At 38.9% G+C, this 133,861-nt stretch overlaps 1 protein-coding gene, 1 long non-coding RNA gene, 1 other non-coding gene and 3 pseudogenes across 3 annotated transcripts; 1 reads left to right on the forward strand and 5 right to left on the reverse strand.

Moving 5' to 3' along the window:
- Positions 1 to 775, reverse strand: part of LOC133069936 (heterogeneous nuclear ribonucleoproteins C1/C2-like) — a 1,123-nt pseudogene extending 348 nt beyond the window's left edge.
- Positions 776 to 27,630: 26,855 nt separating this feature from the next.
- ZNF248 (zinc finger protein 248) lies at positions 27,631 to 53,025 on the reverse strand. The gene is made up of 4 exons (XM_061161369.1): positions 52,802 to 53,025; positions 40,220 to 40,346; positions 39,843 to 39,938; positions 27,631 to 34,657 (listed from the first exon to the last, which is right to left on the reverse strand). The coding sequence occupies exons 1-4, from the start codon at positions 52,961 to 52,963 to the stop codon at positions 33,159 to 33,161; spliced, it is 1,884 nt and encodes a 627-aa protein (XP_061017352.1). The 5' UTR covers positions 52,964 to 53,025; the 3' UTR covers positions 27,631 to 33,158.
- A 15,773-nt stretch (positions 53,026 to 68,798) lies between these two features.
- Positions 68,799 to 68,871, reverse strand: TRNAE-UUC (transfer RNA glutamic acid (anticodon UUC)). Its single transcript has one exon. It is a non-coding gene; the product is annotated as a tRNA-Glu (tRNA).
- Positions 68,872 to 76,035: 7,164 nt separating this feature from the next.
- LOC133069937 (uncharacterized) lies at positions 76,036 to 96,023 on the forward strand. Its single transcript, XR_009696029.1, has 7 exons — positions 76,036 to 76,227; positions 78,930 to 78,988; positions 81,977 to 82,114; positions 85,261 to 85,423; positions 87,276 to 87,402; positions 87,662 to 87,757; positions 96,005 to 96,023. It is a non-coding gene; the product is annotated as an uncharacterized LOC133069937 (long non-coding RNA).
- A 4,470-nt stretch (positions 96,024 to 100,493) lies between these two features.
- LOC133070576 (son of sevenless homolog 1-like) lies at positions 100,494 to 102,140 on the reverse strand (annotated as a pseudogene).
- Positions 101,003 to 103,973, reverse strand: LOC133070577 (son of sevenless homolog 1-like; annotated as a pseudogene).
- Between the last annotated feature and the right edge of the window lie 29,888 nt (positions 103,974 to 133,861).

The raw sequence follows: 133,861 nt of genomic DNA on the forward strand, positions 1-133,861 counted from the left end.
TTCCAGACTTATTTTTTTTCCCATTTATTTTTATTAGTTGGAGGTTAATTACTTTACAACATTGTAATGGTTTTTGCCACACATTGACATGAATCAGCCATGGATTTACATGTGTTCCCCATCCCGATCCCCTCTCCCACCTCCTCTCCATCCCATCCCTCTGGGTCTTCCCAGTGCACCAGCCCTGAGCACTTGTCTCATGCATCCAACCTGGGCTGGTGATCTGTTTCACCTCAACTTTCCAGACTTAGAAAAAGATCCCTGCTGTCTGCTCTTAGAATTGAAGCCACTTTTGCCCCTTCATGAGGTGTTTCCTGATACACACTGGCATTTTGAGGGCACAATAGCCCAAGCAATAGGAGGAGGAGGAGGAACACGTGCTGGGTAACTGTACATTCTGTCGTAATAATCCCGTTCAAAGTCATAGTCCAAGTCAAAAGATGAGCCTGATATCTCTGCTGTAGAGCATTTCACACCTGCTTTTCCTCAGTTCACTTTTGGCTCTGCAGCCAGATTAGTATCTAAAAACCTGGCCAGCAATCATTCTGCCATTCTCTCCTGCTACAGCATCCTGGGCATTTCTCTCATTAATGTACTGAATGAAGGCAAAGCCCTTATGAACAGAGCAACCCACAGTTTTGCTGTATTTTGAGAAGCTTGCCTCCATGTCAGATTTCTTGACCACAAAGGTATTGAGATTCCCAATGAATATATGAGAGTTCATGGAGTGAGGATCCACCTTGTTGGTAACATTGCTGGGCATTGTCTTTGATGATACGGTGCCTCACACAGCTGAAAAATGTAGCTGAAGATCAAAAAAATCTCCCAGGAGGGGGAAGGGAGAAGAGGTTAGATTCTGAATCTCCTACCCCTGGGTTCTACGTGGAGAAGCTGATTGCTGCTCGAGGTCAGCAATGCGGTGGGTGGCAATTGTTCAGTCTTCACAAAAAAATCCAATAACTTTTTTTTTTAATTAACGATTTAAGGTTTCTTACGAGGCAAAATAAATTTTAATAAAAGATCTATATATGTTTCAGGATATTTAAGAATATGGATCTAGATGAAATTAAGCCTAAGTTTAGGACAAATAGAGAAAAGTAAAATTTGATTAGGAAACACAGGGCCATAATGATAGTCCTTATAAAAAAGAAAATTATAAATTTGGAAAGTGTAGTACATATAGACTTATCTTCTTAGGCTAGTATCAACATATATTTTACAGTTTTGGTAACCAAATCTGTCAAATGCAATAAGAATCTAGATATGTGATATCGGTTCTAGTTAAAATTCATGACAACTGAGCACACTAAAGGGAACTTAGGCATAACAATAACAGATAACTGATACTGAGATAAAATTTATAAGAAAGAATGATAGAGATGGCAGTTTAAGATGACTCCATATATGTTAACAGGAGAAAAAGGAGAACCTTGGGCATGTTACTTAGTCTCTTTGGACTTCAGTTTGTTAATCCAGTAAAACAGTAACCCTATTTATACTGTTATATCAGGGGGTAATTGTGGGAAGTAGATGAATTAATATACATAACCTGCTTAGAATGGTGCCCAGTACACCGTAGGCTATAATGCAAGTATTGATTATGGTGATTATGAGATTGCCACCAACTTCGAAGTCATAAACATAAAGAAAGCTTAAGCCCTGAATATGGGTTAATAATCACTTAAAAACATCTGAGAAGAGCAGAAGGTTGAAAAAACAGAGCCTTTACAGACATCTTAAATTGAACAAATGACTACATAAATTAAAATTTATTGATTTAATTAACTGGTGCTGGTTGGTAAAGTAGACAGACAACAGAAGGATAAATATTTAGGAAAGGTGAGTGTGATCGAATTAGTTCTACTTGCCAAAGGCAAATTTCATTGTATTTTAGAAAGGATTTTGAGTGCTATCAAATAAAGTACAGGGGCTTCCCTGGTGGTCCAGTGGTGAAGAATCCTCCTGCCAATGCAGGGGACATGGGTTCTATCTCTGACCCAGGAAGATCCCACATGCCTCGAGGCAACTGAACCTTTGCCTACAACTACTGAAACCTGTGGGATCTGAAGCTCGTGCTCCACAACTAGAGAAAGGCCCAGTACAGCAACAAAGATCCAGTGTAGCCAAAGATAAAAATGAAGTTAAAAATAATAAACAAATAAAAATAAATCACAAAGGTACGGAAGGTAATTATCAATTTGGGCAAAAAAAAAGGGTAATGAAATCTTTAACAGCAGGGATAAAAGAGAAAGTGAATTGTGAGTCAGGATACAGAAAAAATATGAGGCATTCTACCACAAAAGGAAAGAAGGAATGAGCAGAGAAACTTGAAGGCACACAAGAATCACAGATGTTTATAATAATTTCTAAAGAAGATATCTAAAAATGATGATGGTCAAAGGACTATGTGAAAATAAGAGGAAATTTGGCAACTGAAAGTGCTACAAAAAGAGAGGAATTATGAAGAAATAAATATTCAAGAAGCAGTAACCAAGAATTAGATTTGGGTAATGTCAGAGCACAAAGTTCCTCTGTAAACACTAAGCATAGAAGGAGCACTTCCTGTGAGGAGGGTGACATTTCAAGGTGTTAATTTAAGTATTTGAGGAATGGTGGTTGGATGATCCTCAAACTTTGAAAAGGTATGAAGTCTCTAAAAAGAGATTTCCAAAAAGGTTTCAAGGATCTTATACTGGGTTGACTAATGTCTGCTCCAAATTCAGGTCCACCCAGGATCTTAGAATGTGGCCTTATTTGAAATGAGGGTCTTTGCAGATGTAATGAATTAGGATGAGGCCATAATGGATTAGGGTGGGCCCTAAATTCAGTAGGACTGCTGTCACTACAAGAAGATGACACACAGAAAAGGTCATGTGGCAATGGAAGCAGGGACTGGAGTCATACAGCTAAATGTCAAGGCGGGACAAGGGCTGTCGCAACCACCAAAATTTAGGAAGAAGCAGAAAGGACTCCCTCTTGGAGTCTTTGGAGGGAGTGTGGTCCTGCTGACACTTTGATTTTTCACTTGTAGCTTCCAGGACTACGAGAGAATAAATTTTCTGTTGTTTTAAGCCTCCCAGATTGTGTTGCTTTGTTACAGAAGCCAAAGAAACTGTAAGCGCCAAGCAACTCATTGTCCACTTGAGATCCAATTTCCACTAGCTTCCACTCCTTTGGTACCCAATAACTCACCTGGAAAGCTTTGACTTGAGAACTCTACCTCTGTTATCCGTGGCTCTTTTCCCAGCTTAACTGGGAGATGACATCAGGTTTGGTTGTGAGACACCTTGTCGATGGGAAGTGACACAGGGCTCATATCCAGACCCTTGTGCCTCATGGCACCTAAAGACTGTCATGCGTGATGACAGTGCTTATATCAACCTCAGCAGAGTAGGACTTCTCACCAGGGGCAAGGACACGGACATCCTTTCTAGAGCCTAAAAGTAATTAAGTAATTCTGAGGGCTTCCCTGGTGGCTCAGCAGGTAAAAAATCCACCTGCAATGCAGGAGACATAGAAGACACTGATTTCATCCCTAGGTGGGAAGATTCCCCTGGAGGAAAAAAATGGCAACCCATTCCAGCATTCTTGCCTGAAAAAAATCCCATAGACAGAAGAGCCTGGTGGGCTACAGTCCAAAGAGTGGCAAAGAGTCAGATACATCTAAGTTACTAAGCACACAGCACTGATGGTCCAGTGATTAAGAATCCTCCTGCCAATGCAGGGGACACAGGTTTGATTACTGGTCTGGGAAGATCCCACATGCTGTGTAACAACTAAGCCTATGCGCCACAATTGCTAAGCCCCTGCTCTAGAGTCTGCAAGTCGCAACTACTGAGCCCATGTGCTGCAACTTTGCCTAGAGCTTGTGCTCTGAAACAAGAAAGGCCATCATGGTGAGAAGCAACGAAGAGTAGCCCCTGATCACTGCAACTAGAGAAAGCCAGTGCCGCCATAAAATAAATGTTTTATGAAAAGAATTTTTGAACCCAAAACTTTAACACTAAAAACAATTAAACTCTTCAGAGGTTTGATATTTCATCAACTGAAAGTGGAAATCAGGTTCCAGAAGTAACACGGGAAGCTCGGCTTACTCACTGAGACCAGGTTGCTATAGTTCTCCAGCATCACATCCCTATACAAGACCTCTGAGTTGAGTCAGCCACTGCCCCTCCGCCTGGATGAAGTTGGTTGACACATCCTTGAATGATACTAGTCCCTGTAACAGGACATTTTATTTTATCTGAATTATTCCCAACTGGAGAGTGTAAAAAATACGTATAAGAAATGGACCTTATTGCACGCCCTGGTATAAGTTATAAAAATTTGACTTGATGCATACAGTATATGATGTTTTCATTTTTATGGGAGAAATACGTATTAGAAATAGCTTGTCAACAAGCTTAGTGATTACTTACTGAATTAAAAAATCCTTCTGTTGGACTTCTCTGGTGGTGTGGTGGTTAAGAATTCACTTGCCAGTGCAGATGACATGGGTTTGATCTCTGGTCCAGGAAGGTTCCACATGCCACAGGGCAACTAATCCCGTGCACCACAGCTATTAAGCCTTGTGCTCTAGAGCCCAAGAGCTGCAACTACTGAACCTGTGCTCTGCAACAAGAGAAGCCTCCACAATGAGAAGCCCATGCAGTGCAAGCAGGGAATAGTTCCCACTTGCTGCAACTTGAGAAAGACTGCACCCAGCAATGAAGACCCAGTGCAGCCAAAAATAAAACAAGTAAATAATAAAGAAAACAGGTTTTAGAAAAGCTTCTATTGAGCTCGCTACTCTGTACATGGAAACATTTTAACTGCTCTAAAAAATCAAGATCAATAAGCTTAAATTCTAGTAGCAAAACAGATATATAAGCATCTATTTACAATAAGATATTATAGGAACTATGTTAGAAATGCTGACAAGGTTGTTGTTTAGTCGCTTAGTCATGTCCAACTCTTTGCAACCCCATGGACTGTACCTTGCCAGGCCCCTCTGTCCATGCGGTTTTCCAGACAAGTATACTGGAGTGGGTTGCCATTTCCTTCTCCAGGGGATCTTCCTAACCCAGGGATCAAACCCACATGTCCTGCACTGGCAGGCGGATTCTTTATAGCTGAGCCATCAGGGAAGCCTGTACAAGGTATATAGTGTAGACATAAAAGAAGGAAAAATTAGTTCCACTCTATTATTATGTGGTTGTTATGGGGCTAAAAATCTTTGAGTAGTTGTATTACGTAAAAATGTGTGTTTTTACATATATACATATGTATTGTGTAAATTATAATTTACACAATACATATGTATATATGTAAAACATGCACATGGTCAAATGTAGTTTGTATGCATTTAAAATGTATTTTAAAAGTTAAGTTCAGAAGAGAGCAACTAGGGTGTGTGTTAGATCAACAGAGTAAAGGGATATGATAAGATAAAGAACTAAGCAAGGCCAGACATGGAATAATTCAGAACCAGTTTCTATAAATCAGTGGTCTCCAAACATCCTTTGATCATCACTCCATCATCTGAACTATACTATTTGTATATATTGTACATAAGTACATGTAATTACAACCCAAGCATTATTTAATGAAAATCACTTTCTCAATTTTAGATAAAAATTTAATACAAATTGTAATATCTTATTCAGAGATTCTGATGGAGAGTCTTGCACATCTCCTGGAATGCCCATCTCCCATTCTGAAAGCCCCCACTCCAGAAAATGTGGAATCAGTAAAAAGATGTGAATAAGCCCTGGACTTACATAATTTCAGACTTAACATTCTGGAATTGTGGTTCTCAATTCTGCCTGCACATCTGAATCACCTTAGAAAGTATATAGACCAGACTCTATAATGATTTTTTTTTAATGTTTGAAAGTGGTCAAACCCACAGAAATACTGCAAAAATAAAATGCATACAGAGAATACTCACATACCCAGATTCACTTTTTGTTAACATTTAACCCATTTTGTCATTTGCAGGTATTCCCTCTTCCTCTTTACCTATAAACACATATCTGCTAACATACACTCACACTTTTTCCTGTACTATTTGAAGCTAAGTTACATATATCATGGCCATAAATATTTCAGTGTGTATTGCGAAGAATAATGATATTCTCCTATAATCAAATTCAGTACATATCACATCGACGTGGTACTTTTCTAAGTTTCTTAAATTTATTGAGAAGTCTGCATCTGTCTTACATTACATATACTGTTTGAGAACTTGGAGTTTAACTTGTTATTCATTCAATGTAAATAATGGATTTTTTGCGGGGGGGGGTCTGCCATAAAGCATTGCTGGCAAAAATCTGATAACGATCTGATTTTCTTTCCTTTGTAAGTCACTTGCCCTTTTCATCTAGTTATTGCTCCTTTTTTTCCCCTTTTTTAAAGTCAAGTAATTGTACGAGTATGTTTTGCTTGAGTTGATATGCTCAGATATAAGTTGTGCTTTTTCTTTTTTTTAAATTCAATTAATTTATTTTAACTGGAAGCCAATTACTTTACAATATTGCAGTGGTTTTTGCCATACATTGACATGAATCAGACATGGGTATACATGTGTCCCCATCCTGAACCCCCGCCACCTCCCTCCCCATCCCATCCCTCAGGGTCATCCCAGTGCACTGGCCCTGAGCACCCTGTCTCATGCATCGAACCTGGACTGGCAATCCATTTCACATATGGTAATATACATGTTTCGATGTTATTCTTTCAAATCATCCCACCCTTGCCTTCTCCCAGAGTCCAAAAGTCTGTTCTTTACATCTGTGTCTCTTTTGCTGTCTCGCATATAGGGTCATCATTACCATCTTTCTAAATTCCATATATATGCATTAATATACTGTATTGGTGTTTTTCTTTCTGACTTACTTCACTCTGTTTAATAGACTACAGTTTCATCCACCTCATTAGAACTGATTCAAATGATTTCTTTTTAATAGCTGAGTAATATTCAATTTTGTATATGTACCACAGCTTTCTTATCCATTTGTCTGCCGATGGACATCTAGGTTGCTTCCATTGACATAGTACTTTTATCTGTTATCTTTCTTATGTCAGTTTTGTTAATGGACACAATAACCTCTTTTACAGAACTTCCCTCTTCCAAACAGATTCAGCCTGGGGTAAAGTATTGCATTTAGTTGCTATGTCTCTTTAGCCTCTCTTGTTCTAGGACATTTCTACAGTTTTTGTCTCTTATGACATTGGCATCTTTGAAAAATATGGTTCCCAGCCCTTTCTAAATGGGCTTCCCCAGTGGCTCAGAGATAAAGAATCCACCTGTAATGCAGGAGATAAAGGAGATGCAGGTTCGATCCCTGGGTGGGGAAGATCCTCTGGAGGAGGGCATGGCAACCCACTCCAGCATTCTTGCCTGGAGAACATCATGGACAGAGGAGACTGGTAGGCTACAGTCCATAGGGTCACAAAGAGTTGAACACAACTTAAGTGACTGAGCACACCTTTTTGAAAAATTAGAATGCTCACTTTCAGTGTGTCTGCTGTTTCCTCATGGTCAGGTTCAGGTTATGTGAACTAAGCTAGAAAGTGCACAGGTGATGTTGTTCCCTCCATAGGCATCCCATCCACGGCATATGCTGCCACTCTTCCTCAATGAAAATGCTAATTCTGACTACTCCAGCAAAGGGTTGTCACATTTCTCCACCATATAATTACTGCCTTTTTTAATTCCCTTGGAACTAATAAGCGATCTCTGGGGAGATTTTAAGACCATGAAAAGCCCTCAGTCCTCATCAGATTGTCCCCTAGATTTAGCATCAATTGATGATTCTTTCTAAATTTGCAAATTTTCTCTTTTCTTTTGGCCACACCTCATGGCATGCATAACTTCTCCAACCAGGGATCAAGCCAATGCTCCTTGCAGTGAAAGCACAGTCTTAACCCCTGGACCACCAGGGAAGCCCCAATTCATGATTCTTGCCTGATACAATCTTCACTATGATAAATGCAAAATGCTTTTTCAGCTTCTGTACTACTTCCATATTTACCAATTTGCTCTTAATCTACCATAAGTAAGAAATCTCCTTTCTGCCAATTTATTATACATATAGACTCACAAATTTCTATTTTTCCCGTGGTTTACAATTCATTATTGTACCTAATGATATTGGTGTTCAACTATCTCAAATTTGACTGGTAGAAGCCCCTTCAACCTGACATGCCCTGTGGTTACTTTGAAAACTTCTTTCCTTTAGGGCATAACATGATGTCCCAAATTCATCTTACACTCATCCTGCCCCAGCCTCGGAACAGTCAATTCTCCAGTGAGACCTGGTTCCTTTCAGTGGGGAGAGATATTAGACATCAAGCTCCAGGTGCGAGGTGTATACCAAAATGCTGTTTTTGTTTTTCTTAATTTATTTGGCTGAGCCAGGCCTTAGTGCAGCGTGTGAGACCTTTAGTTGTGGCATGGGGGATCTTCTTTTTTCAGTTGCAGCATGTGGGATTTGGTTCCCTGACCAAGGATCAAACCTGGGCTCCCTGCATTGGGGGCATGGAGTCTTAGCCATTGGACCACTGGGGAAGTCTTAACCACAATGCTGTTTTTTTTTTTTTTACCCCAAACTTGTTCATTTTGATTTTCAAACTTAAAGAAAGCTGAAAAAACTAAAATGAACACTTGAATAATCATCACCTAAATCCTTTTTGTAATATTTTTGGTATTTCTTTCTATATATAACTTTTGCTGAATTACTTGAAATTTGCAGTGATCATGACACTTCACTCTTCTATATTTCAGCATGTATATCCTTAGAATAAAGTCACATTCCCATACATCACATTCACACCTGAGGAGATTAATTCAATAATATAATCTAACACACCTCTTACTTATGCAATTGTTTCAAAATAGTTCCCCAATCCAGAATTCAATCCAGTCTCACATATTACACTTGGTTGTTGTGCCTCTTGTATCTTCTCTAGTCTAAGAACAAAGTCTATCTTTTTTGTTTTGATTTTTAAAAAAATCCAGGACTTCTCTGGTGGTCCAGTGGTTGAGACTCCATGCTTCCAGCACAGCGGGAGTGGGTTTGATCCCTGGTTGGGGAAGATCTCACATTCCATGCGGAAGCAGCCAAAAATAAAATTAATTAATTAATTTAAAAAATCCAGACCAGCTGTCTTGCAAACTATCCCATATCCTGGCTTTGTCAGATTGTCTCCTTATGGCTAAATGCAGATCAGCTTTCTATATTTTGGAAAAGACCACAACACAGGTGCTTTGCACACCTCTTATTGCAACAGAAAGGGGGACTAAACACCAGATTATCCCTCTATTGGTGAAAATGAGTATGAGTATTTGGTTAAAGTGGTGATCACCAGCAATCTCCATTGCAAAGGCACACTTTCTCCTGGAATTGATAAGCACTCTGGAGACAGAGAGGAAGCAATGCTTTAAGGCCTTATAACTATTTAATAATTAACCTGTTCACCTTCAACATTTCAGTCAATGGTTTTAGTACCAATGGATGATTCTTGTAAAGTCAATTAATACTGTGGGCTTATAAAATGATGATTTTCTTATTCTCATTCCTTCTGTATTTGCTAGCTGGCATTTTTTGCATGAGGAAGAGCTTTCTTTCTTTCTTCTACATCTCTCTTCTGTATCACTAGGAACTCGTGACATTTTTTTGGTTGTTGTGTAATAATCCATTACCAGTTATTCTTTTTGAAGCTAAGCTGTCTCAGTTTGGTCAATGGTGGCCTTCTGTGTTTTTTTATCAGGTATTTCAGTACATTCTTATTTATAGCATAAAATGATTTTCCAGAATTACTTTCTATTTTCCATGTCCCATCTGCAAACAGTACAATTATCAAAATTAAGAAATTAACAACATAGGAATTCCCTGGTGGTCCAGTGGTTAGGATTCCTCGCTGTCACTGCCAAGGGCCTGCATTCAATTCCTGGTCAGGGAACTAAAATTCCATAGGCCAAAAAGAAAAAAAAAAGGAAATTAACATTGGTATGCTATTAACCAAACTATACTCTTTATTTAGATTTCACCAATTTTTCTATTAATATCCTTTTTTTGTTCCAAGGTCTAATCCAGGATTCCACACTCTAAGATGAATTAAGAACTAATGAAATAAATTAGAATATCCAGAAATAGATGTGTGGAGACATGGTAATACACTATGGCATTATAACTGCAACTACATTACAATTACAAACATTAATAATGAGTCTGTGCAACTGGCTTTGTTAAAAGGTAAAACTAGATTCCTTCCTCAAACTATGTACAATAATGAATTCCATATTGATTCAAAGCTTAAATATTTTACTTAAATATTTTAAAATAGTATTAATATTAATTAAAGAAAATACTATGATCTTGGGTTAGAGTAGAATTTTAAAATAAAATTCCAAAGAAAAAAAATCAAATGGGAAAGATCAAAAGATCAGCCTACACAAAAATACAAAATTCTCATAAGACCAAAGTCACTGCAGAGGGAGTCTGGGAGAGTTAGAGAAAACATACACAAAAAAATATAATAGACAAAGAATTACTTTTTAAAATATATAAAATATTATTTAAATTAATATAGAAAAATATAATTTAAAAATGAAGTCATTCGCAAAAGCAATGAAAAGCCAATATATGTGATGTACAAGCTCATTAATAATCTCAGAGTGGAAGTTACTCAGCTGTGTCCGACTCTTTGTGACCCCACGGACTATACAGTCAATAGAATTCTCCAGGCCACATTACTAGAGTGGGTAGCTATTCCGTTTTCCAGAGGATCTTCCCAACTCACGGATTGAACCCAGGTCTCCCACATTGCTGGTGGATTCTGTACCAGCTAAGTTACCAGGGAAGCCCAAGAATACTGGAGTGGGTAGCCTATCCCTTCTCCAGCGGATCTTCCTGACTCAGGAATCAAACCAGGGTCTCCTGCATTGCAGGCAGATTCTTTACCAGTTGAACTACATGGGAAATCATTTCTGGAAGTAATCTCAGAAATGCAAAGTAAAATGATGAGCTTTTTTCAGAAATGTGATTGGCGGACTTCTCCTCTGGTCCAGTGAGTGGTTAAGAATCTGCCTGCCAATGCAGAGGACACAGGTTTGATCCCTGGTCTGGGAAGATTCCACATGCCAAGGAGCAATAAGCCCAAGCGCCACAACTACTGAAGTCTGCAAGCCTAGAGCCCATGCTCCACAATAAGAGAAGCCTGCAAACTGCAACAAAGACCCAGTGCAGCCATAAAATAGCCACAATCAAATTTCCTTGAAAAAAAACAAGAAATGAGATTGGTAATACATCTAGAGTCTGACAATACCAATTGCTGATTGCTGGCAAGAAAGCAGGGTAAGTGGCAGTCTTCTGCACAGCTCTACCATCTAGCTAAGGGAAACAAATACTCATGCAGGGCTATTTTAAGGGCATGCAGACCACTGAACCGTCTTCCAGATATTCTAGATCTTACTGCTGGACCAAGCAAGACCACTGGAAAACTGTCTATTCAAACTCTGTAATGGACTGAACATTTGTGTTTCCTCCTACTGTCCCAATTCGTATGTTGAAAATCTCCAACATGATGGTATTTGGAGATGGGGCCTTTGGGAGATAGCTGGCTCATCAGCGTGGAGGCCTCATGATGAAATTAGCTCCTGTAGAAGAAAAGACACAAGAGAGCCTGCCCCCCGGCTCTCTTTCTCAACCATGTGAGGATACAAAGAGAAGGTGGCTATCTGCAAACGGGAAGAGGGTCCTCATCAAGAACCAAACCTGTCGGCACCTTGACCTTGGACTTTCTAGACCCCAGAACTCTGAACAATAAATCTGCGTTGTTTAAGCCACCAGTCTATGATAATTTGCTGCAGCAGTGCCAATGTTTTAGTACTCTAAAAGACTCCTCTGTGGGTTCTCTTTTGCTGTTAGGAGGATCAGAAGCCAATCTGCAGCTTGACTTTGATGACTCTGGCACATTATAGAACCTGCAGATATCTATACTCTGACTCAGCTCAGCTAGTGACCTGACACTCTGTACAGTTTTTTGACATTGATTTTCATGTATTTCTACCTTTTTATTCTAATACTTGTTCCCTTACAAATTGCACAAAGTTCATTGTAAAACAAACTGAGAATAAACAACTCACCTGTGATCTGTTCATTTCTTGATTCTCTTGGAAACCTGAAAAGAACCTTAAAGGTACAGCTGGGGAAGGAGAGAGAACTGCGCAACTGAGCCTGCTGTGCAGCTCCCAGAGTCAGCTGCCTCTTAAGCTTCACACAGCAGCTGCCTACAGGCCCCCGTGAGACAACAAATCCCTTTAGCCTTAAGAAGGGCAGGACAGATCCTGTGGAAGAGCACCCATATGTCTGCGTTGACTCTGATAGGTCAGAGAGAGCCTGGAATGTGATTTTTCATTGAATGAAGGTACCTATTTCTTGAGGAGGGCTTCCCTGGTGGCTCAGACGGTAAAGCGTCTGTCTGCAATGCTGGAGATCCGGGTTCGATCCCTGGGTTGGGAAGATCCCCTAGGGAAGGAAATGGCAACCCACTCCAGTACTCTTGCCTGGAAAATCCCATGGACAGAGGAGCCTGCTAGGCTACAGTCTGTGTGGTCACATGGCAATCCATTCCAGTATTCTTGCCTGGAGAATCCTATGGACAGAGGAGCCTGGCAGGCTACAGTCCATAGGATTGTATAGAGTCAGATATTGACTGAAGCAACTTAGCATGCATGCACACATACATTTCTTATTACTTTATAAAGAATTCATCTTTCCCTCCCACTGACTGAAATAAAAATGAACAACAGAGGACTAATTAAACAAAGTACAGTACAGAGAAGACTGTGCCTTCATTAGAACCAACACTGCAAAAATAGCTAAATAAAATCAGGGAAGCAAGCAAGCAAGCCTTGACTGTACTGTGTCTCTGCATTCTTAGTGACAGTGTTTGGACCTTAAGTTAGAAAATCCTCATCAACATCTCCTGGAAAGGGATAGAGTACTTTGTTTACTCTTAGTTTCTCAAAAGGATCTTTTAATAAAAACAACTTGATGTGACTTAATTATTGAGAGTGGACAGCAGTGAGTTCTCTGCGCATACCACTAATAAATTATGTGACTCTACACAAGTCATTCATTTTCTAGGACTAATTTCTTTCACCTCTCAAATAAAGGCAAAACAGAAAAACAATCTTCAAAGTCTCTTTACACATTGATTTCTTTAACAAACAGAATTAAAGGAGCAGTGGTGCCTCTCTGCAGACTGTGTAAAGAGTAAATGCAGGGTGAAGGGAGTGAGCTGATTAGGGCCAGAGAGAGGGGCAATTTCCCCTTCTATAGGCAGTAATTCCTTTTGCTGAACGGCGTCCTCACAAAGCTGCCTCCTAACTGCCCTCAGCTGTGCTGCCGGCCCCTTGCTCATGCTGCCAGTGTCATCTCAGTTCTGAAAGCTGCTCACTGGACAGTATGCAATGGCTTCTGGATGTAATGACTTCACCCAAGCCTTGCTTACTCTGAGTAGGAGAACCAAGAATTACACCCAGGAAGTTCTAGAATATAGTCTCTCTCGGGTCTCTTTTGCCTCCATTCTGAGCTCTGGTAATCTTCCAGGTGGGGTTTCTGTGGATTGCCCCTTCTCACCTCAAGAGCTGTTCTGTTCCAAGAAAGCTGGGACCAGGGCCAGAGGGACGAATTAAACTTAGTTGGAGCTTTCAAACAGGGCCCCCAGTCTGACCCTCACGGAACATACTTTCTCCAAGATTCATGGGCTGGGTCATCTACAAACTCAAATAAGGTCTTCCAAGAACAAAGACAGAACAAGGCAGACCTGGCTTAGAAATCTCAATTGGGCTGCCTGTTCCAAGGGCTTAGAAGAGTCATCAAGAATCCCCAAGACACAAGGGCCAAGCAATGATTCAGTCCATATGCATTTCACAATTGTTTCCTTGGGATCAAGAAAGATTTATCAGGGCCCAATGCTATGAATAACAATGCTGGGTTTTAGGCAGGGTGGTTTAGTAGAAAGAACAAGAGATTTGCAAAAAAGGAAAAAAGAAAATTGAAAGTTGAAATTTAGACTCCCACCACTGCTGACTCTGTGATCTTGGATCACTTCACCTCTCTGAGCCTCAAGTGGTCCCCTCTCTTAACATGAAGACAGTTAAACCCACCTCAGAGATAGTTGTGAGAAACGAAGATCTCTGATGGAAAAAACCAGTGTGTGTATTTGTATATACATAATATACATATTGGGCTTCCCAGGTGGTTCAACGGTAAAAGAATCCACCTGCCAATGCAGAAGCTGCAGATTTCGGTTGGATCCCTGAATGGGAAAGATCCCCTAGGAAAGGAAACGGCAACCCACTTCATTCCAGTGGTCTTGTCAGGATAATCCCACGGACAGAGGCGCCTGGCGAGAGTAGACAGGGTCAGAGGAGCCAAGGTGTCGCAGAGTCAGACACACCTGAGCACCCGTACACCACTGCTACTAATCTACATTTTATATACAGCGCAGAGCTGGATGACTTGGGTGTCACTAATATTCTCGTTTTGCTGAAGACGAAACTGTACCTCCTGCAGTTGACTGTCATTCCCAGGGTTGCTCAGTGACAGCGCTGCAACCTGAACCGCGCTGCAACCGCTCCAGCCAGCGCTCCCCTCCCTTGGCTAGACGAACACGCACGAACTGTGCAGCCTCCACGGAGCCCGCGCCCCCGGGTCCCCACTGTGGAGGCCGGCCCCTTCCACTCACAGAGGCGCCTCCACCCAGCGGTCCCTCCAGCGAGACGAGGCGGCCTACTCTCGCCCCCTCGAGCTCAAAGTGCAGCGGGGTCTTGCAGAGAGGTCAGTTGGGCTCCTCCCCAATGCCGCCTCCGCCCGCCCCGAGCCGCGTCGGTACCCCTCTTCCCTCCCCTAGCCCTCCCGGGCTCACCCTCTGCTCGCTCGTTGGGTTGCACTGGCTCCCGAGGAGCGCAGAGACTCGGCGGCAGCCCAGGAACCGCTTCCAGAAAAAGGCGGTAGCCTGGGGAAAGACAACTTAGAGCTACAAGCGGAAGAACGCCTGTGCCAACGGAGCCGCGTAGTCCAATACTGGTAAAAATTGCATTTCCCTATGTCCTTACTATGGCTAATCTCGGAGTTGCTCTGTTAAATGCTCCTGTTACCTGGCGCCCAAGATTTTTAAACTTCGCCAGGTAATAGAATAGAACGCGACTTTACTGACATAGGGCTTCCCCGGTGGCTTGGGGATAAAAAATCTGCCTGCAATGCAAGAGAAGCAGGAGACGCAGGCTTCATCCCTGGATTTAGCTCAGGAAGATCCCCTGGAGGAAGGCATGGCAGCCCATTCTAGTATCCTTGCCTGGAGAATCCCATGGACTGTCTCCAAGGACAGAGACTGTCCCGTGGATAGAGAAACTTGGCGGGCTGCAAAGCGTCAGACAAAATAAGCCGACTTGAGCACACACGCACATTACTGACATAATACCTAGGTGTAATGCGTGATTCTTGACTGTATCTGGCTTTAAATCAGCTGCAAAAGACATTTGGGGAACAAGTAAGGGTTAATTTTTACTTATTAAAATTGAACTGTTAGTGATATTAGGAATTATTGTTATTTGTAGTGTGATAGTAGTAGGCTTGTAGGAAATGCTGATTTTCAGAAATGCAATACTGAAGCATTTAATGAAAATATTGTGTGCAAAAAGTTATAAAGGGCAAATGTAGCAAAAATTCTCAGCGTTTAATCTAGGTAATGAATATAGATATTCATTTTATTATTCTTACTACTTTAACAAAAAACAGACCAAAAAACTGGGTAGTACCTCCAACCAGTGTATGTGTGTGAATAAACACATATTTTAGAACTGGCTTTTTCCATAAGAAGAAGTACACATTTGACTGGATGTATTATTAACATAAATCTACAACCATTGTAGCAAATTTATTCTTTAATGCTGATTTTTTTGCTTCTGGCATTAATTTGTATATTTCAGATTCACTGTACATTCCATGATGGTGGTGGCATTAATATTTAGTTATAACATCAGACTTTTGTTCCTAAATTATGGGTTTTCTGCTTTACTTTCATTAATTTCTGCTCTTATCATTCTTTTTTCTACATGCTTAGATTTTATTTTGTTATTCTTTTTCCAGTTTAAGATGGAAACTTCATTTTCTAATATGAATATTTACTGCTGTAAAATTCCTCCTAAGTGCTGTTACCTATGTGCCACAAATGTTGACATGTTATATTTTCATTTCTGTTCTATTCAAAATCTTTTCTGATTTCCTTTGATAGTTCTCTTTGACCTGTGGATTATTAAGAAGTATTTGTTATTCCCAAGTGCTTGGAGATTTGCCAGCTTTTATTATTGATTTCTACTTTAATTCTATAATGGTGTGAGAACATACTTTGTGTGATTTCAGTTCTTTTAAATGTAATATTTGTTTTATATTGGAGACTATTCTGTGCAGACTTGGAAAAATGTTTGTTTAATTGTTGAGTTTAGTGTCCTGTAAATCATAGTTGGTTGATGGTGTTATGCAAGTTTTCTATGTCCTTGATGATTTTTCTGTCTACTGTTTCTACTATTGATAAAGAAATATTCATGGTGTTACCCAATTGTTCCCTCCCTGTGTGCACACTATCATTAGCAACAGTAGTCTCTACCTTCAACTGGGAAATAGCATCGCTGCAAGAGGGGTTGGAGCAGGAGCCTGATGTGGGCTGGGAGGTACCCTGGGATGGTCATGGCATGCCTGCCAGAGTCCCAGGCAGTTTTCAATCTACTACCTCTGTGCTGTGACCCAGAATAAAGCAAAACTGTGTGCACATTCCTCAAACTATGAAGGAGCTAAGAAGCTCCTAACAAGCTAAGAAGGCTCATATTTTCTGGTATCAGAACCCCCAAAGCTGAGGTGCCTAATGTGTAGCTCAAACCTCTCACTCCTCAGGGATGTAGCTCCTCCTCTGTGTCCATCACTAGGAGTGTGGGTCCCAACCAGGTTGTTCCTCCCTTCCTGCCAGACCCTGTGAGGATCTTTCTTTACAGCCTTGGTTGTAGAAGAGCTGTTCTGCTAGTCTCCAGGTCAATTTGAGGGAAAGTTGTTCTACATGTTGTTGTAGTTTTTGATGTGTTCATGAGGGAAGGTAGGCTTGGCATCCTTCTGTTTGCCATCTTTATCTTGCTCATGTTCTCTATTTCTTCATGAGTCAATCTTCATAGATCCCATTTCTTCATGAGTCAGTCTTCACAGGTCTTGTGTTTCTAGGAATCTGTTTCATCTATGTTATGCAATTTGTTGGAATAAATTACTTACAGTACTTTCTTTTAATTCTTTTTATTTCGGTAGGATGAGCAGCAATGTCCCCACTTTCATTTCTGATTTTAGTAATTTGAGCCTTCTCTTTTTTTCTTAGTCAGGCTAAAGTTTTGTCAAGTTCATCCATCTCTTCAAAGTCAATTCTTCAGCTTGCTGATTTTTTTCTGTTGCTTTTCTATTCTTTATTTTCTTCTGCTCTGTTATTATTTCCTTCTTTCTGTTATCTTTGAATTTAGCTAGTTCTTCTTTTCCTGGTTCCTAGTTTGGTTGTTTTGAGTTCCTTTTTATTTTTAAATGTAACTACTGATAGGTATTGCTTTCATGGAATCCATAAGTTTTGATATATTGTTTTCGCTTCCATTTGTCTCTAAGTATTTTATAATTTCCCTTGTAATTTCTTCTTTGACCCATTGGTTTTTTAAGTGTGTCTTGTAATTTCCACAAATTTGTGTATTTTCTAGCTTTTCTTCTATTTATGATTTCTAACTTCATCCTGTTGTTGTCAGAGAAGATACTTCTTATGACATCTATCTTTTAAAATCTACTGAGAGTTAACTTGTGGACTAACATAGTCTATTCTGGAGAATGTCCCATGTGCACTTGAGAAGAATGTGTATTCTCCTGTTGTTTGGTAGTTTTCTGTATATATGACATTTGTTATATCTAGTTGGTTTACTGTGGTTTTTTAATCCTTTATTTCTCTACTTCTATCTAGTTCTCCTATCCACTATTGAGAATATTAAATTCTCCAAGAGTATTAAATTCTCCAAGAGTATTAAATTCTCCAAGCAGTATTGCAGAACAATATATTTCTCTTTTCTTTTCATTTTTGCCTCATCTATTTTGATGGTCTGTATTATGTGCATAAATGATTATATTTGAAACTTTTATTGGGTTGAACATTTTATTGGGTTTGATTCCTAGGTTGGGAAGATCCCCTGCAGAAGGGAATGGCTACCCACTCCAGTATTCTGGCCTGGAGAATTTCATGGACAGAGGAGCCTGGTGGGCTACAAGTTCATGTGGTTGCAGAGTCAAACATGACTGAGTGACTAACACTTTCACTTCACTATACTTCTTTACAAAATTTATTTTTAATTGAAGCATAACTGCTTTACAACATTGCCTTGGTTTCTGCTATACATCAACATGAATTAGCCATAGGATACATATGTCCTCTCCCTTTTGAAACTCTCTACCCCCCTCCCACCTCATTCCACCCCTCTAGGTTGTTACAGAGCCCTGGTTTGAGTTCTCTGAGACATATAGCAAATTCCCATTGGCTATCTATTTTACATATGGTAGTGTATATGAATCCATGTTACTCTCTCCATTCATCCCATCCTCTCCTCTCCCCACCCCCATGTCCATAAGTCTGTTCTCTCTGTCTGTCTCCACTGCTGCCCTGCAAATAGGTTCATCTATAACGTTTTTCTAGATTCCATATATATGCGTTAATATATGATATTTATTTTTCTCTTTCTGACTTACTTCACTCTGTGTAATAGGCTCTAGGTTCATCTACCTCATTAGAACTGACTCAAATGCGTTCCTTTTATGGCTGAGTAATATTCCATTTTATATATGTACCACAGCTTCTTTATCCATTCATCCACTGATGGACATCTAGATTGCTTCCATACCCTAGCTTTTGTAAATAGTGCTTCAAAGAACACTGGGGTACAACTGTATTTTTCAATTTTTATTAATATAAAATATTGCTTTATCTCTTAAAATTTTAAAGCCTTTAAAAAAAACTGATAGTATAGACACCTCTGCTCTCTCTTGGCTATTATTTGCACATAATATCTTTTTCAATCCTTCCACTTTCAATCCATTTTTGTCTTCAGATGAAAAGTGAATATGTTATAAAAAAAAAAAAAGAAAAGTGAATATGTTGTAGGACAGCATACCATTGGCTCATTATAAAAAATCCTTTCCGCCAATCTTTGTCTTTTGATTTGAGAGTTTTATCCATTTACATTTAATTACTTATAAGAAAGGACTTATTTCTGTCATTTTGCTACTTATTCTCTATATGCCTAATAACTTTTTCCCCCTTATTTTCTACATCACTGTCTTCCTTTTAGTCTTTTTGTAGTGAAGTGTTCAGTTCAGTTCAGTCACTCAGTCATGTCCAACTCTTTGTGACCTCATGGACTGCAGCACGCCAGGCCTCCTTGTTCATCACCATCTCCCAGAGCTTACTCAAACTTATGTCCATCGAGTCGGTGATGCCATCCAACCATCTCATCCTCTGTTGTCCCCTTCTCCTCCTCCCTTCAACATCCCAGCATCAGGGTCTTTTCTAATGAGTCAGTTTTTTGCATCAGGTGGCCAAAGTATTGGCATTTAAAATTTTCTCCTAATTTCCTTTTGTGTATTTTCTACAGCTACTTTTATTTGCATTTATTATGGGGATTACATTTAACATTCTACAGTTAATAACATTCTAATTTCAATTTATACCTGCTTAACTTTAATAACATGAAAATTCTGTTTCTTTACAGCTCTATCCCAACCCCTTTCAGTTACTGATGTCATAAAATTACATCTTTGTGCATTATGTATCCCAAAACATACACTAATAATTTTCAATGCATCTATATGTTAACATAGAAAAAAAAAGTGGAGTTACAAAAAAGTTATAGTAACACTAGTTTTTATAATTATTCATGTATTTAACTTTACCATAGATATTTAACAGCTTTGAGTTTCTGTCTAGTGTCTTTTCATTCCTATCTTAAGGATGGGTCTAGTGGTAACAAACTTCTTCAGCCTTTGTTTATCTTCCGATGTCTTAGTTTCTCATTTTTGAAGGACAGTTTTGTAGGATATAGGATTCTTGACTTGACAGATTGTTGTGTTTTTGTTTTTCCTTAAGAACTTTGAATATACCACCCACTGCCTTTTGGCTTCTAAGATTTCTGGTGAAAAATCTAGTGATAATCTTATTGGTGATTCCACATATGTGACAAGTTGCTTCTCTTGCTGCTTTCAAGGTTCTCTTTTTGTGACTGGCTTTGGACAGCCTTTCTGTGAAAAGTTTCTGAGGTCAATATTTAAGATGCATTTTGAGCTCAGGTAGACACTTATTCGTCTTTTCCTTGCTTCTTTCCTTGTTTCATGATTTAGCCTAGATCTCTCATGATGCTTTCAGTCTCCTTGGAGAGAGCATAGGACCTCTTGATTCTATGATCTGCCTTTTCCCCTTTGCAAAAATCTCTGAGCCATGCCCCAGATGTAGGAGTGGAGACAGTGGCATTCTTCTGTGACACCCATATTTTAGGATAATGCTGTATGGATACAGTAGCCTCTGGTCTTCTCATTTTCCCTTTTGGCTTGAAACCTTTACCCAACATAGTCAAATTGGGGGTGACTGGGGCCTCAGTATTCTCAGCGTGTTGGGGAATAGAAGCTCTTGGCTTTTCTTCGGCTGCACTTGTCTACAATGCAGGCTGTAAAAGAGGCTGCAGGAGAAATGTAAGAAATAACTGGAAGCCTGCCTTTCCCAGGCAGATGCCATAGCATGTGACTTGAGCTAGGGAGGCAGGGGTGGGGGTAGCTGAGGGTCAAATACCACAAACTCCTGCTGTTCTTAATGAGCATGAGTAGATTTTCTTGAATGTTTCTTCTTTGTCATATGCCTTTAGGACAATTTCCAGAGGCTTGATTTTCAAAAACTTTCATCGCACATCAAGTGAAGCATCTGCTTGCTTCACATGGGAGTGGGTCTGTGGAGTTAAAAGTAACTGTTTTTACATTTGCTGCCATTCTGGGAGTCATAAGTAACCATTTTTATGTTTGTTGTCCTTGTTAGAAAATAAGCTCTATAAGAAGACAGAGATTTCCCCCAGTTTTATTGAGATATAATTGACATATAATATTGTGTAAGATTAAAGTGTACAACGTGATGATTTGATACACTTGTAGATTGCAAAATGGTTACCACCGTAAGGTTAGTTAACATATTCTTCACTTCACATTAATTATCATTTTGTTGTTATGGTGAGAACAATGAAGCTGTGCTCTCATACCAACTTTCAATTATATAATACAATAGTATTGACTATACAGTCCCCAAGCTCTTCCTTAGATCCACGAATTTATTCATCTAATGAATAAGTTTGTACCCTTTGCCCCACATCTTCTCATTTCCCCCACCTTTCAGCCTGTCACCATTCTATACTGTTTCTATGAGTTTTCAGATTCCACACATAGAGGAGAACATACTGTGTTTGTCCTTCACTGTCTGACTTATTCCACTTAACCTAATGCCCTCAAGGTATCAGTGTTGTCTCATACGGCAGGATTTTCTCCTTTTTTGATGGCTGGATAATACTTCATTGTATATATGTAAAATATGTACATATTATTTTTATTTTTTTCCCTTTGGCAGTGGACGCCTAGGTTGTTTTTATATTTTGGCTATTGTGAATAATGCTGCAATGAACATGGGTGCAGGTATCTCTTTGAGATTGTGATTTCATTTCTTCTGGATATACACTGAGTGAGATTCCTGGATCACATGGTAGTGCTGTTTTTAACATTTTAAGGAATCTCTGTACTGTTTTCCTTGGTAGCCTTACCAATTTATATTCCCACCAGCAGTGCACCAGAGTACTCTTTTCCTCACCAGCATTTGTTAACTGTCTTTTTTTTTTTTTCACCGCACTACACAGATTTTATTTCCCTGACCAGGGATGGAACCCATACCCCTTGCAGTGAAAGCATGGATTCTTAACCACTGGACTACCAGGGAAGGCCCTGAACTGTCTTTTTGATAAGAGTTATTAGTGTGAGGTGATACGCCATTGTCATTTTGACTTAATTTTCCCTGATGATTAGTGATGTTGCTTCAACATCATTTATGTCTTTTGTGAGGACATGTCTATTCAGTTCCTCTGCCCATTTTAAAACAGAATTATTTCAGGTTTATTTCTTTTTGCCATTGTGTTGTGTGAATTCCTAATATATTTTGGATATCAACCCCTTACCACTTGTATTATTTGCAAATATTTCCCCCCACTCCATAGTTTGCTTCTTTTGTTGTGCAGCTTTTTAGCTTGATGCAGTCCTACTTGTGATTTTTGCCTTTGTTGCTGGTGATTCAGGTGTCATCCAAAAAAATCATTGCCAATGTCAAGGAGCTCTTTACGCATTCACCTGGGAGTTTTATCATTTCAGATCTTATGTTTAAGACTTTAATCCATTTTAATTTTTGTGACTGATGTAACATAGGGGTCTAGTTTCATTCTTTTGCATATAAACAGTCCAATTTCATTCTTCTGCATAAAGTATACTTTGATTCCCTTTTCTTGAGTGAATCTACTATAGGTTTTGTTTTCTGGTTACCATGAGGCTTACTTGAAACATTTTACTGACAAAACAGTTTATTTTAAGCTCAAAATAGCTTCCATCACATACAAAATCTGTGCTTTTTTATCTCCCCTATTTTATGCTGTTGATTTACATATTTTTGTATTGTATATCCATTTAATATTATAGCTATACTTATTTTAATGCTTTTGTCCTTTAAGGTTTATACTGATACTAGAATTAAATGGTTAACACACCACATATTATAGTATTAGAATATTCCAAGTCTGACTTAGAATACCTATATTTACCAGTCTGTTGTATATTTTCATGTCATTAATTAGAATCTTTTTGTTTCTACTTGAATAACTCCTTCCAGCATTTCTTGTGAGGCTGATCTGTGCGTGAGTGATAGTCACTCAGTCGTGTCCAACTCTTTGTGACCCCATGGATGAGAGCCTGCCTGGCTCCTCTGGCCATGGAATTCTTCAGGCAAGAATACTGGAGTGGGTTGCCATTTCCTTCTCCAGGGGATTTTTCCCAACCTAGGGATCGAACCCTGGTCTCCTGCATTGCAGGCAGATCCTTTATCATCTGAGTCACCAGGGAAGCCTACTATTAAAGAGACTTGTCTAAGTATAAAGACAGGGCAACTCAAAAAGTATCAGCATATATATACTTGACTTTATCTTATAATCTATAGACAATATATTAGAATATGTAATGAATCCATACACCTTTTCCAAAGGAATACCCAAGACAGAAGTAGCAATAAAGTTGTAAATGACAATCATCAATCAGATGAAATAATTTAGATGAAGGCCAATCTAGTGGTGATGAATTCCTTCAGCTTTTGTTTGGGAAAGTGAAGGATGACTTTGCTGGCTAAAGTATTCTTGATTAGCAGTTCTTTTCTTTCAGCACTTCAAATGTAACCTGGCCTGCAAGATTTCTGTTGAAAGATCCACTGATAGCTTCATGAGGGTTTCCTTGTATGAGAGAAAATTTTTTTCTCTTGCTGCTTTTTATCTGTCTTTGATTTCAGATAGTTTTATTAAAATGTGTCTTGGAAAAGATTATTTTGGATTGAAATGATTGGGTGATTTATTGGTTTCATGTACCTGGCTGTCCAAATCTCTCTCTTGGTTTGGGAAGTTTCCAGCCATTATTTCTTTAAATAAATTTTCTGTCTTTCTCCCTCTGGGAGACCCATTGTATCCTGGGTCTACAATGATACATATCTTGTTTCACTTAATGGTGTCACATTAGTCCTATAGTCTTTCTTCATTCCTTTTTTCTCCTCCTGTCTGGATAAATTACAAGTGATCTTTTTGTGGGGTTCACTCATTCTTTCTTCTTTAAGGTACAGTCTGCTGGTGAAGTTATTCTTCATTGTGTTGTTCAGCTAAAATCTTGTGTTTTTTTTTTTAATGCTTTCTCCTCATTGAACTTATTTTGTTTTTGTGTTTTCCTGATTTCATGGAATTCTTAATCTGTGTTCTCTTGTAGCTCTCTGAGCATATTTAGGACAAGCATTTTGAATTATCAAGAAATTCATGAATCTCTATTTCCTTGCGGTCAGTTAAGGGAAAGGCTACCCAATCCAGTATTTTGGCCTGGAGAATTCCATGGACTATACAATCCATGGGGTCGCAAAGAGTCAGACACGACTGAATGACTTTCACTTTCACCGTAAGTTTACTGTTTCTTTGCTGTTGTCATATTTTCCTAATTTTTCATAATCCCTGTATCCTTGCATAGGTGTTCACACAGGTGTGGGTTGCAGACACACAGTGGTGAGGACCAGGGCCAGCAGCAAGGGCCTGTGCCAGCTGTGGGCACATGGGTTGCTGTGGGGGCCCTGGCTGTTGGTGTGTACTCCTGTGGCTGCAGGGTGTCTCCACAGGCACTTACTTGACAGTGAAGCCAGAGAAGGGAGTCAGGTAGGAACATGCAGGTGAACAGCTGCAAGGGTAGTTGCAGGTGAGTGCAGTCGTGCAGACCAGTGACAAGAGACAGGGCTGAATCTGGGTCCAGATGCAGTTAATGGGGTCCTATTGCCAACAAAGGTCCATCTAGTCAAAGCTATGGTTTTTCCAGTAGTCAGGTATGGATGTGAGAATTGGACTATAAAGAAAGCTGAGCACCAAAGAATTGATGCTTTTGAACTATGTTGTTGGAGAACTCTTGAGAGTCCCTTGGACTGCAAGGAGATCCAACCAGTCAATCCTGAAGGAAATCAGTCCTGAATGTTCATTGGAAGGACTGATGCTGAAGCTGAAACTCCAATACTTTGGCCACCTGATGTGAAGAACCGACTCATTGGAAAAGACCCTGATGCTTGGAAAGATTGAAGGCGGGAGGAGAAGGGGACAACAGAGGATGAGACGGTTGGATGGCGTCACCGACATGATGGACATGAGTTTGAGTAAGCTCCGGGAGTTGGTGATGGACAGGGAAGCCTGGTGTGCTGCAGTCCATGGGGTCGCAGAGTCAGACATGACTGAACTGAACTGATTGCCATGCAGTCCTATGGCTGTAAGGTATTGCCACAGGCACACAGCAGTAGATGTCAGTGACGTAGTTCAGGCCAGAGGAGTGCAGTGCACACCTGGCAGTATGTTAGCTGCCAGTGAGTTGAGAGGTATAGTCCAGTGACTTGAGATATGGCTGAATCCAGGCCTACAAGCATTTATGGGGAACTTGGCTGACAGCGTGCACTTCCATGGCCATAGGACAGCACAACAGGTGTGCACATGGCAACAGAAATTGGTGACAAGAGTCAGGCTGGCAAGGACTTCCCTGGCAGTTCAGTAGTTAAGACTTTGCCTTCCAGTGAAGGGAGTGTGGGTTTGATCCCTAATTGGCGAACTAAGATCCCAGGTGCTTTGTGGCTAAAAAACCAAAACATATAAAACAGAAACAATACTGTAACATATTCAATAAAGACAAAAAAAAAAAAAAAAAAGAGGCTGGCAGTATGCAAATGCACAGCTAAAGGAGCTAACCTCAAGGGTGCCTATGGTGGTGGAGGTTAGCTGTGGGGTCTAGGCTGGTGTCTTACACTCACCCAGCTGCAGAGGTCTTGACTATGTGCTCTTGTGGATCCCAGGCTCTGGAGGAGGGAGTGGAGCTGAAGGGAGTAGAGAAGGACTCAGGCAGCTGGTGTCTGTAAATGCAAATATCTGTTGGGCAAAAACTGGTGATATCTGCAGGGACTCTGTGGTTGTGCTGGCTGTTGGTTTCTTCAGTGCTGGGATCCTCTGCAGAACAGCTGACTCGGAACCATGGTTACTCCCACTGTGTGACAGATACTGGTGGCCCTTGCTCTTCTTCCTTGTTCCTAGCTACCTCTGTTCCCCTCAGCTGTGCCAGTTTCTGGGTGGAGTGAAACCTAAGTGAGTCCTTCGTGTGATGACCTGAAAGCTGGGGAGGCTGGCTGCTTGCCTGCTCCTCCTTTTCCAAGAAAACTCTCTAGCTGGGTTGTCCCATCTGGCACTGAGCCTTGGTGGCCAGGGTGAGTGGGGTGATGCAGGAAAATGAAGCAGTACTTCCTTTTGAGTTCTTCTCAGGTTTCTTCTTTTGCTCTATTACTCAGGCTTAAGTGGACTCCTGAGCTCCCTCAGAGCTGTTTTTGTTCCTGGATAATTATTTTTTTATCTTTGTTGGGATGATGCTGGGGTCTGCTACTTCACCATCTTAGTGACATAAGTCTCCAAATTTTTTTGTTTGACTTTCAAATAACTCCTAATCAATTGTAAAATTATCTGACTCCTATCTACTGATTGAATGAATAAATTTAAAATTTACTTGCTTATTTAAGTCCTATAACTCTATAAAGTAGGTACTGCTGTCGTTCACATTTTAGAGAGGGGTAAACTTAGGTTTTCAGTGGTTCAACTGCCTATGTAGAATCACAGATGTATTAAGTAGTAAATCTGGCCATGTATGCAGGCATAACTCCAAAGTCCACGCTTCTGAACAGTGTGCTTTACTACAGACCACTAATACCCCATAGCCTCAGCTCTTACCAGAGAGCCTTTAACAACCTTCCTCAATAACAGTCATGGACCTTATGCCCTGGCATGTGCAGCTCTAGAAAGATCTTCTGGAATTAATATGTATACGTTTTACTTCACACATCTGGCTGCTGACCTAAGGAGCTTTCCTCAAGGAAAGTAACAAATGCAACCACAGCCCATCCCCTGCTTAATTCCAGTCCTTATCCTCTCTCCTCTGCACTGTCCCCACTACTCTGAAACACAGACCCTGGAGCATAGCCTGTCTTCAGAGGCCTTTATCTGAAGGTTAAGTCCAGGGCAGGCACAAAAATATTATGGGCATGAATTAAAATGTAAATGGAGAGGCATCTGGAGAAATTTTGGATTCTATCCACTGTAAAATAATCTCAATTCCTTTTCTGATTGTGAAACTCCACAGAACCCAAAAGTGCACAAACTTCCTTTCCAGCTCTCTGCCCCAACCAGGTCTCTGAAGGTGAGATGCTGGAGCCTTGGGAGGCTGGAGGCAGTGACTTCACATGTGCAGAGCAGAGGACTGCACCTTGCCTTCCCAGTGTCAGAGGCCCAGTTCGTCACTTTTCTGGATTCAGTGGATATTAACTTCTATGGTCCCTCCTTCAGTTCAGTTCAGTTCAGTTCAGTGCTTCCTAAATAAATAACCACTTCTCTCTGGAGATGCTCCTCTTTTATAATCCCAAGAAGATGGTTTGGAAATGGGCTATAATCACACCCTGACTCTATACTAACATAAAACTACCACAAATGTACGTCACCAATATATCCACTTCATTTGTGAATACAGATACAACATTTAAATAAAGCTGAAAACAAAGGCCAACAATTAAAAAGTGTCATATCCATGATAATCAGAGTTTCTCCTGGGTTGCAAATTATGTTAAATTGGAAAAATTACACAATGAAACAAAAATGAAAAAAAAAACAAAAAACAAAATATTAACCAAAGGAAACCCCCTTCTCAAAGTTAACTTTAAGTACCAGCTCTTTTTTTTTTTTTTTACAAATGACTTGTGACTATTTTTTCATTAAGCATACAGTGAAAATCTTTATTGGTAAATAAATTTTAATAATATAAAGTGTCCCTCTTATGTCCACAATAATACTGTCAAGAGGTTTACAAGTTCAAAGAAAAATATGTAGACATAAATAACATATGCAGAATCTATATGAAGGAAATGAACTTTATTAAACAACAGCTTAAAAGATCTGAGTAATTAGAGGTACAAGTCATTTCTCTGAATAAAAAACGAAGTATATTATGGCACAACATTCCCAACAAAATCTCAAGTTACTTATTTCTTTTGGTTTCATTGCTAGAGCAAATGTAAATTTTATGTGTAATATTGGGAAGAGCCAAACATTTTGTGAAAATGGAGACTAATGCTTATCTGAAGTATCTTTAATGACTATAATAATCTAAATATTTTAGCTTTGAGTGGGGAAATATACATGTTAAGTCCTAAGATTGTGATAAGAATTTAGTCTATGATACTGTTTCAAAGAAGTGGAGAGAAATGGGCCTATTTAATAAGTGGTGTTGGGATGGCAGAGTAAGATAGTGTGAAAATAACAGGGATTCAACAGGATAAGCCTTCCCCAGAAAACACAGATAAAGGGGTAGGTTCGGGGCAACCTACCAATTGGAACCTGCAGTCTCCAACTGGAAGCAATAAACAGGGGTAGTGGCTGAAGACATACAGTTTACCCTTGAGTTGAACCCTCCCAGAGTCTATGGCTCTGCCAAGTATACTTGCCCTGCCAAGGATACACTGTATATGAAGTGATAGGTCGTATCAGGCAAGAGGAGGTCAAGTTCAAGTTAGAAAACGGGCCCAATGCCAAAACAAAACAGGTTATACATATATATGCATTACACACACACATACACACAGCTTCCTCCAGATATTCAAATGGCTCCTTCCCTCCATGCTGGCCTCCCCATTGAGGTCTTCCCCTTTCCACACTACATAAAATCACTTTTTCTGACAACTTCTCCCATTGTATGTTTATAAATGGGAAAATTTTATACTTATCACCATCATGTTCTTCCATGGGGATATATTTTCCTGATATGGCTGCAGACAGCAAGAAGGACACAAGCTATCTGGTCATGATGACTTTTCGATAAAAATATTCTAGAATGGGTTCTCATTGGCTTATTTTTAACAAAGGATTATTCCTGGATGAATACAGACATGGGGTCAGGAAGAGATGGTATCATCTGAGGTAAATGCCAACTCCATGTACACAAGAATAGGTTATATTACTAGAAGAATGTATAAGAGTTGCAGTAGCCACTACATAACCTTTAAGTACATAATCTCAAATCCCTTCCTTTTGTCTGAGGAACTAAGTCTCCCCTTTCCCAGCCTGCCCCTCCTTTCACACTCAGGCTTGTCTTCCAGACAATGAGGAACTGGTGTCTGCTCTTAGACACACACTGTTTGAGAGCAGGTTCCCCTCAGATACTTGGGGAGGTGGAGAAGTGAGGTTTAATATTTTTCATGCCACCCTGAACATGTTTGGAGTCTAGAGTATGGAATAGTTGATGCTCTCTGGGCTCAGAATCCTCATCTACAAAATAGGGGAGGTTATCCCTATGTAAAAGAGGTGGTCTTATCCTGAACTTACTTTCAATAACACACAGGCCAAAGTTCTCAGTTGTCTAACCCCTCAAAAGAGGCTCAAGTCCTTAGAGAATAAAGAGGGTTTTCAGAATTCCTTGAAGCCCCTAGTGACGACAAGCTCTGCTCTTGTCAGTCTTTAATTATATTTCTTAAAATGGAAGAACTTGGTGAAGTATGGCAGCGATGATTTGTGCCCATGGGGTACTGGAATTTCCTAAGCTTTCCTAGGACTATGCTGATTATGCCAGGGTCCATACTGTGAGAAGAGGGCATACATACTCTTTGGAGTGTAACAGAAGAGTGTTCCTCAATCTCTACATGCAACAAGGGAGGTAACTGTTGCATGTAGAGATTGAAGAACACTCTTCTGTTACACTCCAAAGAGTACGTGTGCCCTCTCTTCACAGTATGGGCAGCATATATCCTGGGCCTTTTGCCATGTAATTAACACATATTTGGGCTACCCTAGGGAGCAGACAGTAAAGAATCTGCCTGCAATGCAGGAGACTCGGGTTCAATCTCTGGGTCAGGAAGATTCCCTGGAGAAGGGAATGGCTACCCACGCTAATATTCTTGCCTGGAGAATTTCATGGACAAAGGAGCCTGGTAGGCTACAGTCCATAGGGTCACAAAGAGTCAGACACACTGAGCAACTAATACTTTCACTTTCTTAACCTTATCTATCTACATATAGAGATACCAGAGTCTTATTTTATGGGCATTTGAATTTTACCAGTCAGAAATACTGTCAAAATATTATATTTCAATTAAAAATCCCATAAAATGTAATTATTATAATATGAGAGTTAAACATCTACTCTTATTATGCTACCTAGAGAGGTAACCAGTTACTCCAGTGGTCATATCAAGCCAACAAGAAAAAGAACGAATTAATCAAACAGTGCAGAGAGGACTTGCTATTTATTTGGAAGAACACAGAGCTGCTAACCTCACACCACATATGACAAGAAACATCATGTGAGGTTATATGAATAATCAAGTTAACATGTCTGCTTCACATATATCAAATGAGACGTACCTGCCACAGAGCTCAGTTCCAAAAGGAATTTACTTATGACAACATAAAAGCACAATGAAGCAGAAATACTTAACTTTCAACTAGAAGAATAATTTTATTTCTAATACTAAGCCATTATATAGGAATTTACAGGAATAAAAAACACTGTGCTGGCTATTCAACAATAGCTCCACCCAGACCTTCCCCTCTACTTTCTCTGTGCCCATGTGGGCTCACCTGCAGATGGCATCTGATTGGGTTCCAGGAATGTGGTCCGTAATTTTGGAGATGACAGTATCTCCTATGAGATGGGCCCTCCTCCACAAGAGCAGCAGGTCTTACTGGGCTCTGGTTAACACCTGCTTTCATCCTTTGCCCGTACGGACTTAGAATGGTAATGGCCTCCCGGGGACACTAATCTCTAGGTGGTTCAATATCCCTTGTTTCTGGCCAAACCACTGTAGTAAGTCTGCCATGAAAGTCTTCTTAGTTGGATCAGAATCCTGTTTTTCACTAGATACATGGCTGATACAAACAGCCCTCCCTATATTAATTTGTCAAAGGAAATAATTCATCTCTAAAACTGCTGTATAGAACATTAACACTTCTATTAGAAAAGAATTCATTTGAATCAGGTGAATGCCTTCAGTGCTAAATAACAGACATCTCCAAGAATAAACAAGAAGCCTCTTTTGCCCCAGTAATACAAACTCCTAGTAGATAGCAGGTCCAGAAAGAGTTGTGCAGTTCAGTGACCGCACCTCTGAGTCAGATTTTTCCCATCTTGTGTACTGTTCTCTTCAGGCTATTGCCCATCCAGGCCACAACTATAATCTAGTATAACATATAGCCATGAAAAAGTCCAGCAGAAGAGAGATAATCTCTTCTCATGTCATGACAATATTTTATCACTGAGTTCTTTCCCCAAAGCACCAAGAATATTTTCCAAATATCTCACTATTCACCTGTCTATCCCAACAAAATCACTAGAACAGAATATTCATGATTAACTTAGACTAATGTGGAATTACCCCTAAATCATCTGGGGAAAGGATGGACAAAAAGACAAAACGTGGCCCAACAAGGAGGAAGCAGGGAATGGCTATTTGGTGGGCAGTGTTTCTTGGAACTGCTTATCAGTGTTTTCCAAAGAAGCAAAGAAAACAGTAGGACAAAAGAGAGAGAGATAGTATATTACCTTCTATTAAATTAAATACAAATACATAATTCCTGAGTTACATACAACTTGGGTTACACACATCACGCTCAAATAGATACAGCAATAAAGCACCAAGAATAGGACAGAAGCATTTCATTATACAACACTACTTTTTATTTGCTGAATACTGTGAGCATTACTGTTCATAACTGATGTTAACCTTTGCAAAATTTATGCAATTATCATTGTTATTAATAGCATTCACATTATTGACTGACCCAAGGCAGCTGAATAACCTCAGGAAAATATTGTTTGGCCTTTTTATGGAAGTGGAAGCTCAGTAATAATGGCCATACTCATTCGCATATGCCAGCAAAGTCAGAAGAAAAGTAAGCAATAGGTAGTAAAAGAGCATATACTGGCCACATTACAGAGAGTCTCTGATAGTACTGAAAATAGGATTGATGCATAGGTAGTTAAAAACCTCACAAAAAACATATTTTGGCTTCTTTTTTGAAGAGGCCATTCAGCAGTAATGGACACAGCCATTTATCTATGGAAATGGGAGAGGGGGTATGTGGCTAGTATTTTAAATTTTCCAAACATATTTTCATATATACACAGTGATGTACCACTGTAAATATCTGACAGCAGATCCTCCGAGAAAACACAAATCCTGATTTGTAGAGTTTGTCAATTACCATGGTGTAAATACCCCACTAAGGCCACGCTACCAACATGATGGCACTGAACGCAGGGCTGGTTACAGACGTGTGGCACTACAGCACTATAGAGTGTTCACCATGCTGGTGTCACAGTGCAGATAACCTAAGAGCAAAGGTAACAGCAAAGCACTGCGAGATACTTAGGAAATGATGAGTGTTGAGTAAATATTACCTTTGTTTTTTTAATATTATTTAACTGTACATTAATATTTTAATTTAAAAATAATGACTGTGTTTAACAACTGGCTCATAAAATTCCTGAAAATTTATCAGCAGTGCTTGCAAGTTCGTATAAACTTACTGTAGCACATCACTGTGTATTGGTAAGCATGTATAAATACATTTACATATACATATATACATAACTATTACAACCTAAGACATTGATGGTATCTAGTGGGGGAAATGTTAATACAGACTATTAACAGTTAATGAAGGGTTTAGATTTTCTCTTCATAAGCATGTTAGGCTCTAATATACAAATCAAGAATACCTCAAATTTCTATGATATTAGCATACCCACAAAAGGCCTCCAAACATTAAGGACTCTTCACATAAATGTTTAATGCTCTTGTCATTTAACTTCTTTAAACTTCAGATTCCAATGTGAATATAACTGCAAATGAGTATCACCCATTATATTAACAACAATAAAATTTTTGTATCACATCCAGAATATGGCACTACACAACATAAATTCTAGACAAAGGTGTTTTTTCCACCATATTATGTAAATGAATTTCCCTTCAATATAAATTTTCTGATGAAAAGTTTTACTTTTTTTGGAAAGCTTTTACATATTCAAAGCATGAATAAGGTTTTATTCTAGTACTAATTATCTGAAATACAACAAAATCTCACTCTCTAAAGGAATTTGTGATATTCTTTGGGTTCCATTCATCTCATTTTAAAAACCTGTATAACAAATTTGAAAGAGTGGATGAAGCCTTCTGAATGTTCAGGATGCTGAAAGAGCTTTCACCCTTGTGTGAATTCTCTGATGTTTAGTGAGTACTGACCGCTGACTAAAGGTTTTCCCACATCCATTACACTCATAGGGTTTCTCCCCTGTATGAGTCCTCTGATGTTTAGTGAGAGCTGATTTCTCACAGAACGTTTTCCCACATTCATTACATTTGTATGGTTTCTCTCCTGTGTGAGTTCTTTGATGTACAATGAGGTTTGATTTCACACAGAAGGATTTTCCACATTCATTACATATAAAGGGTTTCTCTCCTGTGTGTGTTCTCTGATGAACAGTTAGGGCTGACCTGTGGCAGAAGGATTTTCCACATGCATTACATTCATAGGGTTTCTCCCCTGTGTGTGTTCTCTGATGTTCGGTGAGGTTTGACTTCACACAGAATGTTTTCCCACACTGCTTACACTCATAGGGTTTTTCTCCTGTATGTGTTCGCTGATGGTTGGTAAGATGTGGTTTCTGACAAAAGGATTTCCCACATTCAGTACATTCATAGGGTTTCTCTCCTGTGTGGGTTCTCTGATGCTGAGTGAGGTTTGACTTCTCCCAGAATGTTTTCCCACATTCACCACACTCAAAGGTTTTTTCTCCTGAGTGAGCTCTTCGAAGTTGGGTGAGATGTGACTTCTTGTTGGAAGTATTTCCGTTTTCATTGTGCTCATAAGGTTTTTCTCCCATGTTTACTATCTGATGTTTAAAGAGAGCTGACTTTTCCCATGTTTTGTGACTGACTTTATATTCATGGGGAATCTTTCTTGTGTAAGTTCCCTGATGGATAACGAAAGTTGAATTGTCACAGAAAATTTGCCCATATTCATTATATTCATAAGGATTGTCTCCCGTAAGAGCTCTCTGATGTCCCAATCTTAAATCCATATAGAAGGACTTACCACAAATGCTGCATTCACATGGTTCCATTTCAAAATGAGTTCTCTGAGATAAATTGAGCTTCAAACTTTGGATGAAGGTTCTTCCACATTCATTATATTTACAATGTGTCTCTCCAATCTGAACTTTCTTATTTGTGAAAAAGGCTGCCTCTCCATGGTTGCCTCTTCCATTTTCATTATACTCAAAAGGCTGGTCAAAAATGGACTGAGTGAGATCCTGTCCATGATTGAGGACATTCTTTTGTTGATTATATTTATAAGATTTCCCTCCAGGAGGAGTTTTGTCATGCCCAATATCAAGGAGCAATTTCTCATATACATTAAACTCATCAGGCTTCTTTCTAGAAAAGTTCTTTCTGTTAATAATTAAGCCTGAAATATTTTTCAAACTCAATTCACATGAGTCACATATTTTATATAGAAAATTGCTTGAAGGAATGGAGTCTGTACCTAGATTTAAAGTTTTCCTTACTCTGTCACCACTATCTGTACTTAATATTTTGTTGCTGGTGAAAGCAAGTTGCCAAAAATGTTCATCTTGATTTTCCTGGGTGCTCTCTATTAGGTCATCAACTTTCCAGTCTTCTAGAAATGAGAAAAATAACCACATCTTATGAATCCTAGTACATTTCTAATGGAATTCAACGTTTACACAAATGCCCTATTACACAGTCAGTTCTTTTGCTTTAGGCTCTGTTTTCTGGTGTGAACTAAAATCCAACATATATTTTCTTTACTCTTCTGGTTTGAGTGGAATATAAAAACATGCTTTAGTAAAAATAGGGAAAGGAAACTGGCAATAACATTTAATTCTTTATTAATACAAACTTTAAAACTAGACAGGAAAAGGTGAAATACATTCAAAACACAGGGAACCAGAGAGTGGCTGATTCAGAAATCAGGAAACTCAAGAGAATGGAGTGAGCCCAACTGAGACATTGAACAATGAATATCATTACACTGAAGATTAGTAGACAAGGGCTTTCAGAAGATGAACTGTGTTTGGTGGAAACAAAGCAGTTTACTCCTAACCCCCTCGGACACTGATTACCTGGTGTGATTCCTACTAGGATACTCGCTTCTACTCTACACATCAACACCAGACTAAAGTTCTGAAAACACCAACTGCCTCAGGTTCAGAAGAATAGTCTGATGGCCCAGGATTCCTTTAATTCACATGGAGTAATTACAACAAGGCATGGCAAGCAAGGGATGGGGATTTTATGAGTTATTCATTTAGGGAACAGGAAACTCCAAGAACTGAATGAGTTTAACAAGAGAGGTCTTTTGTTTTGTTCATTTGTTTTTAAAGAAAAATAGACTGTTTAAGAAACATATTAGAGGAAGAACTCAGTTTGACAGAGGCAGATCATGCTTTCTTGTCCTTACCTTCCCACAGCTTGATTACTGTGGTAGGATCCTCACTAATGTGCATGTTGCTATTCCTTTTTCCCATTTGACATATGAACATCAAAACAAATTTCTGAAGGTACCTACTTCCTCATGCTCTAAGGGACAATGCTTTAATCCAGACTCTAACTATCAAGCTGTAATTTGCAACAACAGATGTCCAACAGGAAATACTAAACAGATGATGGACAGACCATCTCTGCAAAAGGACCAGGCTCATTCTGTTTGCTCACAGCTGTTAATGAAGTTGTCCCAACCATCAAGACATATGTTTCTTTACTTCAGTCTGCTGCCTTACTTTCCCCCAAAACAATTTTGTTCCTGAACAATACTGATCTTTAAGTCTGCTTTCATATCTAGGTTTATTGTTCACATCAAGGTTTTCTGCTTTCATATCTAGACTCATCTGTGGCTTTTACTTACAGATGAGACCTATAAGATCATATTTTTCTATTAATATATGGTTCTGAGGCCTTCAACACACTTTATTGTAAAAATTCTTGGCTATTCTTTACTGTCAATACTCCATGAAACGGGCTTGCCAGGTGGCTCAGATGGTAAAGAATCTGCCTGAAAAGGAGGAGACCCGGGTTCAACTGCTGAGTCAGGAAGATCCCTTGAAGAAGGGAATGGCTACCCACTCCAATATTCTTGCCTAGAGAATTCCACGGACAGAGGAGCCTGGTGGGCTGCTACAGTCCATGGGGTCACGAAGAGTCAGACATGACTGAGTAACTAACTAGGTGAAACAATGTTAATCATATGTTAAAAAAAAATCTAAAACAGTCCTGAGCCCATGGCTCCAAAGACTAACTGATAATAGTTATTATCTTGACAAACACAAATTAAAACAAAAACTGAATTCATATTATGAGTTCAAGTCACAATTCTGTAAATCCATTAAAAAATATTTGTGCGGTTCTAGCTGGATATTTAACAAATTGCTCATTCCCAATAACACACCTTGTATGTAATTAGTTACACTCCAGCCTTGGCTCTCCTTGGGACCTGAACATCCTCCAGGAAATGCTACTTTAATTTAAAACAACAAACCACAAAAGTAATAATAAAATAACAAAGCCAACAAACTCTACAAGATCCCTATCATTTTCAGCCTCTACCTGCTGCCTTTAGAAGTTACTACCTGTTTAATTCACTGTAAGATAAGATAAAACAAGTCCATTGCTCAATGATACACACGCTGTGTCATGAGCACAGTTTAGGCAGGTGTTAGCAAAATTCTACTTCCTCTGACTTCACTAAGGAGATAGGACATTTGTGATTCTTAAAAACTGATGTGCATATGAATTATTTTCAACCTGTACTTGAGGATAAAATAAGGGAATGTGCATTTAGTAAAAATACTATAGAATGCTTTCTGAATGGATGAAAAAGAGTGATCTCTTCTAAACTTGGTTCAACAAAGTAATTATTAAAATATCAGAATCAGGAAAAGTATGAAAAGTAAAGTATGGATACTTCTAGTTCTGGCCTCAACTATGTACTTTATACTATATATGGTGTGTATGTATATATATGTATATATGTGTGTGTGTTTGTGTGTGTATCTATATATACTGAAAGTGAAAGTCGCTCAGTTGTGTCCGACTTTGTGACCTCATGGGCTATACAGTCCAGGGAATTTTCCAGGCCAGAATACTGGAGTTTCCTTCTCCAGGGGATCTTCCCAACCCAGGGATCGAATCCAGGTCTCCCACATTGCAGTCATATAGATTCTTTATCAGTTGAGCCATGAGCGAAGCCCAAGAATACTGGAGTAATATACATATGAAACCTCCTATCCCATCTCAGATTCTAATAATTATCTTAAGCTTCTCTTTGGGAAAACAAAATCTCAGCAATGATAGAAACCCTAAGCAACAGTCAGATCATCAGGTCTGAGTTTTGGGGCTACAGATGCTAGTGGGTTAAGGTTATAAAATATAGACTATTTAAGTTATAGCAAAAAATTGATCACTAACTTAAAATAAGTGAAATAATAATAACAAGCATTATAGACCATGCAATGTTTAAACACTTTGCATACCCAATTTTAATTCAGTTACTTAAAAGGCAAAGTGAAAATTATAGAAAAAAGAGAAAATATTTAAAAGTGAAATTTAAGACATAAGATAGCATGAAGTTTAAAAAGAGCTCTGAAGAGCAGTAAAAAAGACACAGATATGTAAAACTGGGCTAGACTGTGACAGTCACTGAAAGGAGACTTTGATTTCATTTATTAATAAGGATCAACTTTGTTAGGCTAGTGAAAGATAAACTGGATGCTTTAGGTAGAAAAAAACAACAATTAGGAACATCAAGTTAGGTATCAGTGACAAGTGAGAAAATAAAGAGATGAAGAAGATGGAAAAGAAAATAACATTAGGAATTTGAAAAAACTAGTAACAGGGGATAACAGGTGCAGGACACTGAACCCATGGTTGCCGTTTAAGGTAGTAATGGATGGCTGAATGTTCCTTATTTGACCCCTGGGAAACCAGGCTCTCTAATTTTCAAGTGACTCAGACTGTTCCCCTCAATCTCCTCTAATGACAAGATTTAGTGGATTTACACACCTTGTAAAAGCAGTACTGCCCCATGACTACCTCTCTCATTTACAAACAACCACTCTCTAGGAAAGGGGTCAGCAAATTCTGACTGCAAGGTCGTGGGCCTAGAACTAAGGATGTTTTTAAGGTTTTAGAGGGAAATATACAGAAAAGGCAGCAGAGAGGAGTGAGGAGGAAGAGAAAGATGTAAGAGGAGGAAGAGCAGCAGCAGCAACTGAGACCATGTGTGGCCCACAAAGCCTAAAATATTCACTGTATGGTCTTTTACAAAGAAGTTGTGTGTATGTGTCTCCCAGAGTCTAGCAGTTATCCCAAGCTTCTTGTGTCCAATTGTACTAACTCTCCTCTCTAATCTCTCCTCCAAATTTTCTCTCTCAGTAAATGGTACTCTAAGTTATCAGGTACCAGAAACAAATCATTGGAATTCATGCTCAACTCCTCCTTCTCTCACACTCTATATCCAACCCAGTAACAAATCCTCTTGGCCTCATGTTCAAGATATATGTACAAATCCACCATTTTTTCAGCATTTCCAACATAGCCTGGGCAACCAGCTTCTCTCCTCTGAGTATACAATGGTGTCCTAACCGGTATTCCTTCCTTGCTTGTGCCTAAGCACCATCCACCCATCACATGGTCACAACGGAGAAGTCAGAGAGATTCTTTTAAACTGTAAATCCAATCTGCTAGCTTAATTTGACTTATATATACTGAAAAAAGTCTGAGGATTTCCCACACCACTCAAAATAAAATTAATATATCTACCATAGTCCATGCTACTTATGACATCATCTCCTACCAATCTCCCCCATGCCCACTCACCTCCAGCACCATGACATCCTTATCATTCCTCAGACACTCTAAGAGCACACTAGTCCAATAAGTTTAGCACCAGCACCTGATGTTCCCTCTGCCTGGAGTATTCAGAATCCACAGACCTCACGCTTTAGTTTATTAGAGAGTCATATCTACTATGTACCTCATAAAATACATTTTCTCTTGAAGTGAAGTGAAAGTCGCTCAGTCATGTCCAACTCTTTGCAACCCCATGGACTATACAGTGCATGGAATTCTCCAGGCCAGAATACTGGTGTGGGTAGCCATTCCCTTCTACAGGGGATCATCCCAACCCTGGGATTGAACCCAGGTCTCCCGCATTGCAGGCGGATTCTTTACCAGCTGAGCCACAGGGGAAGCCCATTTTCTCTTGAATTCTGTACCAAATAGCACATTATCATTCTCTAACCCCCTTTCCACTACTTCAGCTCTTCACAGTAGTTACCACCACTCAACACCATGTATGTGTGCATACATGCACATATATCTTCATACACACACACACGTATGCTTTTTGTCTCTCACTGTAATAAACACTCTGATAATAGGGACATTCTTTTAATTATGTATAAACATAACTGGGTCATATTGAATGCTCACCATGTATTTGTTAAATGAATATAGGGAAGTATTACATAAATCATAGCATCTAACAAAAGATGTCCCAAGGCAATAGATGGAAGGTGGACAATTTTAAAATAATAAAGAAAAATTATCTCAGATGGAGCCAACTGGGTTTGGATTATGGATATAGGTAGATGACTCTAAAATGTCAAAGAACAAAGGGAAGCATTTATGAGTGAAAGTGACATACAGAAGAATGTGATTAAGGTAACATAAGTATTTGGGCCAACTGTCAATCACTTTCAAAGGTCAGGAGTTGGAACCATACACCCATGGCCTAAGATCTCATTTCCTCTGGCTTCCATCTGCTTGTGAACTCACTAACTCACCTGAGCGGCACTGTTTTGGGCATCTTTCCTCTAGTATCCAAGGCTCTTCTCCTTGCTCAATCTTGAAGACCACTTCAGGCTTAGTAGTACAATTCCCTGTAAAGACAGTAACATAGGACTATGGCTGAACAGTCTGGCTTCAGGAACTCTAAAAAAAATGATGGGCAAGAAAGGTACAGTTTTGAGAGCTATCTAAAAGAGGTGCCTAAATAAACCAATCCCCAAGGAGGTAAGACTATAGCAACCTCTATAGTGGCCAAAAGGGATTAGTCATTTTAGGGCCTTGAATCTCCATCAGAAAATTTCACAGGGAGTTTTTACACTTCGTCAGCTAAGAAATGCATGCTACTGGTAATCATGTGGAAAAAAATTCTTACCTACTGAGACAAGGTGGCTATAATTTTCTAGGATCACATCTCTGTATAATATTTTCTGAGCAGGATCCAGCAGGTACCACTCTTCCTGGGTGAAGTCCACACAAACATCTTTGAATGACACTTGCTCCTGTAACAGTACATTCCTTTACTATATGAAATTGTCAGAGCTATACGAGTGGAAAATATTTAAAAGAATGACTTTGCCAACAAAGGTCCGTCTAGTCAAAGGTATGGTTTTTCTAGTAGTCAGGTATGGATGTGAGAGTTGGATATAAAGAAAGCTGAGTGCTGAAGAATTGATGCTTTTGAATTGTGGTGTTGGAGAAGACTCCTGAGAGTCCCTTGGACTGCAAGGAGATAAAATCAGATAAAATCTGAAAGGATATTAATCCTGAATACTCATTGCAAGGACTGATGCTGAGGCTGAAGCTCCAATAAGTTGGCCACCAGATGTGAAGAACTGACATTAAAATGACCCTGATGCTGGGAAAGATTGAAGGTGGAAGAGAAGGGAACGACAGAGGATGAGATGGTTGGATGGCATCATGGACTCAATGGACATGAGTTTGAACAAGCTCCGGGAGTTGGAGATGGACAGGGAAGCCTGGCATGTTGCAGTCCACAGGGTCGCAAAGAGTCGGACATGACTGAGCAACTGAACTGAAATGAATCTCTTTAGTTTACTAAAAATTTAGGACTGCTTTCTTTAATGCTGGGCTTCCCTGGTGGCTCAGTTGGTAAAGAATCTGTCTGAAATGTGGGAGACCTGGATTCGATCCCTGGGTTGGGAAGATCCCCTGGAGAAGGGAACAGCTACCAACTCCAACATTCTGGCCTAGAGAATTTCATGGACTGTATAGTCCATGGGCTTGCAAACAGTCAGACACGATTGAGTGATTTTTGCTTTTTTTTTTAATGCTATACTATGTAGGATAAAAGTAGTATCTTGTATAAATTGAGTTTCCATGAGAGAGTGGAATGGTCCTAGTTGATACAAATATTATTCTTAATGAGGAGACATACACATTAACATGTATTAAACTGGAAAGTATAGGAGCTAGCACTATACAAAAAGTAGAATGGGATGACCAAGAAAATGTTATTTCATATTATCTTTTGTATTATAAAGTTAACTTTCACTAAGGAAGTAAAACTTTCAGTTGTTAAAATGAAAAGAAGGATTAAAACTAATATGTTATAGTAATCAAGCTCACTCATGACTGATTAAAATGACCGGTTCTGTATTCTACCTGCCCAGCAGAGAAAAGGATGAATCCTCTCTACTTGAGATAATTTTTGGAGCCTCTCCTAATATCTGTGTTGTTAGATGCAATGCTCAACATCCAACAGAGAATTTCATGTTATATAATGAGACAAGACCAAAGGAAAAAGACAATAAAAGCATAACCATAATGGTTGTCTGAGGAGGCCTTACAAAAAGCTGAGAAAGAATAGAAGCAAAAGGCAAAAAAAAAGAGAGATATACCCACTGAATGCAGAGTTCCAAAGAAAAGCAAGGAGAGATAAGAAAGACTCCCTAAGTGAAAAATGCAAAGAAATAAGAGGAAAGCAACAGAATGGGAAAGACTAGAGATCTCTTCAAAAAAATTAAGAGAAACCAAGGGAACATTTCATGCAAAGATAGGCACAATAAAGGACAGAAACTGCATGGATCTAACAGAAACAGAAGATATTAAGAAGAGGTGGCAAGAATACACAGAAGAGCTATACAAAAAAGATCTTAATGACCCAGATAACTACAATGGTGTGACCACTCACCTAGAGCCAGATATCTTAGAATGTGAAGTCAAGTGGGCCTTAGGAAGCATCACTATGAACAAAGCTAGTGGAGGTCATGGAATTTCAGCTGAGCTATTTTGAATCCTAAAAGATGATGCTGTGAAAGTGCTGCACTCAATATGCCAGCAAATTTGGAAAACTTAGTAGTGGCCAAAGGACTGGAAAAGGTCAATTTTCATTCCAATCCCAAAAAAAGGCAATGCCAAAAAATGTTCAAACTACCACACAATTGCACTCATCTCACACGCCAGCAAAGTAATGCTCCAAATTCTCCCAGCCAGGCTTCAACAGTACGTGAACCATGAACTTCCAGAATTAAAGCTGGATTTAGACTAGGCAGGGGAACCGGAGATCAAATTGCCAACATCTGTTGGATCATAGAGAAAGCAAAGGAATTCCAGAAAAACATCTACTTCTGCTTCACTGACTACACCAAAGCCTTTGACTGTGTGGATCACAACAAACTGTGAAAAATTCTTAAAGAGATGAGAATACCAGACCACCTTGTCTGCCTCTTGAGAAAACTGTATGCAGGTCAATAAGCAACAATTAGAACTGGACATGGAATAATGGAATGGTTCAAAATTGGGAAAGAAGTACATCAAGGCTGTATATTGTCACCCTGCTTATTTAACTTATATGCAGAGTACATCATGAGAAATGCCAGGCTGGATGAAGCACAAGCTGGAATCAAGATTGCCAGGAGAAATGTCAATAACCTCAGATATGCAGATGACACCACTCTTATGGCAGAAAACAAACAGGAACTAAAGAGCCTCTTGATGAAAGTGAAAGAGGAGAGTGAAAAAGCTGGCTTAAAACTCAACTTTCAAAAAATGAAGATTGTGGCATTCGGTCCCATCACTTTATGACAAATAGAGAAACAATGGAAACAGTGACAGACTTTATTTTCTTGGGCTTCAAAATCACTGTGGATGGTGACTGCAGCCATGAAATTAAAAGACGTTTGCTCCTTGGAAGAAAAGCTAGGACAAACCTAGACAGCATGTTAAAAAGCAGACATATTACTTAGCCTACAAAAGGTCTGTATAGTTAAGGCTGTGGGTTTTTCCAGTAGTCATATATGGATGTGAGAGTTGGACCATGAAGAAGGATAAGCATAGAAAAACTGATCCTTTCAAATTGTGGTTTTGGAGAAGACTCTTGAGAGTCCCTTGGACTGCAAGGAGATCAAACCAGTCAATCCTAAAGGAAATCAACCCTGAATATTCACTGGAAAGATGCTGAAGCTGAAGCTCCAATACTTTGGCCATCTGATGCAAAGAGCTGACTCATTAGAAAAGACCCTAATGCTGGGAAACATTGAAGGGAGGAGGAGAAGGGGACAACAGAAGAGGAGATGGTTAGATGGCATCACAGACTCAATGGACATGAGTTTGAGCAAGCTCCGGAAGATGGTGAAGCACAAGGAAGCCTGGCATGCTGCAGTCCATGGGGTCACAAAGAGTCAGACATGACTGAGTAACTGAATAACAACAACATAGGAGACTCAGATACTGTAACACAAAAGAACTTCAGAATAAATTATAATTAACATAAAAGAGGAAAATACGAACAAAATAAATGAAAGGATGGGAGAAGTCAACAGATACATGGTATGTGTGTTGTAGATAAAGAATTAATACAGCAGGCCTGAGATTGCTATCTTCTGAAAGACCTGCTGCTACAAGGGTGTCTCATGGCTGGTATCTGGGAATTTGGAGTTCATGATGGTTCTTACCAGTCCTTGGTAAGAATGGTTCACAGAGCCTGAACTGTTTGTGTGAACTATATGGTTTTTGCTGCTCATGTACATTCCTTCTGGAGTCTGAAATTTTGTTATATGCTAGGCAAAGAATACCTGCATTGACTAGCCCCTGATAAACATTTTGAACACTGAGTGTCTAATCAGCTTCCCTGGCAGACATTTCACATTTGTCATCACATCGCATTGCTATAGGACTTAAGCCTGTCCTGGGAAAAGTCTTATGCCTGGTGTCCTCTGGACTAAGCCCCAAATATCCTTTCCCTTTGCTGACTGTGCTTTTTATCCTTTCACTTTAATAAGTCACAGCCCTAAGTACAACTACATGCTGAGTCATCCCAGAAAATCACTGTACCTAGTGATAGTCTTGGGGACCTCTGATAAGTGTGCATACAAACATGTACATGTACATACATGCATTCATAAAATGGGCATTCCAAAGTTGAAAATTATAATATCTGAAATTAAGAACTCATTAGATGGCTTCGTATACATCCAACAAAAGTATCAAAATACATACAGCAAAAAGTGACAGAACTGAAAGGAGAAACAGACAAACCTATAACCACAGCTAGAGACTTCAATAGCCCTCCAACTGTCCTGAGAAATCAAACAGGCAGAAAAGCAGTAAGTATATAGACCACCTGAACAGTACTGTCAATCAGCATGATCTGAAATTTCTAGAATATTCCATCCAAAAAAATAAACCATACATTCTATCATTCTATTCTACTTCTTATGGAACATTCACCTAGATAGGTTATAGTCTAGGCCACAAAATACACCATAACAAATTTAAAACAATAGCTATAAAAAATATATTCTCAGACCACAATGGAATTAAAGAGAAATCAAAAAGCAAAAGACAGCTGAAAAATCCCCCAAATACTTGAAAATTAAATAGCATATAGGTCAAAAAAGAAGTCTCAAAGAAATTTTAAACTACTTTAAATCAAAAGGAATAAAAATGAAAATATCATGTATCAAAATTTGTGGCATGCAGTGAAATCAGGACACAGAGGGAAATTTATAGCATCAAATGTATATATTAGAAAAGATTTTAAATCAATAATCTAACCTTCTATCTTAGTAAACTAGAGGAAAAAAAAAGGCAAACTGAGCCCAAAGCAAGCAAAATAAAGGAATTTTTATTAAAATAAATCAGTTGTGAAAGAAAATAGAAAAAGTCAATGAAACCGAAAGTTGCTTCTTTGAAAAGATCAATAAAATTTTTAAAAACCTCCAATCTAACCAAGAAAAAAAGAAGCAAATTGTGAATCTCAGAAATGAAAGATAGATTGACACTACTAATACTAATGACATTAAAAAATAGGAGAAAAAATTAATAAATAAAAAATAATAAGAGAATACTACAAACAATTCTGTCCCTGAAAAACTGGGAACATAGATGAAATTGACAAATTCCTTAAAAGACACAGCTATGAAATTCACACAAAGGAGATATAGATAACGTGAACAGATTCTTTTCTGCTAAAAAAATTAAATCAATAATTAATAATACTTCCGAAATAGAAAGCACCAACCCAGACAACGTCACTAGTGAATTCTAATAAACATTTAAGGAAAAATTAATACAATTCTCCATAATCTCCTCCAGGAAATAACACTTCCAAATTCATTATATGAGGCCAACATCTCAGACAAGAATATTATGAGAAAAATAATAACAGATGCAAAAATCCTCAAACATGGGCAAATAAAATCTGACAATGTATAAAAAGAAATATAAACACAGCCAAGTGGAATTTATTGCCGGTATGAAAGGTTGGGTCAACATTAAAAAAATAACAACAATAACAACAACACAATCCAACATATCAGAAAGTCAAAGAAGCAAAATGACACAATAATAGCAACTAATGAAGAAAAAACAGTCATTCATGATAAAGAAAAAAAAAAAAAAAAAAACCCTCTCAGTAAACTAGGAATATAGGGGAACTTTCCCAACTTGATGAAGAAGAGAACGTCATACTGAAAGGTTGTTGTTGAATTACAAAAGACGCTGGGATTCTTGGCCTCTGGAGAAGAATTCAATCTGTGGCCAGAGATGAGGCTTGATTGCTCAGAGCTTTTGTGTAATAAAGTTTTATTATAAAAGTATAAAAGAGATAGAGAAAGCTTTTGACATAGACACCAGAAGGGGGCAGAAAGAATACCTGCCTGTTAGTCTTTAGCTGGATGTTATATAGTTACTAGCAGTCTGTTAATGAAAGAAAGCAATGTCTCAAAACTCAGAGAATGGCACCAGGTCCCTCACCCACAAGAAGCATTTTGAGATAATCTTGGCATCAGGGAGGTCATGGGGCCATAAAAGATTTGACTTGAATCTTGTATAAAGGCAGATTACCATACAAATAGTTTCGTTTACATGGATTAGGAGAACAATGTATGAGGATAACACAGTGGTTTGTCAAGTCAGTTCTAAGCCTTTAGGCTGAACCAACTTGAACACAGAGTCTGGGGTAAATGTATAGTACGTTAACATAGCTTAAGACAAACATTTCCATAAGAAAAATGTATTTGTTAGCTCAAAATTTGAGAAAAGTTAAGTTCAGGTGGAAACTGGTGTCATTACGGCAACACAGTATTTTAAGAGAAACCTCTTTTTAAATTTGTGTAGAGAAGGGTAAAAAATCACTAGCTTGTTTCCTTCTGCTGCTTAAGAGAGAGATTTTTTTTAAAAAGTCTGATACTTGAAGCCTATTTCCTCCTTTTGGAGACCCCTGGCCTTCCTGCCTGTTACCCTCTCAATACTTAATGTTAGGAGATGACACTTTTCCCTGAAATGCAGGAAAAGAGCAAGGATGCCCTATTTCAAGACTATTATTCAAGTCCTAGCTAGTACAGAAAGACCAAAAACAAAACAAACAGAAAAACCTGAAATAAAAGTTAGATGATTAGAAGAAAAAATAAAACTATCTGAAGTCAACATGATTGTCTATGTAGAAAATCCCAAAGACTCTGCAAAAAGGAAAAGAATAAAATTAAAAGACACTTGCTCCTTGGAAGAAAAGCAATAACAAACCTAGACAGCATATTAAAAAACAGAGACATTATTTAGTCTACAAAGGTCCATATAGTAGAAGCTATGGTTTTTCCAGTAGCCGTGTATGGATGTGAGAGTTGGACAATAAAAAAGGCTGAGCTCTGAAGAATTGATGCCTTCAAACTGTGGTGCTGGAGAAGACTCTTGAGAGTACCCTGGACTGCAAGATCAAACCAGTCAATCCTAAAGGAAATCAACCCTGAATATTCATTGGAAGGATTGATGCTAAAGCTGAAGCTCCAATACTTTCACCACCTGATGCTAAGAACCGACTCATTGGAAAAGATGCTGATGCTGGGAAAGACTGAAGGCAGGAGGAGAAGGGGATGACAGAGGATGAGATGGTTGGATGGCATCACAGACTCAGTGGACATGAGTTTAAGCAAGCTCTGGGAGATGGTGCTGCAGCCCATGGGGTTGCAAAGAGTTGGGCACTTTGAATGACCAAACAACAACAACAAATAACCAAGACAGTGTGTTATTGGTGAAAGAGGCCCATTTCATTTCTAAGAAAATGAAAAGACAAGCCACAGACTGGGAGAAAATATTTTCAGCATATATATCTAATAAAGAAGTTGCATTTAAAATATACAAAAGAATTCTGAAAACTTAATAGTAAGAAAATAAATTGCCTAATTGAAAAATGGACAAAAAATGTGAACAGGTCAAGTAAAGACATACAGATAGTTCATAAATTTATGAACAAATGCTCAATATCACTTGTCATTGTTGTTGTTTAGTCACTAAGTTGTGTCTAACTCTTTGTGACTGTATCCCATCAGCCTCCTTTGTCCATGGGATTTCCCAGGCAAGAATACTGCAGTGAATTGCCATTTCCTTCTCCAAGGGATATCCCTTACCCAGGGATCAAACCCACATCTGCTGCATTGGCAGGTGGATTCTTTATCACTGAGTCACCAGGGAAGCCCATTATGTGTATTAGGGAAATGTGAATTAAAACAAAAGTAAGATACCATAACACATTTATTAGAACCATTAAATTTAAAACAATGACAATGTCAATTTCAGGTCCAGATGCAGAACAAGAGGAATTCTCATTCATAGTTAGAAATATAAAATGATACAGCACTTTTGTAAAATAATTGGGTAGTTTCAACCTCGTACAAAGCTGAAGTCTTAACATATGATCAAGTATTTTTAATTTCACACTCTAGTTATTTGAAAACATATATCTATGTAAAAACCTACATATGTTTCTAGCAGCTTAATGCATAATGACCAAAAACTGGAAGGAACCAAGAGTCCATAGGTTAGTAACTTTGAAATAACTTATATATGTATGCTGGAATTGAACAATTAAGTAAATGAAATGAGGAAGGTGGAGGCCAGACTGCTGGAGTGGGAGTTACAGACAAGCAAGGGGACAAGGTCAGAATGTTTCAGGTGATAATGATTACAGCAGGAGACATTAGTGTGAACTAATACTTAGCTTAATATAAATACAGATGGTTACATACTGAAATATTCACAGATATGTGTTAGTATATATATATTTTCTTGTTCAGTCAGCTGACAGGATCTATAAGGAATTACAAACCAACAGCATACTGAGCCCCCCATCTTGGTTTCTAATACCATGCTCCAATAAAATTCTAGGGCAGGAAATATGGGCCTGGAATATCTTCTATCACCAGAAAGTATAGAAGTACTCAAACAAAAACACAACAGTGGGATTTGTTGAAAGTGCTCTATTTAATAACCAAGCTGGAACAAACAATTTGAGCAACAAATTAATAAGGTAGTACTAGACTATAACAAGCAAAAAAAAATAACTAGCCATGAGTTCATATTGATAATAAACACTGAGTTAATAAATAGAAAAATCTGTGCAGAATGCCTAATAATTTATGTGAATACTCCACTGAGAAGGAGGTGTGGTATAACCCCCCACTTCCTTCCAAACAGTATATTATGAAAACAAAGGGAAAAAAGAGTAACTTTACCTTGGAGAAAGTTAATACCGCACAGCTTCAGGCTGGTGATCAACAGCGGTACATCATTTGTTGAAAAGTGAAAAGTCATGTGAGAGAATTTACCCCTGATAAGACATGACCAAATGACATTTTACCTCTGTGGTCTTTCTCCAAGAAAACAATTACCCCAATATAATCACAGGAAAAATAGTAAGACAATTCCCATGTGAAGGACATTCTACAAAACACCTGATTTATACTCCTCAAAACTGACAAGGTCATCAAAAACAAGGGAAATTTGAGGAACTGTCACAGCCAAGGGGAGCCTAAGGAAACATGATGACTAAGTGAAATGTGGTATCCTGAAGCAGACACCTGCATGGGGAGGGGAGGGAAACCAGGAACACTTATCAAAAGACAAATAATATACAAGAAAATAATGTTCTGTAACTCATATGAAAGATAAGCATTAGTATCACTAACATGCAAAGAGCTAACCAGACACTGAAAAAAAGAAGAAAAAGCCAGAAAGCTAAGAGCAAAATGGGTAAAGGATATGAACAGATCACAGAAACATAAAAACAAGACATCTTTTAGATATGTGAAAAAAATCTTCAACCTCACTCATTGTTAGGATAATTACAGATGTAAACTACATAAAATACTAATTTTTACCTATCAGATATCAAAATCCAAAAGTGAACCACATTATTTCTATGGGAGAAGCTGTGGAGAAAAAGCACTCTCATGCAATGCCAATGTAAATACAAAGTATCTATAATCCCACCAAACAGATCAAGTTTATCAATTGTAGTCAACCCTTTGGGAATTTATATATTCCAAAATATCATTTCTGGGGATTTACCTGACAGAATAAATCTCATTTCTGGGAATGTATATGATAGAATAAACCTAATATACAAAGTTATTCATTAAAACATAGTTTGTAGTAGCAAAAGGTTGGAAATAGTTAATTACTAGTTTAATAAACTATGGAACATTCAGAATTGAATTTCTATGTGATTATAACAAAGAAAGAAGTAATCCATGTTCTGTTACAGAAAGAGTCCCTGGGACAAGCTGAAAAAAGAACTGAAAAAAGCAACCAAAAAAAAAGAAAGAAAGAATGGGAAACAGTGTTTAGACTCACTACTTAGTGTGGCTCTCTGAGCAGCAGAATCAGCTCCATCTAATTAGAAATGCACGTTCCAAGGCCCCACCCAGATCTATTGAATTAAAATCTGCATTTTAAGACGTTGCCAGGTATGTACAGGTGCATCTAAACTTAAAAAGCCCTAATTATAATAGATTCCCTTTTAAATAAAAGATGAGGGCACAAACTTTCTTTCAACTGAATAAAGAAACACTAGAAGGACAAACAAAAAACCAGAAATAATGTATACCTATAGCTGAGTGACAATATACTGCAGTTCATCTGGGACTGTCCCAATATATGCCAGTTGTTCCAGCATAATTGTTAATAAAACCTCTCTCACTCTCAGTGAAAGTGACACAGTTTAGATGAGAAATAAATGTCACCCTACCTGGAGGAAGCCTAAGGTACAGAGAGGAAGGGATGTAAATTTTTACTTTCTCTGTATCACTTAAATTTTTTAAAAACCATGTTAATATACTAACAATTTTAAAGTATTTTAATTTTTAAAGACAAAAGTTGTTAGGAAAAATAGGTATCTGAGAAGGGCAGTTGTCTAAGAACAGAGAAACAATGGATAAGCAATAAACCCAGGGATAAGCAATGTTGGGGCAAAAGGCAAAGGCAACTTCACGAGGCACAGAAGTTAGGAAAAGGAGAACTAGGAGCATAGCATCATAGACAACAATAGAGGAGACTTTCAAAACAGACTATGCATAATAGTATCAAATGCTGCAAAAGGGTCCAGTAAGACTAAGACAAAGACAAAAACTGGATTTGACTACAATTTGGTAGCTTCTTCCAGAAATGATTCAGGTGGAGAAGTATTGAAGGAACAAGACTGCATGTATTAGGTTGAAATTTAAATGGAAATGCAGAAACAAAAGCCAGGACTCTCTGCTACTGAAGCTAGAAACACAAATGAGCTGACACACGGTTTAATAAACCTTTAAAAACTTTAGAAAACTCATTTTAGATAAAGTGGGAATAAAAAAAAAAACTCACCTGGGATTTGTTCATTTTTCACTTAGTGGAGGAGGGAGAGCTGAGGGAGAAAGAAGGAAGTAAGAACTTGGCTTGTTCTGGATTCACCAGCCTACACAGCTCCACACACAAGACACTTACCTGCTCGTGTGTGGCTCCCATTTATGTTGATCTTAGACCTTATACTTTTCACTGAGTGAATGTAAACATTTGCTTCTTACTGATTTATTCCCGGGTTTCCCTGGTGGCTCAGTCCGTAAAGAATGCTGGAGACCTGGGTTCGATCCCTGGGTTGGGAAGATTTATTACCAATTTAGGTTTTGTGACCCAGAAAAATGAAAACATGAGAGGATGCTTAACACAGAACAGTAAACTAAAAGGATACACTAGGGAGTTGTCAAAACTGAGGTTCTTACTGTTGTTGTTTAGTCACTAAGTCCTATCTGACTCTCATCTGCTGACACCATTAATCCTATGAGATCGGATAATCAAAGAAACCTCTGAAAAAAGGGATGGGAGTGTTTAAGGCAAGATTTGTTTTTTTTTAAAAAGTTTGTTCTAAGCCGCTTACAATTTTCAAAACGATCTTTTAATAAAAAGCTAACTCTGACCTAACAAAATGACAAAATGGGCTGTGGCCCAGGAATCTGCAGACCTGACTTTCAATTGTGATTCTGTCACTAACAAGCTGCATGATCTGAGCCAGTCATCTTCTCAGGCTCATTTCTTTTTGCATCTTTCAATAAGAAACTGATAACCCAGAAAGGACCTGTCTGCACTACCATTCTGTATGTCTGAGGCAACGGGGAGCATTTCTCTAGATGCCATCAACAACGGAACACTGCTTGAGGACAGCTAACCTCAGCGAAGAGTGAATTAGGAGAATTAGGAAAGGAAGAGGTGTTAGGGACGGATAATGATAATTTTAACTATGGCTGGTGAGCCTCTCAACCCCAACCATGGCTTCACAAATCTCTAAAGAGGTGACATTTCCTGTGTAGCCTGTGTGCCCATCCCGCTCATCTCCAGCTCACCTCTCTCTTCTTAAATTTGTCCCAGACCTTCCACCATCACACAGCCTTCGATGGCTTCAGGACACCGTGTCATGATTATATACAACAAATAACAAATGAAGATACAACAAATAAACACTTAGGATCTGAGTAATGTTAACAGAGCCAAGAAAAGGCTTTGGTGGCTAGGTGATCCAGCCCCTTCCAATCCATTTCACAAACGACTTAACTGAGGGGTCCAAGCTCCAGCTGCCTACACAGAACAAACACAACAGCAGCTGACAAAACGTGGGCGCTCAAAACTACCCAAAGCGGCAAGCACTCTAGAGGTCTGCATTTTACAGATAAGAAAACCAAGTCTCTAGGCGGCAATTTGGTCCAGGAAATTCATTTATTTCTGGGCCCTGCGGGAGACAATGGTCTTCTCCTACAGCCTCCCGGCTCCCCGTAAGCCCGGCGCAGGAGAGACGCGTACGTCACTACGTGAAGTGCGCAAAAACAAGTCGCACAGGCGCAGTCGCTCTTCCCCGCACCTCCTCCCCGCCCCCCGCCCCCGTGGGCCCAGCGCACACTGCACGCACGCGCACTCCCACCCGCGGCCACAGGACAGCGCCTGCCGCTCCGCTGAGGGGCGGAACACCTGCAGACCGAGTGAGCCTGAGAGGCCGCGTTCTCACACGGAACTCTGGCCCCTTAAGGCAGAAGCGCCCTCGCCTGCCGTCCCTTCGGTTCTGCAGATGCTGTAGACTCCCGCGGTCGCGCAGTGTTCGCGGGGCTCCAACCCGCCACCCGACACCGCTGCCTCGGCCGGTTCTCCCAGCCGCGCGGAGCCCGCTCGGCGCTTGCCCCCACCCTCCGGGGCTCACCCGCAGCTCCCTCGCCCGTGGACCTGGAGGCCAGGGATTGTTTCCCACGAGGGGCTGGAGGCCGCGGAAGGACGAGCCAGGAGGAGGAGGCGGGGATGCACATGCGCAGAGGGAGGGCGCGGCGCGGCGCGGCGCGGCGCGTGCGGTAGCAGCGAGCTGCATCTTAGCTCCTGGTAGTTTGCGTTGGAAAAGTGGCTGTACCTTTAGAAGCAGGCCTCACTCGTGAATTTTAAAAGTAAGCTAATAGTGGTGCAGTACCTAACTACGGTTTTTTATGAAGATTTGGGGTGTTTGTCTTGTAAAAGCACTTAGGATGAGTTCCGGCACAGAAATTGTTCAGTATGTTTCTTAAGATTATCTTTCAAACTGTACACCATGCCCACTCTAGAAATCAGCTGGAGAGTTTCTGCCTTGTTGACTGAACTGAGAGGTTACTATCTGTTATACTCATTCCTGCTACCTGAACCCTGTATTCTGCCCGTGTCCCATAGATGTACGTCAAAGCAGTGTGCATTTTTGACTAGACACATCAAGAAAAGTGGTACACTAACTTTATTTATGAACGTGAACAGATGTTATTTTAGTTTTGGTAAACTTATTTTCTAGCAGTTTAGACAGCAGATTTATGTAAACTAAAATGATATCTGTGAGCAGCATAGTCGTTCTCTGGAATGAGGAAAAAAGCGACCTAGCAGTTCAGTATTAATAAAAATTGTTCATATATTCGAAACTGTTCATATTCAAACTTAAGGAAGAAGGCACTTTCTCATCTCTCCAAACCAACTATGTTTTCCCTGGAACCAAATATATATTATTTTATGTGGGCATTCTCATGACATTTTTAACACAGTATAATCATAAGAGCCTGTTAGTTGATGAACTTTTCGTAAAAGAATATGTAGTTAACTCTTTCTGGTCAACGTTATTTAAAATTTTTTAATAACTAAGTTGCTCTGATTGGTCCCATATACTCTTCACCCAGTTTCCCTTAATTGTTAACATTTTTCAAAACCGTGGTACATCTAGCAAAACTAAGAAAGTGATATGGGTACAATTCTAATGAAACTACAGAGTTTATTCGTTTTTCCATTAATGCCCTCTTTACTGAGCTAGGATTCAATCCAGGATACCACAGTACGTTTAGTCATCACATCTCTTTGGTCTCATCCAATCTATAATAGTTTCTGGTCTTTCTTTGTCTTTTATTACCTTCAGGTATGTGAAGAATAGTGATCACATATTTTGAATAGTGTCCCTGAATTTAAGTTTGTCTGATATTTTCTCCTGATTGGACTAAGGTTTTAAATTTTTAGAAATATCACAGAGAGGATGTGTCTTTTATATATGAGGGGACACATGATTATCAACATAACTTATATTAGCCTTGGTTACTTCGTTAAGGTCAAGTCTGACAAGTTTCTCCAGTATCTTTAGGATTTTTCACTTTCCAATCTCTGCTTAGAAGTCCAGTGTAGACACTGGTTATGAAGTCCAGTGCACTCAGCGGGGGGCAGAAATAAGCTGCATCTCAAATTTAGGGTGATATTTTTAAACTGCCACATTTAGTAGTAAATTTGGGTTGAGAACCTTTGAGGTTATGTAGATATACTCTTTCTACTTAGAGTTTTGGCCACTACTTTTACCTTTCATTGGTGGATCTTGCATGCAACAGTTATTGCTGTGGTATTCCAATTGGTGATTTAAGATTTCACCTCTTTCTTCTTTATTAATTGGAAATCTTCTGTAAGGGAAGATTTTCATTCCCCAAATTTGTTTATAACATCATTTATTTATATCAGTATGGATATTTGTTTTATTCCCAACTGTTTGAGGAGTGTGTAATTTCCTCGGTTCTGTCTCAATGTAAAGATTTGAAATGGCGGATCAGTGTTACAGCTTTGTTACAGCCCAGTTTTATTTGGGGAGCAAAGGATAGTACATCCTGGAGGTGTGAAGACAGGCTGACCCAAAAAGGAGAGAGGCTCAATCTTGGCTCCTCTTTTTATAAAAATGTTTTGTCTCCTCCCCCTGAGTCTGTCCTATATAAATTGGGCTAGCCAGGAGGTCTGTTTCACCTGTGGTGCTCAGTCTGGTCCTTGGATTTTCTTTTGTTCCATTTTCACGAGCTTTTTCCTTTCTTTGTCTTTTAGCCACTGTCATTTTGGGCTCTTTTTTCCTATTCTAACTACCTAACAATCCCCCCTCAAGAGATGGGAGGCCCAATTCTTTGGGAATAGGGGCATCGAGGTCTTTCTGGCTACTTCCTGCTGAGCTGGGATGACGAGGGGCATTGGGCCTCCCTCTCTTGCTAATCTCAAGCCTCAGAGTCCTTATAGCAGTGTCCATCTAAGGGTGAGTGATATTTTCTGTGGTTGGGTGTAGTTTTCTATATCCTTGTTGAACTGGCATTGCATGTTGTAGCTTGTTGACCTGGGCAGACAAAATGGGTTAGACAATTGATAATACATGGAGCAATCATAAGCAGCATTAATATGGTGATAACATGGGTTCATAGGGGCATTAGCCAACTCCAAATTCCCCTTCGCCAGGAGAAGGATCCCCCAAGGAGAGATTGTAGCCACCCTGAGGACTTTCCAGCTCGTTTTTTGAGATCCTGTAGGATCTGAATGTTTTTCTTGAGGACTGTGAGACTTTCTTAAACTTCGCTGGAGGTATTTACCCAGCAACAACACATCTCACTCAAGATGACTCAAGTCCCTCCTTGTTCAGGGATCAGGAAATCTATCTCCTGTCTGTTTTGGAGTACAACCTCTGCCAAGCTATGTCGGCTCTTTAGAGCTATCCTGAGAAATCTTATTCCTGGAAACTTAAATTGAGCATGTTCATTAGAATGACACTCACTTGTAGTCCTGGATAGGTATCTGAGGTTTCCCAGGGGCTCACAGGTGTACTGAGTGCTGTTTTCTTCTACAGCTTGACTCATGAGTAGTGAATCCAAGAGTTGTGCCCTGGTACCTTGTCTGCTGTGGGGGTAGAAAGTATTACAGGGTAGGGGCTGGAGTTGAGCCTTTGGGGACCCATCTTTCCAGACTTTAATTAGGACTTGAGTCCCTGGAGCATATAGTGTTGGCTCTTTAGAATCTTTTAGGTCCAGGTTGACATCCCACAAGGGTATTTCTTGTTGGAATTGCCCAGTGGCCATGGTGTAAGACCAGAGGCTCTGAGCCTCTGGATTAGGAAGAGGTCATTGATATAAATAAAATGTTTCCCATATAGCATCCCATAAGGACTAAGATCAAGCTCTTCCTTAGGGGCAATATGGGTGTGGAGGAGAGATATGGGTAAAGCCTCCTTCCATCCAAGGGAAGTCTCCTGGGTTATCTTTGTTATCAGTGATTTTAAGAATTGGTTGGCTCTTTCTACTTTTCCTGAAGACTGAGGCCTCCAGGCACAATGGAGGTAATAAGTAATACCCAATGCTTAAGAGACCCCTTGGGTGACCTTAGAAGTAAATGATGTCCTATTGTCACTTTGTAATGACCTGGGCAGACCAAATCTCGGAATAATTTCTTGGAGCAGTTTTTTTTTTTTTTTTTTTTTTTTAACTACTTCCTCAGCCTTCTCAGTCCAGGTGGGAAAACCTTCAATCCACTCTGTGAATGTGTCTATCATGACTAGTAGGTATTTATACTCTTGAGAAACTGGCATCTGGGTGAAGTCCATCTACTAGTCCTCTCCTGGGTATGTCCCATGCTCTTGGACAGGCTGGGCCAACTGGAGTCTTCTAGCTCCTTGGAGTTTAATTGGCAAGTGGGACAAGAGGAGACCACTTGACTTATAGTCATTTGGAGGCATGTTCCTCTGAAGGGCCTTTCTAATAATCTTTGGAGGGCCTTCTCCCCTAAATGAGTGGTGGCATGTAAGGAGTTAACCAACTTCCACTGGAGGTTCCCAGACAGAAAAAAGAGTCAAGGAGTCCCTGTTTTGGAACCACCCCATATGATCTTCTTGAAAGCCCTCAGTCTTAGCTTTAAGAGTCTCACCTTCAATATATGAAGGAGTTTCTGGCAAATTAGTCTGTGGAACTAAGGTGGCAAACCCTATTAGGTCATTGTTCTGTAATGCTGTTCTCTTAGCTGCCTGATTGGCTGCTTGGTCCCTTGCACCACTTCCATGCTCCCTTTTTGGTGTCCTCTGCAATGGGAGACTGAAATCTCAGCAGGCAGATGGACTGCCTCCAAGAGCCTAAGGATTTGATCACCATACTTGATTCAGGACCCTGGGATGGTCAAGTGGCCTCTTTTTTTCCAAATAGCAGATGTGCATGTAGCACCAGAAAGGCATACTTGGTGTCCGTGTAAATGGCTACTCCTTTTCTTTTTCCCAGCTCTAAAGCTTGAATCAGGGCTATGAGCTCAGCCAATTCGGCTGAAGTACCGGTAGCAAAGATTTAGCCTCTATGGTCTCAAAATTGGAGACTACTGCATATCTGGCTCTTCTTTTTCCATCCAAGACAAAGCTGCTTCCATCAGTGTGCCAGATTTGCTCAGGATTGGTCAGAAGATCTTCTGACAGTCTCTCTCGGGGCTTTGAACAATGGTCCAAAGTTTCTAGGCAAGAGTGAAGGGAGAGAGCCTTTGGGGGTAGACAGGAGGATAGCTGGGTTAAGAACCTCACAGGGGGATAGAGTCAGGCCTGTATTTTCCATCAGCACTACTTGATATCTGAGGTGATCAGACACCTATAAATGGCTTCTCCCATTCAGGAGTTGTTTCATTTGGTAGCTGGTAAAAATAGTTTGCCACCAAAATAGAGTTTTAAAGCATCTTCTATCAGGACTGTGATAGCTGCAAGATTTCGAAAGCAGAGAAAGATCTCTTCCCAATAAGGGAGGAGGACACTCAGTGACCACCAGAAACTGGTGGGAAGTTTTTGTCCATCCAAGCAACAAAGAAGTGCTCAGGTGAATCTTTTTGTAATTGTTTTTCCTGCAGCACCCAAAATGGTACAAGTTTGGGAGGAGAAGGCTCTGGAGTAGGAGGTAAAGACAGAGTAGGACAGACCTACCTGCCACATCTTGCTGCACCCTTGGCTCCAGCCCCATGATGATTATTTGTGACAAGTGGGCTGGCTGGAGTGGGCCACTTCAGTCCTGTCAAACAGTCATCGTGAGGGAAAGCTTGGCGCTTAACCTTGAGGCTCTTGGGTCCCGAGGGCAGTGTACTGCCCAGTGTCCCAATTGATGGCATTTGTAGCAAGCCATTTTAGGGGACTTGCTGTGGTTTGGACACTGTTTGGCCCAAGGTCCTGCCTGTGTACAGATTAGGCATTTACCTCATGCCTTGTCCTTCAAGGACTCAGGGTTTGCCATAGGGCTTCCCTGGAGGGCAGCCAACATCTGGGCATGCCTTGTCTCTTTCCTTTTCTCCCTTTCCTGGGCCTTGTCCTCCCTCTCCTGTTCTGTTATAAAATATATTGGTGGTTGTCTGGACCATCTCATCTAAAGAGGCAGCAGGGTCCTGCTTCTCTAGCTGTTGTAACTTCATCCTGATGTCTGATGCACCTTGGGAAAGGAATTTGTCCTTTAAAATCACCTGTCCCTCGTAAGAGTCTAAGTCCAGATTGGTAAACTTTTAGAGGGCCTCTCTTAGACTTTCCAGAGAGGCAATGATGTTCTTGTTGGACTCCTGAGTTATTTCTGAGACCAAGCACATTCCCACAACTAATAGGCTTCCTTCTATTTCCATGGGTGGACTTCCTTAGGGGTGAGTTTTTCTGAAGCTTATCCTACCCGGTACTGTTGCAACCTGAGAGCCAGGCATCCTCGGGTCAGGTGCAGAGCCCCAGGCGGGTTGAGGCGTGATAGCCTCCTGGAGGTCAAATCCCTGGGCAGTTCGAGGCAAGTCAGCCCCCTGAGAATTGGGTTCCTGGGCAGGTTGAGCATGTCCACTTCCTGGGACCCTTGGACTGGAAGATCCCTGAGTAGGTTGAGGCGTGAGAACCTCCCGAGGACCTGGTCCCTAGGCAGGTTGACCTCCTGGGACCCCTGGACTGGCGGATTCCTGAGCAGGTTGAGGTGTGACAGCCTCCCAGGGACCATATCCCTAGGCATGTCAAGGCAGGTTGACCTCCTGGGACCCCGGGCTGGTGGATCTCCAAGTAGGCTGAGGTGTGACAACCTCCCAGGGACCATATCCCTAGGCATGTCAAAGCAGGTTGACCTCCTGGGATCCCAGGCTGGAGTTGGGCATCCCTAAGGTCTCCAGTGTGACTAGTGCTGGGTAGGATTAAGGGGTTGTAATCTTAACTCGTTGACAGTTTCTCCACCACAGATGGGAATAGGTACCATGATGTAAAGCAATCCAAGCTTGTGGCCTGAGACTGGGAACCTGGCAAAATAGCCATAAGCCTTATCCTCTTATTCCTCTGAGATAATAAAATTTCCTCACTGATTTCCTCCTCTCGTCCACTATAAGAGCAGTTTAGGGTGTTTCCAATGGTAAACATTTCATTGTCATAGACCCACTTTAGGTAATAACACAAGTAATGACAAAGGAGTGGGTTATCTGGTCCTGTTAGGGGCATTAAGAATATTTTAATAATAAGCTTGGTGGAGAGATGTCACCTACAAGGGGGCAGGGTCTTGGTTATAGGAGTTAGTAAGTGGCTTAAGGACAAATTGATAATAGGCAACAGACCAGATGTTCCATAAAAGTGGAGTGGAGATTTGATCAAGGGGTATGTTTGTAACTTTAGGAGAAGGATGGTAAGGGTTTGGGCCCAAACAGCCTGCAGGGCTAACTCCCAAAGTGATAAACATTGTCCCTGGAAGCCCAGTTGCCTTTGAAGGGATGCCACCAACAGATGGACTTCTGGCAGGTATTGTGTGCCTGTCACCCACCCTAATGGGTCCACTAAGGCTCTGTTGTCACACATGTTGTAGGAAACTTGGAAGATGAAGGCCTGAATCTCTAGGATTGTATATTATACAGTATTTCCCTCCCAAGGGCCAGCTGTTTTCTGGTTGTCCTGCCAGAAGATTATAGATGCAATATTGTGGGCCTAGATGGGCCTCCTGAAAAGAGCACGAAATAGGACTGAAGGGGGCAGGGCACAACTTTTGAAAGAATAACATAGCCCAAGGGCATAGCATAAAATGATTAACATCAAATGGGTCCAAGATAGCAGACAAGTCAAATTTAACTAAACCTTGATCCTCAGTCTGCAAGCTAAATAACATACCCAGAGGCACCAGGACAGTTCCAAGGCACTATCAAAAGACTGAGGACTGAGTGGTTCCCCAGTTGTTGGAATGATCTTCCCACTCATTAGCATATGAAATCACCCAGCTCACAAAAACTAACCTTACATTTCATGGCTGCCACACTCACCCTCTGTGATGGCACACACTCTGTGGACTGTGCTTCTGTCTGAATCCAAACAAATCTACCTCTTACCTATCACTGTGTCTCTCGTTGAGTTCTTTTTGCAATGAGATATCAAGAACCTGAGCTTCATTAGGTCCTGAAACCAGGCACCATGGGCTTTGGCCTTGCTGAAGTCCCGGTAGAACCCAACTGAGTGACTGAGCATAGCATAGGGTACCTGCCACATGCGTTTGAGTCCCAGTCTTAGGTAAACAGTTTCAAACACAACTTTCAGAAATGGAAAGATGATGACCAGCTCTATACTTTGTAAACAGTGGTGTAGATGGAGAGAGGAGCTGAAGGATGGGAGGAAAAAGTAGTGGGGAAAACGTGCCAAGGAACCCCTTTCAAAACTTGCTGGAAAATCTGCTAAATACCTGACCTGTGCACACAATTTTCATTGGCCTGATCCTTGGAACAAAGGAGGTTAAAGACAGAAGAATCCTCACCTGCTTGGGCAACAGCTACTAGGGCACAGCAGACAGTGGAGCCTTTGGGACACAGTGGGGAGTAGACCCTGCCAGAGTCCCTCAGTTGCACCCACTGCTGCTCGTCTGTTCACAGGGGGTTTGAGGAAACAAGAAATGAGAGATTGTAAAGGAATTAAGAAACTGAGACTGAGCTCGGTGAACTTTCTGCCATTTGTTCTTGTCCCAGTTTCCAGCGTGCTAGGCTTCTTGTTACTTCCACTGCACTGGATTTCCTTTGCATTCAGCTTCCACCACGTGAGCTTTCACCAAGTTGGGCTTCTGCTGTGCTTGGTCTCTGCCTCGCTGGGGCTGAGCTGGGGTTGTTTCAGCCAGGTTAAATCCAAGACATGTCGGATTTAAGGCACCAGATATGTCGAGGGAGTGTGTAATTTTCTTGGTTCTGTCTCACCACAGCAAAGATTTGAAATGGCGGACCTGTGTTACAGCTCTGTTACAGCTTAGTTTTATTTGGCAAGCAAAAGATAGTACATCCTCGAGGCATGAGGGTTGGCTGACCCAAAAAGGAGGCAGGCTCAGTCTTGGCTCCTCTTTTTATATGTTTTGTCTCCTTCCCCTGAGCCTGCCCTATGTAAACTGGGCTAGCCAGGAGGGCTGTTTGTTTCACCTGAGGTTCTCACTCCATCTGCAGATTTTCTTTTGTTCCATCTTTGCGGACTTTTTCCTTTCTTTGTCTTTTAGCCACCACCATTTTGGACTCCTTTTTCCTATTCTAACTGCCTAACATAACCATAGTTATTCAACCTGTTACTGAATCACAAGTCTCTATGCCTGACACACAGTGAGGCCCATCAACACTAAAACAGAGTTTAGAACAGAGAATGGCTTATTACAGATTCATACAAGGGTATGGGTGGCTGATGCCCTAAGAATCCCAAAGTTACTGAAAACTTTGAGCAAGCCCCTTTAAAAGCAAAAGGTGAGGGATGGGTGTGGTTGTTGCAAATTTCTTGCTGTAGGATCTTCTTGAGATCAGGTCATGGCAGACGTTCCTGTAGATCCCTACCAAATGAATTTTATTCTCTGTCCTGAAAGAAAGGGTAAAGTCCCAAGGCATAGCTTTCACCCTCCAAGGTCCCAGTCCTGGCTAAGAGGAGGCAGATCTCAGTTGGCAATTCCTTCAGGCCAGGTTCCGACACCCTACCCAGTTGTCATCCCTGAGGGAGTGAGGCACCCAGCCCAACTGGCCCTCAATCTATTCAGGATGCCCAAATGGGAAAATCATGTCTCAGAGACTGTGACCAAAACAGATGGCCACTGCTATTAGGTCTCAGAGACAGGGATGGGGGAGAGGTTCACCGCTACCTCAATACCTGGGTCAATACCTAGTGGAGGGCCTTGGCAAGGGCTCTGGGGCCCTACAGGACACAGTCCCCAGTCTGTTCCCTGGGCCTTCCAGCTCACCCATTGGCCCAAGGCTGGATGAGCTGGAGGGCCTCCAGGAGAAGACCTGCATCTGCCTCTTACCTCACTCACCACCCAGTGACCACCACACCACTGAGCCTTGGCTGAATCACTTCCCTAACAGTCCCTCATTAACACTTACTTGTAGGCAGGGCCCACTGTGGCTCTGAACAGTGGCTGAGCAGGACAAGTAATGGTCACTGATTGACAGTTGGTTGCTTGTGGGCGGGGCCCACTGAGGCATCGAACAATGGCTGAGCAAGACCTACTGCCTGGTAACAGAGTGCCGAGTAATGAGGCACAGCAATGGCTGCCTACTAAGGGCTATGCCTGCCCTGCTCTGGTACACCCTCTGATCTGTTTTCTTTCTGTAATTTTACCCTTTTCAGAATGTCACATGGAATTATGTATATCTCCTGGGTTTGGCTTAGCAAAATTCATATAAGATTCATTTATGTTGTAGCTCCCCACTTTTTTTTTTAGGTCAGCTCCTTTTCTCCCACTTTTTTCACTTCATTCAGTATTGCTATATTATTATGTTGTTCAAAGTGTTCTATGTTTGGGCACTGAGAGCTATCATAGGTTAGCTTTTGGATCATCTTAATATATTCTTATATACTTCCCTTGTAGCTCAGTCGGTAAAGAATCTGCCTGCAGTGTAGAAGACCCGGGTTCCATCCCTGGGTTGGGAAGATCCCATGGAGAAGAGAACGGCAACCCACTCCAGTATCCTAGCCTGGAAAATCTCATGGACAGAGGAGCCTGGTGGGCTGCAGTCCATGGGGTCGCAAAGAGTTGGGCACGACTGAGCGACTAACACTAACACTAACATATTCTTATCATTTAAAAAAAAATAGTTTTCTTTTTCCTTCAGCTGCACTGCATGGCATGTGGCATCTTAGTTCCTGACCAGGGATCAAACCTATGCCCCCTGTATTGGAAGTGCAGAGTCTTATGCACTGGATCACCAGAGAAGTGCCAAAGTTAGCAGTTTTTATTGAGATATAATTCATGTAAAATACAACTCATTCATTTAATGTGCACAATTGTACCATTCAGTCATTTTTAGTGTATTCACAGATAAGAGTGATCATCACTACAGTCAATTATAGAACACTTTCATCAACTCAAAACAAATTCCATATGCTTTAGCAGTCATCCCCAGTGCCTTTATCCTCCAGTCCCATGCAACTACTAACCTACTGTTGTTTCTATATAAATGGGATCAAACAATGTATGGTCTCGTGATTGATTTCCTTCACATTTGCTTAATGTTTTTCAAAATTCATCCATGTTTTCGTATGTATTAATACCTCATTCTTTTTTGTGATTGAATAATATTCTGTTGTGTGGAATATTTTTGTTTTATGCCACATTTTCTTTATCCCTTCATCAGATGATGGACATTTGGGTTGTTTCCATCTGTTTGCTATTGTGAATAACATTGCTATAAATATTCATGTATAAGATTTGTTTGAACATGTTTTTGTTATTCTTGGGGATTTACCTAGGAATTGCTGATTCTCATGGTAATTCTATGGTTAATATTTTGAGGAACTGCCACTTTTTTTTCACAGTGACCACCATTTTTCATTGTCACCTGAAGTGTATGATGGTTCCTATTTTTCCATCTCCTTACATACACTTAAAAAAAAATTTATTTTGACTGTGCCACATGGCTTGCATTCCCAAGTAACTTTGCAAGGATGCTAAACATTTAAGTCAACCTACAAAATAGTCCTGACTAGGACAGCAATTGTCTAAAAGATAATACCTCAGAGGAAATGGTTAAAACCTGAGGTTTTTATGGGGAATGTTACCTCTGACAGATGGTTCCAGGCAGTCAACAAGGCCCAGCTCCTCCCCAGGGCCAGGCTCTGAGTGGCATCTTCTGAGGTCCTTATTGGGCATGCACTTCCTGACTGCTGCTCAATGTCTCTGCTTTAAACCAATTATCCATTCCTCCTCTCATATGTGATGGCAGATGTGCCATCATTTAATATGGCATTCTTATTAATAAGGCATCATTAATATGGCAATATCTCAATGGCCATCATTTAAATATGCCACTGAGATCTGCAGATTACCAGTCTGTGTTGAGTACCTTTTGCCATATAAAGGTGCAGATTGTCAAACTGGAAATGGTCCAGAAAGTCATACATGTGAAATGGATTCATGTGGCTCGAGCTGGTTGGTCAGGAACCTCCAGAAAATGTCAACAGTGGTAAGGTGCTGGATAGTCCCCAGAAAAAGTCAAATACTGAACCTGGCATCTGCCAGGAGTGGGCAGGGAGGCCTTGCTCCATGTAATGTGGGCTCACCACCGAGAGACAAATGCAGGTCCAGGGCTGCTGCTCCTTAAAAGCACTCTAGCCTCACAGACACCCTTACCCCACCCAGCCTGCCCAGCCCATTTCCAAGGTTGCCTGCACTGCCTTCCTTCACACATGCTCACATGGCACGTGTGTGTCCACAGGCCCTCAAATGGCTGGTCCAAGCCTGGTTTTGACAGGGGTCACAGGAGTGGCATGCAGCAGTAGCTTCTGCATCAGAAACAGTCTTTTCCCTTTATGCCCAGTCTGTGGAGGTAGACATGTTGCCATGTTCAGAAAAGCGATGAATCCAGCAACATTTGTTGCAACCTGGATGCTGGGAGCTGATTCCAGTTGGTCTTAGAGAGAGAGTGAGAGCTCTTTGTGGGCATCTACATGATTGAAACAGGTCCATCATCACCTGCAATTTGTTTCCTGTTTACCAATTTCCTGGCCCCAAAGAGAGTTTCTTTACTGGGTTAAAAAAAAAAAGGAAAGAAAAGTCTTCATTCTGCCCACAGTAGGAGCAACCCTAAGCCCTTTCAGTCTGCATAGTTGGTCAAGCTGGTTCTGAGGCTGTTAGTGGACAATATTGAGTTTCAATCTAGTTGGAGCATTAGTAAACCAGGACCTAGCAGTCATAGAATCATCTGTGAAATGAAAGCCCCAAAGAGCTGGTGACTTAGGGCTTTTTTGAGGCAGCACAGAGGGAGATAAAATTTCCTCCACAGAGATGCTACAATTAAAGCTGAGATGCTACTGCATTTTTCAATGTACATATCCATTTCACAGGTGAAGGTTTCTTTGGTCCTTTCCCACCTTATCCATCATGGATTCGAGGTTCAGTTCAGTTCAGTTCAGCCGCTCAGTCATGTCCGACTCTTTGCAACCCCATGAATTGCAGCACGCCAGGCCTCCCTGTCCATCACCAACTCCCGGAGTTTACTCAAACTCATGCCCATCCAGTCGGTGATGCCATCCAGCCATCTCATCCTCTGTTGTCCCCTTCTCTTCCTGCCCCAAATCCCTCCCAGCATCAGGGTCTTTCCCAGTGAGTCAACTCTTCACATGAGGTGGCCGAAGTATTGGAGTTTCAGCTTCAGCATCAGTCCTTCCAATGAACACCCAGAACTGATCTCCTTTAGGATGGACTGGTTGGATCTTCTTGCAGTCCTAGGGACTCTCAAGAGTCTTCTCCAACACCACAGTTCAAAAGGATCAATTTTTCAGCGCTCAGCTTTCTTCACAGTCCCACTCTCGCATCCATACATGACCACTGGAAAAACCATAGCCTTGACCAGACGGACCTTTGTTGGCAAAGTAATGTCTCTGCTTTTTAAAATGCTATCTAGGTTACTCACCCCCAAAATGAACATAGGAGGCTGGAGACTCACGAGGTCTGTAAGAATCAGGAATTTAGTTGGACAACAGCTCAGTGACAAGGTATTGTAATAGCTGTAGTAGCCATGCCAAAACCCAAAGTCCAAAACCATGAGAAATACTAGTCCCTTTACCAGAGGTTACAATAGGCAAAATACATCAGTGTCAGAACCTTGTACCATCTCCAATTTCTAAAGAATTCAATAAAGTGAGGGGAACTCGTATTAAATTATGACCTGATCACTGGTGGCTAATGACAAGGAAGTCAGGCCCAACATTCTTCTCTACCTGCAGCTCTTCAGCCATGGGATGAATATCCTGTGAAACTTATGAGACAGGGAATTAGAGCTTATAATGTTCTACTATAATTCTAATGCAAAAACAACAGTAAAAATGTTCATCAAGGGACTTCCAGGGTCAAGTGGTTAAGATTCCAGGCTTCCAACACGGGGCATGAGTTAGATCCCTGCTCAGGGAACTAAGATCCAACATGCCACATGGATGTGACCAAAAAATTTAAAGAGGAAATAAGTTAAAAAATCTTGTTTTAAAATACTATACATCAAATCTGTCCAAAGGGCCCCACCCACAAAGTCACTTTTACATTTTTTCTTTTTCACTGCATTGTTTCTTTGAACTGGCTTAGTTAGACGCATGTGGTTTTTTTTTTTTTTCTCCTACAGGAACACAGGAGCTTAACATCTACTTGTTGCAGGCATTAACAGCTTCCAGATCTTGCTACCTCTCGGTTGGGGGTTTGAAGGAGAGGATTGAAGGGTGGAAAGTATTGGATGCTAGGTTGAGGAGATGGCTGAAGCAGTTGAGATTTAATTTTTCTCTTTGGTACATATCCCCAGTCTTATCTCCTCCTGTGTGCCTTCTGGCATCTGGGGAGCACTGGGCTCAGGAGCTTTTTCTTTACGCCCCCTTACATGAAGCAGTGGCTCTGCCCTATATTCCACGGCACCTTCTGCATCCCTGTCCAGTGCCTTTTTCCCCCAGGGGACCAGGTAGGGTGGGGACTAGGCTGTCTGTATCCCATACAGCTCTAAAAGTATAAGACTCTCTTCCCTGAGGTCCCCCAGCATATTCAGATTGATCTATTAGGGTCTTTGATCCCCTTAAAGATAGGAAGAACCCATCCCCCATTTGAAGCAGCTGAAGTTAGGCTAGATGGCAGATGAGGAATCAGTGAGACATATAGAAAATACTAGTATCTCCGCACCAGAGAGACACATTTGCTTTCAGGTTTGAGCAGCTGCTTGCCGCTCACTCCACCCAAAGCCCTACAGTAGCAGCTCTGGAGACTCCTCAACTCTTCTTCCACGTCCCACACGAGTTTGGCTTTTGTTGTTAGTCGCTCAGTTGTGTCCAGCTGTTTAAGACCCTATGGACTGTAGCCTGCCAGGCTCCTCTGTCCATGAAATTCTCCAGGCAAGAATACTGGAGTGGGTTGCCATTTCCTTCGCCAGGGGATCTTCCTGACCGAGGGATCAAACTCCGGTCTCCTGCATTGCAGGCAGATTCTTTACCGTCTGAACCACTAAGATTTCTTGTCCCACAAGAAGGAAAGAACAAATAACAAAATCGTAATTCAAGACGCTTGTTGCAGTCCTAATTCCTGGTACACAGTCAGCAACCACCTTTCCTATGTTGTGGCTTTTGATCTATTAACAAGATCTGCCTTTCCATTTGTTTATACTTTTGGTTTTCTTTCATAAGTTGCTGGCTTTACATTAACACCTGAATATTACATTTTCTATGGAGTAATTGTAAATGGTATTGTGTTTTTCAGTTCAGTTTCCATATGCTCCTACTTAGTATATGAAAATGTGATAGGTTTGCCTCCTATGATCTTTTCTGTACTTGCTTATTAATTCTCAAAGATTTCTACAGAGCCTTGAGATTTTCTACATAGACTATATACAATATACAATGTCATCTGCAAACAGGGATAATTTTATTTCTTTTTCCTCCCAAACTGTATGCCTTTTATTGCTTGTGTATCTATATGTATGTTTTATTGTACCATTTAGTACTTCCAGTATTATGCTGAGTGAATAAGCATGGTGAATGATGATGTTCCTGACTTTAGGAGGAAAACATTCAGTCCCTCAACAGTAACTGTGATGTTAAATGTAGGATGTTTTGTAAATAGTCAAGATGAAGTTCCCCTCTACTCCTAGTTTCCTGAGAGTTTTTATCTTTATATCATGAGTAAATGTTGGATTTGATTAGATGCTTCTTCTGAGTCAGATATGATCATATGACTTTTCTTCTTCAGCCTGTTGACATGGTGGATGTCACTGATTGATTTTTTTATCTGAACCAGCCTTCCAAACCTAGAATAAACTCCACTTGATTATGGTATATAATTCTTTCTATACATCATTGGATTCAGTTTGGTAGTATTTTGCTGAGGATTTTTGTGTCTAAGTTCATGTGAAATATTTGTCTATAGTTTTAGTTTTGTACCATCTTGACTTGATATTGATATCAGAATAATACAGATGTCATAAAATGAGGTGAGAAGTGTTCTGTTCCTGAACAATATTATATATAATTGATATGAATTCTTCTTTAAATTTTTCGTAGAATTCTTCAGTGAAATCATCTGGGTCTGGCATTTTTTTTTTTTTTAAGGGGATTTTTAAAAGTACAAATTCAATTTTAAAAAATGGTTATTGGACTCTTCAGATGTCTATTTCATCTTGGTCGAATTTTGTAAGTTTGTTGTTTTTGAGAAAGTGATCTGTTTTTTCTAAGTTTTTGAATTTATGCATATAAAGTTGTTCTCTTATTATCATCTTAATGAGTAAATGAGCTATAGTGAAAGTCCTTGTTTCTTTAATCACATTGATGTTTTATGTCTATTTTTATCTCTGACAGTCTTGCTGGAGGTTTCCCAGTTCTATTGATTTTTTTTTGAGGCACCAGCTTTTTCTTTTTTTTTTTCAGTTGTTGAATTTTATTTATTGTTATTTTTTAATCTTTTGGCCACACTGCGCAGCATGTGGGATTTTAATTCCCCGACCAGGGATTGAACCTGAGTCCCCTGCATCGAAAATGCAGAGTCTTAACCACTGGACCACCAGGGAAGTCCCCAGCTTTTTCTTTCATTGATATTCTCTGTTGCTTTCCAGTTTTCAATTTCATTGATTTCTGGTCTATATTCAGTATTTCCTTTGTCTACTTACTTTGGGTATATTTTGTTCTTCTTTTTCTTAAGTTTCTTGGAGTAGAGACTAACATAATTGATTTGAGATCTTGCCTTGTTCCTGATATAAGCATTTGGTGCTATAAACTTCTCACAACACCACTTTAACTATCTAAAATATTTTGATAGGCTGTATTTTCATTTTCATTCAGTTCTATATATTTTTAAATTTTCCTTTGAGACTACCTATTTAATCAACTGTTATTTAGATATGTTGTTAAAATTTTCAAGTGTTCAGAGATTTTTCTGTTGTCTTTCTGTTATTGATTTCAAGTTTTATTATATTGTGATCAGAGAAGATACTCTGTATAATTTCAGTAATTTTAAATTTTATGAACTTATTTTATGACTCAGTATGGTCTCTCATAGTGAATGTTTCTATGGTACTTGAAAAATATATATATTCTGTTGATTTTGATTAGAGTGTTTTATATATGTCACTTCGGTCCTTTTAGTTGACTGTGTTGTTCTTCTGTATTCTTACTGATTTACTGTTCAGTAATTCTAAGAGTGGGGTGTTGAAGTCTTGAACTATTAATATAATTGTGGATTCATCTGTTTCTCCTTTCATCTCTATTATTTGAGGAGAATATCAATTCAAATGACAGTAAATTTCCAAGTGTCTTTTTTCTCTGTCTGCTTTCAAGGTTTTTTCTTTGTCTATAGTTTTTTTTTTTTTTTTTTTTTTAAATTTAATTATGATGTAACTTGGTATGGATTTCTTTGGGCTTATTTGAGATTTTCTCATTTTATTTTATGATTATGGCTTAATTTTCCACCCCCCCCACCCCCCAATTTATGAAAGCTTCAGCCATTATTTCTTTAAGTACTTTTTCAGTTCCTCTCTCTCCTCTCCTTCAGGGATGTTAGCTCTTTTATTGTTATCTCAGAGATCCTGAGACTCTATTCATTCTTTTTTTTTATGTCAACTGAGTAAACTCTATTGATCTCAGATTCACTGATTCTGTCCTTTTCATTTCCACTCTACTATTGATCCCACACAGCTATTTACAAAATTTAGTTATTGAATTTTTTCAGTTCTCTAATTTCCATTTTCTTCTCTCTCTCTCTCCCTTTCTCTCTCTGTCTTTTTCCCTGTTCCTTCCTCTTTCCCTCTCTTAACTTTTGTCTCTTTGCTAAGATTTTTCTATTTTTTCATTGGGTTTCAGGTATATTTGTAATTTTGATGATAGCTGCTTTAAAATCCCAATCAGACCATTCCAGTATTTAATTCATCTCAATGTTGGTGTCTGTCTTTTTTTCATTCAAGTTGTTATTGTCCTAGGTATTGGTATGATGAGAGATTTGCAATTGTAGCCTGGAAATTTGGGATATTATATTTCAGGACAATTGGACCCATTTCATTTTCTTTTTAAATAGGCAGTCCCATTGTTTAGTTGTAGCATGAAAACCTGGTTGGAAGTGTACGTTTTGCTTCTGGCTGGGCTTTGCTGATACTACCCTGGGAAAAGTGGAGTTCTGACTCACTTTGCCTTGTTGTAGATGGGTAGGGTACATTGTCAGTCCCTGCCTCAGTCTCATTGACATCCTCCTTGTAGAAAAGGGCCCTGACTCACACCATCTCATTGTCTCCAGTTGTGCATGTAAGCTCAGCTCCCTGCTGGGCCTTGCTGATACCAGGGGGAACAAGGTAGCTCAGTACCTGCCTTCTACCCATAGTTCTGTTTTTTTGATGCTGAGTTGTGGAAGCTCAGCTTCTCCTGTGCCACCTGACACTAAAGAAATGGGAAGTGGAGTGTCAACTAGCTCTCCCTTGAATCACTTGCTCTGCCTCATTGTTGCCAGTGGGGGTAGAAACTTAGCTGCTCACTGGGCTCCACCGACATTAGGTGATTGCCTTATTTAATCTCATTGCTGCCAGGTCACTAAATAGGTTCAGCTACCCACTGGGCCTCAATGACGCTAAAGATGGAAAGAAAGTGGAGTGCTGAGTTGTGTTACCTTGCTCAGTCAGATCAGTGAGGCTTAGGTCAGCACAGGGATCAGAGGCTTAGGTCACCACAGGACTTCTCTGTCATTACCTTTGCAGAGGAATCCAAATACCACTTGCTTCCACTAGGTGAGAGATGCAAAATCAGCTCCTGGCTCAGCCCCATTGACACTTCTGTGGTAGCTTAATCAGAAAACCTTCTGCTTCTTATTGAGTGGAGATGGAAATTCACATCCCTGCTTGTGTTGTATGACCCAGCAGGGGAAACTGAAACACTGCCTACTTTCACTAGGAAGGAATGGTGGATGAGTAGGAGAATCAGAGCACCACCATCTGCTACCACACAGCACAAAGTGGGTGAGTGGGTTCTGTTAGGCCACTCTTTTCTTGGTCCTTTGGCTAGAGGGAAAAAGCTTGGCTTTGGTTTTATTTTGGGGCTTCTGCAGTTCCCTGTGTGAGATGTATAAGAGGTAACAAGAAAACCAGTGTATATCATCACCATTGCTCTAGTGGTACTATATGCCTTGGTAGTCCCACAGACAGTTTGCCTTCTTTCCACCTTTCAGAGACTTTTTATGGTTTCTTGGTGTATTATGTTCAGGATATTTTCATTCAAAGAGAGAATAATTGTAAAAAATGGGACGACTCCACCTTGGCCAGAAACAGAAGTCTGTTTGAATTTCAGCAGTGTCAGACATAACAGCAGCAATGAACAAGAGCTTCTTTTAGGGCTGTCATGGAAATTGTCTTGTTCTCACACCGTGATTTTTGCTGAGAAATGACAGACCTAAGTTTGTTATTTCCTCTTTGTAATTTCCCAAAGGCACTCAGAAGAATTTCTTCCACACCACAATCCTTATATTCATCATTACTGCTACAATAGTCAAGTTCTGTAGCCTCTTGGGCCAGCAAGACACACGTTTCAGTTAGTGCTTCATACATGGTCGATTCATTAATTGTGATGTCTCTACATGTCATGGATTACATGGGCAAGGAGAGCAGTACTGCACTCAAATCAAAAGGCAGAGCCAAACCAATCCTAAAATTCCATTTTGTGTGAGTGTCTCCTGAGATCACTTCTGGTATCAGTTCTGTATTGATCACTCCTGATACCAGTTCTGTATTGATCAGACCCAACACAGTACTTAGTAACTTGAACTGGGAAATTTTAATATGAGGAATTATTAATTATAAAGCAGATTGTAGTATTGAAGGCTTAACTTCAATTAGTAAATATTAACTCTCATTAATAAGAAATAATGAGAACTTTCACATTCTTGGTTGAACTACAATTTTTATTAAAAATATGTAAAACCACTCCCACTTGTGAGTTAGTATGTCAACGTTATTACTTTTAATTGCTATTTACTGTTTCTTGTTATGCATCAGTATAGTTTATTTTTAAGTTGCTCTCAACTGTTTGTTATTATGAACTAATTTGCAAAATGTGCAAGATGGCTAATTGTATGTGATAGCAACTCTTTATGTTAAACCACTTGTATTCCTGGGATGGGATGGGAGGGATGGGACGGGGAGGGAGGCAGGAGAGGGGGTTGGGATGGGGAACACATGTAAATCCATGGCTGATTCATGTCAATGTATGGCAAAAGTCACTACAATATTGTAAAGTAATTAGCCTCCAACTAACAAAAATAAATGAAAAAAAAAAAAAAAGAATTCCACTTAGTCATGGTGTATAGTCTTTTTTTAAATATGGTATTGGATTTATTCAATAGTTTGCTAGTATTTTGTTGAGGATTTTTATTTCCGTAGTGATAAGGAATTTTCATCTGTATTTTTTCTTTTTTGATGTCTTTGTATCAAGGATAATGCTAGTATCATAGCATGAGTTAAGAGTCACCTCTCCTCTGCTATTTTATGGAAGAGTTTGGAAAATTCTTTAAATATTTGATTTTGTTGTTGTTCAGTTGCTAGGTCATGTCTGACTCTTTGTGACCTGTGGACAGCAGCACAACCAGGCTTCCTTATCCTTCACTATCTCCTGGAATTTGCTTAATGTCCATTGGATTGGTGATGCTATCTAATCATCTCATTCTCTGCTGCCCCCTTCTCCTTTTGCCTTCAATCTTTCCCAGCATCATGGTCTTTTCCAATGAGTCAGATTTTGCATCAGGTGACCAAAGTATGGAGCTTTGGCTTCAGCTTCAATCCTTCCAATGAATATTCATGATTGATTTCTTTTTTGGAGTGACCGATTTGATTTCCTTGCAGTCTCTTTTTCACCACTACAATTCCAAAGCATCAATTCTTGGGTGCTCAGCCTTCTTTATAGACCAGCTCTCACATCCATACATGACTACTGGAAAAACCATAGCTCTGACTATATGGACCTTTGTCGGCAAAGTGATATCTCTGCTTTTAATACACTATCTAGGTTTGTCAGAGCTCTCCTTCCAAAGGAGCAAACATCTTTTAATTTCATGGCTGCAGTCACCATCCACAATGATTTTGTAGCCCAAGAAAAAAAAAATTTTCCCCTTCTATTTGCCATGAAGTAATGGGACCGGATACCATGATCTTAGTTTTTGAATGTTGAGTTTTAAGCTAACTTTTTCAGTCTCCTCTTTCACCTTTATCAAGAAGTTCTTTAGTTCCTCTTCTTTTTCTACCATTAGAATGGTGTCATCTGCATATCTGAAATTGTTGATAGTTCTCCTGGCAATCTTGATTCCAGCTTGTAACTCATTTAGTCCAACATTTCATTCAATTTTATTTGCATATAAGTTAAATAAACGTGATAATATACAGCCTTGTCGTACTCCTTTCCCAATTTTGAACTAGTTAGCTGTTCCATGTAAGGTTCTAACTGTTGATTCTTGACCCACATACAGGTTTCTCAAAAGGCAGGTAAGGTGGTCTGGTATTCCCATCTCTGTAAGAATTTTCCACAGTTTGTTGTGAGTCACATATGCACAGACTTTCTCGTAGTCAGTGAAGCAGAAGTAGATGTTTTTCTGTAATTCCCTTGCTTTCTCTATGATCCAGTGAATGTGGGCAATTTGGTCTCTGGTTCCTCTGCCTTCTCTAAACCCAGCTTGTACATCTGAAAGTTCTCCGTACAAGTACTGCTGTAGCCTGGCTTGAAGGATTTTGAGCATTACATTCGTAGCATGTGAATGAGTGCAGTTGTATGGTAATTTGAACATTCTTTGGCATTGCCTTTCTTTGGACAAGGAAATGGCAACCCACTCCAGTACTCTTGCCTGGAAAATCCCATGGACCCAGAGCTGAGTAGGCTACAGTCCATTGGGTCACAAAGAGTCGGCCACGACTGAGTGACTTCACTTCACTTCTTTGGAATTGGAATGAAAACTGACCTTGTCCAGTCTTGTAGCCACTGCTGAGTTTTCCAAATTTGTTGGCATATTGAGTGCAACACTTTAACAGCAGCATTCTTTAGAATTTGAAATAGCTCAGCTGGAATTTCATCACCTCCACTAGCTTTGTTCCTAGTTATGCTTCCTAAGGCCCACTTTACTTCACACTCCAGGATGTCCAGCTGTAGGTGAGAGACCACACCATCGATATCCAGGTCATTAATATCTTTTTTGTATGTTCTTCTGTGTATTTTTGCCACCTCTTTTTAATCTCCTCTGCCTCTGTTAGGTCAGAATTGCCTCTGTTAGGCTGGAGTTAATATTGTCTTACATTTACCACTTGTGGGTTTGTCCTTAAATTACATGAGAAACAAGAGTTACTAACAAAAACCCCAACAATACTGGGTTTTATATTTACCTATGTAATCTTTACTGGTATTCTTTATATGTTAATATGACTTTAAGTTATTTTCCTGTTGTTGAGAATCCTTCCTTCTCAGGCTAACAGACTCAGTGAAGAATTTCTCGTATGGTAGGTGTTCAGTTCAGTTCAGTTCAGTCGCTCAGTCGTGTCCGACTCTTTGCAACCCCATGAATCGCAGCACGCCAGGCCACCCTGTCCATCACAAATGCCCGGAGTTTACTCAAACTCATGTCCATCGAGTTGGTGATGCCATCCAACCATCCCATCCTCTGTTGTCCCCCTCTCCTCCTGCCCCCAACCCCTCCCAGCATCAGGGTCTTTTCCAGTGAGTCAACTCTTCGCATGAGGTGGCCAAAGTATTGGAGTTTCAGCTTCAGCATCAGTCCTTCCAATGAACACCCAGGACTGATCTCCTTTAGGATGGACTGGTTGGATCTTCTTGCAGTCCAAGGGACTCTCAAGAGTCTTCTCCAACACCACGTAGCTTAGGTCAAACTTTAATCAGGCTTCTCTCACCCTTATAAGCCCCTCAACCTTGGCTTTCTCCTAGTCTGACCAAACACAGAAATACAGAATATCCCTCTGTCCCTTAAGGGCTCATTCTAAAAAGGGCTAATCAGAGTCAGACAAATTTCCTGTCAGACTACCCAAGCATGCTGTTGTTCACCTCCTCCATTCACTTGCCCAATTAGTTCCTGTTAATCCTTCTTATTCTTTCCTAGGAAAGAAAATCCTTTTTCTATTTAATTGAGATGCTTTCTGATATTTAAATCAGGGCATTATTTCTACTGCAATAGTCTTTTTAAAAAATGTTTCTCTTTACCTGAAGCCTGGATTTATTTTTACTTGATAGCTGAAATGCCAACTTACTTATATTTTTCACTGCTGAGAGAAAGGCTTTTATTTATTGCTTACTTTAAAACAGTACCATCTTATTGATAGTATTCCCTAGTAGTTAATTCAGTTATTTCTTGGGAGTTAAAGTAACCTTCCTATTTTTATTCATAATTGACATTGATATGCAGCTTTGCTGCTTTGGTCAACTTGCTGTTTTAAAAGGCACACTGGCTGTGAGACTTTTTCTGAGGTACTAAAAAAAAAAAACAAAAAAAAAACCCCTGGGGGCTGCAAATAGTAGAAGTGATAACCCTAGCCCACAAACTCTGAATTCCTAAAGATGGTGTCGGATTTCTGAAATTCTCTCAAGGTCCTCAGGGAGCGGGCTTCTGGGAGATAAGAGTCCGGAAGTTTGAGAGCTCGCCGCTCGCGGTCATGGGACTCGCTGGTCTGCAGCTCCTTCTGCGCATGTGCAATACCCTTTAGCCTCTGCCTCTAAGGAGCCTCAGGGGTTATTGTGGGAGACTGTTCCGAAGCGTCCGGGTCTGCGCGCCCCGCTTTGAGCAGGCGCGGCCCGAGTGGGAGTGGCAGACGAGGCAGAATGGTTGGGCGACAGCTGAGAGGTGCCCTACGCGGCTCCAGAGAGGGCCCAGGACCCGCGGCGTCAGAACCTGAGACGGCGGGCAGGTAGGGGCTGCCTAGGCGGAGTCTCTGTCAGGGGAAGTAGCCAGCGTCGGGCGAGGGGACACGGGACCTCGGTGAGGCTGCGCTTCCGCGCGTGTCCGGCCCCTCCGCGAGGTGGAGTGCGCAGATGCGAGCCAGGCAAGTGCATAGGCGTGGTGGGTGAGCCCTGCCTGAAAGAGGGGGCGGGTTTGAGGGACGCTTGGGTTCAGGGCAGAACTTGGTATATAGGAATATCCAGCAAAGTTACCTACGTGACACTTGATTTCCTCATGTGTAAAACTCGAGGAATTAATAACATGTGCCTCGTGGGGTTGTTCAGAAGATTAAATAATGTAACATAGTGCCTGGCAGTAAATACTGGCTGCTGATGTTCAGTAGAAATAATCATTCTTCTCACTCATTAGTTTGTGGCTCACACCTAGGATAGTGTAACTCTCTGCACTGTGACAAATTAGGACACTGAGACTGAGAGGACAGTTATATATTAAAAGTCATGAAACTATCGGGTAACTAGAAGACAAACATTTTCTCCAGATGTCATGATCTTCTGCATTTACTATCTTGATTATGAAAGCCAGCTTTGCATCATCCGCAGCACTTAGCAGAAATAATTTGACATGTTAAGACATAATTTGAATGTTTGAATATTTCCATGTAGCATCTCTGTATCTTGAGATTTCTGAATGCTTTTGGAGTCCTTGGGACTGGCAGCATAATTGCTTCTGAGTTCTGTAACAGTCTAGCTTTCTCTGTGTTCTGAGCAGTGTGCGTTTGAATTTATTCAAGGTCTTACCTGATATTCTGTGGAATAATGTGTACAAAGAGTTGAACTTGGTGAAGTTTCCAGTTAAATGACTTTGTCCTTTAGGCGCATTTCTCATCTTTCTTGGAATAAAGTGCCTCTTGTGAAGTAAGAAGGAGGAGCCTCTAGGCACAGAAAAGGACATGGGAGTGAACTGCTCCACCATTTGAGTGAGTTTCTTAGCAGAGCAGGTCCCAGGTTTGACCCACCCGTTCGGAATAAGTGAGATTTGGATGATGTTGCCACATTCAGAAGCCATCATAGGCTGCCAGTGGAACAAAGTCCGGACCAGGTTTTAGAAGAGAGGGGAACTGGGCTGAGAGGAATGAGGGAGGGTTAGGCTATTCAGGAAACTTAACTTCCTTGGAAAGGTTTTGAGGATACAGTGTGGGGAAAGGAGCTTTAAGCTAGATTGGAATAAATTCTGTTTTACCAATCCTGGTTTAACCCCACTCTATTTTTCACTCACTGGTCCCAGATTCTGAGCTCTTATCATAGTGAATCTGGCATCTAAAAATATGCTGATGATTTTCTTACACACATCAGTATAAGAAGAGTTTTCTATTTGTCTTGTTAAGAAGTTGGGAAAAATTACTCCTGAGGGTGCAAGTGAATTTCCCTGGTTTTGTGTTAGTGGCAGAGCCAAGAAGATATGTTGAGTCTCCTGATACCCAGGCCAGTGGCTGCTGCATCATCACTGGTAAAACAGTTCTTAAAAGGCAACTTTTTGCGGATCTATACACACTTTTCTTTTTTTTACTTTTATGCATATTTTTAAATGTTTTTTAAATTAGTTGATTTTTAAAAATTGAAATATCATTGACTTACAGTGCTTCAGGTGTACAGCAAAGTGATTCAGTTACATATGTATTTATACATACACACACACACACACACACACACATATATGTATGTATTGATGCATTCTTGCTAAGTCACTTTAGTCATGTCCAACTCTTTGTGATCCTATGGACTGTAGCCTGCCAGGCTCCTCTGTCTATGGGATTCTCCAGGCAGGAATACTGGAGTGGGTTGTCATGCCCTCCTCCAGGGGAACCTTCTCAACCCAGAACCCATGTCTCTGATGTCTCCTGCATTATTAGCAGGTGGGTTCTTTACCGCTAGTGCTATCTGTGAAGCATATATGTGTGTATATATGTGTGTGTGTGTACACACTTTTTCAGATTCTTTTCCCATATAGGTTATTATAAGATATTGAATATAGTTTCTTGTGCTATACAGTAAGTCCTTGTTATTTATCTATACATATACATTGGAAAAACACTTAAAAAGTAATGTTACCTTAAAGTGCCTCCTTCCCTTTTTTCATAGCTTTGGGTGAATTCTCTGTTTCAAGCAGTAAATAAGAAAATAACCATTACATTGCAATATTTGCTGTATAATTTAATGAAGGCTTGCTGCTGCAGCGAAGTCACTTCAGTCGTGTCCGACTCTTCGCGACCCCATGGATTGCAGCCCACCAGGCTCCTCCGTCCATGGGATTTCCCAGGCAAGAGTACTGGAGTGGGGTGCCATTGCCTTCTCCTGAAGGCTTAGTGTTCCTTCATTTAGAATATTGTAATTTGACCAATTTCCTTGTAATTTTTTAATTTCTTTCAAATAAAGAGCTACATATATTGTTTTTAAAAAGTAGAAACTAATTTCATTCAGCCAATGAAAAGTTTTCACACCCAATATCTGCATGACCATATCACAGTCACACATAGACATGTGGATACTTTTTCCATATGTCCCTTCTTGCCCCTTCTCCAGGATGAAAAGGATATTCCTTCACAGAGAAGCATTTTACCCAGGTGACGTTTGTATCTATTTAAATATGCAAATCCAAGAGTTGCAGGCAATCTGTACCTCTAATGATTTTATTCCTCTTTTTCTATTCCAGCTATACCTTCAGAGATTTCAGCATTTTTCCAAGACCAGCAAAATATGAAGAAATTCTGTGTGAGTTGTTGCAAGACTTTCTACAATTTGTTTTACAATGTATCTTATGAGGTTAATGACTCCTAGACTTGAAACGGAACAGTAGAAATATATCAAATGAACCTGAGGGAAACAGTCTAGCATAATTGTTCTCAAACTTTAATGTGCATTAAAATCACCAGGAAAGTTTGTAAAACCCTGAGGCCTGAGATTGCAGGTGATGGTGATATTAACCTTTCCAGGCCAGTAGCATTGGAATAGCAGGTCACTAGAGCAGTGTTCGGAGAAGGCCTGAGATTGCAGGTGATGGTGATATTAACCTTTCCAGGCCAGTAGCATTGGAATAGCAGGTCACTAGAGCAGTGTTCGGAGAAGGCAATGGCACCCCACTCCAGTACTCTTGCCTGGAAAATCCCATGGACAGAGGAGCCTGGTGGACTGCAGTCCATGGGGTCGCTGGGAGTCGGAGTCGGACACGACTGAGTGATTTCACTTTCAGTTTTCACTTTCTTGCATTGGAGAAGGAAATGTGTTCTGGTGTTCTTGCCTGGAGAATCCCAGGGACGGGGGAGCCTGGCAGGCTGCTGTCTATGGGGTCGCACAGAGTCGGAAACAACTGAAGTGACTTAGCAGCAGCAGAGCAGAGTTGGCAAGGAGACGCACACATACACACTCTCTCTCTCTCTATAAGAGGTTATGTGGTTATCAGAGTGAGCTGCAAATATTTCTGACTGTTCTGGTAGTCATGGCCAAAAATAAGACTCTGTGTTACATGGCTTTTATTAATCATGTGAATAAAGCTGCCTGATTCCTTTTGGAACCTAAAGACTTTCTGGCATTGAAAGCTGAAAAAAAAAAAAAAAACAACCCTTTTGTCTCTTTTCATGTAAATGATGAACAACCTTCTGGTGGCAACCATGAAATAAATGCCTGAAATCATTCTTCAATGGATACAAATAATGGTCTCAAGTAAAACTCAGTTAATGAGGTTTCTCAGGAGACCATATTACTGATGCTCATGTGGACAGCTTTCTGTTGTCTACAGGATGTGTGTTTTTCCACTCCTGGATAAAACTATTGTTAGAACATCTACAGAATAAGTTGACTGCATGTCCTTACAATAAACTTTAAAATTCTCTATCTTGCTCGGTATGTAGAGTGTTCAGTTAATAGAAGACATTTCTGCGCATAATCAAATTTCAATCTCCTTCATGCAGAATGAATTCTTCCTCATCATTTGCTAGAATTTGGTCAGTTAAATTCACCAATAATATATATTGTTTAAACACACATAAACAATTAGCATGCAGGATCTTAGTTCCCTAACCAGGGATCAAACCCATTCCTCCCTGCAGTGGAACCACGGGACCTCCAAGTCCCCTACTTAGCCATTTTAAGGTGTAAGTTCAGTGGCATTTAATATATTAACAGTGTTGTGCAAGCATTATCACTATCTAGTTCCAGAACATTTCCATCATCCCTGAATAAAACCTAATACCCTTGAAAGTCATTCTCTATTCCCCTTTTACCCCTGTCACTGGCAACCACTAATTTATGCCTTGATTTTAAAGACTTGCCTTTTCTAGCTATTTTATATAAATGTAACCATACAGTATGTGTTATTTTGTGTCTTTCTCTTAATGTAATGTTTTCAAGTTTCATCCATTTTGTTGTATATATCAGACTTTATTCTTTCCCCCCAGCTTTATTAAGGTATAATTGACAAAATTGTAAGATATTTCAATTGAATATCATGACAGTTTGATATGAAGGGATTCCTCCCATCTAGTAAACACATCTACCGCCTCACATATTTATCTTTTTTTGTGTACGAGATATTTAATTTCTCTCTTAGCAAATTTCAGTTATATAGTACAGTGTTATCGACTTAGTCACCATGTTATACATTAGATCCTCAGACCTTTTTCATTTTATAGCTGAACGTTAGTACCCTTTTACCAAGATTTCTTTTTGTGACTCAATAATATTCCACTGTATTGATGTACCTCATTGTGTTTATACAGTTATCAATTAATAGACACCCTAGAGCTGTTGTGAACAGTGCTGCTGTCAACATTTGTTTACATTTTTGTTTGAAAACCTGTTTTCTGCCTGTATCACTGCATCTTTTCCTGTCTTGAATATTCTCATTAAAGTAATTGTATTTCATTTTTTTTTTTTAAAGAAAGAAAACCTGTTTTCAACTATGGGTATTGGCTTAGTAGTGCAAATGCTGGGTCCTGTGTTAATTATTTTTAACTACATGAGGAGCCACCAAACTTTTTCACACTGGCTGCACAATTTTACATTTTTACTAGCAATGTATGAGAGTTCCTGTTTTTCCTCATCCTCAACAGCACATGTTGTCTACATTTTTTTATTATAGTCTTCCTAGTGTATGTGAAGTCATATCTTACTTTTCCCTAATAACCAGTGACCACCTTTTTATGTGCTTGTTGGATAGTTATATATCTACTTTGTAGACATGTCTATTCATGTCTTTGGTCCATCTTTAAATTGGGTTGTTTATTATCAAAGCATTTTGAGTTCTAGGCTTATATCAGATATGATTTGCAAGTATTTCTTCCCATTCTTTGACTTGTTTTTTCATTCTCTTGAGTGTATATACTTTGAATCAAAAAAGGTTTTAATTTTGATGAAGTTTAGTTTATCTATTTATCTTTTGTTGCATGTACTGTTGATGTCATATCTAAGAACTTGTTGCCAAATCAGGATCATGAAGATTTACTATGTTTTCTTCTAAAAGTGTTACAGTTTCAGCTCATATATTTAGGTCTTTGATCTATTTTGAGTTAATTTTGCATATATAACAGGAAGGGATCCAATCTTGTTATTTGTATGTGGATATCCCATTGTCCCCACACCATTTGTTGACGAGACTGTTTTTCCTTCTATTGAATGGCCTTGGTACTCTTGTTGAGAATTGACCAGAGATGGATAGGTTTGTGCTAAATTGTTTCAGTCGTGTCTGACTTTTTGCAACCCTAGGGACTGTAGCCGGTCAGACTCCTCTGTCCATGAGATTCTCCAGGCAAGAATACTGAAGTGGGCTACCATACCATCCTCCAAGGGAATCTTTCCAACCCAGGGATTGAACCACGTCTCTTATGTCTTCTGCATTGGCAGGTGGGTTCTTTACTACTAGCACCACCTTTTTTTTATTTCCAGACTTTCAGTTTTGTTCACTGGATTTATATGTTTCTTTATGCCAGTTCTATACTGTTTTGATTCTCTAGCTTTGTGGCAAGTTTTGAAGTTAAAATGTGTTAATCCTACGATTTGTTTCTCTTTGTCAAGGTTGTTTTGGTTATTTGAGGTTCCTTTTATTTCCATGTGAATTTAAAGATCATGTCCATTTCTGCAAAAAAAAGACCAGTGGATTTTTCATCAAATATGTGAAACTCTGGGGAGTATTTTGATCTTGACCATATTAAGTATTTTATCCAATGAACAGGGAATGTCCTTCCATTTATTTAGGTCTTTAATTTCTTTCAACAAAGTTTTGTAATTTTCAGTGAATGCAAGTCTTGTACCTCATTGATTAACTCTGTTCTGAAGTATTTTATTCTTTTTGATGCTATCATAAGTAGAGTTGTTTTCTTAATATACTTTTGGATTGTTCATTGTCCGTGTATAGTAAAACAACAGAGTTTTTTTGTGTTAATCTTATGTTCTACAATTTTATTGAATTTATTAGCTCTAGTAGTTTTTTGATGGATTCTTTGGGATTTTCTATGTATAAGATTATGTTCTACAGATAGAGATACTTTTACTTTATTCTTTCTAATTTGGATGCCTTTATTTCTTTTTATTGCCTGGTTTTCTTTAGCTGAAACTTCTTTTACAGTGTTGAATAGAAGTGCCCAAAGTGAATATTCTCATCTTGTTCCTCACTTTAGTGGGAAAGCTTTCAGTCTTTTACCCTTAAATATTTTTAGCTGTGAGTTTTTCATACATGCTTTTTTATCATGTTGAGAAGTTCACTTCTGTTCCTAGTTTATTGAGTGATTTTATCCTGAAAAGGTTTTTGATGTAGTCAAATACTTTTTCTGCTTGACTTGAGCAATTTGTGGGGATTTTTCATCTTTATTGAGTATATTAAATTGATTTTCTCATGTTGAACTGCTCTTGCCTTCCAGGTATAAATTCTACTTCATTGTGATTCATGATTGGTTGATTGCTGCAGCAGATGGCTTGTGGAATCTTGGTTCCCTTACCAGGGATTGAATCTGTGCCTCCTGCAGTGGAAGTACAGAGTCCTAACTACTGGACTGCCAGCGAATTCCCCATGACCCTTTTAATATGTTGTTTGGGCTCAATCTTACAGTATTCTGTTGAGTATATTACATATATATTCATAAGGCATATTGACCTGTAATTTCATTTCATTTTGATTCCTTTATTTGGCTTAAATATTAGGGTAATTAACACTGGTCTCATTGAATTAAGAAATACAGTTTACTCTTGAACTACATAGTTTTAAACTCGTAGGTCCACTCGTAGATTTTTTTTTAAGTACTAAATATTACAGTACTGCACAATCCATGGTTGGTTGAGTCCACAGGTGCAGAACCAGATAAGGAGGGTCAGCTCTAAAGTTATACTCAGATTTTCAACTGCACTGAGTTCATCACCCCTAACCCCTGTGTTTTTTTGGGGTCAACTATATTTCTTCCACTTATTTTTGGAAGAGTTTGGAAAGAATTAGTGTTACTCTTCTTTAAATGTTTGCTAAAATTCACCAGTGAAGTTATCTGGTTCTGGACTTTCCTTTGTTTGAGAGATATTTGATTACTGATTTGATCTCTTTGCTTGCTATTCACTTTTTGTATTTCTTCCTGAGTCAATTGGTTATTTCTGTGTTTCTAGGAATTTATTCATTTAATCTAAGTTTCTAATTTTTTGACATGTAATTGTTTGTAGCAGTATTGTCTTATAACCCTTTTTATTTCTGTTAGGTCAGTAAAAGTATCTTCATTTCTGATTTTAATATTTTGAGTCTTTTCTCTTTTTTCTTTGTCAGTCTGGCTAAAGGTTTGTTAATTTTGTTGATTTATTTTTAGAGAAGCAACTTTTGGCTTTGTTCATTTTATTTTTATACTCCACTTATTTGTCACTATAATTTTTATTATGTCCTTCTTCTTGCTAGAGACAAGAATATATAATCCTAACTATATCACAGTATCACTAGGATAGAGACAAATGGGGAGAACACTGTCTGATGACAGAAGCAGAGATTGGAGTATTGCACCTTCAATCCAAAGACTCTTACATATTGCTGGCTACCATCAGAAGTGAGGGGAAGGCATGGATAATATCTGTCTAGAGTCACAGAGGGACTTTTAAAAAATTTTAATATTTAAGATTGGTCCAAATTGCTTAATACTTTATTTATTAATGCCATATAATGTTTTATTATGAAACCATACCACATTTTAGTTTTCCATTTCTTTACTGAAAGACACTTGTCATTTCCATTTTTTCATTGTCATGTATAATATAGGCATACCTTGTTTTATTGTGCTTTGCTTTATTGCACTTAACAGATGTTGCATTATTATTATTTTTTTAAATAAATTGACGGTTTATGGTAACCCTGCATTGAGTCTTTGGCACATTGTTCCAAAAGCATACACACTTCATATCAGGGTGTCATATTTTGGTAATTTTCACAATATTTTGACTTTTTCATTATTATTATATTTGTCATGGTGATCTGTAATCAGTGATCTTTGATGTTACTATTGTAATTGTTTTGGACCCCCACAAACCACATTCATATAAGATTAACTTACATATTGTATGTGTTCTGGCTGTTCTACCAACCAGCTGTTTCCCAGTTTCTTTACCTTTCCTCAGGCCTTCATATTCCGTGAGACAAAAAAGTATTGACATCAGGCCAGTTAATAACTCTACAGTGGCCTCTCAGTGTTCAAGTGAAAGTAAGAGTCATAAATCTCTCACTTTAAATCAAAAGCTGGAAATGATTAAACTTAGTGAGGAAAGTATGTTGAAAACCTAGACAGACCAAAAACTAGGCCTCTTGCACCAAACTGTTAATCAAGTTGTGAATGCAAAAGAAAAGTACTTAAAGGAAATTAAAAGTGCTACTCCAGTAAACACACACATGATAAGAAAGTGAAACAGTCTTATTATGATATGGAGAAAGTTTTAGTGTTTTGGATAGAAAATGAAACAAGCCACTATATTCCCTTAAGTGAAAGCCTAATCCAGAGGAGGACCTTAATTTTCTTTTCTTCAATTCCATGAAGGCTGAAAGAGGTGAGGAAAACTTCAGAAGAAATGTTTGAAGTTAGCAGAGACTGGTTCATGAGGTTTAAGGAAAGAAGCTGTCTCCATACCATCAAAGTGCAAGGTGAAGCAGCAGGTCCTGATGTAGAAGCTGCAGTAAGTGATCCAGGAGATCTAGCTAAGGTAATTAGTGAAGGTGGGTATACTAAACAACAGATTTTCAATGTAGACAAAACAGTCTTAAACCAGAAAAAGGCAGTGGCTAAGACTCCATGCTCCCAATACAGGGGGCTCAGGTTTGATCCCTGGTCAGGGAACTAGATTCTGCATGCTGCAACTAAGAGTTTGCATGTTGCAACTGAAGCTCTTACATAATGCAACTAAAAGATCCCACATGCCACAGTGAAGATTCCATGTGCTGTACCTAAGATCCAGCACAGAAAAATAAATAAATCTTTAAAAAAAAAATCATTAAAATGTCAATTATTTTTTAAAAAATTTGAAGAAGATGCCATTCAGGACTTTCATAGCTAGAGAGAAGTCAATGCCTGGCTTCAAAGAACAGGCTGATTCTCTTGTTAGGGGCTGTTGCAACTGTTGACTTTAAGTTGAAGACAGTGCTCATTTGCCATATGAAAAGTCCTAGGTCCCTTAAGAATCTTCTCTGCTTTTGCTCTGTAAATGGAAGAACAGAGCCTGGATGACAGCACATCAGTTTACAATATGGTTTGGTAAATATCTTAAGCCCACTATTGAGACTTACTGCACAGAAAAAAAAAGTCCTTTCAAAATATTACTGTTCGTTGACAGTGCACCTAGTCATCCAAGAGCTCTGATTGAGATGTACAATGAGATTAATGTTGTTTTCAATGCCTACTAATACAACGTCTTCAGCCTATGGATCTAGGAGTGGTTTTGCTGTTCACATCTTATTATTTAAGAAATACATTTTGTAAGGCTTTAGCTGCCATAGATAGTGATTCTTCTGATGGATCTGGTAAAGTAAGTTTAAAACCTTCTGGAAAGGATTCACCATTCTGGAAGCCATTATAAGAATGTTTCTGATTCATAGGAAGAGGTTTGTGTATCGACATTAACAGTCATTTGGAAGAAGTTGATTTCAGCCCTCATGGATGACTTTGAGGAATTGAAGACTTCAGTGGAGGAAGTAGTTGCAGATATGGTAGAAATAGCAAGAGAACTAGAATCAGAAGTGGAGCAAGAAGATGTTACTGAATTACTCCAGTCTCTTGGTAAAACTTTACTGATGAGGAGTTGCTTCTTATAAATGAGCAAAGAAAGTGGTTTCTTGGGATGGAATCCACTCTTGGTGAAAATTGTGAAACAGTCTGTTCAGTTATGGGAAGACAATACTCAGGTGCCTACCTACATTTTTGTCTAAATCATAAATTTGTAACCAGATATTTTGGACACCCCTATTCTATAGGTGCTAAGTCCAAAATTATTCAATAACTCATTCCTTGAATACATCTATAGCTTTTTATCTTATCATAGTCCTGAATGGCACTATCTTATATGCTAATTGTTATTCTTTTAATTATATATTTTAGATGTATACATGGTTATGCTGTGGCCCCATGTTCATGAATGTTACTCTAATATTTTTTTAACCTCCTCAGTGAAACCTACCCTAATAGCAGGAATAGATCTTTTGTCCCCTTTGTAACCTCAATCAACTTTGCCCATCTTTTCACTATAATAACCTCTTATTGTCGTTATATGATGTATGTTTGTTTTCAGATTATATGCACCTTGATAAAAGTAACATTGCTTTGTCTTCAGATTCGCCCAAAGTAGGAGAGTTCTTTATGGCTTGCAGGCACCAATAACTTATAACAGTAGTAGGGAATATCTATTATGATTTCTCCCTCTCCAACCAAGTAGAATACAAAAGTAGACATCACAAACATTTTTTTATTAATTCTGAATAGTAAACAGTATAACCACTTCATACAGATTTTCCATGTCTTCCAGTTTTGATTACTTGAATTTGAACACAAATGTGCTGTTTCAGGAATCCTTATCATTTGAGGATGTAACTATGGGCCTCACTCAGGAGGAATGGCAGAAGCTGGACCCTGCTCAGAGGACTCTGTACAAGGATGTGATGCTGGAGAACTATAGTCACCTCATCTCAGTGGGTAGGAATTGTTTTCCATGTAGATTCCTAGTTGCACATCCTTTCTTGCTTGCTAAATCCCATGGAAGCTTTTTTGGGTTTGATCATATTTAGGCTTCAGATTTAGGGTGGTTAGAAGGATTGTTGAAACATTATAAAGAATGTTTTTCTTTTTCTAGTAAAAGTTTGAAATGGGTGTCTGAAGCTTCATTTTCTGTTTTCTTCAGAAGCCCTAAAGCCTATGAGCCTAGCCCAATTCCCATGTCATTTCCTGTTCACAGGGTTTTGCATGCCTAAACCAGAACTGATCTTCAAGTTGGAATGAGGAGAGCAGCCATGGGTATTAGAGACAGAGTTTCCAAGCCAGATCTACCCAGGTGAGTTAGGGTGGGTTAAATAGGTCACCTGGTGACAGGTATGAATTCTTTTTATTCTTAATTGTTGCTCATATGTTCATTTTTTCATTCAACAAATACTGAGTACCCACGAGCATCACTCAGGTTTTAGGTGTTGGAAATACATCAGTGAACTAAATTTTGTCCCTGACCTCATGGAGCTTACATTCTGATAGGGAGAGAAGGACAGTCAACAAACAATAACACATGTATATACATAAAATATGCCAGTAAATACCAAGGAAATTGATAAGGGTAAGAATGATGGAGTGTTATACTTTAGAAAGGATATCAAGAAGGGCTTTCTGATGATATCAACTTGAATAAAATGAGAATGAGAATCATGGAGAGTCTCGATGGCAGAGGTAACATCAAATGTCAGTCCACTAAGGCAGGGATGTACTTGATGTGTTTGAGGACACATAAATATCACTCTAGATTGGGGGAAATGAAGGAGCAATGAGTAGTAAGAGTTAGCATTGTAGAGGCACTGGGTGCTCAAATTATGTAGGACCATGATAAGGACTTTGATTTTATTCTGAGTGAGATGAGAAGCCATTGGCATAATTTAACCCAGTAAGCAACATACATTGATATGTCTTTTAAATTGATCCCTCTAACTGCTGAGCAAAGAAAATATTGGGAGAAGAGGGCTGAAAGCAAGAACGTCAATCAAAATAGTATTTCTGTCTGTGTAAATGTGACAGTAGCTTATCCTTGGTTGAAAGTGGTGAGGAAGAATAAAAGTGATTGGCTTCTGGATATATGTTGAAGGTGGGAACCTATAAGATTTGCTGTTGAATTGGACAAGGAATGTGAGAAAAAGAGAAGAGTCAAGAAAGACTCCGAGGATTTCATTCAGAAAAACTGGATCAATAGGCACCAATTGCCAAGACTGGGAAAAAATGTGGAGAAACAGTTTGGGAGGAGTTAATAGGAGTTTAAATTGCACACATCAAGTTTCAGGTGACTATAAAATATTCAGGTTTTGGGTATATAAGCAGAAGTAGATTAGGGAAGAGTCCAGGTGGTAGATATTTATTTGGAAAGTGTCAGCTATGGCAGTATTTAAAGCTTCAAAACATAGTATTTAAAGCAAAAGGATTAGATAACATCTCTCCTTAGGAGGAGGAATGCACATATTTGAAAGGTCTGAAGGCTTATATCCTAGGACACCACCTTTCAGAAGATGTGAAAATGAGATGACTTAGCAGAAAAAAGAGAAGGAGCATTTGCAGGTTGGGTGGAAACAGAGAATGTGGTGTCTTATAGCTAAGTGAAGACAGTATTTAAAGGACAGAGTGAACTTCTTTGAAGAAGGATGTGTGAAGTATTTTCTCCATCCTTGCCTTCAGGTCACCCAGAATCATTAATGTACATGAGCAATATAAACTCAGTTTATGACACTAGAGAATATCTAAAATCCCAAATCAGCACAAGTATAAAAGTGGCAAAATCACTGAAAAAATCAAGCAGGAATATATTTATGGCAGATGGATGGAAAACAAAAGCATATCTCTTAGTAAGAGGAATTGGCAAAATACTTTTCAGGGACAAAGTAAAGGAAATACTCTGAGGTGTGAAACCTAAATCTTTAGATTAACCACAATGTTGCCCCCAGGGAGGTGGAACTTCTTTGGATACAGTTTGGTTCTGCAAAGCAGACTCATTAGGGCTAAGTGTGGAAACGGACACTTAAACCATATTTTTCAGTAATACTCTTATTTCTCTAACAATGTAAGAAAAGAGACTTTCTGTTTGTGGGGGGCGAGGAGGGGAAAGCCCTCTCAGACACCTAAATGTGGGTTAATAAACTTACATGCTATCTTAATGGGTAATCCTAGAACACAGAATTTAAAGCAAAAACTTACTTGTTAGCAGTTAGCTAGGATGTACAGTCATGTCCAACTCTTTGTGACCCCATGGACTGCAGCACGCCAGGCTTCCCTGTCCATCACCAACTCTTGGAGCTTACTCAAACTCATGTACAGACCTCCTTAAAAAATGAGAAAATGAAGAGTAAGGCTGGTGAAAAGGAATGGTAGGTACAAAGGGGCCATTACCTAGTTAGCTATGGCTCTGTGATAAGCACCTCTGGTTTCACAGTCAGCAAGACTTCGTAGTCGTCATGTGAATCACTGTGTCCTCAAACAGTTTGTTAGAGAGTGGAAGGGAAGTTTCTGTCTTCTTGTTCCTCTCTCTCATTAGATTAGACTGGTCTGTAGAGTTTTTAACTCCCTCTCACTTATGGATTACATCAGACAACCTCTCTAGGTAACTGCTGGGGAAGCCAGAGCCTTCATGGCTCCAGTTCAGCTCCTTGGGCAATGTAGTCTCTGTGAAGTCAGCACAACATTTGGTGTTCCTCAGTCGGTAGCGGCAGTGGTGCCAACCCCAGTTACCTGACTCCATGATTAGCGACAGAACAAGCCATTTGCTACTCTGTTGAGAAAGGAATGCAGATCTGAGTTGATCTATATACCAAGTCTGGTACATGTGTAAAGCACTTGTTCATAAGGAATTATCCTGTTGGCCTAAGACATGGCTCTATTCCCTCTCCCAAGTAAACCTCGTCTAGTTAGCTATTTCTTAAAAAGCTCATGTTCTTTGAACCTGAATAATCAAAAAGGAACCAGCACAAATTCATTCAAGACAATTACAAGAAAAAAGGGGTGGAAAAGGTAACAAAAGTAGTAGATTAGATAGAGTTGTCTTATGATCAGAGTAGTTATAAAGTACATAAGAAATGTTACAAAATATTAAACCATGAATTTTAAATAGAATGAATCAATTACTTCTGTGATAGAAGAATTCAAGAAATGTGCTAGTAAGGTAGAAAACAATTATAGGATGTCAAATTCAGAAAACAGTTGAAACAAAATCAGTGAAGTAAACAAATTGTAGTAATCAAGGAAGAATAGGTACTGCTGAAATTATATTCAGAAAGATGAGAAAAATAAGCAAGAAGAAACTGACATAAAATTTGAACTAAATAGCAAGGAATAAAAGATATTCAATATTAATTCCATAAAAGCAGTTCCTTCTCCAAAATAGAAAATCTTAATAACAGCCAGAGGGAAAATCACATTGCCTCCTAAGGAATGAGACACTGCTAGAGACATCTAAATTGAAGCAAAAAACAAAAATTGTCAATTTAGAATAATGAACTCAGAAAACTAATTTTTAAAGGATGAAATTTGTCAAAGAGAAATAAAGCCAGATACTAGTTAAAGGCGATATAGATTTTATTCATTAGCTATTGCAGTAGGGGGATAAAGTTTTTTTTTAATAAAACTGAGCTCAACTCTAAATACAGCAAAGACAGCTGAGGATTTGTAGCCAGCAGAGTGAAGGGGTAAGTGAATAGAAAATTACTAAGAGTTAACATCAAGGGTAAGGAGATTCTTGCTAAACTGGCCTTATAGAATTCTTGCTAAATTCAGGCCAAGGGTTTATATATCAAGGTTGAAACATGAGGAACTTATGCGTGAGGAGATTCTCCCTAGACTGACAAGGATTCATGCTAAAACTGCTCAGTAGAGACAGACACGAAAGGCCAAGGTTGAGACCTAGTCAAGAATAGGTCTCAGAGGAGCTTAACTAAAATTTAGTCAAGGAGAGAATCTTTGTCAGGATATATTGTTAAATTTGGATTGGTCCTGAAATAAATTATAGAAGCAATACCTTTCACTGTATAATTTTGCTAGTAAAATTCTAACAGAGATACTACAGGAAGTGAAAAAAAACGAAACCTAATGAATACTTGAGAGGAGTGGTAAGTGACAAGAAATTAGGAAACTTATGGGTAAGTCTAAACAATATATGGGTAAAAATAATTATGATACCTAATTTGTACTAAAAGACAGTTTCATAATTGAGTTGGGAGTTGATCAAATTGTATTTGATTCTTCTGTTAGAAAAAGAGGTTCAGATTATAGAATCACTTTAGATTTTAAGTTAAATATTAATGACAAAATTTAAGGCACAGCCATCTAAAGTGGTGAAACAGGTGTGTATAACCTTCAAAGTTGTATAGAGGAGAAAATGGAAAAGATAACAAAAATCAAATCAGTCTAAAACAAAGGAAGAAAGGTACAGTAGAAGTAGTGGTAAAGCTGACAGATATAAAGCAGAAAGTAAAATGTAGGAGACAATGTGATATAATAATGACTGTAATTGTATAAGGACTAAATTTACCAGTCAGAAGTAAAATTGTCAAATTGGGTATTCAAAAATAAAATAAAATTAATCTATAAGACATCAGGTTTTAGTGACTTGATATTTGTCTTTAGCATCTTTTGCTTTTTCAATATTCAGCGTTTTACCTATCTCCAGAGTACCTCTAATAGGATACTCCAGTTCCTCCAGTATGGCAAGAACTGCTATTAAAATAATCATTCACAAAGCACAATCTTCCATACTTATTTTCATTTATTAGACTCTACGAACCTTCTACTCTTACAACTGACATACCATCATTTTATTTTTCTCTCATCCTGTCTTACAGATATTATTGTTATACTTTTGTAAAAGTGTTAAAAATATTTTTATTTTCTCATTTTCCACTGATACCACCCAAAACACTAACCATATTCTTTTAGTTTGTTCTAATTTCTAAATGAAATTATATTCCCCCCAAAACCATTTAGTTTATCATGTTATTAACTTGAGTTACATTTTTCCCAAAATGTAATATATGACATTTAAGTTTTTCTCTGTCAATCATGCTTTAAATACTGCTATATCTCATCTCTATGGAACAAAACTGAGGCTGCCAAACACCCATTTAATCCTTCCTGAATATGATCCTTATATATGCTTTCCTTTCCTACAGCTGTGTCTTGGATTCTGTGTACTTAATGATTCTCATGAATTAATATGTGAAAGTACATGGAGCAGAGCCTGGCTTCTGGTGATAGTTTGTTAATTTCCCTGTTATTGTCGTTATTAACATTTTTAAGCTTTTGTTTTTTTGCTCTCCTTTTTAGATTGTTTCTGGATTTTGATTTTGTTTCCCCAGCTTTTATGAAATGTTTCTTGTTTGTTTTAATTTGCATTATCAGCTATAGATTCTGATTCTTGATAGTGTATGGATATTGAATGAGGCTATTTTCTTATCTATGTTATGCTTTCTCCAAAGAGAGCCTATCTTATTTTGTTATATAACTTATAATGGATATTGGATCATATCTTAATTGTAACTCTTGATGAATGAGAGGCCCTTTATATTGATTCATTCAGAAAACATTGCAAGAAATTAACTTTTCAATTCAGATATTGAGTTATAAACCTCTAGATTCCTGTTCAGAAATTAAAGGTTTGAATAAAAAAATGAGATTTGTGTTTCGAAAACCACACGACTTGTGAAGGACCACTAATTCCAGTACTCAAAGGAAATCAGAGATAAACACTTGTAAGATCATAGGTTACAGATAGAAAAAGGAGGAGAAAAAAAGACAGCTGAATATTTTAAATTTTAGCAGTTAATAGAGGGCGTTTATGCTACAAAGGAGTATCGTTCAGTGTTGTGACAGAATGAGAGGTACGGAATGTAATTAATTTTAAATTTCAATGTAAATATAACTTGAAATTGTAGAGATGTTATAAAGATTTATTTGGAAACAGATATGACACAGTGTAATTTCCCTGATGTTTAGTTGTTTAGGTTCTGAGCAAAGGCAAAATGGGAATGTAAGTCTGCTTACTGAAAGTCTTGGTTGAACTTGAACAATTTCTGGCAAATTAATAGTCTGTCATTTCTAGAAAGAATACATTTATTATGGCTTTGTGGAGTGATAGTATAGATACCCAATATGAATATAGTTGGTAAAAAGTATTTTTCCCCCTAGAATTGTACCTGTAGTCTATTTTGTCTAATGGTGCTTGGAGACGAAGAACTCTGGACAGGTTTTTGAGTAAGGCCATCATTACTATATTGTATATTCCTATTCATAGGAACATAGCAAGGTGAAGTCTAGCTGAGAATTCTTAGGGTAAATAAATATAAGTATCAGTAATTATTTTAGGTTAGGTCCTCCATGGTTTTAAATATTAAAAAAACCCAGAAATGTAGAGTTCTGTTTAGAAGTTAAAAAAGTGTATTAATGTATTAAATTCATCACAGCAAATTTAAGATGAGGAAAAGTTAGCATTTGTTGGTAGGGTAACATAACTTTTACGGAAACTTAGAGAATAAGATGAATATACCAAAACTAAAAACAAATAATTCTGGCCCTCTTTCAATCTTTCTTGTCTCTTTCATTTTACATTCCTGGTAGACATTTGTATTCTTTGTAAGTCACATGAGTAGAGGGAGAATAAGAAAGTAGGTTGCTACAGGTCTTCTTAAGCAGGAACAAATTGGTGCTTTTCCATAAATTTAATTGGTATTAACAGTATAATAAATTAATATATAAAAAAATAAGTTCAGTTCAGTTGCTCAGGTGTGTCCTACTCTTTGCGACCCCATGAATCGCAGCACACCAGGCCTCGCTGTCCATCACCAACTCCCAGAGTCTACCCAAACCCATGTCCATCAAGTCGGTGATGCCATCAGCCATCTCATCCTCTGTCATCCCCTTCTCCTTCTGCCCCCAGTCCTTCCCAGCATTAGGGTCTTTTCCAATGAGTCAACTCTTCGCATGAGGTGGCCAAAGTATTGGAGTTTCAGCTTCAACATCAGTCCCTCCAATGAACACCCAGGACTGATCTCCTTTAGGATGGACTGGTTGGATCTTCTTGCAGTCCAAGGGACTCTCAAGAGTCTTCTCCAACACCACAGTTCAAAAGCATCAATTCTTCGGCGCTCAGCTTTCTTTACCGTCCAACTCTCACATCCACACATGACAACTGGAAAAACAATAGCCTTGACCAGATGGACCTTTGTTGGCAAAGTAATGTTTCTGCTTTTAAATATGCTATCCAGGTTGGTCATAACTTTCCTTCCAAGGAGTAAGTGTCTTTTAATTTCTTGGCTGCAGTCACCATCTGCAGTGATTTTGGAGCCCCCCAAAATAAAATCTGACACTGTTTCCACTGCTTCCCCATCTATTTCCCATGAAGTGATGGGACCAGATGCCATGATCTTAGTTTTCTGAATGTTGAACTTTAAGCCAAATTTTTCACTCTCCTCCTTCACTTTCATCAAGAGGCTCTTTAGTTCTTCGTCACTTTCTTCCATAAGGGTGGTGTCATCTGCATATCTGAGGTTATTGATATTGCTCCCGGCGATCTTGATTCCAGCTTGTGCTTCTTCCAGCCCAGCGTTTCTCATGATGTACTCTGCATATAAGTTAAATAAGCAGGGTGACAATATACAGCCTTGACATACTCCTTTTCCTATCTGGAACCAGTCTGTTGTTCCATGTCCAGTTCTAACTGTTGCTTCCTGACCTGCATACAGGTTTCTCAAGAGGCAGGTCAGGTGGTCTGGTATTCCCATCACTTGAAGAATTTTCCACAGTTTACTGTGATCCACACAGTCAAAGGCTTTGACATAGTCAATAAAGCAGAAACAGATGATTTTCTGGAACTCTCTTGCTTTTTCGATGATCAAGCAGATGTTGGCAATTCGATCTCTGATTCCTCTGCCTTTTCTAAAACCAGCTTGAACATCTGGAAGTTCACGGTTCACGTATTGCTGAAGCCTGGCTTGGAGAATTTTGAGCATTACTTTACTAGCGTGTGAGATGAGTGCAATTGTGCAGTAGTTTGAGCATTCTTTGGGATTGCCTTTCTTAGGGATTGGAATGAAAACTGACCTTTTCCAGTCCTGTGGCCACTCCTGAGTTTTCCAAATTTGTTGGCATATTGAGTGCAGCACTTTCACAGCATCATCTTTCAGGATTTGAAGTAGCTCAACTGGAATTCCATCACCTCCACTAGCTTTGTTCGTTGCGATGCTTTCTAAGTTCCACTTGACTTCACATTTCAGGACATCTGGCTCTAGGTGAGTGATCACACCATCGTGATTATCTGGGTCATGAAGATCTTTTTTGTACAGTTCTTCTGTGTATTCTTGCCACCTCTTCTTAATAGCTTCTGTTTCTGTTAGGTCCATACCATTTCTGTCCTTTATCGAGCCCATCTTTGCATGAAATATTCCCTTGGTATCTCTAGTTTTCTTGATGAGATCTGTAGTCTTTCCCATTCTGTTATTTTCTCAAGACTCTACACATGGATATCACCAGATGGCCAACACCAAAATCACATTGATTGTATTCTTTGCAGCCAAAGATGGAGAAGCTCTATACAGTCAGCAAAAACAAGACCGGGAGCTGACTGTGGCTCAGATCATGAACTCCTTATTGCCAAATTCAGACTTAAATTGAAGAAAGTAGGGAAAACCACTAGACCATTCAGGTATGACCTAAATCAAATTCCTTATGATTATACAGTGGAAATGAGAAGTAGATTTAAAGGACTAGATCTGATAGACAGAGTGCCTATGGACGGAGGTTTGTGACATTGTACAGGAGACAGGGATTAAGACCATCCCTATGGAAAAGAAATGCAAAAAAGCAAAATGGCTATCTGAGGAGGCCTTACAAATAGCTGTGAAAAAAAGAGAAGTGAAAAGAAAAGGAGAAGAGGAAAGATATTCCCATCTGAATGTAGAGTTCCAAAGAATAGCAAGGAGAGATAAAAAATAAAAATAATTTTAAAAAGAGAATTCAACTAGAAACACTAGAAACATGTAAAGCATAGATATTTAGCTGCAGTATATTAAGTATAAGAAAATTAGGTAAAGTCTCATTTGTTTCCTTCAAAAGATCAAATCAATCCTCTAATATCTCTCCAGGGCACTCTTATGTGCTAATCTTCATTTTTTTTCTGGTTCTCTGCATTTCCCAGACCTGGTTCAGTCTTTTCCCCCCCAAGTATGTCCTCCTTTATTCACTGTGTCTTTATTTATTGTGTGTCTTTATTTACTGTGTCTTTATTTATTACTCATACAATAAGTAAGAGATAATCTTATGAATCAAACAAATGTAGGAAAATTTTCTTCCAGAACTTGGCTACTACTAATAGTAGTACTACTACTACTAATAGTCATATATACCACACCTGGGGAAAGCTGTCAACATCTTATATTTTTTTTGAGACCTTCATACACAAGTTGTACTTATTGTATGTCAGGCAAATAATAGGAATGATATCATTAATACAGCCTATGTTAAAAATGCCATTTTATTGGACAAGAAAATTGATACTGAGATGAAAGTCTTAAAGATTTTTTGAACGTGAAGGTTTTAACAGAATTCTAGCTTTATTATAGCTGAAGTTTGTATTGAAGAAAGTCTGTCAACTTAGGAAATATGGACAGAAAATTTCCTTGTTCTAAATGTTATGTTTTGTACTAATTTCAAATTTTTTCATAGAAATAAAACTGAAAACAGACATTTACAAAAATGTTAACTGTGGAATGTGAAGCTTTTTTAAAAGCACACATTAAATAATCTAATAAGTCTCTGATTTTACTTTTGGAGAAACATATGTCAGCTCATGGTCCTCCCCATCATGAGTCATTACATGTATTTGATGAATCTGAACCCTAACTGTGTTATTACTCATGCAAATACAGTTCCTGCATGTCTGTGTTTTCCTGTCTGCAGTTCTGTTGTTGGTTGAATCCACAGATGCAGAACCTGAGGGTTTGGATGGCCTACTTTTTAGCATCTGCTGATTTTGGTATTCGAAGAGATATCCTGGAACCAATCCCCAACAAATGCTGAGGGGTGATTGTCCTGCTTAATGGTTTGGTTCAGCCCCAGGCCTGCCTCTGGGGGCATCTCACAATGGACTAGATCCACATCAGAACAATTGCCAGGATCAGCAAGGGGTAGCTTTGAGACTGCTTCAGTAACCAGAAACATTGAGTGTGAATGAAGCTGGTGTACTGGCTAGAATACTCTAGTGTATATGACCTCAGTGCCCCCATCCAGATTCACAGGAAGCTTTTCATAGTCCGTTCCACAACCTGTAACCTTTGTCATCTTCCACAGATTCTAAATTTGGTTAATATTGATCCCACATATCTCATACTTTTACAATAATACACATGTATCATTGCATGTATATATGTGTAATAACATTGTTTTACGAGTAATATCAGTGAGAATGTTTTATGCAACTTGCTTCTGTCTTCAAATGCATGGTTTTGGTATTTATACACGTGGGTATATTTTGCTTTAGTTGATTCTTTTTAATAAAACAACCCAGACTAAAAAGTGGCAAATGATTTGAACAGATGCTTCACAAAATAAGATACACAGTGGGCAATAAATAAGTGAAAGATGCCTAACATCATCATTCATCAGGGATATTCAAATGAAAACCACAGTTTAATAAAATAGGTATTAGAATAGCTATATCAAAAAGTGACAATATGAAGCATTGAGAAAACTGTGGAACAACTGCAACTCCTACACACTGCTCACTGAAATGTAAAGTGGAACAACCATGTCAGAAAAGCTTGACACTGCATGTAATAACCCTAGCAACCCAAAATCTTGCTCTTCAGCATTTAACCAATCAATATAAAAACAGATGTCTTCACAAAAATACACATTAAGTTCATTACAGCTATGTTCTTAACACAAAAACTAGAAACAAAAGATGAATGAATAAATAAATCATAATATGTGCATACAATAGAATACCACTTAGCAATTAAAACGAAGGTGTTCACTGCTCCTTTCACACTGGGTGTCTGCATTTCCATAGTATGGTTAGAAGGACAGCCACAAGCCAGAACATGGAAAACCAGTAAACTTTTGTGGGAGAATGGGGGAAAATGAGAATCTAGCATAAGTTAACAGTTTCCTAAATATAAGTCATATACTTGACAGTTGCATATTTTAAAAAGTTCTTCTGTCATTGTTAATGACACAAAACTTCTCTTGTTTGAAGGCAAGACCACCACATTTTGTCTGTGTAGGGAGGGTGAGTAGGGGAATGTTCTTAAAATTGGTATCAGTTCAGTTCAGTTACTCAGTTGTGTCCAACTCTTTGTGACCCCATGGACTGTAGCATGCCAGGCTTCTGTGTCCATCACCAACTCCCGGAGCTTGCTCAAACTCATGTCCATCAAGTCAGTGATGCCATCCAACCATCTCATCTTCTGTCGTCCCCTCTCCTCCTGCCTTCAATCTTTCTCAGCATCAGGGTCTTTTCTGATAAAATTGGTATAATTATTCTTAAAAAATAGAAGTACTTCTTTGGTGAAGCCTCAGTACCCATTCAGTTCACTATGATAATCTGTAAGCAGAACAGCAGTATGGTGCTGGGCCTTTATTCCAGTAAGGTCAGGTACCACATCCTTTTCTCACAGTCCTCCGAATGATTTTTAAGAAAATATTCTAAAGGAGGACAAGTAAAAGCAAAGAAAAACAAAGGAGGATTTGAAGATCCCTGTTTAAGATTTATTTTTTTAAAAGTGCATAATATTTTGAATTAAAAAAACTGTCATCCTGTGGGCCTGCTGAACACTAGACTATGTTTTCCACCCCTTTCATGATAAAGATCACTTCACAAAAAGAGAACTTCTGCTTACTGGCTAGGAAAAGGTCCCTTTACTTGATTTTCAAGTGCAATCTGTTGTCCAGTTCCTCTAGATAAGTCTTCCCATATTTTAAACAGATACCATTTCCACTTTGTAATTACATCTAGGTTAAAATTTATTGTCTTATACTGCATCTTGAAGTAGAGTCGTTAGTGTTTGGAGTTCTCATTTTAAGCCCTCAGTGCTAGCACATTCAGTGCATCCACCACCAGCAATGGATTTGGGGATAGGAAAGCACATCCTGGTACAGAGGAACTCAGGAAAAGTGGGAATTCTCCAACAGTGGTAGTCCATCTCTGTGCATGGATGGGTGTGTGCTCCCTTTTGCAAGTTTTTGGAGGGAGTTTAGGGATATGTTGAGAAGTGCTTTGTCATCAAGGAACAGGTGACCCAGCAGTGGAATGCAGGTCCACTTCTTGTGTCGGTGGTGATGGCAGATGCCTTCTTGTGCCATGCGAAGAAGGTATTTGAGGAGGAGGTGGTGTAAAGGGGAAAGGGCACTTTGGGACAAAGGCATTACTATGGTCACTTTTTCCTCCAAAGTGGGAGGTTGGAGGTATAGTGGTGAGTTTAAAAAAACATCAGGTGTCCTCATGGGTTCTCATGGAGATAACAAGGGAGAGCTTTCAGTAGGGCCTGATATAGCAGTCTGGTCTGATATGGAATATTTTGGTGAATAGGCTTTTGGCATGGGTTGCCCCGGAGGAATTGCTGGGGGGCTGTTCCAATGCTTAGACGTCATCCTAGATGGTGAAGATTCTGCTGGAGCAGATTCTTGTCATCTTAGCGGAGGAACAGGAGGGTAGGGACAGACACTTCATCAGTGCTCTTAGTTAAACTTATAGATGATACTGAAGCAGATCTTGAATGAAAGGGCTTGAATGGTCAGAATTAGGTGTGCTGCAGACATCTGTGGTACTGGAAGAACCAGAAGCAGGAGGAGGTGTTAATGGTGTTCTTGGAGAATTTGGTGCCAATGCTATATATACTTTCTGTTTCACTTTCAGGGGTTCTACTTTAACTATTTTTCCTTGGCTCTTGCTGTGGAGGTATGGAGTGTCTCATAGTACCTGGTCTTGGGTTTAATGGACAAATACTGGGAGCTTTTAGTGAATGGCTATATTCTTTTGGAAATCTTGAGAGAGGCTTAGTGTTTCATGATTCTGTTTCTAGGTATTTCTTGAAAAGATAGTCTGTAAATTCTTTTTCCATGCTGTTTCCCATTGGATTCAAGTTTTCAAAGAACTTTTTGATATCTGATTTTAGTCATAAACAATAAGACTGATTTAAGTATTTCTGGATTTCACCTGCCATTTTTCTGCTATGTTCTTCCCTTTGCTAAAGTTTATAAGCTCTTTCCCATGCCTTTTTAGGACCTCAGGGCTGCCTTCTTCTGTTTTCAATGTATTAGTTAGATAAATTCCAAAGAAAGACACATATGGTGGATTAATAGACCTGAGTTTTGCCAAATATTTTTTTTTCCCTCAAATATTTCTTACAGCGATCTTCTTGTAGTTCATGAGCTGTTTCTAAAATTTTCTTTTGTTAGCTTTGTATTTTGCTCAAACATGTGGTCTAGTCTGTAAACAGGTAATAAGTTAATAGCATGGCCAACCTCAAGGACACCATTGACACTGTTCAGCTCTTGAAAGACTTGCAGAATCTTAATTATTTAGCTTATCACAGCTACTTTTTCTTCTAAGTTTTCGGTTTCTACGTTTCTCAAACCACAGAGTGAAATTAGTGGTATGCTGGATCATTTTCAGAAGGCTAGGAGAATTAATCTGTTTTCTTCTGCCCACATACTTTCAACTAATTCTGATGACTGTACAGTTCAATATAAATCTGATTCAAGTAGAGTGAGCTGTCGAGCAATTTCTGTTGGTTTAAGGGGAGCAGGTCAAAAGTCTCTACGTGGTCAAAATTCTCTCTTTCCACCAGGTCTACTTATATGCCATTCATCCCTGGGAGGTGAACTCTGAAATGTAATATTATGACCTGGTCCCTTGTCTCTTGCAATTCAGTTCTTTTCCTTTCGATTATTTTAGTAATTGATTCAACCCATTTTTTCATTGCTTTACCTCTTACTGTTCCAATAAATTCCTCCATCAGCTGCAAAAGATCTTGAGTCTCTTTCAAAATCATAGTGGTGTACTACTCAGTGCCAACATACATTTAATGCTCACACCTGCACAGGCTGTATTCTAAACCCTTTTCAGTTCTGCACTCAGGGGCTAATCTTCTCTAAAGCTATGCAATCAGCTTCTGTTGACTCAGGCTCTGGAATTTCAAACCTTTCTATTATAGGTCCTTTAGGTTTACAAAAGGATCTATGTGTTGTGAGAAATGTCTAAACAAAATTGGGACCCATGTATATATAGTATGTGAGCCTCTCTATAAGTTTAATAACTGTTCCTGCTTTGATGATTGGAATTCCAGCTTTGGGCTACATGTTTTCTTCAAATATGATATTTTCTTCCGAGTCAGGCTCTGCAAATCTATAAACATCAGCACTAGGGAGTCTCATCTGCTCCTCCCTTTCTTCCTATAGTATCGTCACATCAAACATCTTTTCCAGTGTTCTCTGGTACAATAAAGATATCAGTGCTGCCATCCAACTGTTTTTCTCTTCATCTGACTTGGCAGAAAACATAACACTATTTTCATCTCTTAAATTATTTCAAAAGCATGCTTGTACTCACTAGTGTCATCTTTGTCATTAATTTGTACCTTTCTCATAAAAAAACTTTTCTTTAAGGTGATATTCTGCATTGCTAGCACCAGGAAGTTTTGGCTAGTCATGATTTAAGTTACAGCAAATCATTAAGCCATCAACGAGAAGTATGTTTCTTTCATGTTTTCTCCTACATGTGTAAGAGTTCCTTCCATTACAAATTCATTGCAGCACTGTCCAGTGTCTATTCCTCCCAACCATCAATATTCTTCTGAATCTCGTTCATTTTCTTGATTGCTAGATGTTTCCCCTTCATTTGCTGATTATAAATCCAACATGCAGATTCACCCAGTCTACATTTTGCAAGACTTTTAGAACATATTTTTTCCCCCCTATATCACTATGACCATTAAGCAGAGCTGTTATTGCTTGATTCAAACATTCCTTGTCTTCTTGTTCTTCACTCTTCTTACTGCTTCAGAAGTATGAAGTAATGTAGACAGTGGTAAATGGGCTAGAAGTAGCTTGGGTAAAACATACTGAACAGCTTCTTTGAAACCTTTGCCTATTGACTGAGAAGATTGAGGGCAAGAGGAAAAGGGGGTGACAGAGGAAGATGGTTGGATGGCATCACTGACTCAATGGACATGAGTTTGAGCAAACTCTAGGAGATGGTGAAGGACAGGGAAGTCTGGCATGCTGCAGTCCATGAGGTTGCAAAGAGTTGGACATGACTTAGCGACTGAAAAACAACAAGAGTGCCACTCCAGGCTTTGATAACTGACTAAGGAAACGATCATGAAAACCAGGTCATAGAATATCTCGAGTGTTATGATTCAAATGGATCAAATGTCAGTTCCTCTGCTATCTTCAAAGCAGCTTCCTACTAATGGATGGTGACTGCCTTCATCTGTCATTTCTACAGTATCTTCTGTATGGCCCAGTAACTTTCCACCAGGTTCATGTATATCCACTATATGACCAAATGTATTTTCTACATCATTAGCTGAAAAACAGTTTTGTATTAATGACAAAGCACTCTCTAAAATCATTTATAATTTAACTTCCCTTATAATAATGTCAAATTTCTGCCATAAATGCTTTTACAAAATCATGATAACATTGCTCTCCTGAGGTGGAAGGCTCTTTCATCAAAGATAATATATCTTCTACATCTTGATGAACCATATCCATCAATACTTTATCAGCATATATTGCCACTTTAATATCTTGTTTTGTAATTTCATAATGCTGTATATTTTGCACCAACTTTTAAAATGTGTGCAGAAATGTATTCTAACACTGCTACTATGTAAACAGAAACCTGGTGGTCAGTTTTATAATCTAGGACCCCCTTTAACAAAAGATGAATTTTTTTCTACTGGAAGAGAAAAAAAGTTTCTTCGCTTCCTGTTTTCAGTAGCTGACTGGGCATCAACTATTGCCCATTTATCAACTGCATGAGGGAAACTTTTGAACATGTGCCTCTACATCTGAAGAACTTAGGGGCTGAGCTTGACATTGCATATTTAATAATTGCAAAATTAATTCTTCAGCATACTGAAGAGCATCATCACTAGACTCAACAGTAGGATGAACTTGCCCCTGAACATTTTTTCAACGCAGACACCAGCAGCCGCCACTTGGGCGCGTTCTCTTGAGCTAAAAACTCAAGAGCAGCTGCTGCGCCTGCGTGCCCCTACGTCTGGGCAGGGAGAGGGCCGGTGGTGGCCGGCTGGGGGAGTCACCAGAGGGCGAGCCCCCAGTGCTGAACCGGGCCACAGTCTCAGCGGATGGCCCGGATGCTGCAGGGGCCCGAGCTGCTGGGCTAGCCCTGGAGATGAGGCTGGTGCCTGGCCACCCATCCCACAGGCACTGGCCGCGGTGAGAGAACGCAGGCGGTAGGCGGTGGTGGCGGCCTCATCAGGCAACGCTGCCCGGGGACCAGGCCTCTCACCCATCCCCGGCCCGCCGGCGCCACCCTAGGTTGCTCTCCACCTCGGTCGCTGGACTCTGGGCTGGTCTGCTTAGGTCGCAGAGCCGGTGGCTGTTGGAGGGGTGCGGAGGGACGCTCCAGCCCGGCCCATTTTCTTTAAAATTGTTTTCTGTTGTCATCTACTCCACAGCTATTTCCCATTATTAATATATTAATACAGTACATTTGTTATAATTAGTGAACCAGTATTGAGACGTTATTGTTGACTAAAGTTCATAGTTTAATATTTAGATTTCTTTAAGTTTTCCCTAATATCCTTTTTCTTTTCCAGAATCCCGCTTATTCCCTCATCCTCATCCGTAACAAGCCACTAAATCTCCTGTCTTTATGGAGTTGCCTACTGTGAACTTTTTATATGTAAATGGAGTCATATACTATTTGGCCTTTTATATGTCTTTTTTTTTTTTTTAGACTTAGCATGAGGCTTTCAAAGGCCATCTTTTTTATAACATATAAGAATACTTCATTCCTCTTTAGGACTGAATAATATTCCATTGTGTAGTTACTGTATTTTGTTTATCCATCCCTCAGTTGGTGGACATTTGGATTGTTTCTACTTTTTGCCTACTATAAATAATGCTGCTATGAACATACATATTTTGGGTGAATACTTGTTTATAATTAGAAGTGGAATTGCTAGTAATTGCCAAACTTTTCTACAGCAGCTGCACCATTTTACATTCCCACCAGAATATATGAGGGCTCCAATTTTTCTAATACTTAACTGCACTTGATATTGTGTATGTAAAACATTTACTCATCCTCTTGGGTGTTAGTGGTATCTTACTGTGGTTTTGATTTTCGTTTTCTTAATAACTTATGGTATTGAGCCTCTTTTCATGAACTTCTTGGCCACTAGCATATCTTCTTTGGTGAAATGTCTATTCAATAGAGTATTTTCTCATTTTTAACTGTTTGTTTTTGTTTCTGTTTTGTTTTGAGGTATAAAAGTTCTGTATATATTCTGGATTGTATACCTTTGTTGGATATATAATATGTAAATATTTTCTCTCATACTGTAGGTTGTCATTTTACTCTTGATAATGTAATTTCTTTGATGAAGAAATGTTTCTAGTTTCAATGAACTCCAATTTCTCTTTTTTGTGTGTTTGGATTCATATATATAAGACATTGTCTAATTCAAGAGCATAATGATTTTTGCCTGTTTCCTTCTGGTAGTTTCATATTTTTAGCTTTCACACTTAGGGCTTTGTCTATTTTGAGTTAATTTTTGTATCTATTCTCAAGTAAATGTCTAACTTCATTCTTTCGTATGTGAAGAACCAGTTGTTCGTTGCGAAGTAATTAGCCTCCAACTAATAAAAATAATTGAAAAAAAAAAAAAGAACCAGTTGTTCCAGGATCATTTGCTAAAGAGACTGCTGTTTTTCTGTTGAATGATTTGGTATTACCCCACTTCCCTGGTGGCTCAGATGGTAAAGCATCTGACTACAATGCAGGAGACCCGGATTCAATCCCTGGGTTGGGAAGATCTCCTGGAGAAGGAAATGGCAACCCACTCCAGTATTCTTGCTTGGAAAATCCCATGGACAAAAGAGCCTGGTAGACTACAGTCCATGGGGTTGCAAAGAGTCGGACACAACTGAGTGACTTCACTTTCACTTACCCCTATTGAAAATTAATTGAGCACAGATGTATGTGTTTATTTCTGGACTCTCAGTTCTATTTTTTTGGTCTATATGTCTATCCTTCTGTTAGTACCACACCATTTTGATTATGTAGCTTTGTAATCAGTTTAAAAACCAGATTATGTGAATCTTGCAACTTTGTTCTTTTTCTTTATTGTTTTGGCTGTTCAGCATCCCTTGCAAGTCCTTATAGATTTGAGGATCAACTTTTTCATTTCTGCAAAAAAAGTTGTTTGAATTTTGATAGGGATTATAAATCTGTAGATTGTCTTGGGTAATACTGTGATATGAACAATATTAAGGTCTTCCAATTCAGAAACATGAGATATCATTTCACTTATTTAGGTTTCTTTAGTTCCTTCTGTGATATTTTGTAATTTCAGTGTTAAAAGTTTTGTACCTCTTTGAGTAAATTAACTCTTGATATTTATTATCTTTGATGGTATTTATTATCTTTGATGAAAATGGGATAATTTTCATTTCCTTTTTAGATTTTCATTGTGTATAGAAATAATTGATTTTTGTGGGTTAATCTTATATAATGCCACTTGCTGAATTTTTTTTTAAGTTTTAATCCCTTTTGTGTGAGTTTATTGGGATTTTCTAATTGTAGCTTCACCTCATATGCCACTCATCTCTTCAGGCAGCATCAGTCTGTAAATATTTTTGACAGATTCTCTCTAGGAAGCAGCTCTAATACTGAACCAGTTTTGAATTAGCTGAAATAAACACAAAGTTTTTGAGCTGTGCTATCAGACAGGTCAGATAAATAAACTATAAGTGTTTGTGAATGGGGTCTGCTGTGATTCTTCTAATACTGGAAACGTGGGTTATTATTTTGACACTTTACTCCTGAGCTGGAGAGTGGAAACTGTGATGGGGGCAGGTTAGAATGTCCCAAAGTTTCACTGTTCTTACCAAAAATCAGCCATGTTCCTTGAATTAGAACTCTCTGAAATTAATCCTTTGTCTGTTTCTTCATTTGCTATTATTTTCTCCCATTCTGAAGGCTGTCTTTTCACCTTGCTTATAGTTTCCTTTGTTGTGCAAAAGCTTTTAAGTTTCATTAGGTCCCATTTGTTTATTTTTGCTTTTATTTCCAATATTCTGGGAGGTGGGTCATAGAGGACCTTGCTGTGATATATGTCGGAGAGTGTTTTGCCTGTGTTCTCCTCTAAGATTTTTATAGTTTCTGGTCTTACATTTAGATCTTTAATCCATTTTGAGTTTATTTTTGTGTATGGTGTTAGAAAGTATTCTAGTTTCATTCTTTTACAAGTGGTTAACCAATTTTCTGGTACCACTTGTTAAAGAGGTTGTCTTTTTTCCATTGTATATCCTTGCCTCCTTTGTCGAAGATAAGGTTTCCATAGGTACGTGGATTTATCTCTGGGCTTTCTATTTTGTTCCATTGATCTATATTTCTGTCTTTGTGCCAGTACCATACTGTCTTGATGACTGTGGCTTTGTAGTAGAGCCTGAAGTCAGGCAGGTTGATTCCTCCAGTTCCCTTCTTCTTTCGCAGGATTGCTTTGACTATTTGAGGTTTTTTGTATTTCCATACAAATTGTGAAATTATGTGTTCTAGTTCTGTGAAAAATACCGTTGGTAGCTTGATAGGGATTGCATTGAATCTATAGATTGCTTTGGGTAGTATACTCATTTTCACAATGTTGATTCTTCCAATCCATGAACACAGTATATTTCTCCATCTATTTGTGTCCTCTTTGATTTCTTTCATCAGTGTTCTATAGTTTTCTATGTATAGGTCTTTTGTTTCTTTAAATAGATATACTCCTAAGTATTTTATTCTTTTTGTTGCAATGATGAATGGTATTGTTTCCTTAATTTCTCTTTCTGTTTTCTCATTGTTAGTGTATAGGAATGCAGTGGATTTCTGTGTGTTAATTTTATATCCTGTAACTTTACTATATTCATTGATTAGAATGGGGGAATAAAATAGCAAAGGAAGAAACAGACAAAGGATTAGTCTCAAAAGTATACAAGCAACTCCTGTAGCTCAATGACAGAAAAATAAATGACCCCATCAAAAAAATGGGCCAAAGATCTAAACAGACATTTCTCCAAAGAAGACATACATATGGCTAACAAACACATGAAAAGATGCTCCACATCACTCATTATCAGAGAAATGCAAATCAAAACCACAGTGAAGTACCATTACATGCCAGTCAGGATGGCTGCTATCCAAAAGTCTACAAGCAATAAATGCTGGAGAGGGTGTGGAGAAAAGGGAACCCTCTTACACTGTTGGTGGGAATGCAAACTAGTACAGCCGCTATGGAGAACAGTGTGGAGATTCCTTAAAAAACTGGAAATAGAACTGCCATATGACCCAGCAATCCCACTTCTGGGCATACACACCGAGGAAACCAGATCTGAAAGAGACATGTGCACCCCAATGTTCATCTCAGCACTGTTTATAATAGCCAGGACATGGAAGCAACCTAGATGCCCATCAGCAGACGAATGGATAAGGAAACTGTGGTACATATACACCATGGAATATTACTCAGCCATTAAGAAGAATCCATTTGAATCAGTTCTAATGAGATGGATGAAACTGGAGCCCATCATACAGAGTGAAGTAAGCCAGAAAGATAAACACCAATACAGTATACTAACACATATAGAATTTAGAAAGATGGTAATGATAACCCTATATGCAAAACAGAAAAAGAGACACAGATGTACAGAACAGTCTTTTGGACTCTGTGGGGGAAGGCGAGGGTGGGATGTTTCGAGAGAACAGCATAGAAACATGTATATTATCTAGGGTGAAACAGATCACCAGCCCAGGTGGGATGCATGAGACAAGTGCTTGGGCCTGGTGCACCGGGAAGACGCAGAGGAATTGGATGGAGAGAGAGGTGGGAGGGGGGATCGGGATGGGGAATACATGTAAATCCATGGCTGATGCATGTAAATGTATGACAAAAACCACTACAATATTGTAAAGTAATTAGCCTCCAACCAACGAAAATAAATGAAAAAAAAAAAAAGAAGAAGAAGGGGCAAGAATACACAGAAGAACTGTACAAAAAAGATCTTCACGACCCAGATAATCACGATGGTGTGATCACTCACCTAGAGCCAGACATCCTGGAATGTGAAGTCAAGTGGGCCTTAGAAAGCATCACTATGAACAAAGCTAGTGGAGGTGATGGAATTCCAGTTGAGCTATTGCAAATCCTTAAAGATGATGCTGTGAAAGTGCTGCACTCAATATGCCAGCAAATTTGGAAAACTCAGCTGTGGCCGAAGGACTGGAAAAGGTCAATTTTCACTCCCATCCCTAAGAAAGGCAATCCCAAAGAATGCTCAAACTACTGCACAATTGCACTCATCTCACACGCTAGTAAAGTAATGCTCAAAATTCTCCAAGCCAGGCTTCAGCAATATGTGAACCGAGACCTTCCAGATGTTCAAGCTGGTTTTAGAAAAGGCAGAGGAACCAGAGATCAAATTGCCAACATCTGCTGGATCATCAAAAAAGCAAGAGAATTCCAGAAAAACATCTGTTTCTGCTTTATTGACTATGTCAAAGCCTTTGACTGTGTGGATCACAATAAACTGTAGAAAATTCTGAAGGAGATGGGAATACCAGAACATCTGACCTGCCTCTTGAGAAACCTGTATGCAGGTCAGGAAGCAACAGTTAGAACTGGACATGGACCAACAGACTGGTTCCAAATAGGAAAAGGAGTATGTCAAGGCTGCATATTGTCACCCTGCTTATTTAACTTATGTGCAGAGTACACCATGAGAAATTCTGGGCTGGAAGAAGCACAAGCTGGAATCAAGATCGCCGGGAGCAATATCAATAACCTCAGATACGCAGATGACACCACCCTTCTGGCAGAAAGTCAAGAGGAACTAAAAAGCCTCCTGATCAAAGTGAAAGAGGAGAGTGAAAAGGTTGGCGTAAAGCTCAACATTCAGAAAACTAAGATCATGGCATCTGGTCCCATCACCTCATGGGAAATAGATGGGGAGACAGTGGAAACAGTGTCAGACTTTATTTTTTTGGGCTCCAAAATCCCTACAGGTGGTGACTACAGCCATGAAATTAAAAGACGCTTAATCTTTGGAAGGAAAGTTATGACCAACCTAGATAGCATATTAAAAAGCAGAGACATTACTTTGCCAACAAAGGTCCATCTATTCAAGGCTATGGTTTTTCCAGTGGTCATGTATGGATGTGAGTGTTGGACTGTGAAGAAAGCTGAGCGCTGAAAAATTGATCCTTTTGAACTGTGGTGTTGGAGAAGACTCTTGAGAATCCCTTGGACTGCAAGGAGATCCAACCAGTCCATCCTGAAGGAGATCAGTCCTGGGTGTTCATTGGAAGGACTGATGCTGAAGCTGAAACTCCAATACTTTGGCCACCTCATGTGAAGAGCTGACTCACTGGAAAAGATCCTGATACTGGGAGGAATTAGGGGCAGAAGGAGAAGGGGATGACAGAGGATGAGATGGCTGATGGCATCACCGACTCGATGGACATGAGTTTGAGTAAACTCCGGGAGTTTGTGATGGACAGGGAGGTCTGGCGTGCTGCGATTCACGGGGTCGCAAAGAGTTGGACATGACTGAGTGACTGAACTGAACGCAACTGAGCTGAAGTGAGGAACCATATTAATAGTAAGAGAAATGTGCCATTTGGTTGAGGATTTTTTAGTGCTTTACAATGTATTTCATTGCAAGGAAGTTTTTTTGAGGTTGGTAGCTGACTTAGTGTCAATCTAACCCATTCCATGACTAACTTATTCTAGCTTGGGAGTCTTAGAATTCGGTGATGACCACACCATTTAAGTATTCAATTCATGCTCATCAGTTTTACAGCTTTGGCTTCTGAGTGAGATTCCCATTAATAATAAACATGTGATTCCTTTACTTCATGTGTACATTAGCAGAAACCAACAGTAATCAAAGAAACAGAACTATAGACACCAACAGTAATCAAAGAAGTGGTCCTGTGGACTGACCAAGAAAAGACCTTAGGTGTGAACCAACAAAACCAGCAGTTCTCAAAGTGGAACTATGGATTGATCCAGTAGCACACAATAAGCAGAATTGTGGACTAACCAAGACTAGGAACTCAGATTTCAGGTTGAACTGTCTCCCAGCTCAAGATGATCTGCTAAGCCCTGTACTGGGGCCTCAGACTAAGGGCTAAGAACTGGTGCTCTATAAAAGGCCCCTGTCAGTCTTGACTGACTTGTTAACCCTGGCCTGGAAAGCCAGTTAGATCAGTACCTCAACACAAAGAGCAGAACTTGAATTGAAAGGGAACTTTATCCACAGTCCTTGAAAGTGGTGGGAAGAAAGAAAACACGAGTAGCAACACCTGTGTTTCTCCTCATCCCCAGTGCCGTCAGAAGTCTCCTTTGGATCCCATCACTGCCACCAGAACTATTAAAAAAAAATATTCAGTGAGTAACGTCAAATATCATATGGCTTTATTCAGTAATTCATGAATCAAACATCCAATCAGTAGATAGAAAGGAGCTCTAAGGAACTGTACAAAATGAAAGACTTTAATAGGCAGAAGGGAACAGAAACAAAGAAATTATACTAGTCAAAAAAGGTGATTGGAGCCGCGATTCTTTTTTAAAAACCTTTTTATTTTGTATTGGAGTATAGCCGATCAACAAACAAAGTTGTGCTAGTTTCAGGTGAACAGTGAAGGGATTCATATTATAAGGTTAGCCTCCTTTAGGGCTTTCCTGATATCTCACTTGGTAAAGAATCTGCCCACAGCGTGGGAGAGCCTGTTGATTCCTGGGTCGGGAAGACCCCCTAGAGAAGGGATAGACTACCTACTCCAGTATTCTTGGGCTTCTCTTGTAGCTCAGCTGATAAAGAATCTGCCTGCAATACGGGAGACCTGGGTTCAGTCCCTGGGTTGGGAAGATCCCCTGGAGAAGGGAAAGGCTTCCCACTCCAGTATTCTGGCCTGGAGAATTCCATGGCTCTATAATCCTAGCTTCGTTTAAGGGATGGCAAAGGTCTGTTAGGCAAATTACCTAACTAGTGCTGATCAGGCAGTTCCTGATTGAATTGTTTAAGATTCTATTTCTAGGAGAGCCAAAACTAGTTAAAGTTAACAGTACATATACAATCCTGTCATCTACAAAGTTTTATTTCTCACTTTCTGTTCTATGTACCATTTGTTTCCTTTTGCATTTGCTAGGACTTCAGTTGCATTTGTTGCATTTGCTAGGACATCAGTATGATTTCAACTAGTGTTGAGAGAACATATCCTTTCCTTTTTCCCAATCTTAGGGGTAGAGCCTCAGTTTTCCCACTATTAGGATGTTTGCTGCAGGGGTTTTGTGCATATTCTTTATCAAGTTATAGAAGCTCCCTTCAAGCTTCTTTTATTATGTATTGATGCTGGATTTTGCTAAGTGCTTTTTCATGTATCAATTAATAGGTCATATACTTCTTTGTTAACCCACTGATGTAGTAGATTACCTTGACTGATTCTTCTTACATATTTGGAACAAATCCTACTTCATCATGGGATATAATTTTTTTTGTACATGGTTGCATTGGATTTATAAGGGATTAAATTTTTGAGGATTTTGACATCTATGTTCATGAGAGATGTTTGTATGCAGCTTTCCTTTTTTAAAATATCTTTATCAGGTTTCAGTATCAGGGTAATACTAGCCTCTACAGTGTGTTAGGAAATGTTATTTTGCTTTTATTTTCTTACAGAGATTCTGTAGAGTTGTCATTTCTTTGTACATACTTGATAGAATTCACCAGAGAAACCTTTTTTTAAAGTTTACTAAGTATTGATTCAATTTCCTTAATAGAGGCTATTCAGATTATCTAGCAGCAGCTACTAAGCTGTATCCTTTCTAGAGTCTCTGTTGAGTGTGCGGGGTGTACAAGAAGGACTTTTCACTCTAGATTGAGCACAGCTTGAATGTCTCTGTGCCATGTGTGAAGAATGGGAATTGTTGTGCTTCAGCTTCCCTAGTGAAGTTACATTCCACTCAGGTGTGGCTTAGACTTTGGCTGGGACTTAAGGGAAACTATGTGGGCTTCCCAGGTGATGCAGTGGTACAGAATCTGCCTGTCAATGCAGGAGATGCAAGTTCAATCCCTGGGTCAGGAAGATCCCCTGAAGTAGGAAATGGTAACCCACTCCAGTATTTTTGCCTGGAAAGTTCCATGAACAGAGGAATCTGGCAGGCTACAGTTCATGGGGTTACAAAGAGTTGGACACAGTTGAGCGACTGAGTGCACATGCACACAGGTAAGCAATTTGCAGATTTCTGGAGCCGCGATTCTTTTTAAAAAACCTTTTTATTTTGTATTGGAGTATAGCCGATCAACAAACAAAGTTGTGCTAGTTTCAGGTGAACAGTGAAGGGATTCATATACATACGTCCATTCTCCCTCAAACTCCCCTCCCATCCAGGCTGCCACATAACATTGAACAGAGTTGCATGTGCTCTGCAGTAGGTCCTTGTTGATTGTCCATTTTAATAAAGTAGTGTGTACATGTCCATCCCAAGTTCCCTGACTATCCCTCCCTCTGTTCTTCCCTCCAGGAATCATAAGTTTGTCCTCTAAGTCTGAGTTTCTTTCTATTTTCTAAGTAAGTTCACTGTTTAGATTTCTTTTTAGATTCCACATAAAAGGGGTGCCATATGATATTTCTCCTTTTCTTTCTGACTTCACTCAGTATGACAACCTCTAGGTCCATCCATGTTGCTGTAAATGGCATTATTCACTCTTTTTAATGGATGAGTAATACTCCACTGTGTATATGTATATCTTCTTTTTCCATTCCTCTGTTGATGGACATTTAGGTTGCTCCCGTGTCTTGGCTATTGTAGACAGTGCTGCAATGAACACTAGAGTCCATGTATCCTTTCAAGTATGTTTTTCTCCAGATATATGCCCAGGAGTGGGATTGTAGTTTCATGTGGTAGCTCTATTTTTAATTTTTAAAGGAACCTCCATACTGTTCTCCATAGTGGCTGTACCAATTTACATTCCCACCAATAGTGTAGGAGAATCCCTTTCTCTCCACATCCTCTCCAGCATTTATTGTTTGAAGATTTTTTGATGATAACCATTCTGGCTGGTGTCAGGTGATATCCCTCATTGTAGTTTTGATTTGCATTTCCCTAATAGTGATATTGAACATCTTTTCATGTGCCTCTTGGCCATCTGTATGTCTTCTTTGTAAAAATGTCTGTTTAGGTCTTCTGCCTATTTGCTGATTGGGTGGTTTTTTTTTTTTTTTTATGCTGTTAAGGATCATGGGCTGTTTATAAATTTTTGAGACTAATCCTTTGTGAGTCACATCATTTGCAAATATCTTCTTCCAATCTGTGGGTTGTCTTTCATTTTGTATATTGTTTTCTTTGCCATGCCAAAGCTTTTGAGGTTAAGTAGGTTCCATTTATTTATTTTTGTTTTTATTTCTATTATTCTGGGAGACAGATCAAAAAAGGTATTTCTGCAATTTATGTCAGAGAGTGTTGTACCTATGTTTTCCTCTAGGAGTTTTATAGTATCTGATCTCACATTTAGGTCTTTAATCCATTTTGAACTTATTTTTGTGTATGGTGTTAAAGAATGATCTAATTTAATCTTTTACATGTCACTGTCCAGTTTCCCCAGCACCATTTGTTGAAGAGACTGTCTTTCAAACACTGTGTATTCTTGTCTCCTTTGTCATAGATTAATTAACCATAGGTACATTGGTTTCTTTCTGGGTTTTCTATCCTTTTCCATTGATCTATAGTTTGTGCTAGTACCATACTGTTTTGATGACTGTAGCTTTGTTCTATCGCCCAAAGCCAGGGAAACTGATTCCGCCAGATACGTTTTCTTTCTCAAGATTTTTCTGGCTTTTCTGGGTCTTTTGTGTCTCCATATAAATTTTGATATTTTTTTGTTCTATTTCTGTGAAAAATGCTATTGGACATTGGATAGGGATTGCATTGACTCTGTAGATTGCCTTGGGTAGTTTAGCCATTTTGACAATACTGATTCTTCTAATCCATGAACATGTTATATCTTTCTTTCTGTTTATATCTTATTCAGTTTCTTTTATCAGCACCTTATACTTTTCAGAGTACAGGTCTTTTGTCTCTGTAGGTAGATTTATTCCTAGGTATTTTATTCTTTTTGATGCAGTGGTAAATGGAATTTTTTCTTGAATTTCTCTTTCTGGCCTTTCATTGTTAGTCTATAGAAATGCAACAGATTTCTGTGTATTAATTTTGTAACCTTCAAATTTCCAAATTCATTGATTAGTTCTAGTAGTTTTCTGGGAGCATCTTTAGGATCTTCTATATTTAGTATCATGTCATCTGCAAACAGTGACAATTTAACTTCTTCTTTTCCAATTTGGATTCCCCTTATTTCATTTTCTTGTCTGATTGCTATTAGTTAGAATTTCCAAAACTATGTTAAATAAAAGTGGCAAGAGTGGACATCCTTGTCTGGTTCCTGATCTTAGAGGAAATGCTTTCAGTTTTTCACCACTGAGCATGATGTTAGCTGTAGGTTTGTCACATATGGCCTTTATTATGTTGAGGTGTGTTCCCTTTGGGAAGCCCTGATGGCTCAGCAGGTAGAGAATCCACCTGCAGTGCAGGGGCTACAGGAGACATAGGTTTGACCCCTGGGTCAGGAAGCTCCCCTAGAGGAGGAAATGGCAGCCCACTCCACCATTCTTGCCTGAAAAATCCCACAGGCAGAGTAGCGTGGTGGACTACAGTCCAGAGGGTTGCAAAGAGTTGGACATGACTGAGTGACTAAGCATACATGCATGCATGTTCCCTCTATGCCCACTTTCTGGAGAGGTTTTTTTGTTAAATTTTTTATCATAAATGAATTGGACCTTCTGTTCTTTGTAGCTCCCACTTCTCTAGAGCTCTGCCTTATGAATCTGGTTTGACTTGGTCTTTGTGGTTCTCTGCCTCTTCAACTAAACAAGATCTCTGTGTTCTTGTGTTCAGTTTCAGGTCTCCTTACCTCATGTTCTGTAATATGGCTCCGGGCAGAAAGCCAGAGTGATCAGGGATTGCCTCAGTTTTTTCCTTCTTCTCTGGTCAGTGTCTGAAATCAGTTGTTTCAAATATTTTATCTTGTCTGTTTGCTTACCACAGTATAGTGAGTTTCAGATCCTTAACTTCATCATAATTAGAAGTGGAAATCCCTTTTTTAGACATTTTTATGTGTGCCTCATGTAGATGTGTAATTCTGTAGAGCAAGCCAACGTTTTCAGACTTGTTTATCCTTAATACATTATAGGAAATACATTTTACTTCTCAACAATATAAATTACATACAATTTGTTATGTGTATGTATTAAGTACATTTTATTAAGTACCTTCTTTCTGCTTGGTAGAATTCTAGGATCAAAGAATGTAGCTGTGAACAAAACAGAAGTTCTACCTTCATGGTGCTTTGATTCAGGGCGGTGGGGATGGGGATGCACCATAGAGGCAACTGACAATAAGAAGATAATTAAACTGTATGGCGAGTTAGATGGTGATAAGTGTTGTCAAGCAGAGAAAACAAGTATAGGTAATTGCTTGGGTGGAGATTTATTTTTAAATAGAGGGCTCACGACTCTGGAGACTGACCAGTCTTAGGATCTGCAGGGTGAATGAGCAAGCTGGTAATCCAGGAGAGATGATGGTGTATATTCTAGTCTCAAGGTCAGCAGGCTCAAGGCCCAGAGAGAGCTAATGTTTCAGGTCAAGTCTGAAGGCAGGAAAAGCCAATGGTCTTAGTTTGAAGATGGCTAGGAGGAAGGAATTCCCTCTTACACAAAAGTCAGCCTTTTTGTCTTAGTCATGCTTTCAATGGATTGGAAGAGGGCTATCCACATTATGGAGATCAATTTGCTTTACTTAGTCTTTTGATTTAAATGTTGGTCTCATCCAAAATACCCTTGTAGATACACCAAGAAAATGTTTGACCAAATATCTTGGCATCTCATGGCCCAGTCAAGTTAACACTTAAAATTAATCATCACAGAAACCTAACTAAGTTGACTTCACAGCTCATGAGTAGATGGTATGCACTTTGCAAGTCATTTTTTTTTTTTTTTGCAAGTCATTTTTATAGTTTGTAAACCTGTTGGTGGGATTGTATCATCATAATGTTCCTGCATTTGAATATGGTTTTTCTATTTTTACTCTCAGTTTGTGGTAAGATTAGTTTAATAGAAATTCCAAGAGTTGTTTTCCCCATGCTCCAGCTACATACATTTTCTACCCTGGACTTAGCCTCCCCTTTCCTAGTGTGTCTGTCTTCCTTTATGTATATCATGATTATTCTATGTTGGGCTTGTTCAAGAAAAGAAGTGCTATTACCTCTGAAGGACATTATCTCTTGAGTATCATCATGATCTCCTCCTCCCTCCAAGAAAAGCCTGTCTTTTGCCTATAGTCAGGGTTGTTACAGACCTGGATACAGGCTAGGTTATGCTTAAAAATCTTCCACAAATCAGTGCATGGTTTAACAGCAAGTTAGATAAAATTCCAAATTGAAGGAATTTTTAAAATAAAGATTGGAGAAATAAAATGATTTTTTAAAAAACTGAACAGAGGCCAAAAAATAAAGTATGCAAGGTATAAAATTTCAATTAAATTTTAGATGGATAGGAAAGTGGAAATTGGATTGAGATAATATTCTGAAAGATAATAACTTAGGAGACCTCTGAACCCCAAATAATAAATATAAGAAAACAGTCTAGCTAAATCATGGGAAATTTTCTGAGAATTAAAAGATACAGAGAGAAGTAGATAAATTGATAATAAAATGTACAATCTAAAAGATAAAAGAGAAAAATAAGGCATAATTTTTAAAGTAGCAATGGTTATGCTAACAACTGACTTCTCAGTATAAGCAATGGGCCATAAAATAATTGAATGAGGTAGTAAGTTTTGTAAAAGGAAATAGTTATCAACTAGACCTCTACAACCAGTGAAAATAGCTTTATAGAATAATGACCAAATTCATTTTTAGATAACAAATACTAAGACAGCAGAACCACACTAAAATAAATTTTACCTTTTTTTGGCCATAGGGAAAATGTACCTATATACAAGCTTGGAGTTTTATGAAGGAATTAAATACAACACAAAGAATAAATTTGTGGGTAAGCACAAATAGCTGTTAACTGGATAATATAACAAGTTAATATGCAATTAAACTATAAATAATTTGAGTAAAAACAATTGCGAATGACTTAAAAGGAATAAATTGAATTAATTTTTTAAAGAAACTTTGTTATCTGGGTAGAAGATATAAGTAAGTACCTGTGAACCTTAGACTTTGGTATGTCAGGAATGTATGTTATATCTTCTGTAAAAATATGGAACCTCAAAAATTAAATATGGAATGTCAAAAATATATATGGAACATTCAGGGTTAAGAAGTAAAATTGGGGAGAAAAATAATCCAAAAGACTGTACAACAGAAGAAAAAAAGAAAGGAATGGATAGGATAGATAAAATTAATAGAAAGTACTGATAGAATAGATTGAACTTTAAATATACCAATATTAGTTATGTTAAATGTAAATTGATAGTTACCTAAAAGAGTATAGAATTTGATAGATTTAAAAATAACATATACATTTTATTTACAATAGACATAAAGGCTGGATGCATGAGACAAGTGCTTGGGCCTGGTGCATTGGGAAGACCCAGAGGAATCGGGTGGAGAGGGAGGTGGGAGGGGGGATCTGGATGGGGAATACATGTAAATCCATGGCTAATTCATGTCAATGTATGACAAAACCCACTACAATATTGTAAATTAATTAGCCTCTGACTAATTAAAAAAAAAAAAAACAACAGTGATATAGAATGAGTGAAGTCAGAAGTCTGGAAAGCATTCTACAAACACACAAATAGAAAATTAAAGTAAAATTATCTCTATTCACAGATGACATGATCTTCTAATATAGAAAAACTTAAAGTAATTCACTGAAAGCCAATTAGAACTAATAAACCAGTTCAGCAAGTTTTCAGGCTACATCAATATATGAAAACTCAATTGTATTTTTACACATTTGCAATTAACAACTCAAAAAGGAAATTTTAAAAAGTCATTCTATTTATATAACATCCAGAAGAATAAAATACTTAGGAGTAAATTTGACAAAAGAACTGCAAAACTCGTACTTTGAAAAATACAAAACATTGTTGAAAGTTTTAAATGACCTTTAAGTATCTGGACATAGGTCACATTCATAGGTCAGAAGGATATAATAAAGATTACAGTTGAAATAAAATAGAAAACAAGACAAAATGTAAGAAAAGTTAGTTCTTTGAAAAGATCAGCAAAATGGGCAGATCTTTAGCTAGACTGACTTTTAAAAAAGAACTCATATTACTCATGTAACATCAAAAATGAAACTGGGGATATTGCTAATAATTTACAGAAATTAAAGGATTATATAGGAGAAGTATTATCAGTTGCATGCCGACAATCTAAATGACCTAGATCAAATGGGCAAACTGATGGATACACGCAAAACCAAAACTGACTAAAGAATAAATAGAAAGTCTGAATAGATCTGTAGCTACTAAAGAAATTAAGTCAATAATCAAAAGCCTCCCAGTAAAGAAAACCCAAGATCAGATGGCTTCACTGTTGGAATTCTACCAACATTTCAGAGGGAAAAATGACTATTTGAAAAAGACGAACTGTGAAAATAGTAAGTTGGGGGAAGAAGAGAATTGGAATGCTGGTGCATTACTGATAGAATTGTAAAATGGTACAGGTGTTTTGGAAACCAATATGCTATTTCCTCAAAAAATGAAATGACTGGTACCATATTATGCATCTGTTGCACTTCTAGGTATATACCCAAAAGAACTAAAAGCAGGGACTCAGACACTTGCACATCACTGTTCATAACCACGTTATTGACAACAACCAAACAGAGGCAACCCATTGACAGATAAATGAATAAACAAAATAGGGTATATACATACAGTGGAATATTATTCAGACTTTCAAGGATGAAAATCTGACACATGCCACAGCATTGATAAATCTTGAAAACATTTTGCTAAGTGAGATAAACCAGGCGCAAAATGACCAAAATTGTATGATTCTATCTATACAAAATACCCAAAATAAGAAAATTCATAGAGAGAATAGAATAAATGTTCTTAGGAGTTGTGGGCATGGAAGAATTGGGAGTTATTGTTTAATGGGTACAGAGTTAATATTGTGATGATGAAAAGTTCTGAAAGTTGATATTTGTGATGGTTGCTCAACACTCTTTACTGAAAATCACTGAATTGTATGGTTAAAATGCTAAATCTAATGTTATATATTTTTAACCATAATGAAAAAAAAAAAACAATCAGAACAACATCAGAAAATAGACTACATAAAATGATGTGGAGGCCTGTGGGACAAAAACAAAAGATCTATTATCTGTATAACTGGAATCCCATATGAAGATGAATATATGTCTGAAAAATATTTGAAGAAGTGGAATTTGAAATTTTCTCAAATTTGGCAGAAATCAGAAGTCAATAGAAGGAAAATCAACCATAAGAGGATAAATGAATAGAAATCCATTCAAAGACACATCTTAGTCAGTCTTCTAATAACTAATAATGAATACAAAATTATTGAAAGAGATCAGAGGATGCTGTGTATTATCTATAGGAAACACTGATACAGATGACAAGAGATTTCTCACCTAAAAACTTGGAGGTTAGGAGTATGTGGCAAGAAATTGTTCAAGCAATTTGTCAGCTGCAAATTCTATATCTGTTGAAAACATGCTTTGGGAATGAAGGAGAAATATTTTCTCTGATAAAGGAAAAGTGAGAGTTTGTTTCAAGGTGACCTACTTCAAACAATGGCTACAGGGTTTTGTTTTGTCTTTTTTTTCAAGGAAATGATAACAGGAGTCTTGGAAATTCTGAAAAGAAACAAAGAAATGGTTAAAAGTATGAGTAAGTGTAACAGTATCCTCATAAGTTTCTTAAATCACAGTTCATATTGGAAACAAAAATACATCTAATGTGGTACTCAATATATAGAGAGAAAATTCTAAGAGCAATTATATTTCGAAAGTGAAGCCTGCAAAGAACATACATAGTATAGCCATCAGTTGGTGTCCATGAGGCTTTGGTTCCTAGAGCCTGAGTGTTGACTGAATCCATGGATGTGAAACCCAGGGATATGGTGGGCCAACTGTAATTTTCTATACTTGATTTGAAGAAACCATTACCAATAGACTATGAGCAAACACTAAGAAAATGATACAAAAAATAGACAGTGGTTGGGTTTTTTTTTTTTTGCCAAAGGTCACCTTTCAACAAAATCTATTCTGAGGTGCATCCTTTAGAATTATTCTGAGAGTTCTCACAGGTTTTAAACACTGTTGTCCCCAGTAACACTTTATTAACTTTCCCTCCTTTCCTTTCACTTTCTCTCCATTCCCTCTATTTTCTGAAGATGACCTCCAAAATGAACTGCACCTAACTCATGGCCTCAACCTGTGCTTTTATGGGGAATCCAGCAATGTGGGAGACCTGGGTTCGATCCCTGGGTTGGGAAGATCCCCTGGAAGAGGGAATGGCAACCATCCCAGTATTCTTGCCTGGAGAATGCCCTTGGACAGAAGGGCCTTGGGCTACAGTCCCTGGGGTTGCAAAGAGCTGGACACAATTGAGCAACTAAGCGCAGCACAGAGCAGTACTGTTGATTCCAGAAGTGGCTCTAGAAATGAGATCTTCACTTTTGGAATCTAGAATTTGTTGTTGTTCAGTCACTCAGTCATGCTCAACTCTTCACAACCCATGAACTGCAGGACACCAGGCTTTCCTCTCCTTCACTGTCTCCCAAAGTTTTCTAAGATTCATGTCCATTGAGTTGGTGATGCTATCTAATCATCTCATCCTCTTCTGGCCTCTTCTCTTTTTGCTTTCGATGTTTCCCAGCATTAGGGCCTTTTCCAATGAGTCGGCTCTTTGTGTCAGATGGCCAAAGTATTGGACCTTCAGCTTTAGCATCAGTCCTTCCAACGGATATTCAGGGTTGATTTCCTTTAGGATTGACTGGTTTGATCTCCTTGCAGTCCAAGGAACTCTTAAGAGTCTTACCCAGCACCACAATTTGAAGGCATCAGTTCTTTGGTGCTCAGCCTTCTTTATAGTCCAACTCTCACATCCATATTGTAGGTCACTTATTAATCGAATAACAGTGAAAGTCACATTGCTAATGGTAAGTGGTATGAGGATGACCCTTGTTATTCTATAATGTCACACTTAAAACTGTTCTTACATGTGGTAGATTAGGATAAGTACGGGTAGATGTCTTCTGCAGTAGCTCTATCTCTTAAACAAGATGGGGCAATGGTAAGTTTATGAGTTGTGGAGTTGCTGACTTTTCTGCCTTACAAGCCTTGAAGACAGGTTCAAGTTAGCTAATTATCAACACAGGACACACAGTGAAGGATAATAGATCTCTGTAAAAGCATTCAAAATATCCATTTATCCTGAGATACAAGCCAAGTCCTGTAAATCATGCCTGGTGTATAATTGCTATTCTGCAGGATAGCAGTATTGCAAAGACAATTACATAGGTATAGGTCTGGTAGATTTCTTGTACAAAATTCAGAAGTCTCATAAAGGAGTGGAAAATTGAGGCCTAGAATGGGGAAATTTGTAGCAATACACTTGAGACTCTTGAACCCATAGGTTTCTTTAAACTCTTCAGGTTGGCAGAAGCAATTTCTCTTTGAAAGGGAGGAACACTGTACTATTTCTTTAGAGAATCTGCAGATACTTAACATGATGCAAATGCCTTTCAAGATGATGCTTGGCGTTCTCAAAATCTACTCTACTCATTGCCTCTATTAATGTTTAATGTAATTATTGATATGATGAATTTAATCCTATAATTTTATTTGTTTCTGTTTGACCTGTCTGTGTTTTTGTTGTTCTCTGACCTCTTGCCTTTTTTTCCTGTTGAATTTTCTATAAATTAAAAAAAATATATAGCTGAATCAGTGTTGTGTTAATTTCAAAGTGATTCAGTTACGTACACATATATACACACACACACACATATATGCTCTTTTCTTAATATTCTTCCCCATTATGGTTTATCATAGGATATTAAATAGTTTTCTGTGCTGTACAGTAGGACCTTGTTGTTTATCCATTCTGTATACATCTGCTAACCTCAACCTCCCACTCCATCCCTTCCCCAAGCCCTTCCTTGTTGGTAGCCACAAGTCTGTTCTCTGTGTCCCTGGTTCTATTTGTGTTTCACAGATAGGTTCATTTGTGTCATAATTTAGATCCTAACGTTTTTTTTTTGTTCAGTTGCTCAGTTGTGTCTTACTCTTTGTGACCCCATGGACTGCAGCATGCCAGGATTACCAGTCCTTCACTGTTTCCCTGAGTTTGCTCAAACTCATGTCCATTGAGGTGGTGATGCTATCTAACCATCTCATCCTCTGCTGGCCGCTTCTCTTTTTGCCCTCAGTCTTTCCCAGCATCAGGGTCTTTTCCAATGAATTGGTTCTGTGCATCAGGTGGCCAAAGTATTGGAGCTTCAACTTTAGCATCAGTCCTTCTATTGAATATTCAGGGTTGATTTCCTTTAGGACTGACTGGTTTGATCTCCTTGCAGTCCAAGGGACCATCAAAAGTCTTCTCCAACACCACAGTTCAAAAGCATCAATTCTTTGGCATCCAGCCTTCTTTATGGTCCAACTCTCACATCCATACATGATTACTGGAAAAACCATAGCTTTGACTAGACAGACCTTTGTCAGAAAAGTGATCTCTCTGCTTTTTAATATACTAAGTTCTTCATAGCTTTTCTTCCAAGGAACAAGCGTCTTTTAATTTCATGGCTGCAGTTACCATCTGAGTGATTTTGGAGCCCCCCAAAATAAAGTCTCTCACTGTTTCCTTTTTTTCCCATTTATTTGCCATGAGTGATGGGACTGGATGCCATGATCTTAGCTTTCTGAATGTTGAGCTTTAAGCCAACTTTTTCACTCCACTTTCACCTTCATCAAGAGGTTCTTTAGTTCCTCTTCACTTTCTGCCATTAGGGTGGTGTCATCTGCATATCTGAGGTTATTGATATTTCTCCCAGCAATCTTGATTCCAGCTTGTTCCAGCTGGATTCCTTCATCCAGGCCAGCATTTTGCATGATGTACTCTGCATATAAGTTAAATAAGCAGGGCGACAATATATGCTTGGACATACTGCTTTCCCAATTAAGTGATATCGCATGGTATTTCTCTTTCTCACTTACTTTACTTAGTATGATAATCTCTATTTGCATCCATATTGCTGAAACTGGAATTATTACATTCTTTTTTATGGCTGAGTCATATTCCATTGTCTATATATACCACAGCTTATTTAACTTCTATGTAGAGTACATCATACGAAATGCTGGGCTGGATGAAGCACAAACTTCTATGCATTGTCTGTATGTACCATTGCTTATTTAACTTCTATGCAGAGTACATCATGTGAAATGCTGGCCTGGATGAAGCAGAAGCTGGAATCAAGATTGCCAGGAGAAATATCAATAACCTCAGATACGTAGATGACACCACCCTTATGGCAGAAAGCAAAGAAGAACTAAAGAGCCTCTTGATGAAAGTGAAAGAGGAGAGTGAAGAAGTTGACTTAAAATTCAACATTCAGAAAACTAAGATCATGGCATCCAGTCCCATCACTTCTTGGCAAATAGTTGGGGAAACAATGGAAACACTGACAGATTTTATTTTCTTGGGCTCCAAAATCACTGCAGGTGGTGACTGCAGGCATGATATTAAAAGACACATGCTCCTTGGAAGAAAAGTTATGACCAACCTAGACAGCAGATTAAAAAGCAAAGACATTATTTTGCCAAGAAACATCCATCTAATCAATGCTATGGTTTTTCCAGTAGTCATGTATGGATATGAGGGTTGGACTATAAAGAAAGCTGAGCATCAAAGAATTGATGCTTTTGAACTGTGGTATTGGAGAAAACCCTTGAGAGTCTCTTGGACTGCAAGGAGATGAAACCAGTGTATCCTAAAGTAAATCAGTCCTGAATATTCATTGGAAGGACTGATGCTGAAGCTGAAACTCCAAAGTTTGGCCACCTGATGTGAAGAACTGACTCATTGGAAAAGACCCTGATGCTGGGAAAGATTGAAGGCAGGAGGAGAAGGGGACGACAGAAGATGAGATAGTTTGATGGCATCACTGATGCAATGGACATGAGCTTGAGCAAGCTCTGGGAATAGGTGATGGACAGGGAGGCCTGGCATGCTGCAGTCCATGGGGTCGCAAAGTGTTTGACATGACTGAGTGACTGAACTGAAGTAAACTGAACTGATATGTACCACATTTTCTTTATCCATTCATTTGTCGGTGGATGTTTAGGTCATTTCCATGTCTTGGCTATTGTGAATAGCGTTGGTATTAACATAGGGTGAACATAGGGGTGCATGTATCTGTTTGAATTTTGTCTGGATATATGCCCAGGAGTGGGATTGCTGTATCATATGGTTATTCTATTTTTACTTTTCTGAGGAACCTCCATGCCATTCTCCCCAGTGGCTACACCACCTTACATCCCCACCAACAGTTTAGTAAGGTTCTCTTTTCTCTGCACCCTCTCCAGTATTTGTTATTTGTAGATTTCTTAATGATGATCATTCTGACTGCTGGTACCTCATTCTAGTCTTTACTTGCATATCTCTAATAATTAATGATGTTGAGCATCTTCTTATATGTCTATTGGCCATCTGTATGTCTTCTTTGGAGAAATGTCTCTTTGGATTTTCTGCCCATTTTTCAGTTGGGTTTGTTTTTGTTGTTGTTATTAAGTTGTATGAGCTGTTTGTATTAATATATTTTAGAAATTAAGCCCTTGTTGGTCACATCATTTGCAAATATTTTTTATTCTTTAGGTTGTCTTTTCATTTTGTTCATGGTTTCTTTTCCTGTTAAATCTGAGTATTTTAAAATTCCACTTTATCTATTGGCTGTTTAGGTGTATCTCTTTTCAGTTCATTTCAGTTCAGTTCAGTCGCTCAATCGTGTCCGACTCTTTGTGACCCCATGAACCGCAGCACGCCAGGCCTCCCTGTCCATCACCAACTCCCAGACTCCACCCAAACCCATGTCCATTGAGTTGGTGATGCCATCCAACCATCTTATCCTCTGTATACCCCTTCTTCTCCTGCCCTCAATCTTTCCCAGCATCAGGGTCTTTTCAAATGAGTCACCTCATATGACTCAAATGAGTCACATCAGGTGGCCAAAGTATTGGAGTTTCAGCTTCAGCATCAGTCCTTCCAATGAACACCCAGGACTGGTCTCCTTTAGGATGGACTAGTTGGATCTCCTTGCAGTCCAAGGGACTCTCAAGAGTCTTCTCCAAAATCACAGTTCAAAAGCATCAATTCTTCAGTGCTCAGCTTTCTTTATAGTCCAGCTCTCACATCCTTACCTAACCACTGGAAAAACCATAGCCTGGACTAAATTGACCTTTGTTGACAAAGTAATGTCTCTGCTTTTTAACATGCTATCTAGGTTGGCCAACTTTCCTTCCAAGGAGTAAGCGTCTTTTAATTTCATGGCTGCAATCACCATCTTCAGTGATTTTGGAGCCCAGAAAAATAAAGTCAGCCACTGTTTCCACTGTTTCCCCATCTATTTGCCATGAAGTGATGGGACCAGATGCCATGATCTTAGTTTTCTGAATGTTGAGCTTTAAGCCAACTTTTTCACTCTCCTCTTTCACTTTCATCAAGAGGTTCTTTAGTTCTTCTTCACTTTCTGCCATAAGGGTGGTGTCATCTGCCTATCTGAGGTTATTGATATTTCTCCCAGCAATCTTGATTCCAACTTGTGCTTCCTCCAGCCCAGTGTTTCTCATGATGTACTCTGCATATAAGTTAAATAAGCAGGGTGACAATATACAGCCTTGATGTACTCCTTTTTGGAACCAGTCTGTTGTTCCATGTATCTCTTTTCCATTGTGTATATAGTAGTTTCTCTATCAGTTACAATATACATCAACTTTTACACTTGATCTTAGCCAAAAGGCTGAGAAGTGATTATACATCAGCTTTTTACCATCTATTTATAGTTAATAATATAACATTTCTCATAAAATGTAGAAAGTCTGCAAATATAAAAGTCCATTTCCAGCTCCCTGGCACTATTCTTTTTGTTATTGTTGTCATACTTACATTATAAACTCAAAATGAGAGGTGAGTTTCTTTTATTTCTGGTTGTTATAGACTGAATGTTTGTCCCCACTCCCAAATTCATTTGTTGAAACCCTACCCCAAGTGCGATGGTGTTATCAAGTGGGACCTTTGGGAATTAATCAGCATTAGATGAGTTCATGAGGATGGAGCCTCCTGTTGTACCTCCTAGGTACAATGGGATTAGTACCTTTTAAGAGTCACCAGAGAGCTTGCTTTCTCTTCTCTGCTCTCTGCTACATGAGGATATAATGACAAGTGTGTAGTTTTTATCCCAGAAGCAGGCTCTCTTCAGAACTCTACCCTGCTGGCACCCTAATCTCAACCTTCCAGTCTCTGGAGCTGTGAGAAATAAGTTTCTGCTGTTTATAAGCTATCCAGGATATGATACAACTCACTACATTATTCCTAGCATATGATACCCCGTATATGGTACATTTCACATGTTCACAACTGGAGAAGGAAATGGCAACCCACTCCAGCCTAGAGAATCCTGTGGACGGAGGAGCGTTAGTGAGCTGCTGTCCAAAGGATCGCACAGAATTGGACATGACTGAAGCGACTTAGCATGCATGCATGCATTGGATAAGGAAATGTCAACCCACTCCAGTAGTCTTGCCTGCAGAATTCCAGGGACAGAGGACCCAGGTGGGCTGCTGTCTATGGGGTCGCACAGAGTTGGACACGACTGAAGCGACTCAGCAGCAACAACAGCATGTTGACAACAAGAAAAAAAACTGAACAAGCATTGAAAAATCAACAGTTTTTTTTAGGTCAGTCAGAATATTGAAGCCACAGGACAGAAGCCCAGGAGGAGAAGCCCACAACTGGAGGCAGCACTTTACAGCAGCATTCCTGTAGTTAATGAATTGTAGGCTAAGTTCAGAGTTAAAAATTCCAAGGGGAGGCAGTCTTTAATCAGTTTGTCCTCCAAGAACATGACCAAATTCTCACTGTGAAAATCGTGGAAAAATCCCTTTGTGCTTCTGGCCAGGAGAAGGGAAAAGGAACCATTTAAAATATGCCTTTAATTAGGGCAAACCATTTTCTCTTTAACAAGGCCTCACCTCAAGATAAACTGTTGAACCAGAGCCTAACCTGAGACAAGAGACTCATCCAAGATTCCTCTAAACTTGCCATCTCACCTAAGTGTGGCAGGGGAGAACAAAATTGAGCAACACTTATTAAGATGACACCATAGGCACACATGCTCACTAAAAAGACTGAGACCTAATCATAGAACTATAAACCCTTCCTCTCATATCTTATCACCATATCAATTAACTTCCTGTAGAATACCAAGAAACTGAAAGAACTAAAAGCTAAAAGAAGCTAAAATACCAACAGCTGAAAGAACTGCTAGCCTAAGATCTTATTTAAGGAGGAGTCTTTAAAGAAACAGAAGGACAATGGAAGAGAGAGACAAAAAGACACTAGAGGGAATTTTAGCCTCTGATGCACAGCTATAATGAACAGTAAACAGAGCCTACCTTGTAGCCACATAAAATCAAACCTCACGTTAAAAGCTTATTACGCCAGTTCCTTTAATTGAATACATAATTTCTTGCTTTTAAGCAAAAAATTACAAAGCATGCTAAAAGGAAAAAAAAAAGGTTCAAAAGGCAAAGCACATTTCAGAACATTGTTCAGATATGGAAAAGATTTTGGACAGAAATTTAAAATAATTATGATTAATATATTAAGAGCTCTGCTGGAAAAAGTGGACAGCATGTAATAACAGAAGGTTAATGTAAGCAAAGGAATGGAAACGATAATAAAGAATAAAAGAGAAATGTTAGAAATCAAAATCACTCAGTAAGAATGAAGGCAGTGAGCATAACAGGGAAAGAATCTGTGATCTCAGTGATGTCAATAGAAACTTGCCACACTGAAGATTAGAAAAAGGATAATAAAAAGAATAAAGGAACACAATTTTCAAGAACTGTGGAACACTTACAAAATATTTAACACATTTTAATGGGAATATCAGAAGGAGAAGAATGAAAGGAGCAGAATAAATATAAAACCACAGATCCAGGAAGCTCAGGGAACACCAAGCAGGATAAATATGGGGGGAAAAGTCTACACATAGGTATCTCATATTCAAACTACAGAAAAATAAAAGGTAAAGAAGAAATCTTGAACAAAGCTAGAGGAAAATATATCATAGCTACAGTGGAGTAGGGATAAAGATTATATTGTTCTTCTCTTGAAAAACTATGCATGTGAGAGTGGAGCAAAATATTTAAAGATTTAAATATTTAAAAATCTAGATCTCTATATCCAGTGAAACTGTTCTTCAAAAGTAAATAAGAAATAAAAACTTTCTCAAGTAAACAAAATTGAAAGAATTATTCACCAGTAAACCTTGTAAAACAGTTAATAGGATTCTTAAGAGAGAAGGAAAATGATATTAGAAAGTTCTACCTGTGTAAGGAAAGGAAGATATGAGCAGGAATTATTAAAAGCCAAGTAATGTCTTCCATGTTTCTTATTCTTAATTAATCTAACAAATAACAATTTGTTCAACTTAATACTAGTATCAGTAGTCTCAGTAATTATAGATTTGTGTAAATGAAATGAATGGCTGCAATATTATAAAGAATTGGAGAGAGGAATTGGGAATACTCTGTTATAAGGTAACTGCACCACCTGTGAAGTGATACAGTGTTGTCTGAAAGTGGACTTGAATTAGTTGTATGTGTATATTTCAAATTCCAGGACAACGAGTAGAAAAATTTTCAAGAAGTATCTCAAGAGATAGAGAACACAAGTCACAGAATGGGAGAACATATTTGCAAAAGGCATATCTGATAAAGGACTGTTATCCAAAATATACAAAGAACTGTTAAAACTCAAGAATAAGAAATCAAGAAACCCTATTTAAAATGGGCAAAAGACCTGACTAGATACCTCACTGAAGGAGACATAAAGATGGCAAATAGCCATGTGAAAAGACGCTCAACAAATATATCATAAGGGAATTGTAAATTCAAACTATTCTCAAACTACACTGGACATCTATTAGAATGGCCATAATTCAAAACATTGACAACAAATTCTGGCAAGCATGTCAAGCAACAAGAACTCTTCTTTATTACTGAAAGCTTTAGCTTATCTTGGGATTCTGGAAGAGCCCCCAAGATGATAGATAAAAGTTTACAGTGTTCCAACATATTCATTGCCTCTGAAGGAGAAGATTTAACTCTGGGACCAAAGACAGTCTCAGTCACCAGAGCTTTGTGTAGTATAAATTTTGTTAAAGTGATAATGGCAGAAAAAAAAAACTTCTTACATAGATATCAGAAGGGGGTAGAAAGATTATCTGCCTTGCTAGTTTTAAGCAGGAAAATATATACTTTTCTGCCAGCTGCTGAGAATAGAAAAAAATATCTCAAGGCTGTGAAAACTTTGCCCAGACCATTTCCCGTAACATACATCCTGGGATGACATCAGCAGAAGGAAGGGTTAACCCAGAGCTCAAGGCTGTGGGCCCAGACCTTCTCCCATAACACACATTCTGACCTCAGAAAAGGTATGTCCTTGAACACGACTTACTGCTGCCTGCAAGGCCTGTGTGTCTAAGGCAAAAGAATGTTAGAAGGAAAGATGTTCACCTCCTCCTAAAAGGGGCCTTAGGCTTGGATACCTTACTGACGTGCCTAAGTTAACCCTCTCATTACTAGTGGGACTCTAATGTGGTACAACTTTGGAAGATACTTTGGTAGTTTATTACAAAGCTAAATATACTTCTTTTACTATAAAATCCAGCCATTGTGATCCTTAGTATTTCCCCAATGGTGCTTAAAAATATATGCTTACTCAAAAACCAGCACACAGATGTTTATAATAGCTTTATTCATAGTTTCCAAACCTTGGAAGCAACCAAAGTGTCCTTCAATAAGAAAAACTTAATAAATATCCAAACTCTGGTATATCCAGCCAGTGGATTTCGTTCACTGCTTAAAAAAGGAGGGGAGGGTGCCAAGTCATGAAAAGACATGGAGGGACCCTAAAAGGATATTACTAAGTGAAAGAACCCAGTAGACTAAATGTTGTGTGATTTCAACTGTGTAAGATTCTGGAAAATGCAAAAATGTGGAAACCATAGAAGAATCAGTGGTTGCCACTGATTGAAGCGGAAGGCTGAATACATGGAGTGCAGAGGATGTTTAGGGAAGTTAAACTATTCTATATAATGTAATGGTGGATATATTTTATTATACATTTGTCAAAACCCTAGAAGGTACAACACCAGTAGTGAACCCTAATATAAACTGGACTTTGGTTAATAATGATGTCTGAAAGAATTGTAGCAATTATGCCACTCTGTGCAGATGGAAGCTGGGAATGTTGATGGTGAGGGAGGCTGTATATATGTAGAGGCAGGTCATATATTGGAAATCTTCATATTCAATTGTTCTTTTTACCTAAATGTGCTCTTAAAAAGCCTATAAATTATAAAAAAGTTATGAGATCAATAAAAATATAGGTGTAACTGATATGCAAAGAGAGGAGAGAAAATGGAATAATATAAAATACTCAAAACCAGAAAAGGCATAAAAAAGAGTGGAAGACAAGAGAAACAATAGGGTAAAAAAATGGAAAACAGTTAAAAATGCGGTGAATATTACTTCAACTTCAATTTATCAACAATACATTTAAATGTGAGTGGCCTAAATACACCAATGAAAAAGGACTATCAGAGTGGATAATGAAAGCAAGATCCAACTAAATGTTTTCTACAGAAAGCCCACTTTTAAGCAGTGGAGAAAGATAGCATGCTAACACTAATCATAAGAAAGCTGAAGTAGCTATATTAATTGTTGTAGACATCAACACCCCTCTATTAGTAATTAACAGTTCCAATAGTCAGAAAATCAGTAAGGCTATAGTTAATACACCTATCTAATTGACATTTGTAGAATACTTCATCTAACAGCAGCAAAATACACATTCTTCTCAAGCTCATATTAGAACATTCACCAAGATAGATTACTCTCTGGGCCATTAAAATATACCTTAACAAATTTAAAGGAATAGATATCAAAATATGCTCCCAGAATATGGGCTAAAACTAGATATCAATAACACAAAGATAGCTATAAAATTCTAAAATGGTTTGTGATTAAATAACACACTTCTGAGTAATACATGGATTAAATCTCATAAGAAATTTTTAAATATTTTTAACTAAATGAAAATATGACCTGTCAAAATTTATAGGATAAACCCAGTACAATGTCATGTTTTTTGCTTTAAACACTTATTTGTATCTTCAAGAAATTAAGAGGAAAAACTTCTTTAATACTTATCCAATTATTTACATTTCTGGTGCTCTTCATTTGTTTTTAAAAAATCTGATTTTTTTTTCTGGTGTCATTTTCTTTCATCTGTAAGAACTTCATTTAGCATTTCTTATACTTTAAGCCTGGTATATAGGAGTTCTCTTTGTTTTCCATTATCTGAAAATGTCTGCTTTTAGCTTTCATTGTTTAAGGATACTTCTGCTGGATTGATTTTTTTTTTTTTCTTAAAATATGTTGCTTCCCTGTTTTCTGCCTGTGGTTTCTGGTGAGAGTTCTTTGATTATTTAAATTATTATTCCCTTGAGTGTAATATGTCTTTGGATATTTTATTTTTATTCATGTTTTTGGAAGTTTGACTCTCAAATATCTAGACTTGATTTTCTTCATATTTATCCCATATGGAATTAAATATTGTTTTTGTACATTTCTCTCTCTATTTCTAGATTCCAATTTTGCATGTTAGACTTTTTAATGTCATACAAGTCTAGTATTCTATTTATTTTTTTTTCAGTGTTTTTTCTATCTCTTCTTTAAATACTTCATTTTCATTTATTTTTTTCCCTCTCCAAAATCACTGATGCTTTGCTTTTCCATTTTGTTCCTGCTATTCAATCCATCCAATGAATTTTTTATTTCCACTTTTGTGTTTTTCAGTTCTAAAATTTCCAATTTGTACTTTTTCATAATTTCTATTTGTATGCTAGAATTTCTTTTCACTCATCATGAGTATATTGTCCCCTATATCATTGAATTAGTTATAATGGACACTTTAAAGTTCTTATCAGTTCCAACACTGAGTAATCTTGATACTGGCCTATGTTGGTCATCTTTTTCCTTCAGAATGAGTTACCTTCTTTTTGGTTTTTCATATGTTCAGTAATTTTATAATGTATCCTGAACATTTAAAATGTTATTTGTGGAGATTAGATTCTGTTAAATTCCTCTGGATGATTTTGTTTTAGTAGGCAATTTAACTCAGTTAGACTCAAACTGAAAACTTGTCTCAGTTGCATATCAGTCAGTTCAGTTCAGTCATTCAGTCATGTCTGACTCTTTGTGACGCCATGGACTGCATACCAGGCTTCCCTGTCCATTACCAACTCCTGGAGCCTACTCAAACTTATGTCCATCATGTGGGTGATGCCATCCAACCGTCTGATCCTCTGTCGTCCCCTTCTCTTCCCACCTTCAATCTTTCCCAGCATCAGGGTCTTTTTCAGTGAGTCAGTTATTCGCATCAGGTGGCCCAAGTATTGGAGTTTCAGCTTCAGCATCAGTCCTTTCAATGAATATTCAGGACTGATTTTTTTTTTAGGATTGACTGGTTGGATCTTCTTGCCATTTAAGGGACTCTTAAGAGTTTTCTCCAACACCACAATTCAAAAGCATCAATTCTTTGGCACTCAGCTTTCTTTATAGTCCAACCCTCACATCCATACATGACTACTAGAAAAACCATAGCTCTGATTAGATGGACCTTTGCTGGCATAGTAATATCTCTGCTTTTTAATATGCTGTCTAGGTTGGTCACAGTTTTTCTTCCAAGGAGCAAGTTTCTTTTAATTTCATGGCTGCAGTCACCACCTGTAGGGATTTTGGAGCCCC

Source organism: Dama dama, chromosome 15 (genome assembly GCF_033118175.1).
Source record: "Dama dama isolate Ldn47 chromosome 15, ASM3311817v1, whole genome shotgun sequence".
In the NCBI taxonomy this organism is placed as follows: domain Eukaryota; kingdom Metazoa; phylum Chordata; class Mammalia; order Artiodactyla; family Cervidae; genus Dama; species Dama dama.

Coding starts and splice junctions, on each gene's coding strand:
- ZNF248 (XM_061161369.1), bottom strand. CDS start 52,963: ATGCAGCTCGCTGCTACCGCACGCGCCGCGCCGCGCCGCGCCGCGCCC. Junction 40,347..52,801: donor CACGGGCGAGGGAGCTGCGG/GTGAGCCCCGGA, acceptor GTACTGTTACAG/GAGCAAGTGTCATTCAAAGA. Junction 39,939..40,219: donor TAGCCACCTTGTCTCAGTAG/GTAAGAATTTTT, acceptor CTGTCTTTACAG/GGAATTGTACTACTAAGCCT.